We start from the raw sequence: 128,572 nt of genomic DNA, 5'->3' as shown, positions 1-128,572 counted from the left end.
TTTCGGTGTTGCAACATCCAACAAAAATGAACTGATTGTAGTGATATTTAACAGTTTAATTTTGCAGCGGATTACTTCATATTGATACATGTTATGAACGTTTATGACTAAATATGATTTGTTATGAAAGTTCATGAAATAATACCCTTTGGTGTTTTTTGGATGCCCGCTTGTAATATGTTATGAAATAATACCCAAAACCCTAGTGATGACCCACATGGCAATAAGGAATTAAAAAAAATATAATATGAGAAATTCATATAAAATAGAGAAAAAATCAAAAAAAAAAATTTGGTAGTTGCTGCGGACTTGTTGCTGGGTGCTCACTGTTTTGATGGTAAAAAAACTTAAGAAAAGTTGTATCAAATGAATCACAAGGTGTCATATGGCACATACTGAATAAAAAAAAGTTGTCACCGACTCCTTGAATTGTGCTTGTCAAGAAATAAGCATAAAACCTCGAATATGAGTTGAAACCAAATAGGAGAATAAATGTTAGATTGGGCACTTGGTGTTTGTCTTGTTACACGATACACTTGTACAAGTTTCATAATTAGTTACCTAAGGGCATCTTCTTGGCCAAATACCATGTTCATGACACCAATTTGGTATATTAAATGTAACACATCAAAGGCATCACATCATCAGTCACATACCAATCAATGAAATATTTTTTGCATTTGTAAATTATTTATTATGAATTTTATTAATTTCAACCTCCCCTAAAAACATTTTTCATGAAAGTTGTTAATGCACAAAATTGGATAGACTTTGGAACAACGTAAAATGTTAAGTTTGTGAGCTTCACACGGTTGCTCCGGTCGCCTAATGAGGATAATATGTAAAGAGATAATGACAGGAAAACAAACACAAGATGTATGTGGTTTACCCTAAGTTGGGCTACGTCCACGGGGGTAGAGGAGTTCTGATTAATAGTAAAGAGTTTACACAATGCATAAGTTCAAGCATAATCATCATTATTGAGTTATAAGGACGAGTTTACGTACAATAATGGAATTAGGGATTAATTCTAGGAGAATGGCCTCATTTTATAGTTGATGAGAGTTTCTAGCTTCCGTCTAGGGTCGATGTGGGACTCTTGGAGCTTTATTATGATTTTGACACGTGTCGTGTCGTGATTGGCCTCCTAGTTGGAGAGAAATTCTTGTGCTTCAGCATAGGTGTCTCAACACAAATCCTTTAGTGGGTCCTTAAATGTATGAAGTTGATTGGTGCTCGGTAATTTTAAGATTCGTGAAGTACGGTACAAACAAAAGTTTCTATGATTTTAAAAATCCAATTGATAATGTAATCATTGCCATAACATAGAGAATGCGAACATGAGCGTTGTTTCAATTTTTTTAATATTTTCACACTTGTAAATTAATTATTATGATTTTTTATTTATTTTCAATCTCCTAAAACACTGCTCATAAGGGTTTGGAGGATTTTAAAAATCCAGACGGATCAACGTCAAAGCGTAGAGGATGCGATCACAAGTGTTTGCATTTTTTTTTTCAAATTTTTTACACTTGTAAATTAATTATTATGAATTTTTTAACGTGCTTTTGTATTTTGTAGGAAAAATCAAATTAAATTAAAAATTCATAATAATTAGTTTATAAGTGTGAAAATATGAAGGGTTTAGTTTGGTCGTCGATGAGAAGATGACGGAAGAGATAATATAATTGGGTATAAACAATTTTTTTAACACAAAATAATAAAATTTAACAATTTTAAGTCTTGGTTAAGTTGGAGGACACGTGTCGAAAAAAATATCAAAGAGACATTAAGGAGACAAATAATTGGGGACAACAGATCCATGGCAATAGAAGTAGAAAGAGAAAGGAAAAGAGAGGGGAGCGGAGAGAGACATTAATGAAAGTGGATGAGTAAATGCAGATAGAGGAGAGACCCGGTTTTACTGTAAGCTTGCTTTGATTGATTTGTTTTCAGCCATTTAATTAGATGTAACGACTTATATTTGTCTGCACTAAGGTCATCTCCAGTCGAACCGGTCATAGGGTCATATGCCAAAGGATAACCTTTTTGACACAAAATCCATTTGCAATGGAGGTCTGGGTCAAAAAATCTTGGGACCCACTGAGGCAAAATCCAGTCAGCCTTTTCAGTTGGGCCCAGTTGGATTTTTTTTAAGACAAATTAAAAAAAAATTCTAATTTTTTTTTCTATAAATACCTAAGACATTTCTACACCATTTCTCACATCATTTTCACCATTCCATACTATATTACCTCATTTTATTTTAATGATTCACATTCTATATACTTCAAAAACTCTTTTCATACACACCTCATCTCTTACCTTTTCCAATAACCTTTTCTTTGATTTTTTCAATAATTTTCAAATGGCCACATCTTCAAGTGGCACTCAAAATATGTCCGAAAGCTTATTCATTAGAGTGACTAGTGACATTCAAAATATGTTCGAAAATATTATTTAATATGGTAGTTTAATTCAATTAACCAATAAATTAAAGAACAAACTTAAATAATAAATTATTGAGGGAGCTAAAAAATAGCCCATTCGGTTGGAGATGATATATAACTATGACCTAACATTGTTAATTAAAAATTAATTTCTTGCATGGCTATAATCTGGACGGGGGTTAAACATAGCCCATTCAGTTGGAGCTAGACATGGCTAAAAGGCTATAGGCCATTTTTAGCCCGTTTTGGTAAAAAAAAAAAAAAGACTCAACTCCAATGGAAGGCTGGGCAAAAAATGTGTGAAAACCACCAAGCCAAATGATGGCCTTTTGGCTATCAGGCTGGCCTCTTCCAGCCACCTTCTCAACCCATTTGTTGGTGCCCATCTGTCACCCTCTAGCGCGCTAACATTAGCTAGCTGTTGGGTTTTTTTTTTGTTTTTTTTATTTCCAGACAGAATTTAAATAAAAAAAAATATTTAAAATCTAATTTTTCCATAAAAATACATATGGCATTTGTACACCATTTCTCACATTTTTTTCACGCTTACAAACTATCTTACTTCATTTTATTCTAATTTTTCACATTCTATTCATCTCAAACACTCTTTTCATACACACCCCTCTCTTAATGTCTAAGTTGTTAACATGCAAGTAGTATTAAAATATTTAATAAAATATGTAACAATACCAACATGAAACTTAAACAATATGTAACAATACCAACATGTAACGATACCAATAAGTTAAAGAACAAACTTAGAAAGAATAAATTATTTTTATTTTTTAAAATAATAAATTATTGAGGGCTATGTTTAGCCCATTTCAATTGGAGATGATATGTAAATATAGACTGGCATTGTTCATTTACAATTAATTTTTGCAGGGTTATAATTCTGGACGGGGTATACTTAGCCCTTTGGGTAAGAGATGACCTAATGAACCGCAAAAGAAGGTCCGCATAGCAGAAAACGCAATGGATAGTAGTTTAACTCCTTACAAGTTGACTTGAGTTGCTTGGCCAAAAATAGGCTTGCCAAGTTATGAGTTTGAGGGTTGGGCTCTTGACGAACGATGCATTTCTTCAAACTAAGGTCCTCTTCAACCGAAGGGTCCAAAGGGCCACAGGGCAAAAAATAACCCGAAAACCGTCTCCAATCGAGGGCTAGGCCAGAGGGCTCGTGGCCCTGATGAAATCTGAACGGGCCAAAGGTCTGGCCATCTTCAGCCAACCAACTAACCTACTGGCCAACCCACTTTGATTTTTTTTTCTTTTCACTTGCCCATCCTAGTTCCCTTTTTGTGTTTTTCTTATTTCAGCCCACTTTAGGGCCTTCAATTTTTTGTGTCAGCCCATTTTTTTTTGTTTTTTTCTTAACAGCCCACTTTTTTCTTTTTTCTTTTTTTGGATTTTTTTTAATTTCTAATTTTTTCCTACACCATTTCTCACATATTTTTTTTTCACCATTTCATACTGTCTTACATCATTTTATTTCAATTCTTCACATTTCATACTATAGCCCTTTGGCCCTCGGTTGGAGATGAGTTTTTGTAACAGTGATAAAACGAGCCCTCTAGCCTTTTGACCCTCAGTTGGAGATGGAGGCAATTATAACTCTGTACTGCTCATTAAAATATTAATATCTTGAATGGCCAGAGGGCTCTTCGGTTGGAGATGGCCTAAGAGTTGTTACAAATAGATCATCCTGCATCATTTCACCCTGGATAAGTTACACAAAACTACCTTAGCTATGAGTCAAATCACAATCTCATACCTCATGTTTTAAATATTGCAATTCATACCGCAACTTATGAATTCATTGCAATGTCAGATATTCGTTAAATTTTCTGTCAATTTAGCTGTTAAATGATGACGTGGCAGAACTGGAGGCCACTCATTCCCCAACTAGAGTAAAAATTTATTAATTATTATTAATTTATTAATTTTTTATTTAACAATTAAAATTAATTAAAAAATTATCTTCCTTTTTTCTCCCCAAAACACCTGTCATCCCCCGTCGTCCTCCACTTACTCCCTCATTTGTACCTTTGTGCTCCTTATAAACAGCCAAATGGAAATGCTCTTGCAGGAATTGTTGCAAATGGAAATGCTCTTGCCAGAAAGAAATGCAGTTCTTCCACACTGACTTCCTCACCTCAGTCACCCCCGTCACCTCAAGCATTTCAACGTCGGCGAGGACTGCCCAATATTTGACGGCCTCTTCGATTTCTGCCAGGCCTTAGTCGACGGCTCAATCGGCACTGTCAATTTCGATGTGACTAAATGGGTCGTTAAATTCTGGGTTTTGACCCGTGCGGCGAGCAACGCTGCGACGAAGGGGATGATGGCGTTGGTGAAGCGGCCAAAGTATTGGCTGGCGAGGGCTTTGGGCGGCGAGGTGGAGTTGGAGAGGATGAAGCAGAGGCCAAATCCCATGCTCGACTTAATTTCCGGGAGGACGGAGAAGACAACAGAGGTGGTGAAGGTGGCGACGGAAGAAGAGTTAGAGGTGGGTTTCATGGGAATTTTTGTTGGGTAGAAGACACAGCGGATGGCGAACTAGTTGGTGTCAATTGTGAGGCGAATGGCTGGATCGAGTTGGGCGTCGTTGATGAGAGTGAGGTCAATGACATTAGTGATTTTTTTTAAGGAGTTGAAAAATGGAGGTAGGGGAAAGAAAGAGGTGGTTGAGGAGAAGAATGATGAAGATGGCTGATAAGGATTGGTGGGTGGATGGTGCAGGTCTTTGGGAGGGTAGTTAGCAATGAGGGGAGGAGAAGGGTAGTCGAGGCGATTTAGGGAATTCGAAAAATTTGAGGAAAGAGAGGTTTTTTTTTTTTCATTTGAATTGTTATATAAAAAGTTAACAATTAATTAATTTTTGATTTCAATTGGGAATGAGTGGGCCTGCATCCTACCACATTATCATTTAACAATCAAATTGATAGAAATTTAACAGATGTCTAACATTGCAATGAATTCATAAGTTAATGTATAAAATTGAAATATTTAAAACATGAGTTATGAGATTGTGATTAAACCGTAATTGAGATAAATTTGTGGAATTTACCATTTCTTATGTATATATTTCTTCTATCAATATCAGTATCCCCCTATTTTGGTTAGAGATAGTAACCGACTGTCCAGGATGGACAGATGAACGTCACTGATTTCTGTCCATTGTCTAGGAGGGACTAGGATGGATCATAGATGGCCTGACCACCCGACTACAACATGTTGGTATATGGTCCAGCCCATGATCAATGTTCTAGATTATTCTAGTAAGCAAGAGAGGTGGCTGGAGCATGCTAGACAATTCTAGCATGTTATTAAGTTGATGGAAGAAGCTAGAGAGTACTAGCTTCCTTGGTTGCAAATGGAAAGATCTAGAAGCTACAATTTTGTGGCTAGTCTAGAATTATCTATGCTAGAGATTTGAAGAATACACTAGAAACTAGTAGAATGCTAAACCCTCACCTATACATATGGGTGTGATGTTGTAGTGAAGTAACCAATTAAGAACTAAGTGTGAGTAGCAAAGGATCAAGTCCAAAACTGCTCCACTCCAAGAGTGAGAGTGAGAATGTTCCACTACACATTGTGTGAGTGAAGTTTAGAGTGATAGAAAGTGTTTGTTATACTTTCTTGTATCCATCAAGCCTTGTCTTTGGCTTGGTAAGACTACTCTTGTTGTACTCATTTTTTTCATATAATGAAGATTGATCCTTGTTTGGTGGACGTAGGCATAAATTGCCGAACCACATAAATTCTTTGTATCCAGTTTCTACTTTACCTTGAGCATTCTCTATCTTGTAGTACCGACATTCCTAACAAGTGGTATCAGAGCCCGGTTTGCTCGTACTACTACGAGATGGAAGGAAGTGGCACTATTATCAAACTCACCAACTCCAATTGGGTAACATGGAAGCCAAGGATGGAAGACATTCTCTATTGCAAGGATCTGCATGAGCCAATTGAAGGAGATGCCGCTAAGCCCGAGAGCATGTCCGATGCCGAGTGGAAGAAGATGAATCGCAAGGCTATTGGCACAATTAGACAATGGGTGGACGATAGTGTCTTTCACCATGTGTTTAATGAAACCAATGCCCGCGAGTTTTGGATGAAGCTTAAGTCATTGTTCGAGAAGAAGACCCCAGCCAAGAAAGCCTTCTTGATCAAAGAGCTCATCAATGTGAAGTACAATGATGGTTTAAGTGTAGCAGAACACTTGAACAATTTCCAAAATATCATCAACCAGTTGGCTACTATGAAAATGACGATTGAGGACGAGCTGCAAGCGCTATTGCTACTTGGATCCTTGCCAGACAGTTGGGAGACCTTTGTGGTGAGTGTAAGTAACTCTGCTCCTACTGGTGTTCTTACTCTTAATAATGTTAAAAATAGCTTGCTCAATGAAGAAACAAGGAGAAAGACTTCAGGCACAGATAACAGCCAAGTATTTGTCACAGAAAATCGCGAAAGAAGCAAGAGTAGAGGACCTAGAGGTCATAGCAGGAGTCTTAGCCGATCCAAATCAAGGTTCAAGGGTGCATGCCACCATTGTGGCAAAAAAGGCCATATGAAGAAAAATTGTCGAGTTTGGAAGAGAGAGCAAATGGAAGGAAACAACCAGAAGAAAGATGATACTGGCAATACCACTGCTGTCATATGTGGTGATGTACCAGAAATGTTGTCTGTTGGTGAATGTCTGCATATGGGCAACTCTGACAGAGACATTGAATGGATCTTTGACAATGGAGCTTCCTTTCATGCTACGTCCAAACGGGAGTTCTTTAGTACATACAAAGAAGGTAACTTTGGCATAGTGAAGATAGGGAATGAAAGCTATTAAAAAATACTTGGAATTGGTGATATTTGCCTAAGAACTAATCTCAGATGCCAGTTGATATTGAAAGATGTGAGACATATTTCTGATATACGTCTCAATCTGATATCCATCGGTACCCTTGATCGACAAGGTTATTATCACCATATTGACGAAGGAAAATTGAAGCTTACTAAAGGCTTAATGGTGGTAGCAAGAGCACGACTTTGTTGTACGTTGTACCGGTCAAATGCCAAAGTTTTGAAAGATGAGTTGAATGTTGTGGAGGACTCATCTATAGACTTGTGGCATAAGAGGCTAGGCCACATGAGCGAGAAAGGCCTACAAGTTTTGGCAAAGAAGTCTCACATTCCCTTTGCCAAAGGTACGTCGTTAAACTCTTGTGAGCACTGTTTATTCAGAAAACAAAGAAGAATTAGTTTTTCTGTTCCATCTACAAAGAAAGGAAATTTGTTAGATCTTGTTTATTCAGATGTGTGTGGTCCCATGGAAGTCGAGTCACTTGAAAGAAATAAATATTTTGTTACTTATATTGATGATGTTTCACGAAAGGTCTGGGTGTTTTTGTTAAAATCCAAAGACTAGGTGTTTCAGACATTTCAGGAGTTCCATGCCAGGGTGGAGAGGGAAACTGGGAAACCTCTCAAGTGCCTTCGTAGCTACAACGGTGGCGAGTACACATCTTACCAGTTTAGAGAGTATTGTGCAAAACATGGCATACGCCACGAGAAGACAGTTCCTGGAACTCCACAACATAACGGTGTTGCTAAAAGAATGAACATAACCATCATGGAGAAAGTCAGGTGTATGCTGAAGACTGCAAAGTTATCTAAGCAGTTTTGGGGTGAAGTTGTAAGGACAGCCTGCTATTTGATCAACCGATCTCCATCAGTACCATTAGGTCTTGATGTTCCAGAGAGAGTATGGACTGGTAATGATGTGTCTTACTTTCATCTGAAGGTGTTTGGTTGCAAAGCTTTTGTGCATGTGCCCAAAGAGTAGAGATCAAAATTAGACTACAAAGCTACACCGTGCATCTTTCTTGGTTATGGCGGTGAAGGTTTTGGTTACAAATTATGGGACCCATACCAAAAGAAGTTTATTCGAAGTAGAGACGTGGTCTTTTATGAAGATCAAACAATTGGGGATTCGGATAAAGAGGCATAACCAGATGGCGCAGTCAAATGAGTTGATTCATTAGCTTCAGATGAAGAAAGTCATGGTGACATCCCTGAAGCAGCTGCCAATGAAGTGCCTGCAGAACCAGATAATGTTGATCAGGGGAAGCCTGATCAAGATGTGCCAGACCATGAGATTGCTGATTAGGGGGTGCCTAGTCAAGAAGAGCAGATTCAAAGAGAACCCAATCAGAGGGAGCCTCCAGCCCCGCAAGAGAATGAAGATCAGGTAAGAAGATCCAGCAGAAGTCGAAGGCCGTCTACCAAGTATTCTTCATCAGAGTATATCATGTTGACTAATTATGGAGAGCCTGAAACTTATGAGGAGGCTAGAGCTCATAACGACAGTGATAAATGGATGAAGGCAATGGAGTTAGAGATGGATTCCTTATTAAAGAATGATACCTATGAGCTGGTGGAGCTTCCAAATGGCAGAAAAGCGTTGAAAAACAAGTGGGTGTTCAAATTGAAAAGGGATGACAACATGACAAGGTACAAGGCTCGTTTGGTTGTCAAAGGTTTTGGTCAAAAGAAAGGAGTTGACTTTGATGAGATTTTCTCACCGGTGATGAAGATGACTTCCATTCGAGTTATCCTTGGTATTGTAGCAAGCATGGATCTTGAGCTCGAGCAGTTAGACGTTAAAACTGCATTTCTCCACGGCAACTTAGAAGAGGAGATATATATGGAGCAACCCAAATGCTTTGAAGTCAAAGGTAAAGAAACTTTGGTGTGCAAGCTCAAGAAAAGCTTATATGGTCTTAAGCAGGCTCCGAGACAGTGGAATAAGAAGTTCAACTTATTCATGGTGAGTAATGGGTACAAGATAACTCATGCTGACTCTTGTGTCTATATCAAACAATTTTCTGGAGGTAAATTCATTATTTTATTGCTTTATGCTGATGACATGTTGATTGTCGGTCAAAATGCTTCTATGATTAAAAAGCTCAAAGAAGAGTTATCTAAGTCCTTTGACATGAAGGATTTAGGGCCAGCCAAGCAGATTTTGGGCATGGAGATAATTCATGATAGAAAATCCAAGAAGTTGTGGCTGTCACAAGAAAAATATGTTGAACGGGTGCTTGAAAGGTTCAACATGAAAGCAGCCAAATCGGTAAGCTCACCTTTAGCCAATCATATCAAGTTGAGCAAAGAGTCGTCTCTAAAAACATTTGAAGAAAAGGAGAAAATGGCAGTTGTTCCTTACTTTTCAGTAGTATGAAGTATCATGTATGCAATGGTGTGTACACAGCCAGATATTGCTCATGCAGTAGGTGTGGTGAGCAGGTTTCTCTCTAATCCAGGGAAAGACCATTGGGAAACTGTTAAGTGGATTCTCAGATATTTAAAGGGGACTTCTAAGATGTGCTTGTGCTTTGGTGGGTCTAAACCAATCTTGAAAGGATTTACAGATGTTGACATGAGAGGTGACCTGGATGGTAGAAAATCTACGTCTGGGTACTTGTTTACTTTTGCAGGGGGAGCCGTGTCTTGGCAATCCAAGTTGCAAAAGTGTGTTGCCTTGTCCACAACCGAGGCTGAATACATAGCCGCTACAGAAGCATGCAAAGAGTTGTTATGGCTGAAGCGGTTTCTTCAAGAGTTGGGTTTGAAGTAAAGTGATTATGGCGTTTATTGTGATAGTCAGAGTGCTCTGGATTTGAGCAAGAACACTACATATCATTCATGCATTAAGCACATTGATATTCATTATCACTGGATTAAAGATGCTATCGAGAACAAGTTGCTACGGCTGAAGAAGATTCATACCGATAATAATTCTTTAGACATGTTGACAAAGGTAGTCACAAAATCAAAGTTGGAATTCTGCATTAAGGCTGCTGGGATGGACTCCAGGTAACTTGGAGTCATGATCGGAATTCCTCCCTTATGGACTGGAGGGGGAAATTGTTGGTATATGGTCCAGCCCATGATCAATGTTCTAGATTATTCTAGTAAGCAAGAGAGGTGGCTATAGCATGCTAGACAATTCTAGCGTGTTATTAAGTTGATGGAAGAAGCTAGAGAGTACTAGCTTCCTTGGTTGCAAATGGAAAGATCTAGAAGCTACAATTTTGTTGCTAGTCTAGAATTATCTATGCTAGAAGTTTGAAGAATACACTAGAAATTAGTAGAATGCCAAACCCTTACCTATAAATATGGGTGTGATGTTATAGTGAAGTAACCAATTAAGAACTAAGTGTGAGTAGCAAGGGATCAAGTCCAAAGCTAGAGTTCCACTCTAAGAGTGAGAGTGAGAGTGTTCCATTACACATTGTGTGAGTAAAGTTTAGAGTGATAGAAAGTGTTTGTCATACTTTCTTGTATCCATCAAGCCTTGTCTTTGGCTTGGTAAGACTACTCTTGTTGTACTCATTTTTTTCACATAGTGAAGATTGATCCTTGTTTGGTGGACATAGGCATAAATTGCCGAACCACATAAATTCTTTGTGTGCAGTTTCTACTTTACCTTGAGCATTCTCTATCTTGTAGTACGGACATTCCTAACACAACATCCACCTACACATGATCAATCGCGATTACTTCCATCCGGTTCAGCCTCTTCAAGTTTCAACACAGCCTGTCACTTGCTGGGTCCAAATCCAACACAACGTTTCAGTTTCATCCTCGATTATTAGTTAAACACTTTCGAGTCATTTTCCGGCCAAATCACAACGATTTAACCATCGAGAAAGGTACCATTCTCTTCGTCTTGTCAAGAAGTATGATTTTCGTTTTTGAATTATTCGATTTCGTTGAGTATTGAAGAAGTTATGAACATTTAAAGTTTACCTAGTTTCCCGTGAGTTTTCTATTTTCCCGCCGACCAGTCACCTTTAAAGCTATTTTCCAACCATCTCCAGCAAACATTGGGCTTCCAAATAAGTATAATCTTGTTCTACACTTTCCTATCTTCATTTTGATATATTATTGATCGATTTTGGTTAAGAAACGATTGAGTTACGAAGCTTTGAAAATTATCCAAACTTTCAGCCAAAGGCTCGGGAACACTTAACGAAGTTTTTAATGAAACAACCAAAATAATAGATGGTGAACAATCTCATGAACCATTTTGATTTTCAATTTCAAGGACCAATATGATGTGTTATGCAAATCTCAGAATCATTTTGACTAAAAAAACCTTAGTGAAAAGGATCGCCACAACACCAACCGCTCACCTCTCTAAATTTAAAAAGCTACCATATTGATATTGTTACAATTTTAATACGAGTAATATACAATCAAACTAATAAAACAAGTTTCCCTGCTCTCTCTCTCTATGTGCACTATACAGCAGCACTACCAGACAGAGAGAGAGAGAAATACAAGGGCTAAATATATATTATATAATATGGCGGTGCTGAAAAGATCAATACTTTACAAGTGCATGCGATTTCTCCAGATATGTATTCGCACTCAACATGAAATACCTAGTCAGGAGCAAATGAAACCGATAAAAGGGAAAAGAAAAATCAAGATGTGTACAGAAAGAATAGCCTTAAAGCTGTTGCTTTAGAACCAAAAATAAATAAATAATCCTCCCAAGAAACAAAGGCAAACCTGTCGCATTTTATAGCAAATTGTCCAAAACACTTCAAAATTACCACGCGAGCCATTCTATGGATTGATGTTGCACTCCCGCATGTACATTTGATCATAGTCAACAAACTTTGCCCAGTAATTTCGGTATTTCGGTATGCCTATCTCAAGCCACGGTTTCATGTTGCCGTTGTAGTGTATAACAGCTGCTCGATCAATTTCCTTCCGGTTAACACTAGGGTTATAACCAAGGCCCAACACATGCCAGGAGCGATCCAGTGGGTATGTGCGTTTCCAAAACGTTATGAGACCAGGTGGTAGCGTTCCCAACTTCCACAGTTGTCTATCATGATTCTGTGCACAAAATCTTACGTTCAGACTTGGGAACAATTTAATTCAAGTCACTAAAGTATAGCTTTCATATTAGTGAATGCTGGAGGGGGCAACAAACAAGAGATCTTAGAGATATGAAAATATTGGTCTAATAAATGCTAATCCAGTCTCTACAGATCCAAATCTGTGTAAGAAGAGAGATGTTATCCTAACAGTTTACACAAACATCCGTCGATTCATGTTGCACACACACATGTATTAAAATGTCAACAAAATTTAAATCGTCAAGTCAATCATTTTATATTTCCAAGAAAAAAAAATATGAAACCATTTTTCTTACCAGCTTCTGCCATCCGTGGTACACTTCTGTGATGTTTTGCTTCTTCCATTCCTTCAAATCAAATATATTCATTCCATATGCCCATCCGCAAGCATGGGCATCAAAATTCTTTGAGATTAGAGGATTTGAAAAGTTAAGATACCGATCAAAGCGATGGAAGCTTTCTCCACAAGTCTCCACAGCACCATTAACATTTCCCTTCAAGTCAAGGGACCATACCGCAGTAAGATCCTTCTGCACAACTACGTCATCATCCAAGAATAGAACTTTGTTGAGCTTCGGGAAGATCTCCGGAAGGTAAAAGCGGAGATGGTTCAGGATAGACAAGTACTTTGGGTTTCGAAACTTCAAGTTTGAATCAGAATTGGACCGATGAGTCCTAAAGTAATAATCTATCATGGATGCAGAACCCAACTGCTTCAGAACTGGACTGTAACTCGAATTCAACCATGAAAATTCTTCAATGCTTTGAACCTGAATAGTGGCCTTGCCCGGTGGATTTACCAAAAACCACATTCTCGTAGCAGCATAATTGAGCCTGTCAGTGACAATGTGAAAAACATGGTTTGCAGGGTCCTGTCAATGGTCGAAGCAGGGTAGTCAGTTAAAGATGTCAACCAAAAGAAAAGGTCCTAGACATGGACGATAGTTTCTTGATTGGTACTCTTTTTACTTAATTGTTCTTAATATTTTTATTTACTTGCAAGCAGGACAACAGAAAGAACATGAGAATCTCTCTACATCGATACCTTAGCATGGGTGACAGTTGAGTTTACAACCACCGCTGTAGCCAATACATTGTCCGAGAATAATGCATAATGGTACATCCGGGGATCTTCTAATTTCTCTTGATTGGGAAACTTCTGCTGAGAAGAATTTAAGGTATAGTATTCAGTGGTAAGGCGTAACGGAAGACAGTGAAGTCCCCTTGGAAGTGTTTTTGCTGTTAGTTGCGTCAAGAACAAAGCCTGCTTCTTGTGCACCCGGAGTTGCTCTTCCATTGAATGGAGCATAGCCCGAAGCTTTTTCACCATAGCAGCGCAGTCATCTTGAATCTGCTCTCCTTTAGTCAATGTCTGTTCCATTGCCTTCAACTTATCGTAGGCGCTGTATTAGTAGCAATAATTGTTACGGATAAATTAAACAAAACAAGAAAAGGGAGTTTTAGGTGGGAGTAGAAATATAAAAAGATAAATGTTACATTCTAAACAGGGAACTAATAAGGATATCAACAACATATTCATGTCAAAAAAGGAACAACAGACTTGGGTCAGCTAGCAGTGCTAATTTATTTTAAGAGAAAACATACTTCCTTGGGAGGTCAGAATCCTTGCTTGCATCCCCAAGAGCTTTTTGAACTTCTTTTATCCGCAGCCGAATCTCCCTTGTGAAATGGGGGTTGTTTCTTGTGGCTGGAAGAGATAGGTAAACCTTTGCCCTGATAAGCTGGTCTCTAAGATGTCGTACCCGGACATCTGGAATAGCCGTTTCATCGTTTTGTTTTACAGTCATAGTTTTTGTGGGTCTTCTTCGATCAACCTTGCTGGAGGTTTGAGTGGATTGTTGTTCTGGTTTTGTTTCCTGAAAGAAGAAGCAGAGACAGAAAGAAGAGAGAAGCAGGAAGCATGAATCAATATATCATCTAATTCCAAGTAGAAAGGAAATTCAAAAACGAGTTGGTACAAGAAATGGATTCTATTTGTTGCATAAAACATTCACATTTGGCAATTAGAAGTTTGAAAAAGGACAATCATTTCTAAATAGTGAGCCAGGAATAGCATTGGTCTAAAGGGAAATGGAAGAATCGATACCCTTGTCCGAGAGGCATCATCATCATTTTGCTCAGAAACTCCTATTTTGGCATCCAACTCGGACAGAAACAGATTTCCTTGCTCAAGCGTTTGAGTGACCTGTCTGATGGGGTTATCTGTTTGAGACAGATCTGGGTCAGTGGTGGTAGATAACACTCTAGCTGATACATGCTCCATGGAGTCGACTGAATGCCCATCTAAGAAGAAGTAAATGGAGATCCTCTAATTATAAAGAAGAAATCACAGAAATTAAAAAAGGGGAAGGCAGGCAGGCAGGCACTCAGTTGAGGAGTAAAATAAATGATGATAACCTTGATGTTGAAGAGAGTGATTGGGGTGGGCGGAGGTCCCCTCTGTCTCTGGTAATGAATCAGTGGAGTCGTCGGAATATACGACTCCTACTGGTTCTTTAAGCCTTGTGGTTGTGGATGATTCCTATGCACAAGAAACAAAAAGCATAAATAAAGATCTGAAAGTCGAGTCCTTCATGCATGGAAATTTTTCTTTCGTGCGCGCTCACGTGTCAATTGTGTGAATGTGTGTGGTGCTAGAAAAGGAAGAAGGGAAAGTAATTAGAGATAAACCTGAGGAAGCAGATTTAGACGGGCAGTAGTACGAGCAGAATTTGCAGGCTGTGAAGAAATTTCAAAAATTCGAAGACATTAACACAACCAACGAGAAAGAGGTCATTGAGATCGAAAAGAAATAGGGAACAACTTACAAAGGCTGTAACATCTTCAAAGAAGTCGTCGTCTCCAGCTGCAGAGAAAAGAAAAGGAGCAGCACAGGGATTTAGGGATTAGAAGAAGAAGAAGAAGAAGTTGTTAGATGACAGACTTACAGGAGGAGGAGGAGGAGGAGGAGGAGGAAGAGGCCTGGATGGAGATGGAGGCAAGGCGATCAGTGTAAAGAATAATGGGAGCAATCACCGTTACAAACAACATGACCATCACCACATTCCTAACCATCATCTTATCTGAAAAAAAGAAAAGAAATGGAAGTCACCGACACGACACCCAGAGGCACTCGCTTTTGGGGAGACTTCTGGGGCAAACAGCCGCCGCAGATCTTCTTAATGCAGAGGTGGTGGTGGTTTCTCCTTCTCCTCCGGTGGGTGTTGAATGATCGATTTGATGATCCTTCCTTCGACTTCGATTTCTCTCTCTCTCTCTCCCTCAAAAGGTAAAGTAAAGGTAATGGAATAAAATAAAATAAAATGAATTTTAAGTGGTCGTCGTCTAAGTTCTAACACAAACAAACAATTGCGTTGCGTGAATTGGTAATAAATAATAATACAAGCAGCGAGTAAAATGATAAACGGACGGACAGTCGTCTAAGTTCTAGCTACAAGCTACAACAACAACGAAATTGGAAAGATATGAAATGAGCAGTGCAAACAGAGACAGCAGAGAGAAACAAAGTCGGCGGGCGCTTGATAAATAAACAAAATAATAATAATAATCTGATGGATGGATGGAAAATGAGTGATCCACACAAGTCCACTTATTACAAATATAAAATAAATACGCTTGGTTTTGTAATATTACACATTGACCACGAGATTTTGTATGCTTTTGCGTTTTGGGCCAAACTAGCTTTAGCTAATGGAGAACAAAAAGAGCCGTTTAGGTCCCGCCTAGGTGCTAGGCGACTGGTCTTCGTCCCAATTAATGCTTAGACGTTTAAAAATTAAGAAATAGCACGTAGACCTTCTAAGGCGTCCGCCTAGACAAGTGCCTAGCCCACCCTGACTTGCCTAGGCACCAACTTAGGTTATGACTCAATTAGACAGAAAATAGATAATTTTCATTTTGCATTTTATTTGTTTCAATAAATTGTAAGAGACTTGTTGAATACTTAAATGAACACACATTATATGCTTGTTACCCATGTTTTCAATATGTTCCAATACTTCATAATATATATATGTCATTCTATTTTGTAGTTTATGATGAAATTACATATATTTTAAGTATAAATAGACACTTATTTACATGAAATATAGTAGATTTACTTAAATTCGCCTAGTCTGCCTAGGCACCTACTTAGACCCCACCTAACCATCTAAGTGTTAGGCCCCAACCCGCCGCCCGATTAACGTCTAATGTCTTTTAGAAACTTGGTTTTTCCTGCTTGCTTTATTCAATTTGCAAAGGAAAAGAGATTATCACAACAAATTCCCAAATCCAAAATCACATCGAAATGGCTCCATTTCAATTCATGCATACATATATATTATTTATTAGGGGTATGCTATCCACACTATTTTTTACTTTATACACACCCTCTTAATTTGCAGCTGTCGGATCGACTGAAATTAAAAAGATCAAATAATATAAATTAACAAGGGGTGTGTGAATATCACATCCCTATTTATTATTGATATGTATATATAGACCATTAAGCATGTCAATGTAGATACATTTTGTATAAGTGCTATATTAATAGAGAATTGTTATTGGCACTCTACAAATTTCATTTTGCACTCTAAACATTTTATAATTAGAAAGAAAAGCACATTGTGAGGAGTGCAAAACGAGATTTTTTTTAGTGCTAATAAATAGTTCTCTATATGTAAACATATATTAATTACCCACATTATGTAAACTATTCTTTACGTAATAAATACATTATTAGACTAAAAAAATTATAATATTAATTAACTATGTTTGGGACACGAGACAGAACAACAATGTCATTATACAATTAGATAAACAAAATTCAATTGTCTTTACAATCATTCAATAACACATAGTGTTCCGTCTCATATTCCAAACGCACTGAGAAGTCTCTCGAGAACTAGAGTCGCCCTGAAAGAGGATCCCGAGGATCCTCCAACCTCATCCGTTTATTGTACATTGTGTGACTAGTTTTTGTCAGGTACCGTTTGTATTCAATTTTAAATATAAAAAATTACAATGATTTCTGACCGTATGATGTACGATAAACGAATGTGATTAAAAGATCCCCAAGATCCTCATAAAGAGGATCCAACGAGGATCCTCCTAGAATCGGCCTTGGAGTGTCGGCACAACTAACACTACACCACTCATCAGTAGCTGCTGGTGCTGGCCCATTCCCTCCCTTGCTCCTTAATAAAACTAGTCAAATTATTATTTTGCAAAGGAGATCTCACACAGACCCACCTATTTTGTATAATAATATTCTTTCTTCAAACACCCCCAATCACTACAAAAAATATGAGCACTGCACATAATAAATTATATGTACCCTTTGAGGCCAAAGAGTACCAATATATTTGCCTATAGACTAATAGCAACAATGCATCAACTAAAATGGTATGTGTGCCCTCTATTGTTGTGCCCTTTGGTCATAGGGCACAATGTGGTGTTTTGTGCTCCAAGAGGTAAGCACAAATAAAGGCTTTTTTGTACCTATATTCTGACAAACCTGTCAGATGACCTTCTCCATCCATGTGTTGCACAATTTTTGTTATTGTGCCCAATAGGTTCTATTTAAAAATAAAAAATAAAAAAAATGTAAAAATTTTGAAATAAAACAAAAAATTAAAATTTACATAGAATCAAAGATGGCAGTCTCTGCTGTAAAAAGCAATTCAATAGTAGAAATGAAATGTCTACAATGATACTATAGAAATATTCCTCATAAAGAACATATTTACAATCTTTCAAGATACAAGACCAACAACATAATGAGATTTTCCTATCAATGTATCCATGCATTCCTATATATGGCCGCCCATAAATGATTTGACCCTTTTTCCTAGCTCGGTGGATTAAGCAATCACCTTCATGAAACCCAAACCGAAGGAAAAATGAAAAAGGGAAAGGATCACATATTTCCAGTGATGTTTAACCACCTAAACATCCAATCAACATCAAGAATTCATTAGCTTCACGTATATCTGATAACAATAAGAGTTTCATTTTCTCCGACAAAAAGAGTTAACATTTTTCTATTGATACAACTAAATGTCCAATGTACCTTAACAAGACAAGGAAGCAAATCTATATCGACACAGGGAACCATAATCGTAGAAGGATGTTCATCCTCTTCTTGGAAAAGAAAGAAATTTAGTAAATATAAGTTTCTTTAAAAAAATAGTTATTTTATGTATAGTAAGCGCAAACATTAATAGGACCTCTAATACTGTTGTATATATTTCAAGCAAATAAAAACCAACTGTTGTATATATTTCAAGCAAATAAAAACCAAACTTATTAATAGTACATTAACTACTTACAAAGATGAGAAATAGCACGAAGGTAAAGTACACCTCTACATAGGGATGGGCAACGGTTATGACGGACGGATAACTGCGGTTATTTTATATTTCAAGCAAATAAAAACCAACTGTTGTATATATTTCAAGCAAATAAAAACCAAACTTATTAATAGTACATTAACTACTTACAAAGATGAGAAATAGCACGAAGGTAAAGTACACCTCTACATAGGGATGGGCAACGAAATTGGAAAGATATGAAATGAGCAGTGCAAACAGAGACAGCAGAGAGAAACAAAGTCGGCGGGCGCTTGATAAATAAACAAAATAATAATAATAATCTGATGGATGGATGGAAAATGAGTGATCCACACAAGTCCACTTATTACAAATATAAAATAAATACGCTTGGTTTTGTAATATTACACATTGACCACGAGATTTTGTATGCTTTTGCGTTTTGGGCCAAACTAGCTTTAGCTAATGGAGAACAAAAAGAGCCGTTTAGGTCCCGCCTAGGTGCTAGGCGACTGGTCTTCGTCCCAATTAATGCTTAGACGTTTAAAAATTAAGAAATAGCACGTAGACCTACTAAGGCGTCCGCCTAGACAAGTGCCTAGCCCACCCTGACTTGCCTAGGCACCAACTTAGGTTATGACTCAATTAGACAGAAAATAGATAATTTTCATTTTGCATTTTATTTGTTTCAATAAATTGTAAGAGACTTGTTGAATACTTAAATGAACACACATTATATGCTTGTTACCCATGTTTTCAATATGTTCCAATACTTCATAATATATATATGTCATTCTATTTTGTAGTTTATGATGAAATTACATATATTTTAAGTATAAATAGACACTTATTTACATGAAATATAGTAGATTTACTTAAATTCGCCTAGTCTGCCTAGGCACCTACTTAGACCCCACCTAACCATCTAAGTGTTAGGCCCCAACCCGCCGCCCGATTAACGTCTAATGTCTTTTAGAAACTTGGTTTTTCCTGCTTGCTTTATTCAATTTGCAAAGGAAAAGAGATTATCACAACAAATTCCCAAATCCAAAATCACATCGAAATGGCTCCATTTCAATTCATGCATACATATATATTATTTATTAGGGGTATGCTATCCACACTATTTTTTACTTTATACACACCCTCTTAATTTGCAGCTGTCGGATCGACTGAAATTAAAAAGATCAAATAATATAAATTAACAAGGGGTGTGTGAATATCACATCCCTATTTATTATTGATATGTATATATAGACCATTAAGCATGTCAATGTAGATACATTTTGTATAAGTGCTATATTAATAGAGAATTGTTATTGGCACTCTACAAATTTCATTTTGCACTCTAAACATTTTATAATTAGAAAGAAAAGCACATTGTGAGGAGTGCAAAACGAGATTTTTTTTAGTGCTAATAAATAGTTCTCTATATGTAAACATATATTAATTACCCACATTATGTAAACTATTCTTTACGTAATAAATACATTATTAGACTAAAAAAATTATAATATTAATTAACTATGTTTGGGACACGAGACAGAACAACAATGTCATTATACAATTAGATAAACAAAATTCAATTGTCTTTACGATCATTCAATAACACATAGTGTTCCGTCTCATATTCCAAACGCACTGAGAAGTCTCTCGAGAACTAGAGTCGCCCTGAAAGAGGATCCCGAGGATCCTCCAACCTCATCCGTTTATTGTACATTGTGTGACTAGTTTTTGTCAGGTACCGTTTGTATTCAATTTTAAATATAAAAAATTACAATGATTTCTGACCGTATGATGTACGATAAACGAATGTGATTAAAAGATCCCCAAGATCCTCATAAAGAGGATCCAACGAGGATCCTCCTAGAATCGGCCTTGGAGTGTCGGCACAACTAACACTACACCACTCATCAGTAGCTGCTGGTGCTGGCCCATTCCCTCCCTTGCTCCTTAATAAAACTAGTCAAATTATTATTTTGCAAAGGAGATCTCACACAGACCCACCTATTTTGTATAATAATATTCTTTCTTCAAACACCCCCAATCACTACAAAAAATATGAGCACTGCACATAATAAATTATATGTACCCTTTGAGGCCAAAGAGTACCAATATATTTGCCTATAGACTAATAGCAACAATGCATCAACTAAAATGGTATGTGTGCCCTCTATTGTCGTGCCCTTTGGTCATAGGGCACAATGTGGTGTTTTGTGCTCCAAGAGGTAAGCACAAATAAAGGCTTTTTTGTACCTATATTCTGACAAACCTGTCAGATGACCTTCTCCATCCATGTGTTGCACAATTTTTGTTATTGTGCCCAATAGGTTCTATTTAAAAATAAAAAATAAAAAAAATGTAAAAATTTTGAAATAAAACAAAAAATTAAAATTTACATAGAATCAAAGATGGCAGTCTCTGCTGTAAAAAGCAATTCAATAGTAGAAATGAAATGTCTACAATGATACTATAGAAATATTCCTCATAAAGAACATATTTACAATCTTTCAAGATACAAGACCAACAACATAATGAGATTTTCCTATCAATGTATCCATGCATTCCTATATATGGCCGCCCATAAATGATTTGACCCTTTTTCCTAGCTCGGTGGATTAAGCAATCACCTTCATGAAACCCAAACCGAAGGAAAAATGAAAAAGGGAAAGGATCACATATTTCCAGTGATGTTTAACCACCTAAACATCCAATCAACATCAAGAATTCATTAGCTTCACGTATATCTGATAACAATAAGAGTTTCATTTTCTCCGACAAAAAGAGTTAACATTTTTCTATTGATACAACTAAATGTCCAATGTACCTTAACAAGACAAGGAAGCAAATCTATATCGACACAGGGAACCATAATCGTAGAAGGATGTTCATCCTCTTCTTGGAAAAGAAAGAAATTTAGTAAATATAAGTTTCTTTAAAAAAATAGTTATTTTATGTATAGTAAGCGCAAACATTAATAGGACCTCTAATACTGTTGTATATATTTCAAGCAAATAAAAACCAACTGTTGTATATATTTCAAGCAAATAAAAACCAAACTTATTAATAGTACATTAACTACTTACAAAGATGAGAAATAGCACGAAGGTAAAGTACACCTCTACATAGGGATGGGCAACGGTTATGACGGACGGATAACTGCGGTTATTTATCCATAACCATTTATTCTCATACCCGCATAACCGCTTACCCGTTAGGTAATTGCCTAAACGGTTATACCCATACCCATAACCGTTTATAAACGGTTAACCATACTCATAACCGTGTACCCATTTAACCGTAACCGTTTAATACCCGTTTATCCATTTATCATTTTTAACCTATTTATCCTTTCTTTTTTACCATTTACTCATTTTTCACTCGTCTATATGTTTCTTTAACAACTGGAAAATTAAAAAAGAAAAATTTGTCATAATTTTTTTTTTGACAATTAAACACCGTTATAGGTATATTCATGATACATTTCCACATTTTAATTTTTTAAGTCCTTATACCATTCTAATAATTGAAATATAGTTTACAGACAATATTTTAAACTATTATCGATGAAGGTAATATAAAATTTGCTAAGCATTCTTGGGTTACAAAAACTGTTAAAAGACAATATTCTTGAGTTATTTAACTCGGAATGTAAAGTATTAACATAATATATATAATAGACCGTAAAATTTAAATTAGTTAAGGAAAACTATATTATATTAGCTACAGAAACCATGCACTATAGTCAATAGCATTGATCTAAGTTTTGTTCGATAGGGAACATGGTTTGTGTTAATTTTACATATATAAAATAAACAGGTAAATGGTTACCCATTTATAACCGCGGTTAATACTCATAACTGCCCATTTAAATTTCACGGGTAAACGGTTATACCTATAAGCGTTTATTTATCTAAATTGTTACCCATAACCGTAACCGTGAAATTTAAATGGGAGGATAACCGCGGTTACCCATAACCGATGAGTATTTGCACATCCCTACCTCTGCAACATGATATTTTCCCATCAATCCCGTAAAAAAATATGTATAATCCCAAATGAAACATTATATACAAATAACAAGTCATAAAACAATAATAAATTGAAAAACTTATGTAATAACAGAAGCAAAATTCTCATCAAATGGATAAAGGCAGGGGCCATGTCTTTCTGATCCAATGGATAAACTTGAGCAAACTGGAAAACAACAAATCAAATGTGTGATGTTTAGGGGAACTAATGAACAAACATTGATATTTGAATCTACAAATGCCTCTGCGAAACTGCGATGTACTACTTTTAAATCTACTACAAATTTGTACTCCTAAATCCCAATATCAATTAGTAAGGCAGATGAAAATACAGGGCATACAGATAATCAAGTTTGGGGGGAATCACGTGAGTCACAAAATTAAATACAGAGATGATCTTTTATTTAATTTTACTTAGTGCAGGGAGCCAGTTTTATACCTTCACAACCTCGCGTTCAACATACAGTCAAAATCTTTCATAAGAACGCTATATCAAGAAACGGGTAGGAGTTTTACTTTAGTCTCTCAGGATTCAGGGACTATGAGAGCTTCGCCTTACTTCAGACCGTCTGATCTGCCTTAGGACGTCTTGTCTCACTTAGAGCTGAGAACTGATGGTGTTTCTGTCCATCATCTTTCTCGGATTCGCTATGGTGATAAGATCTAATTCTCAATTCCCTTAATCAACCTGCAAGTGGCACAAGAAAGCTATGGAAGAAGAGGGAAGGAGAGAAGAAGGAGCAGAGCTCCAATATTTTTTGTATTGATTTCTTTTGTAAAATTCTAATCTGTTTTCAAACCAAAGAGCAAGTGCTCTTATACACAAAGTGTGACTACTGCCAGCTGGCACTTCTAACGAATTCCCCTAACAACAAGTAAAACCCTCAATTACAACTAACTTGACTCTTAATTTGTGAGTAAGACAATCACAATTCTAAGTTCATAACATTGCCCTTCCCTTGAAGAGCAACCTTGTCCTCAAGGTTAGGATTAGAACTTGAAATCTGGAACTGTTTGCAGTGAAATTCAACTAAGGAGTCTTGCAACCGAAGTGTGAATTTGTTGTTCTTGGAAGGAATGTGAGAATTTTGCTGAGTCAATACTGCTTGTGGGGAGACTTTCTGCACTATACCTTCTTCTGTGCTCACTAGCAAGGTGGTGGAAGGCTCAACTTTGGGAGCTAAGGAAGAAACATAAGACCACCAATTATGAAACATAAGAACTTGCAGCAACACACTTGTGAAATGACATGTTTTCAATTCAATTGCTATGTTTCCAAAATCTGAGTGATGGATGAATGGTTGGTAACTTTTTTCCCACGAGGATTGCAGCATCGGTATCTTCTTGTAGTCCATACTTCCAGAGACCAGGTGCTTGCCATTACTAACCGTGAGAATGCCTCCCTGGACAAGAACAAGCCTTTGGATTAGTGCCTCCACAACATCCAAATCCTGATGATTGGAGGGCTCACCAAGCAGTATTATGTGCAGTTTCATGGTAGTTATCTTGGCAAACGCATCTCTGCTCCTCTGACCACCAGACAACATGTACCTAGGCTGAAGTGCCGTCAATGCGGTGCTGATTGACAGAGCGATCTGAACCGTAGCCGAATGGAAAACTGTCAAAGAGATTAGTTGTAGCTCTCTTGCAATTAGTTGGAGTATCGTTGATTGGCCAATACCATTTGGCCCAACCATTGTGATGCAGCTGTCAAGGTCAATTCCAAAATTGAAATTCCTAAACAAAACTGATCTGCTAGGATAACCAAATGTTGCATCACTGAGACTTATTGTAGGAGGACCAAGTCTGTCATCGGAAATCGGGAACTCCAGTTTATAGTCAGGGCCATTCACAATCTCATCCACATGTCCCAACCAGTCCAAAGCCTTAATTCTTGACAAAGCTGATAGATTGGTAGCTTCCCACAAATAAATTGTGCTTGCAAGAGCTATTACAAGGTTATTGCAGTTTCCCCAAACCAACAAATTAGAGTAGTAATCATCTATGAGGTGTGGAGCATCCAATGTCTTCTCTGAAGTTTGAGGTATGTGTCCTCAGGGCTTTGCCAGTTTATCCTGTTTCAGAGAAGATAACTCGCGCAAGAACATCTCAATAAGGCCTTTCTTACCTTTAAATAGCATCATGTTTGCAAAATCAAAATCCATTGCTGACCTGCTTAGTATGAACTTGTCCAACTCTATAATAACATATGTGAAACCATATTCAAGCAAGATAGCCTTCCATGGAGACAAAATAGTTGCTGACATAAGATGACCCAAAACTTTAACCCTGTTATTCACCTCCCTCAGTGAATTGCAAGAAGTTGGTAAGTGGGTGTACAAGGTTACCATACAAATCTTCAGCTGCTCAAAAACTGAATCAAACTCTTTCATCACAAAATCCGCCACAATTGGGACAGAAACCTTATACTTGCAAGCTAGTAGCATGGCTGTCACACCCACCAACTGAAGCTGCTTTCTGATCACCATTTGGCGCTCGAATAACCTGTCTATGAGATTGACGATAAGAAATTGTGTCTCACCCATAAGTTCAAACTTGTAGTGGACCTTAATAAGCCAATCAATGAGAATTGCCCTCATTTTCTTGTTGATGTCAGGTTGGTGATAAGCCCTGTAACTTGGGGAGAAAGAGCTTGACTTCACTTGAGCTTTTAAAATGGAGAATTGAGTATTGTGATATGGGAAATACCACTGAGACACTGCCTTAGCCATAACAGCCTCTAATGTAGCCGTAGAAAATGTCAATGAAAGCCATTGTTGCTTGAAGACCTTCTTAGTGTGTTTTACCACAAGCCAAGACTCAAAAGCTGAAAAAATTAAGGAAATGGCATTGCCTCCCCATAGAGCAGCTTTGATATCATTTTCCCACAGGAACTCAATGTCCATTATGTAGGCTGTAATGGTTGATACATTCCAAAAAGGCTTGAGCAACTGCCATAAAGTGGCAATGTGCAACTCAAAACTTCCATGAGTAGTCAAGTGCAAGGTCGTAGGCAGCATGAAATTGAAGAGAGTTCCCATATTGTTCAGTGCCCCCTGGCATGCATTGTACCATTTTACTGTATCAGTGTCTTTAGTTACAGACCACGCAAACTTCGCCATTGGATGCGTCTCATACAAAGGTCTCTTAGACATTTCATCAAACAGATGCAATGCAAACAAATTCTTCTTCACAAATTTACCCACAAGATACAAATTTATCCATCCAAATTTATCATTAAAAAAATCTTCATACATGACTACAATAATACCAATATGATACGCCAGAATAAACTGCAAAAGCTGATGCCATTTGGCTTTCCAGTGTGACAAATTGGAAATCAAAGATCGCAATACTTCATGTCTACGTTTGGTGGTGTTTGTATTAGTTGACGGCTAATTGCAGAGGCGAATAATCTGTAATTTGACGCTCATGTGGTCTCCATAGCCCTTAATGTTGCTGGTATTATTGGCGTCATGTCGTAACCATGGAAAGGGGCCTAAAGCTTTGGCTCCTTCATTACTGAGAGTAAAACCCAGACCCTGCACACTTGTTGGAGCTTCCTGGTTGCTCAAAAATGGTTTGTTATTGTTGGTGTGGGCTGCCATTGAAGCGTTCAACTGCGGCTGTGGCTTAACAGACGGAGCTGCGATTGCTCGCAACAATGGTGATGACGAAAACAACGGCGGAACAGAATGGACGGTGATTGGCGATGGAATTCTTGGTTGTTTGCCATCTCCTTGAAGTTTGGGATGACCGAGATCGTGAAATTCGCCGTCTGCAGAAAACATCAGGACCTGATTTGATTCGCACTAGCAATGCGAGCCAAATCACGGTAAAACGGAGCAAGTGCACGGCGGACGGCCAAATCAGCGGCGACGAGTGAAGAGTCCCAAGCGTCATGGAACGCAGCACGCACTGAAGCTTCAAATGAGTCTATTGCAGCAGAGATGCGTGCATCCATGGTAGGAAGACGGGTCGGGTGGGCGTGCACAGGAGGGAAACCAGGATTCGAGAAGGATGATACCATTGATAAGATCTAATTCTCAATTCCCTTAATCAACCTGCAAGTGGCACAAGAAAGCTATGGAAGAAGAGGGAAGGAGAGAAGAAGGAGCAGAGCTCCAATATTTTTTGTATTGATTTATTTTGTAAAATTCTAATCTGTTTTCAAACCAAAGAGCAAGTGCTCTTATACATAAAGTGTGACTACTGCCAGCTGGCACTTCTAACAAATTCCCCTAACAACAAGTAAAACCCTCAATTACAACTAACTTGACTCTTAATTTGTGATTAAGACAATCACAATTCTAAGTTCATAACATATGGATCCATAGAACCTGCATAAAGAGCTAGCATGCTTGAGGTTTTAGCAATTTTGACTTTCAAGACAGCTACTAGACAAGAAAATGCAGAAGAATGAAGGCCGTTTACCTTTTCATAAACTACAGGACGATTGTGGTTAGAATCTCTGATTTCTGAGATTCAGTTTGCTCAGACGATGACGGCGGTCTGGGTTGGTGTATGTGATGTCTATGGCTTCGAAGATTTTGGGTTTGATTTCTCAAGCTCGAGTTTGGAAGTCACTGGGTTTTAATTTCCCAGATCCAAGGTGTAGGGGGGGTTGCAGGTTTGGTGGAGGTGGGTTCTGGGTTTCGAATCTGAGCGCGCAGAGCGACGGATATATGGAGAAATAGGGACTAAGAGTTGAGAGGGTTTGAGAGAGAGAGTTGCGGCCTTAGGGTTTCGAAGGTAGAAATGGAAGGATGGACGACGGCTTTTTGATTGTTGAAGAGAGGCATGGGTGGTGTTGGTGTTTTTCGAAGGAAAAAAAGAAAGAAAATCTCCAATCCGAGAGGAGTGAAAGAAGCTGAGAGAAATGCACATGATTTTGTTTGGTTGGGAAATAGAGATGATGTGGGTAGAGACAGATAGAGGAAGGGGTTAAAGGGGTCAGAGGGAAGTTGAGTGTGGCGTCTGGGTAGGTTAAGGAGACAGAGAAGGGTAATTCTATTAACACCCCGTAATCTTACGAAGGCACCCCATACTTTAATTTATTCACTTAAATTTCCTCCTTTACCTCTATTTAATTTAAGTTAATAGACAAAGAGAAAATTCCAGTCACCTAACTATTCATTGGCGGCAGCAACATCTCATGCAAACAGAGGCAAAAAACGCCCAACCAGTCGTAATTTCTCATCACGATAGCACAACTCTCTCTATTGCATTTGCATCTGATACTCTAGAAGAAATGTCTCTTTTTTTTTATGTTCTTTTGAAAGTGGGAGACAAAGAAGGGCCACGATGGGGTGGCTTGTGCGGGACAACGACGAAGGTGATAAAGGTAAAGGAGTATCCGGGTTGATAAGTCGAAATGTTGGATTGTAACCAAAGAAACAGGAGTTTCCGGCTGATGTTTATGGAGGTAATCAGATATACTTGGTTGTCGAATTGGGGCTGCTGAGTGTGCTCTTTGTTTTTTGGAGTGGGGGTGTGGGGTGGCTTTAGAAGAATGAAGGACAAAGTTGGAATTTTTGAGAAATTTTTTTAATGTGAGGTGTTTTCATAAAATTGTGGGGCGTGTATAAAACGGTGGGGTTAAGTGAGAGAGAGAAAAAAAAAAGGTAAGGGGTATGTGGACTTTGAAAAATAATAATAAAAAAAATAATTGTGTTTTTAGAAGTAAAATATTAGCACAAATGATATATTTGAGTTCATTTTCTTTACAATGATGTCTGGGAAAAATATTTGTGCCAAATTTGGAGAAGAATGGGCACATTTATTGGTAACAAATACAAATTTTTTTTGTGTGTAAAATTGGTTAGTTACCCATAAAATAAATAATTGTGTCCTCAATTTTGTATTTATAGGCGATTTTTCTTGTAGTGAATCAACTCTCCCTATTTCCCCTCTAGCTAGCTAGTAGCTAGGCGTTTATAATTTTTTTAGGTTTATAGACGGTGGTAGATTGGCAATCGTCCCTCTCTCTCTCTGTTCATATCTCACTTTTTTCTGATACGCTCAAGGGAGAAGGGACCGATATATATGGACAATTATTTGCTTCTTTCTTGGTTAGAAATCATGACAAGTTAAACATTCAAATGAATAATACAACTAAAACTACAGGTGTCTGAAGGAGAAAAAAGAAAATTAAACCTAAATTTAGGGTGTATGGTTGAGGATTATTTGCTTAAAACTCATACTCTCAGTTATTTTTAGGTTAATAATGGTGTTTCTTTAGGCATTCACGGTTGGTCTTATGGGTAATTTGGAGCGCACAACTGAGATAAAACAGAGAGATTCCCCGACATATCCGGTCATGAATTCACAAACCTCTACATTTGAATTTGGTGCATTTTCTTACATTTTGTTTCTTTGGAAGAGTGAAGAAAACAAAAACATTGTCTTTTATTGAATATACATTTATTACATAACATATATAACCCAAGCCAAAACAATGGAATGTTGAAAATAAATCAGAATATGATGATGGTTTCCAAATTTTAATAAAATGTAGTTTAAAAACTTGGAAGTTTCCATGTTTATTATTCCCAATTGGTCTGGATAACAAACCATAGCAGTAAGGCGAGGGCTACGTACTATGAATTGGACAAATAATTACAACCAGGAAAAGGAAAGAAGAAAGGAGATGAAGACTGGAAGAGAATGAACATCAGAAGAGACGGTTACATTGCCACTGCCATTGCCAGCAGCACTGAATTATCAAGCCCCATCAGGGCCTCTGGCGCAACACATGACATGACATCACCCTCCCTGGCTTGTTAGTCGTTGGCTTCTTAGATACTCAACGAGTTTCTGCAGCGACAATTGATCAATTGAAACTTAATTAGTTGGGCTGTTGAAGAGGCTGATTGAGCAGGGAACTCCAAATGCAATCTTCCCCGGCCTCAGTCTTCGACCCATCATCTTGATTAAGATCTCGAGGTCGCCACAAATCTATATCAAGCTTTTCCTTTGGAAAGTCCAGGAGTGCATCAGGATGATCAGTCTGATCATGATAGAAGCACTGCCCGGAGAAAGGAAATTGATCATCCAGTACTGCCAGTGGTGATGAAAAATTACCATGTCCAGGAGTAGTACTACTGGTAGTCAAGGTGGATGTGTCGACATCCAGTACTGCCAGTGGTGATGAAAATGAGTCTTCAAAATTCAAGTCCTCTGGTTTGGATATTACACTATCTTTGAGCCACGGAAAATCAAATACTCCTAATGCCAAGTTGGAATCCGAATCTGATGTCTTATAACTGCTACTATTACTACTAGTGCTGCTGTTGTATTCAAGGTCGTTTTTGAAGTCCAAAATACCACAGTTAGGATCTACTAAATTTGTCTTCGCATGCTTCTCTGAAAAAGAATAACAAGAAGAAGAAGAAGAAGAATCGTTGTGGTCTTCATCTCCTTCTCTTACTCTCTTTTTGCTGTCACGCTCCATGTTTTTTTTACAAAACCTCCCTGCTAACGAAATATATATATATATATATATATATATATATATATCAATATCAGAAATATAGAGGATTATTAATACAATGAAACAAACTCATGGCAGAGCAAACAAGTGCAATGCTCCTCTTCTGATCTGATTTTCGGGTATAATTATTACACAATACGTATGAAAGTACTCACCAAAAGAACACGGCTAACAATGTAAGTACTAATGATACAAATGAGAATTTTTTACACACAAATTAAAGCGTAAAGTTGATTCATGAGCAAGGACACATGCTAATGAAAATCATGTGGTGAGCTAGCTAGGCTATATATCAAATTATTAGCTAGATGCTTAATTTAAAAGTGGCAATGGCAACATACGTTTGCATAATGAAATTTTGAGAATAAATAAAACGATGCATGAGCTGAATGGCGGACAAAGATGAACCTTAAAATTGTGACCTTGAGATTCAAAGATTAAATTGAAGTGGTATTATAAAAAAAAGAACGAGAAGGTTTGATCTGATGGTAGTGCTAAAACTTTGTATATCAAATCTATCTTATGACTATGAGTGTCATGCAACTGCTAGCGCTATTTACTGAAAATTTTCATCCATTACGTACCTGTACCTGTATTGGGCTAGGTTGAGGCTGAGGTTGTATATCTGGAGCTGTTGTTCAATGCATATAATTTCTGCTGAAGAAGAATGATGATTACAAACGAGTTTTGCTCACAAACTACGCGATTTTAAGCTAAACCGTCTCTAACCACACACACTCTTCCATCATGCTTTTACCCACCCATATCTCTCTTTCTCTCTCCTTTTGCAAGAATGAATGAAACGAAACAGATGGGTTGTGTTAGTTCCTCTTTTTGCGTTTCTTTCCTTTCTTTCTTGCCTCTCTATTTTTTCAGTTTCCAAGTTTCCAAATACCACAGGCAAAGCCATCAGCATATCCCATCTTTTCCTCCTTTGCTTTTTTTTCCTTCTTTTTTGTCTCCACTAGTTTTGCCACGTCATAAACCCAAAGCAACGTAAGTTTCTTACAATTTCCCTTCTCGGCTCAACAATTGATTCACTCAGGAAAAAAAAAAAAATTATATATATATATATATATAAAGAACCAAAGTTCATTCTATTTTATTGTCTAACAAAGCTAGACTAGATGTATACTAATCTTCTCCGTCTAGGGTTCAGGATTAGAAACGGAGCGAAGGTATCCGCAGTTGAATTCAAGAAATAACGAGTCCGTCCTCAATTGTATTCAAGACAACAAATATAGCAATTCTGCATATCATGATTTTTTAAACCTAGGATATAATTTGGATCGTTAACAGGGCTCCTCGTAGGTTGTTGCCCTTCACAACCAACTATATGCGGAAACCTTACACTTGATCAGGTAGTATCGTGATCTCCAATGCAACGGAAAAACAACTTGCATCTATGATCTAACCTTTTGTGTGTCCGTATAGTCTATTTTCGACGTTCATAATTCACAGCACTTTTGCACGCATTTTGCATCATGCTTCGCATTGCCTATGTGAAACAATCAGGTATATATATAATATTTCAGTACCTTAAAGTTGAAGTTGGTTCCAGAAGAGGAAGCTTGTCGCATCATAGATCACAAGCATGTAAAACGCAGCGGACTCAAACACGAACAACCAGCTAATGAGTTAATTTGGTACGCAATGCAAACAGGACCATGAAATTAGGACTATCAGTAGTCCCCACAAGTACAAGAGCCATTGCGAAAATGATGGAACTGCTTGGTGTCCCTCACAATGATTTGTCTCCCTTCCATCTTTGACACGTATATAATTGCTGAATGACAATCACCACAAACCCTGAATGTCTTCTTGATCCGAATGGTGGAGCCAGGAGTGTTAAGAATTGCAAATGTTGGAGCAAGCTTCTACTTTGGTGCTGCAAGTCTGCAACTTGACTTCCCTCTCCTGCTGATCCACAAAGAAAAGTACGTGGCTAGTGTCTGGGACGTATCCAATCTCCTTTATCTTCATGCTAATCCTCTCCCACATCCTAAGGAACTCTACTCTTTGCGGGTGAGCGGGTGAGCATCATCTTTTGCTACAAACATGTGGACGGCATTCTCAATCTCTACCCAACTACAAGCAGGTTCCTTTTTCACCCGGCCTTCTTATATCATCCTCCTCAACTTTGCAGCGTCACTCCATCTGCCAGTGGAGGCATAGTTATTACAAAGTATGACCTGGGGCCTGAATCATGGGGATCAAGCTCAAAAACACGTTCAGTAGCATAAACACCCAATTATGTGTTCTTGTGCAACCTGCAAGCACCTAACAAAGCTCCCCAAACAGCTGCAGCAGGTTCAATCAACATTCCTCTTATGAACTTCTCCGCTTGACCAAGCAGACCTGCACGGCCAAGAAGATCAACAATTGTCACAGTGTGAAACCTGTAGTTCTATGTTGTACTTTTTATCAAGTCAAAATAATAGTGTCCATCCAAGAGACCGGCATGCTACATGCTGTAAGAACACATAGGAAGGTTATATCATTAGGCTGGATTCCAATTCTCAGCATTTGTTCAACAGTGCACAGTTTCCCTTCCAATCCCATGCTGGGCGTATCCAGTAAGCATTGATTTCCAAGAAACGAACATCTTGTCTAATCTACTTTTCAGAAACCTTTTTTGCATCCTCAATGCTGCCTGATTTGGCATACATGTCGAGAAGAGTATTCACCACAAAAGCGACGAGGGTAACAGCCGATTTGATCATGTGGGCGTGAACCCACTTGCCTTGCTCCATAGACCCTGCATTGGCACAAGCAGTCAATACGTTAGAATAAATGAAATGGGCAGGTTTGAATCCCTCCCTCAGCATCTTCCAAAACAACCTGATATGAGAGCATGTTCGCCTTGAGCCTTCCTAGTATGCCCATTGCCCAGCAATCAAAGCATTCCAAGAGTCCTCATTCTTGGTGTCCAAGGCATCAAAGACCAACTGGGATTCATGGATATGGTCACACCTAGCAAACATGTTCACAAAAGCACTGGCCACCAGTCCATGGCGGAGCATCTCAGGAAACAAAACAAGGGAATCCTGAATTCGACCGTGTTGAGAATAGCGACAAATCAAGGCAGTCTAAGTGAACAAGCCCTTGCGAGGCATTTCATTGAACAGGTTGCGAGCGTCTACTTTTAAACTCGGAAGTAAGGACCTGTTCGGCTGTTATGGAGGCTGCCGCGGAGAAGGTCCTTATATACCAACTCTAACTAGTTTGTGAATGCCACTAGCAGCTGCATTGTTGTAGTTGTACGACTGTACAACTCTAACCTGTTCGACTGATTCGTTAGATAATTCTTAAATTTTAGGTTATAAACCTACCCCAACTTGCTCTAACTCTTAGGCCAAATATGATTTCTAACCCAAAAAATCTCATTTTTGGGCAAATTTAGGCTTAGAATTCTTCATTAGTAGGCTGACCCACTATATATGAGTATTTTTTTTAGTTTTATATTTATAAATTTATTGAAACTAACGTCTAAGATCTTATATGATTAAATTTAACGGTAAAAAAAATTATCTAACAGTCCAAATTTAAATCAAACAGTTAAAATAATTAAAAAAAATCTTTAAAGTGTTTCATATTCTTTTGTAGCATACCACGAGTCACATGATGTAAATTTAGTGATTTTTCAATATTTACCGAAATCTGACTATGTTTAGGTAAAATGTTCATAAAATTAAGTTAAGATAGTCTACATAACTTTTTTTTCTCAAAGTTACTTTAAGAAAAAAAAATATCCTAAATTCGAATCTCGGGCTAAAAATTTAAACCAGAAAGGTTGAAGCATAAAAACTGTTCATGGGTCCCAAGGGTTGGAGATGTTGGGAATAAGTGAACTTAACCTCATAATGAGCTCGCAATGATATATATGATTTGAATTTTCTTTTGTTGAGAATTGAACCAAAGACTTCTCACCTGTAAGCGAATAAAAACACCACTAAACTGTAGTACTAAGTAGATATAAACGAGAGACTTATAAAGTCATATTTGGAATAAACAAAAGATTGGTGTAAAAAAGTTTTGGTACATTGGAGATGGTACGAAGGAGGAATATTGGGGGTGACCCATGTGACGAGATGGGCTGAAAAAGAAATGGGCCAGAAAATGGGGGAAGGCCCAAATGGGAAAGAATAATTAGAGTTGGGTGGTGATGTTGGTGGCGGAGGAACGGACAGCGAGGAAGGAGAGCGGTAGTATGGAAGAGAAAAGAAGACGCTTTGCTCCGCTGTAAACTGTTATTGCTTTTGATTTGGTTTGACCTCTCTCTCGCTCGCTCTCTCTCTCCTGTTTTATTTCGGTGGTTTTCTTTTTTTCCCCAACCCCACTCGGGCCACTGCCTTTCCCTTGTGGATTCCGTTCCGTGTACAAATTACATTTACAATTTACAATTTTCTATAAAATAAACAACACAGACAGACATTAGTTTTGGAATTAGAATTCAATTTGCGATCATTCGATTCGATCAAACTTGTTGTTTGTGTGTGTTTGTTGATAAGACAGGCAGAGAATGTCTTACGCTTATTTGTTCAAGTACATCATCATCGGCGATACTGGTACTCCTCCATAAAAAATAATTCTTATTTCTTTGATTTCGTTTGATTTGTGCATCAATCGAATTTAATTTAATTGTTCTTCTGTCGGTTTTGATGAATTTCGATTTGGTATTTTCATAAGTGATTTGTTGTTGTGTTGCAGGAGTTGGAAAATCATGCCTTCTTCTTCAGTTCACCGACAAGAGGTTTCAGCCAGTGCACGATTTAACTATTGGCGTTGAGTTTGGAGCCAGGATGATCACCATCGACAACAAACCTATCAAGCTCCAAATCTGGGACACGGTTTCTTTCTTTCTTTCTTTTTCTTACGAATTCATTTATTCTTTCATTTTAATTCGTTTTTTATGGAATTAACATCATAATTCAGTTCAATTCAATTGTAAGCTTTTCGATTTACGATTTTCTTTGCATGCGAATAAATTTGCAATATATTTGTATATATGTTTTAGGCTGGCCAAGAGTCTTTCAGATCCATTACCCGATCCTACTATAGAGGGGCAGCTGGTGCCTTGCTTGTCTATGACATCACCAGGTATTCTTTCAATTCTAATCTCATTCTCAACATAATAATTTTGTATTCTTGCTGCACTTTCGCCATGCGGCATCTCTTACTTTGGACGATGGATTAACCCCGTCTGCCTTGATTCACTATGAGTTTCTCAGAGTGTTTTTTTCAAATTAAATTGTTTTTGGAGAAGGTATTTCCATCACAATTCACAAGGAAAATCATATCTCGTGCTTGTTTAATCCAGTTTGGTTAGGCTTAAAAACGCTCTTGCTGTTTTTCCTATTGCATTAGAGAAGTAAAAGCTCAGGCGAGATCCCAGTAATCTACTGGATTCATATGCTAGTGTAGATAATGAGCATTAAGCACCTACTATGACATGTTAAGGCACCGGCAATGACAATAATTCCTTCTTTTACTCTTAGGAGGGAAACTTTTAATCACTTGGCTAGCTGGTTGGAGGACGCGAGGCAACATGCAAATGCAAACATGACAATTATGCTCATTGGTAATAAGTGTGATCTAGCTCACAGACGGGCTGTGAGCACAGAGGAAGGGGAGCAATTTGCAAAGGAGCATGGCTTGATCTTCATGGAGGCCTCTGCTAAGACTGCTCAGAATGTTGAGGAGGTGACAAAAGATTGGCTTTTTGATGGACATTGTTTTTTTAAAGAAACCTTTGATATCTTCATCATGTTTTTTTTTTTCTTGCCTTTATTGGTAACGGTTACATTTTCCATTCAGGCATTTATAAAAACTGCTGCAACCATATACAAAAAGATTCAAGATGGAGTGTTTGATGTATCAAATGAGGTTAGCTTTCTCTCTTTATGAAATATTCCTTACACGTCCTCCTTATCTTTTACTTGATATTTATTAAGGGTAAATTACATTTTTCACCCTCAAATTTGGGTGTAATTGCAACCCCATACATCATCCTTAAAACATTGCAATGTCATACACAAACTTGTATTTTAGTTGCAATTTCATACATCGTTAGCCTTTTTTTAAAAATATGTAGAAGAGGTTTGTGGTATGGGTTTGTATTTGCACCCAAATTTGGGGGTGCAAAATGTAATTTACCCTTTTTATAAAAATATGTAGAAGATTTTTGTGGTTTACTTATGTTCTCATTAGTGCTTTCTGTTTGGGAGGGATGATAAAAGTGTATTTTTGATATGGCAGAGTGCTTTGTGAATGCCAAGTGGAATGATTGACTGTATGGTTTCATGGAGCCATTATATGAATGCTTTTTCTATTGGTTGGTTACATAATAATTGTCCTCTGTGATTGCAAATTATGGTTGCTTAGATTTCTAGTTGCCTAAGAATGTGATGGGTAAGCTCACATTTGAAATATATAAAGACGAGGCTGAGTCTCAGCTCATGCTCATTGTATTGACTCTGAAAAAATGATATCCCGATAGATACTAAATACCAAATGAACAAAAACCCTTCTTGTGAATGCTCAGAGACAAATTGAACAGTTTGTGATATTGAATGAAAGAGAGCTGTGTATGAGCTTATTCCCGATTCTTGGTCTTGTTTGCAGTCTTATGGCATAAAAGTTGGATATGGTGGAATTCCGGGACCATCAGGAGGTAGAGATGGCGCTTCCTCTCAAGCTGGAGGCTGTTGTAGTTGAAGTTTGATCTTATTTGCCATATTGAAAGCAGTTTATCAGGCGTCGTTTACATTCTTGGGGTTTTTTTTTTTTTTTTTTGTGTGGTTAAATATGAAGATTATGGATCCTTTCTTTGTATAAACGTCTTAAAATGGAAATACATGTATAATTCCTTGTCATGTTCTAATTTGATTGTAAATTAGTCATTTAAGGTTAGCTTGTTGAATGAAACTGCAGATTGTGAATAGACAGTTACTCATCGTTATTTATTGGTGCTGATCTTGGCGTTTCTATACGTTGCATGCTGAAAACCGATGGTGGCTAATACCTTCGATTTGAATTTTCCCAATACACGATTGTCTTTCAAAATAACCGAGTCCTGGAGTCGGTACCTAGTACCTATACCTAGAGACTATAGAGATGAAATTTGAGCCTTGGAAAACTTTGAATAACGTCCAATTATCAATGTATGCATGGTCGTGATCTGTCCCTTTCATTCTTCATAAGAGTAAAGTGCTTTTGCATATGGAAGCGTTTCTCGTCTGCCGGGGAAAATCAAAATCTGATAGTTGTGAAATCACGTCTATACCATTAGTATTTGTTCATACAGTATTTCTTCCAGCCTTTCTGTATAGAGCAGCAAAGTATGGGATTTTTTATTGGTATGGAGTACGGATGACTCGGTCGCATGGTTTCCGACCACACACCAAAAACACCCCCGCGACATTATAAATTTGAAATGACTATACACGCGAATTCATGTATCACTTTTTATATTTTTTTTCACATAAATACGAATTCAAATATATTATTCAAGCTAAGACTGTCTAAGATTATTAAATTTGAATCCGTCTAAACTAAAATACTTATCTGAATCAATAATGTAGAACAATTTTCCAACTAGTTGTGGCAGGAACTGTTACTTTTAAAAGATTGTCGTCTTCATCTCTAAATTCAAATTCCTCGTCGTCTTTGGAGTTCACTGAGCAAGCTTTGGGCTTTAAACTAGAGTAAGCGCCAAAGCTACCACCTCCTCTTCCCTTAATGTGTATTTCACTGCTAGAGTTATGACTAAAGCACTCAACTGCTTCAACAGCTCCACCGGAATTGTACATGTTCAATAATCCAATCGCTGCAAATTCAATGTTTTGCTTGTAAACCTGTGGAAGTAGAAATCACCCACAAATTTATAATTGTTTTAACACTAATCAGTGTACTCTTTTACATACTTTTAATCCCGATTCTCAAGAGACGCGCTCAGAAGCCAACCTTAATAGGAGATACAGTAAAGACATCGCATTGGAGAACTCTTAATGCAACGTCAAATGACTTATCCTTTGGTAACCGAGACAGACGCCCTGAAATTGTATGAAACATATGTCAAAATACGTTGAATTTAACATTGGGTGCCGGCCAGATGAATTAACTGGTGTTTTGGTGTGGCAAAAGGCAAGATATATAATCCTACCTTTTGCGAAGGAATAGACCGCACAATCTCCTGTCCACAGCTTGCCAGAAACCTCGTCGAAATACTCAATATCTGCAGGGGTCACCTTCCCAGACACTTCAGCACTAACTTCTACCGGAACAACTTGTTCTAGACAAGGCCAGTTCCCTGCTCCTTGGCAATTGAAAATGCCTAAAACTCCATTGTATTTGTTCAAATTCCATATCTTTAGAAGGCTACATATAACATCACCAATCAGAGAAGAGAAGATTTGTTACTTGTTAGAAAAGTAATATCATATATTATATTGAACAATTTAACAAGGTAATTGGGAGGGACATCACATTACCTCTTCCCATCTGTAACGGGGTCGACAAATAAACAATCCCGTGATGGCCTCCCGGGGAATCTAGCTCGCAGAATTGATCCATCAGGAAGTACAAGCCTTTTAAGTATCTCGAAATCATGATGGCCAGGTTTGTCACTGTTGTCAATAGTGGCGTGTTGTGAAGTTAGTCACAGCTACACCATTTTGAGAAATGATTAAGCATCATGATCCGTCAATCTAATCACCGGCGGAACTGGTACTTTTAAAGATATGCATCTGCAAGTAAAGTGCATGCATTCTAGCATACAAAGTACAGAAGCAGATAATCCTGAAATGCATTAAATTATACATTTTCCAGTGAAATCTTACATGTACAAAGTAGAGAAGCTGATAATTGTGGATGACATTCATAATGCCATACAAAAGACACTCCAAATAAAAGAATTGGAATTACTCCAAATAAACTCCTATGCAGTAAATTAGTGAGACTTTCATAATGCCATACAAAAAAAAAATAGTTAAAAGACGACATTCTAAGATAATCACTTCATTTGGACACGGTTAAGACTGAGAACAGTAAAAGAAAATGATAAAGATTCAAGCAATGGACTGTCAATTTGATGCCTTCATTAGCTCATGTAATTGTTATTTCACTGTTACTTACCTAACATAGACTCCGCATCCTCCCACAGCTCTAGCAGCAGCATGGAACTCAGCTGCTTCATGACGGCTCTGAAAGTTGTAATTTAATGTATTAAATTCTGCATTTGGAAATACAGCAATAGGCTGAACTTAACAGTACGTAAGGAAGCCACAGCAATAGCATACATAGAACATGTCCCAATCTGGGAGAACAACTTCACCAAGGAATATGCTGTTGAAAGCCACAGCAGCTATGTGCAGTGTCTGTGTTGTTGGGTTTTTCGGGTAGTAATCATCAGATGCTCGAGTAATAGCACTTCTTTTTGAACTGCAACACACAATTGGGCGGTTACCTTACCATGTAGAAACCTTAAAGCAAAGAGACTGTTGGTCACAGTTCGTTATGGCTTTCAACAAGAATGATATACAGGTATGTCTGTAACCTGCACTTAGCCCACATAAAAGTAGACATGCCCATCAACTGATGCTATGTAGTTACATGCATCCACTGTATGAGTCAAATACTGGAGGTCCTAAGTTTTTCCAAACAAAATCTGATGGGGGCATTGTAAAGCATAAGTATATACTGGTAAATGGAGTCCGTGTTTTGGCCCATGCAGCAGATGATGCTGTTGTCTTGGAAGTGGGTGGCTATGGACTTCTCCAGTGCCTGTTGGAACTGTCTGGTCAGAGAAACTCGCCCTCCTAAATCAGCTGATATCGTCTCCAGTATGTTCTGAACATCAACCTTAACCCCATCAACGTTTTGTGAAACAAGATAACCGTGTAGATCATCATAAAACTGATACACCTTTGCAGGATCTATTGTACCAACACCATATTTCTCCATGCAATCCATAGCTAAGTCCCTCATATTTGCCAAATTCCCAGGTGACTGCACTGGGTATCTTAGCTCAGGATTGTACTTTTTAGTTCCAAGAGCATTTGGAAGAAGCCCTCCCCAGTATCCCAACAGGGCATGCCACACATAGACGTACCTGGGAGTTTGGGAAAAAAAGCAAAGCATTAATGGAACATAAATGCAAAGATTCAAGAGAAAAGATCTAAGATACATGAGGAAATCACAGATTTCACTCTATTTCTCCAAGTGGTAAGTATGTTCGACAATTGCAGACAAACTACACCTCAAACCACGTTATGTCTACTTCTAAACATCAGATACATTGCCATCACAGCCCCAATATTGGGTCCGGTAAATATCGGTTTTTAAGGGAAAAAGAGAAACTTTGAGGTCTAGAAGAAGACTCATGGTTTTGGGGAAAGATGATAGGAAACAGCTTTCCTTGAAGATTTATGCAGCTGTAAAATGGGTTCATTGGTGATAAGACTTGACAGACAATTAACGAACAAGTCTATATACCATCAGAAACAGTTTTAAGTAATAAACCAAAGTTCCAAGTTCAATAAATTTTCTTGAAACTTGTACTAAACTCCAATTAGTTTGAAAATGTACCATATAAATTAAAGCAGACACATATAACTACAGCTTATAGTGAATTATGGAAGTTGTCCAAGATTGTTGCTGAAATTTTCAGGCCGCTGCAGTTTTCTGGTTTGTTTATATTTCACAATATCTGCATAAACTGTGAAAGTAGTTAAAATGTGCATGATGGAAATCTTACTTAAGACCAAAAGTCCCCTTGATTTCAGATACAAAATCCTTGAGACTACTTGGCGTCTCACTTTCACCCTCTTTATTAGTTGTCCTACGAAACTTGTTATTTTCTTGAATGCTATTTAATCTACCACCAAACCTGCAGTTAGGGGAAAATCAGTAAGCCTGATTGCGCTTTTAATTAATTAGCAAGAAAAGATTATGAACATACTGTGATCCGTCAACAAATGGTTCCCCTTCTATTTGGAACTCATTTGATGTATCTTGCCATCCATCGTCAATTATCAAAAACTTCGCTGGAGTACCTCCCTCTGATAAACTGTGTAATATATATATATGTGTGTGTGTGTTTGTTTGAATGAGATTAGTGTTTAAACAAATGAGTTGTCATAAATATTACTGGAGAAAAGATTAAGAGGCAATGTAATTGAGTAAATATGGTGGTAATCATATAAAGAATTCACAATAACATAACAAGTCTGCTGCTTAAACTTGTATGAATTTATTTCTATCATTCCCAAGATACTGCAACCATTCAGACATTTTGTTGATGCACAAAACCGGCACAAAACCGGAGGTCTTGGAACAACGTAAATCCGACCGTGAATCTGCAAGAAATGTAAATAACACAAGATGTATCGTGGTTCACCCTAATGTTTGGGCTACGTCCACATTGATTGTATTTCTCTGACTGTATGTATGGATTACAAGGATGAGGAGGAGTCCCCCAGAGAAAGAGAGTGTTGTTGTGTTTGTGAGGATATTGCCCTCTGTTGGGTTCCCAGAGTCTGATTTGAAAGGGGGGAGGAGTCCCCTCTTATAGAATAAGGGCTCCTCCTTTTACATAATCATATGGGCTGGGTAATGAGGCCCAATGTATCAAAGTCTGAGGCCCATTATGTGTGGTACCAACACATTTCATTCACAAAGACAAAGCAATGCAATATTCAGTTGGCGCAGCATCTTCATAATGAACTTCTTTATATGCAAGCTTTACACAGGAAAATAACAAAGTTAAATGAACTTCTAGCTCGACATGATTCTCATCAAAGTTAAACGAACTTCTTTAAATGCAAGCTTTACACAGGATCCCTACCAAATCATTATGGTCTCATAACTAAGATTATTCTAGCTATCAGTGCAATTGGTTTCTGATGACATATCAATTCCAGATCATTTTGAAGGAGACTAAATAAGCAAAGCGCTTAGATTTACCTTTTCAGGCCATCTCTGATTCCTTGAGGATTAACCCCTTGATAAAAGGCATCCCAGGTACACCAGCCAAAGCAATCTAGCATTCCAGGCATCTGCACCAGGAAACAATAACAGGATGTGTTATTGATCAATGATCATAGTTGTTGATGAAATCCAGAGATATTATAGAACTTTGGTCCTCTAGGTCTAAAACATTGGCTGACTTGCCTGTTTGGATTCTCTAAGAGAGAAAGTTCCAAAATGCTTCTCCAAAATCCTGAATATGACAACAAGTTGAAATACTTCAGTCTCACTTCAATAAATTAGTAAAGTAGAAAATGATAAATTGTGAACCCAAGAAGCAAGTTTAAAGGTCTTGTTTCTTATACTACTTACGATACAATGTGGTGATTCACTTCATATCAGAGATGTTTCACTGTAGTATAAAGGTTATGTCATTTTGCTTCTTGATCACTAAGCTAAGTATTTGCTTGAAACTCAAAAATGTGCTCAGAGAGCTAACCTACTTCATAGATTCCTTCATCAGATCGAAAGGATGGTTCCCGCAATTCACAAAAACTGCTTTTGGGGATTGGGAGGTAACGATAGCTGGGTCACCTATCAGATTATATAATAAACTTCATATCATTAGACTATCAAAAGAACCAATACGGGTGAGAAGGTCAGAGGGAACAAACTCTTCTCTCGTCTCTTTTCTTTTCTTTCCCCTCATCCCTCAGTACCAAGCTTGAAAACAAATTCATATTGTACATTGTGCTTCATAAGAAAAAGTGCACAAGCACTAAAGCCAAGCTCAATGAAATGTGCGATAGCAGATTAGAATCATCCAGTAGGCAGTATATCATGTTATATCTTTAACAAAAATTAAAAACAATTCGTGTAGAAATAAGGGAAGAAAAAGGAAGACGGTTGATTATAAGCAAAATATTTGAATAGAGATGAATTTATGAATGATTACCACTTTCGACACAAAACTCAAGTTCATTCGATGAATTCCCCTGCAAGCTGCTTCTAAATTCACCATCTAGAACTGGCAAGAATAAGATATAATTAGGAGGAGTAGCTTCTTCGGCTGACTTTGCTTGCAGGAGCAACATCTGAGTTTCAACTGGGATGTCACTTCCTGTATTGCCCACTCTTGGTATCATCCACCAAAGTTTAAATCTAAAAAGACTAAGCAATCTGACATCCCTGCATCACCACAAAAAAGATCAACATACAACTGAAACATGGCGATTGGGGTATGAAATCAACGGTAATGAAGACTAAAATGCATACCGTACGAGTCCAAGCTTAAAAACATGACGTGAAGAAGCAGTTTGAGAAGTGGCACCGACGAATGCGGATGAGTCGGTCAATGGTGTGACGACCACATTGTCAGGCACGTGTGTCAACACATCGTTACCATCGACACTGAGAATACCATCTTCAAAGACAGGTTTTGTACTCCATGGGGATGCAGTGTTACTACTTCCACTAGTGCTGCTGTTAGGACGCACAGACCCCCGTCCCCATCCACATCCCCGTCCGCGTGAGAAGATGATCCTGTGGTTGATGTTGAGTGGAAGGGCTCTGGAAGACGGAAAAAAGACGGTGGTCTGGAGCATGGCGATCAAAGCAGGTGTGCAGGTGTTTGTGACTTGTATATACTACTAGTTAACAAGTGAACGTATATAGTATATTACTTCTACAAGCTAGCTAGTGTAACTGTACATTTGGCCGTTATATATAAGAAGCGGGAGACAATGTGGGAGGACCGAGGACTGAGGAGGAGCTTAGAAGGAGTGAGGAGGATATGATATGATATGTGATGGAAGTTGGTTCCGAGAAGATTGATTGATTGATTATAATTAAGTGGAGATGGAGATGAGGGGATGGGGATGGGATCAGCCTCCTTAACTTCCACCATTCAGCGCTTGCTGTCCACATTTTACATTCGGGACCTGACCTCACCCCTTTACTCGTCTGTCTTTCGCTTTCTCTTATTTTTCAATCTTCTATGGGAATTAAAATATCCTCTCATCTTCCATGACAATTCTGCCCTCAGTAGTAGGAGAAAGACTTTATACGGCCACCATGTTAATAATACAATAATATAATATAATATTGTGTAATTTTTTATTCATGTGACATTATATTATTAGCATAGAATGTTATGGATATACTCGTGCAATTGGTAAGGATCGATAGACATTTATATTGAAAAACCTACCAAATCGGCTTGTTTAGTGTCAGTTTTTTTTTTTATGTATTTTTTAACATCAATGGTTAAACTCGTCGGGCCGGATGTTTAAACCAAACTAAATGACCTCCATTAATTTTTTTTTTTTTCTTCTCCTTTCAAAAACTTAAGCGCATTAAATAGGTTGAACAAGAGATTTACAAGATATCAATTAATTATAAACTCGTTGAAATTTTCATTAGAAATTCAAGCGCTTCACAGAAAGTGTTTCTTCAAGAAACATTTGATAAGTGCTTTCCTAAAAAGCATTCTATGAGAAATAAGCAATTCTTAGTCTAATATCATATGCAGTCATAAACGCTTTTGGCTGTCAAAAAGTGTTTTAAGCCCTTCTAAAAGTAAACCCCAAATAGACTCAGATTGGATTGTATAAGATAAACTCGCTAAATTTAAGGCATATTAAAACAAGAAATTGAGACCAACTTCCAAATTTTATCAAAATTAAAATGGAAGATAAATTAGATATGAAGAAAACTTATATAATATAGTAAGATATCAACACTTTATAACTCATCTATCTAATTCCATCAACTTAAACAAAATGTGAAAGTCGGCTTTATTTTATAGTTTAACATACCTTGAATATAGTGAGTTGTCCAATTTAATCCTATTTAAGCACCAAAAATTGCCTAAGATTTGAATCCTAAATTAGGAACCTCCACCAAATGTAATCGACTCAATATTACCCTTCAGGTAACGTTGTGTGCCAAATGAAATAATAACTATGGAGCCAAAAATAATCACAAGCCGACATGTGGATTTTTGGTAAAAAGGACAAAGTTACTCTTGAGACACACCGGTTGTCCTACGCGTGAGCAGTGGACAATCATTCTTTAATCAAGCCAAGAGTGTCCAAAAAAGGTAACCAATTCCAAATTATCTCATCCATCCTCATCTTAGGTAATTACTTCATAACCTACAAATTATTCCATATAAATGGAGATTAATTGGCTAATTAATGAATTAATCACCAATTAAATCACTCATTTTCACACAAAAAACCTCTAAGGGCCAGCCACCTCCATTCCCTATATATATGACCCTATTTTTTCTAAAAAAGGGGTTCCACACTCTTGCAAAACTCTCAAAAACTCTCCAAATACTTTTCTCTCTAAATTCTAACTTTGGCATCGGAGGTTCTTCGGCCAAAGCTCCCCACCCCCCATTCATCGTGGGCGCGTAAGGCTCTTGGCCTTGACCTAAGGTGTTAATTGTTTTGTAGGTGCAATTTTGTCCAAGAAGAAGAAGACGGAAATTTGCATCCACAATAACTCACTATATTCAAGGATTGTTGTAGTAAAAATAAGATTTTTGTGTTTAGCTTAAACATAAAATATGAAACTTATTCCTTCTAATTTCAACATGGGATAAGTTCATTTTATCTCTAACCTTTTCAATCCTCTAAAAATGAGAACTCATTCACCTCTGACTTCAATTAAATGATCAAATTAATTTTTATAGTTATCCAATCCACTCCAAGCCAACAGGTGTAATGTACTTAATTTGTGACGGCTAGAATCAGCCACTGCTAGTGCTCTCGTGCACAATAATTAATGCTGCATCATTGCTTAATTAAATCTTTAATTTATTCCTCGAATTGAAGAAAATAAGATACGTATAATGAAGAAAGAATATTATTCAAGTGAAAAAGAAAGAAGTTAATTTGATAAGATAGGAGGGATGGATCCCCGGGAACAAATAGCATGTGAATTCTTGACCTAGCAGCTAATTAAATTGAATCCAATCATCCCTTGCAGGCTGGGCTGTAATAAATTAGAGCTAGCAAGAAGATAAAAAGGAAGATTATAAAGCTTAAATACAACGATCTTTTAGTACTTAACCAGAAACAAATTAAAAGACTCGATTCCTAGGTAACTAGCTTAATTAATGTGAGAGTTCTTGCTTATGATGAGCTGACTACGTACTTAATTATCATGTTAAACTAAACAGCAGCTGCTGAGGCAACTACGATTGGACTCCTGACGTAGTGCTTGCCATCCGACCAGGTAAGCCCTCCAAATACATAATCCCCCTTAGCTACTCCACCTCTCTTAGGCTTCGCTTTCAGTGTCACCCTAAAGCTCTTCTCTTCCCCAACACTTTTAAACCTCAAGACATTAGGCTCAACACTCACTGAAATTCCATTTGCTCGTTTAATACGGACTGCATAGGTACCCGGAGAACCAACATTCTTGAGTCTTCTAGTCACAGTGACTGAACCAGACAATCGAGGGACTGATATCGAAGGGTAATTGAAGTCCAGAAGACTGGCTGACTCGGGGCATTTGTAGTTAGGACCCTCAGAAAAGAGTTGAATCGTTGTCTTGTTATAGCCAATGGCACAAAGAAAGTCCAAGTAATCATTGGCAGTTAGGTCATAGATCAGGCCAGGATCCATGGCACGATTTGGTCGTATATGGCCAGAGCCATAGCTGAATGGCGTTGCCTCAACAAATGATGCACTCATCATTGGATTCACAGTGTTGTCCCTCGTTCTTGCTGTGGAAAAATATAGAAGCACAAGTTAAGACACAATTACAGTCGTGTGCAGAAAAGTTAGAAATAAATAAATAAATAAATAAATAAAGTGTAATGATGATGATCACCGGTTGTCATGATTGCTGATCTAATTGCAGATGGACTCCAGTGAGGGTAGAGTGTCTTGAGAAGTCCTACGACTCCAGAAACATGAGGGCAAGACATGGAGGTGCCAGATTCCGTGTTAAACGGAACCCTGCGCTTATCAAAGTCTTGATCTGTAGGGCTGGTTGCTTGGGTGTAGGCAGCTATGATATTTACACCAGGAGCGGTGATATCAGGCTGATGAGAATTAATAGACAGTGAAATAAAGCAAAGATAATCAGTTTGTCAAAGATTTTTAGCTACGTACATACGTGGAAGGAAAACTGTATAAATATCATTGCGTACATACGTGGAAGGAAAACTGTATAAATATCATTTAGTACATAAAGACTCAAGGCAAACCTTGAGGATCTCAGGAGTGATAGTGTTGGGGCCCTGAGAGGAGAATGAAGCCATGAATGGAGCAGGTTTTGTGTTCAGCTTTGCAGTTGGGGGCGTTATAAATCCAAGTGGATCGCTATAAAATAATGTACAACAATTTAAATGAGAAAATCAACAAATAAAGCAATACATAAATTAAGATCAAGATTCCAAAGAGAGAGAGATACTCTGTAGAATTGATGTAGTTAAAGACCGCAATGCCATCTGTATAATTGATTTGGGATGCTGGTAATACGTGAGGATCAGCGATGAGTTCATTGCCACTGGCCTCATCATTGCAAAGAATCATCCCTGCTGCTCCAGCTAGTGATGCTTGTTGACCCTTGTCTACTCTTGCACTTAGTCCCCTAAGACAGGCCAAAATCTTACCCTTCACCTTCTTTGGGTCCAACGATCCTCCTAAACAAAGCATGCTGCATGGCGCTGAACGAGTATTACAACTTATTTTAAGGTTGATGAAAATATAGGATAGCTTTTAAAAGAATTAAGGTTGATTCATTCTTACGCATCCTTAGCAGAAGCATTATCTGCTTTAGCTTGTGCACCGGTTATAAGTGGATAAAATATGTCATCTGGTAAAGGCTTTGAAAGGCTCGTTCCCTGGTACATATTTCAAACTAATTAATCATGTGCACATTGACCATGAATGAAAATTTGAGATCACTCTTCAGGCGAGTTTCTTGCTGTCTAGAAATATTGAAATTGATCACTAGAGATAAGTGAGTTGACGGATGGTGCATTCTTAGTACGTACCTTGAGACGCATCCCATTTCGGAGTTCAATCATAGTTTCAAACTCTCGATCCAAAGTACTTGCTCCCACGGTTATCATCCAAGGTGCAACATTTGAGACAGTTCCAGCAGCAGGACCAGAGTTTCCTGCAGAGCATACAACAACGATACCATTCTTGACAGCATGGAATGCACCAATGGAAACGCCATCACTAAAGTAATCGGAAGGGTCTCCACCAAGCGAGATTGAAAGCACATCAACCCCATCATGTATGGCTGCATCAAAGGCTGCCATGATATCAGCATCAAAGCATTCACTGCCATTGATGGGTGGCCAGCAAACTTTGTAAGCAGCAACACGGGCTTTTGGAGAGCCACCTTTGGCAGTTCCATTCCCCAGACCAAACACATTGGCTCCAGGAACAAAGTTGCCACCTGCAGTGGATAAAGTGTGAGAACCATGACCTTCATGGTCTCGCGCACTGTTTAAGGAGGACTTGACTGGTACCCCTGCATATGCAGCATATCCTTTGTTGAAGTACCTTGTGCCTATAAGCTTCCTGCAGTGGTATGCATGTATATGAAAATATGATCCATAGTGCCGGGATTAATTTATCACCAAATCCAATAATCAAAAAGAAAATTTGCCAAAGACTTAACGAGCAGTAGTAAAATTAATCTGTCTGCATTTTGTCATATCATATGAATTGTTGACTGGTTAGCACTTTAGGCTATGAGACCCAGGCAGCCACCAAAGAAAGAAAAGAAAAGCAACTTAAGGAAGGAAACCTGTTGCAAACAAATCCGGCAGTGTGATTCTGGCAGATTCCTTTCCACTTTGATGGAACGGGTCCAATCCCTTTGTCTCTAAAGCTCTCTGATTCGGGCCAAACACCTAACACAATCATAATATCATCCTAATACTCAGAATAATAATCGTAAAAAATTAACAAAAATCCAGTAACATTAATCAATCGGAGAATTAAAAACAAAGAAATGAAGGCTGTGCTGCTGAAGAAAGAAAGAAAAAGGTTATTACCAGTGTCAAGATTCCCAATGATTGTATCTTCACCAAATCTGGCCTTTTTCCACAAGGAACTGGGGTGGATTACTCCGTCCTTTTCAAGCAACATAAAGTCCCATGAGTGAGTAGTGTGCAATTTTCTTCCTCGGTTTAAGAAAACCGACACAACTTTTGGATGCTCTACATTTCGTTAGCACATCATATATCAATATGTAAGAACTATATAGCATGCATCACTAATTGATTGACGTAAAACTAGTACCAAAAAAAAAAGAAAAATAATTGATACAAGTGTTTAGAGATTGATTGATGTTCATACTTGCGATTTGAGCCGCCTCTTCCTCTTCAAGGGTGGTAGCAAAACCATTGATATGTCTTTTGTACGAGTAAATAATTGCTTCTTTCGCTTTCTCGGTACTGCACATGCACGTAAGTATAAACGATATAATTACAATAATTAACAAGAAAACCATGGACGGACGGGACATGCATTGCAGAAATGCTTATATGTGTGTGTGTGTGTGTGTGTGTGTGTACACCTTCCGAGGAATGATCCGAGGAATTCATGATGAGAATGAGTGACGCGATGAAGATCAGCTTCTGAGACTTGTGGAGCATGTGCATGCGATCCCAGGTACACTATATACGACTACGTACAAATATATACCATCATAAAGAAAACATGATTAATTTTCCAACTTTCAGGAGAAAATCAACATGCATATATACAAGTAAGTATGGTTTTACCTTTTTTATTGCAAAGGCGGGAACTTGAAACAGAGAAGATATAACGAATAACTGGAGCAAAAACGAAAGCTTTCCAAACCACATTTTTGCTTTGTCAACGGCTGGGTTGCTGTTCACTCTCACTCTCTCTCTCTGATGTCAATATGTTATCAAATATTCACTCGGAAATTTATTAAGGGCAAAAGCAAAGCAAAACAAGAGGAAGAGGTGTGTTTCTGAGTGATTAGGATACATACACATAAATAGCAGATATAACATGTTCTGTTAGAATTAAGATTACGACAGCGGAAGGAAATTCATTAAATAGAAAACTTCATTTTAATCCTTGGCAAAGATGACTTTTTGATTAAAACCATGAGTAAGATCAAAATCTAATTTTAGTCCCTTGATACATTAATAACCTCATTTATTAATTATATTTTGATTTTTTAATTATTTATCTTTTTCTTTCTAATTTTTAATGTATTAATTTTATTTCATTATAATTTTTATTTTCATTTCATTCATTGTAATATATTTTGTTGTGAACATTTAGATAAACTAATTTTTGTTATACAATATATTTTGATGTACTTTATCTTCTTCATTTAGGTATATTAAATTCATTATAATACATTTCGGTGCATACATTTAGGTACACACATTTCGGTACATACATTTCGATACAAACATTTAGGTACATTAATTCAATATAACACATTTTCGGTACTAACATTTCAGTGCATACATTTTGGTACATACATTTAGGTACATTAATTTAATATTAATACATTTCGGTGCATATATTTAGGTACATACATTTCGGTACTAACATTTAAATATATTAGTTCAATATAATATATTTCGGTACTAACATTTAGGTATATTAATTGAGTCTTTCAAGTTTGAAGAATGTTAAATAAAATTAATAAATTAAAAAACTCTTTTTTGGTCAAAAACTAAATTAAAATTTGTGTATTAATAAATTTAAATATTTAATGGGAGACATTAAATAAAATGCTCATTAATTATTTTGAATTAAGGGCACATTAGGGACTAAAATCAATATTTAATCTAACACCAGGTTTTTTTTAAATTTTAATCTTCTTGAGGGATTAAAGTTCAAAAACCCCTTAATTAAAAGACCTACATCAAAACAATCCCTTCATTGCCAAAACTCTTCTTTTTCATATTTCTTTTTCGGTTACAATACCAAACTCTTCCTCTAGTAAAGAGTTTCATTGTATTTTTCAAATAACGAATATCTTGTAACAAATTTTAACCCATCTTTTGAACTTTTTAACTGGATATGTAACATGATTACAACAGAAAATGACAACCAATCGTAGACTAGGACTACTTGTAGAGGTCCTCAAATGATCAAATCCCTTGAATCATATATTCATCAACATCGAAATTTGCTCCTGCTTTCTTGTGGTTTAGTACGTTCGAAATTCTAATCCGGTACATTGATTTCTTTCGTTGATTTTTTTTTTTTTTTCACATCATAACATCATGTAAAATGTTATGTTTTCCAAATTTCAACAAAATTGAGATGTGACTCGACAAAATATTTGAAGGCCATAAAAGCCAAGTAAGCAACTTCGATATTGCGTATCTGGAGTCAAGTGAATTCATAGGGCCATTAGATCTTGGATATTGCTTAATATTCAAATGAAAAAGTTGAAAAAGTTGAAAAATTGAATTGTTATTGAGTGTTACTAAGCCCACTTCATTGTACTATTTTCTCACAAACATTATAACATCCCCCATCATAAAAAGTTAAAATTTATATACTATTTCTTCACCCACTATTATTTCTAAAATACCCTCTTATAATTAAAATTATAAACTTGTCTCCTAGAAAAAAGAATATAAACAAATAAATATATAAAACTAAAATTAAGGACATGATCTTGCTAACGAACTTATGAGTGCAGATATAATCCTTAAGTAATTGCCGTAGTGCCACCCACCAATTTATATTTGTGTCCTTGAGCAATCTGATATTATGATTTGAGGAACTTGGATTTGCTTAGGAAAGATAATGGTTCTAATCGGCTTTAATTGATTCGATATATAGTTTTTTATTCTTAGTTCAAAGGCTTATTATATTAGCACCCCAAATATTATTGAATACACATCACATACTTAATACACCCCACATTTACTTTTTCAATTAAAAGTTATATTTATACACCTCACGTACTCTCCCTTAATACCCTCACACCCCACACTCTCAACATACACCCCACATTTTTTTACCTACACTCCACTTCACTTTTTTTTTTTAATTTTTTACTCAATGAAACTGGATTGAAGAAGAATGTGGGGTTGATAGAACGCATCAATGAATCATTGGATTGAAGAATTTCATTGTATGTACAAAACAACCAATCATATGTGCATCTGCGAGAGCTTTTGGTATCATAGCCAAAGTGGCGAGTAGCTTGACTTGGACATTCCTCTCCTTCCCTTCCTGTTTGGGTGTAATTTGAGTTGTCATAACGAGAATCCGCAAGTTCTGAGTCCCCAAAATCGTCATAACAAGGCAGATTTGTTGATTTCATACGGAGATGAAGCTGTAGTGGTACGGTGAATGAAAATCAGGAGGCTATTGATCAATATCCCTGGGCTTTAAAGTTGTGATCAACGTGTTTGTAGTTTCATTGATTTAGGTTTTGTACCACAATAGAGGATGAGATTGGTTTTGAGAGTTGAAGAAAAATAATTGTAAGATATACATGTTAAAGTTGTGATTTGGGGTGTATTTAGATTTTTTATTGAACTTTATGAGGTTAAAATTGTCATTGCATATTAAATTTATAAGTGATTTAATATTGAATTTTAATGTAAAGTGTATTCAACATTATGTGGAGTATTAATAAAAAAAAAACTTAGTTCAAATCACAATTTCATTTTGGGAGGGAGGTTTTATCTTCAGTTTTTCTAGGTACTGGGTAGTACAGAGAGAAGAAGAGTGGTGGTGGTGGAGAGGCAACGTAGAAGAGAGACGGCAGGGACGGAGCCATAAATTTCTTCTAGTGGGGGCAACCGAAAACAACTAAGAAAACCTTATTATAGTATGGTTATATGCAATATGATATTAACGATGGTTTCAAATGATGATGTATCACAATTTCAATGTTACAAAAAATTCAATATAGTAGTGGAAAATGGCAAAGTGATGAGAAAAATATAAGTACATGATAGACGAGAGAGGATTTTTTCGGTTTGAATGACAGAACAAGAGCACTAATGCTCATATAATATTTGATATGGAGTATAAGTAGAATGAATGTATGTTGGATATTAGATACATATATTTTCTTCAAAAATAACCCGTATATATTATATAATTGTAGTCTGCAACTAAACAAATGAATTACTTAAGTGGGGGCATCAGCCCCCAGTGAACCTTAGTTGGCTCTGTCCATGAGGGACGGCCTGGTTGGGATGAAAGGCTTTCAGTTTTTTCTATTTTTTCAATTGGAGGATATTATTGAAATTTAAAGTACAAAAAATACCAATGGATGAACTTAGAAATTTGGTGGTCACATCTAGAAAAGCTCAACAAAAACACTTTATTTATATATTGCTTTATGTCCTTCTATATAATTTTACAATAGAGAAATGTGACATTAAAATTTTGATTAAAATGTGGGTGGGATAATAAGACACTGAAATGGGCATAGTAGCACTCTTGTTATTTTCCTACTCACTATTATTCCTAAAATAACCTCGAATATAGGGGTGAGTGCGGTTCGGTTTAGTGCGGTTTTGAGTGAAACCAAAACCAAAACCGCAAGTTTTTGCAGTTTGGTTAGGTGCGATTTTGAGGCTAAAACCGAATTGAAACCAAACCATTTGGTTTGGTTTTAAATGGTTTTGATGCGATTTCATTGTTTGAAAAATGTATTATGGTTACCTAGTTGTATCTCATTCATTTTCCTTTGATATACACTTTAATTATCTTCGACGGTGGAACTTTTCTTCTGTAGTTTATTTGAAATTTCTGCACAAACAAGAGTAACCATGACTAGAAAATCTTTCACAATAACAAACAGCTGAAATGGTGCAGCTCCTTTGTCTCTCGGTTGTTTTCCTCACAAGCTCCATAACCCTAGTTTGCTCTTCTCTCACCACCGTGAGCTCCGCCTCACATTCCTCTTAAAACCCCTTCATTTCTCTTACAAACCCTCATCTATCGGCAATGCCACTCTCTACCAAAAGCTTATTGATTTCGCTGACACGGTTGCTTAGAGCAGAGCACATGTGGAATAAGCTGTCATACCCTATGGTTGCTGCTTTCTTCACTTTGGATAGTTCAATGCTCAATCCTTCTAGCTTTGACAACCCTTGGATTAGGTACTCTTTTCTTCGCTCTTTAGCGGTTAGATTATCCGAATTCAGTTACTAGTTTGGCTTCTTTGACTTGTGTTTCTTCCAAAGCTGCGGTTTTGATTTATCACGAAACCTCTCCCCTCAGATTGAGCTAAATGTATGGACTCAATGAAATAATTAATTAGAATTTAACATTTAATAAATTTATTCGGTTTCAGATGGCTGGAACCGAAACCAAACCGGCTTTTCCTTCATTCAGTTCGGTTTCAAACTGAAACCAAAACCGTTTTGAAATCGCAAAACCAAACCGTTCGGTGCGGTTCGATTTGGTTAGTGTTTTGGTTTCAGTTTTTGGGTTCAAGTGCCCACCCCTACTCGAAAATTATATTTCCCCACCCACTATTATTCCTAAAAATTGAAATGTTATTTCCCCAACATTGAAGTCTCATCCGACGATAATCTACCAACAAATAGATGACCCTCCAAATGTTATGTTGTTGTGTGATTCTGCACTCTAATAACTACCATAAATATCTGATCATAATTAGTTAATAGCTTCTTACTCTTTAATTTGAAAAGCCATCCAAACTTTTTTGTTACAAAATTCCTTCTAACCTCATCTTTTATGTCTTTTTAGAGAATTCAGCTTACGTATTGTCCATTCCTTGCACAATCCAATGTAAGTCTATGGCTCATGTTACTTTTATGGGCTAAACCTATTATATTATATATCTTTCAAGGTAGGTCATTTTACAAATAGATAAATTTATAATTAAATTTTTTATTAAAAAGTGGATAGAGACATAAGACATTGAAGTTGAGAATAGCTCTAATTTAAAATGAGTTACTCAACTTTGAGAAGGCTCCGACTCAAACTCCAACATTACAAACCTTAAAAGAACAACTTTCATGACATGGGTACACCACCATATAGTATCTCGTGTCAATAACATGTCTTTATTTTATTAAAACGGAACGCCACCGTGGTGGTTTTAAGCCCATATAAATAGTTATAAAATTATGTTTTCAACCATTAGGGATTAGAAGTAATCTATCCCTTGGGCCACGTCAGTGATTGAGGCTATTTCTCTTTTAAACTACACATAATCTGAGTCATCCAATAAGTTAGAAACTTGCTTAGTTAGAGCCTAATCAATGAGTTATTCCCGTGAAAAATAAATACGCTGGTAGAAGTTGAATGGGAAAAGTCAAATATTGTAATAAGAAAAATTGTTGTTAACCATCACCATCAAGTCGTCTTGCATATATATATATGCAATATAGAGATAGCAAATCGCACAGCCATCAGGCATATTTCTGGTATGTACATGCCTTGTTGAAACGGTTTGATTAATTTGTCTGAGACTGTCAAAGCTAAAGGATAAAGCACAGCCATTATTGGCCTAGATATGTGCTAAACTAAAAGGTCAATGAAAAAGATAGAGACCAAGGATTAGGGTTAGCTTACCATACAAGAACCTTTTCGATGACGCGGTTGTACCTGCACTGCAGGAAATTTTCCAGAAATAACTGAGTGGGAGTGGGGTAGTCATAAGTCATGACGCGGCGTCAATGAGTCTGTGAGTTGGACTCACAACAGTTTCTTTCAACACAAATTAATCTTTGCAGCAAACTACTGCTGACATCTATTCTATTAAATTATAGCTATAAAAATATATGCATGTAATATTATTATCTTTGGCAAATTTGGCCTTGGCACTTGCAGATGACATTCTCGCACATCATAACGTGTTGCCTCGGAATATATGATGTGTCGGGTTTGGGACATTCCCGCCCATGGTGGCGGCGACGGTGGCGGTCCCCCTCCGCCGCCGCCGCCACCATGGGTGCGTTTTCAAAATTTTTTTTTTTTTTTAAATTTTTTCAAATGTTTTGAAATGTTTTGAAATGTTTTCAAACAAAACAAAAATGTTTTCGTTTTCAAAATTAAAAGGGGGACAAAATGGTTTTAATCGGGGTGGAAAAAATGTTTTGAAAAATAGAGACACGGGTTTCGGACAACCAATTCGGGTTCATGCCAGGGCGCTCAACCATGGAGGCAATCTATCTCTTACGAAGATTGATGGAAAGATATAGAGATGGGAAAAAGGATTTACACATGGTCTTTATAGATTTGGAAAAAGCGTATGATAGGGTCCCAAGAGACATTCTTTGGAGGATTTTAGAGAAGAAAGGAGTACGAGTAGCATATATCCAAGCTATAAAGGATATGTATGAAGGAGCAAAGACTGCCGTAAGAACTCATGAAGGACAAACCGAAAGCTTTCCCATAACTGTAGGATTACATCAAGGCTCATCCTTAAGTCCTTACCTTTTTGCGTTGGTAATGGATGAGTTAACAGGACATATTCAAGATGATATTCCTTGGTGTATGCTGTTCGCAGACGATATAGTGTTGATAGATGAAACTCAGGAAGGGGTAAATGCAAAGCTTAACCTTTGGAGAGAAGTGTTGGAATCTAAAGGTCTTCGCCTAAGCCGATCAAAGACAGAATATATGGAGTGCAAGTTCAGTGCAAATGGAGGCCAAAACGAGTTAGGGGTGAGGATCGGAGATCAAGAAATACCAAAGAGCGACCGTTTTCGTTACCTAGGATCTATCTTGCAAAAGAACGGAGAATTAGATGGAGATCTCAACCATAGAATACAAGCTGGATGGATGAAGTGGAAGAGTGCATCCGGCGTGTTATGTGACCGCCGTATGCCACTGAAGCTCAAGGGAAAATTTTATAGGACGGCAATAAGGCCGGCGATGCTGTATGGCACAGAATGTTGGGCGGTGAAACATCAACACGTACACAAAATGGGTGTAGCGGAGATGAGGATGCTTCGTTGGATGTGTGGGCACACGAGAAAGGATAAGATTAGGAATGAGGATATCCGGGGTAAAGTAGGAGTAGCCGAAATTGAAGGAAAGATGAGAGAAAATCGGTTACGGTGGTTTGGACATGTGCAAAGAAGGCCTACTGACGCTCCGATTAGAAGATGCGACTATGGGACAGAGGTTCAGGGCCGAAGGGGTAGAGGAAGACCTAGGAAAACTTTGGAAGAGACTCTAAGAAAAGACTTAGAGTACTTGGATCTAACGAAGGACATGACACAGGATCGAGCACAATGGCGTTCTAAGATTCATATAGCCGATCCCACTCAGTGACTTGGATTTTCCAAGTCTCCAACCGAGAAGTTTTCCTCACTCGGAAAATTAAGGGAACACTACCCCAACCTACATGCTCCACTCAGAAAGCTTCAACATACAAGCTTCAACAAAAGAAAATTCAAAGAACTTAGCGAAGAAGGCTTTGGTGTATTTAACACAATACGTTGAAATGAAGGAAAGCTTATTTATTGATATCCCCGATAAGCTACAAATATGTACATATACATGAGTCAAAATAAACACACAAGAGGGAGCCTTCACAAAGGTTGCTTAGGAGAAGTCTCAGCAGTCGGTAGAGCCCCAGAAAGAGAAGGCACCGGAGGGGGATCATTTGGAGCCTCAGTACTGGACAGAACCCTAGAAGGATGAGGCATCAGAGGTTGATCATTTGGAGCTTCATTACGCGGTACAGCCCCAGAAGACGAAGGCAATAAATGCCTTTGGAACAAACCCACAAATCTCTGATGATCAAGTAAAACCTGACCATCAGTTTCCTTCATCTGGTCAAGCTTCCTCTTCATGTTTGTAGCATAGTCATGTGCGAGCCGGTGCAACTGTTTATTCTCATGCTTGAGCCCTCTAATCTCCTGTTTGAGACTCATCACTTCAGCCGCCAATGATTCAACTTGGCGGGTTCGAGCAAATAGGCGTTGGGCCATATTAGACACAGAACCTGCACACTGAACACTGAGAGCCAGCGAATCCTTAACAGCTAACTCATCAGACCGTTTGGAAAGTAGTCTGTTATCTTTGGGAGTGAGAAGGTTCCTGGCCACCACCGCAGCGGTCATATCATTCTTCATCACGGAATCCCCAACGGTAAGAGGACCAGTAGGGGAGACGAAGGATGGGCGCCATATGTTGTCTGGAGAAGGCGGGGCTGCCTCTTCAACAAGGTTCAAGTCAAAACGACGGTCGGAGGGGCCAGACATTTTCAAAGGTGTTGAAGAGAGAAGAGGTCGGACAAATCAAGATCTTAGAAGTGCAAGAATGAAGCTTCTACTGGTGGAGATTCAAGTGTGCTTTGGAACTTAATGTCAGCCCCTATAAAAATCTGCACTCGACGGAGCTTCAGAAATCGAAGAGGCGCCTGCTCAGAAATCGAAGAGGCGTTTGCTTTCTCAAAAGCTGGGCTGCTTAGAGATCACGAGGGTTGATCTCAGAAATCGAAGAGGCGTTTGCTTTCTCAAAAGTTGGGCTGCTCAAAGACCTCGAAGGCTGATCTCAGAAATCGAAGAGGCGCTCGCTTTCTCAAAAGCTGGGCTCCCCAGAGACCACGAGGGCCAATCTCAGAAATCGAAGAGGCACCTACTTTTCCAGCCTTGTCAGCACCTGTCACACGCACACTCAGCTTTGCGGAAATTATGGGCATTCTGTCGAAGACTTCTGGGGAAGTAGAAAACACATGAATCTTACTGTTCAATCACCCACTTCCCACACGCAACAATAGCTCATGGGTACCACAGATAACTTTGCCAAAGTTCTCTGCCAAAGTTGAGCACGTGAAGCTTGCAGCTTCCACTACATCGCTCTGACCAAGAAGGGTAAAAGAATAGCAAAGAAACAGCACTAACAAAGTTTAGACCCATAAATTTTGAAGGTCTAGCTACCATATTATTACCCACAAGGGTAAAGGAATAGTACCACTGCTGGATAATTGGAAAGTCCCTGTGTGTCAACCTATGTGCTTCGTGGCAAGGTAGACTAGCAAACATGCCCAACCTTTACTCACATTCGAGAAAACACTCCCAATAAGATTGCTTGCTCCAAAATCGAAGAGGCACCGTCCTCCGAATCTCGAGAGCCAGACTCCCAACATGACTACTTTCATAAAAATCGAAGAGAGGGTAAAGGAACAGTACCATTGCTGGATAATTGGAAAGTCCCTGTGTGTCAACCTCTGTGCTTCGTGGCAAGGTAGACTAGCAAACATGCCAACCTTTACTCACATTCGAGAAAATACTCCCAACAAGATTGCTTGCTCCAAAATTGAAGAGGCACCGCCCTCCGAATCTCGAGAGCCAGACTCCCAACATGATTACTTTCTCAAAAATCGAAGAGACACTGCTCCCCGAATCTTCGAGAGCCAGACCCCCAGCATGATTGCTTTCTCAAAAATCGATGAGGCATCGTTCTCCGAATCAATCGAAGAGGCGCTCGCTTTTCTCAAAAGCTGGGCTGCTTAGAGACCACGAGGGCCGATCTCAGAAATCGAAGAGGCACCTACTTTTCTAGCCTTGTCAGCACCTGTCACACACACACTCAGCTTTGCAGAAATTATGGGCATTCTGTCGAAGACTTCTGGTGAAGTAGAAAGCACATGAATCTTACTGTTCAATCACCCACTTCCCACACGCAACAATAGCTCATGGGTACCACAGATAACTTTGCCAAAGTTCTCTGCCAAAGTTGAGCACGTGAAGCTTGCAACTCCCACTACATCGCTCTGACCAAGAAAGGTAAAAGAATAGCAAAGAAACAGCACTAACAAAGTTTAGACACATAAATTTTGAAGGTCTAGCTACCATATTATTACCCACAAGGGTAAAGGAACAGTACCACTGCTGGATAATTGGAAAGTCCCTGTTTGTCAACCTATGTGCTTCGTGGCAAGGTAGACTAGCAAACATGCCCAACCTTTACTCACATTCGAGAAAACACTCCCAACAAGATTGCTTGCTCAAAAATCGAAGAGACACCGTCCTCCGAATCTCGAGAGCCAGACTCCCAACATGACTACTTTCTCAAAATCGAAGAGAGGGTAAAGGAACAGTACCATTGCTGGATAATTGGAAAGTCCCTGTGTGTCAACCTTTGTGCTTCGTGGCAAGGTAGACTAGCAAACATGCCCAACCTTTACTCACATTCGAGACAACACTCCCAACAGATTGCTTGCTCCAAAATCGAAGAGGCACCGCCCTCCGAATCTCGAGAGCCAAACTCCCAACATGATTATTTTCTCAAAAATCGAAGAGACACTGCTCTCCGAATCTCGAGAGCCAGACCCCCAGCATGATTGCTTTCTCAAAAATCGAAAAGGCATCGTTCTCCGAATCTCGAGAGCCAGATAGCACAGACCACTTTTTCAAAGTGCTCTGACAGAGTTAAAACATGTGAAACTGGCAGCTCCCACTACCGTGCTATGACCAAGCAGGGTAAAGGAATAGCATTACTACTTCTTAGGGAGACTCCTATATATGTCGACCTCCATCCCCAACAGACAGGCAGACCTGCAAAAATGCTCAACCCTTCATCATATCTGAGAGGGCACTCCCAACGAAGCCTTTCGAAATATTCAGCTTTCCTTCCCCCCGATAATACCTCTGCAAACAAGCTATACTAGAGCAAGAATATCTCATATCATCAGGGTTAAAAACAAGAGTATCCCATATCATGCTTTTTCCCTGTCTTTTCCTTTGGCCTTGTTTTTACCTGCAAGACAAGGAGAAAGAGAGCAATCAACCAGCACTTGGAATCAAGCTTCCAGCCAGGAACTGACTGCCTGGAACCCCTTACCTGATTACTTACCTGGCATTGCTCTCGAGTACTCATCTTCAACATCTTATATTTCCAGGGAAGATTCCGCATCTGCTTGAGGAACAGATAGGGCAAGTGCGAAGGATACAAGGAAGCATGTGGAGACAAGCGTAACAGCACACGTGCCGATACATCCATTACTCTGTCAAAAGCAAAAGTATCCCATATCAGCAGGGTGGAACGTACTCTAGATTTGATGGACTTGTTTTGACCCTCAAATTCTTCAGTCGGCCTTATACTCTGGAGGAAACCAGAAAACCCTCCAGCTCAGTTCAAGAATAAGCCTGTGGAAAGTTACTTCTTCAAAAGCAAAAGTATCTCATATCATCTCTTCTCATTTTTCTTCTCTTTATCCTTCATGCTGCTGCAAGATGGGGAGAAGGTGAACAATCAGTCGGAGCTCTGATTGCTTACCTTGTCTGTCACCTCTTTCAGCAGACCCCCTAGCTCGGCGACTTGGGGGACTCCTACTACATGGTTTGTATCGCGCTTGACCAAGCCTGAAACTACAAGTAAGCTTCAAGTGAAATTGATACATTACCTTGTGCATCTCCACCAGTTAAAGATACCACCCCTGAATGGAGGAAGAGTACTTCCAGAGAAGATGCCACATCTACCTATGAGACAGATAAGGCAAGTCAAGACGACACCACACTCCGATACTTAGAAGTTTCGTGATTACGAGATCATTCTCCCACAATATTTCCTAATGTCATTTGTACTAAATCATTCACTTGTACTCACTAAAGGAGAGCTTGAACCTATGTACTTGTGTAAACCCTTCACAATTAATGAGAACTCTTCTATTCCGTGGACGTAGCCAATCTGGGTGAACCACGTACATCTTGTGTTTGCTTTCCTATCTCTATCCATTTATATACTTATCCACGCTAATGACCGGAGCAATCTAGCGAAGATCACAAAAAGCGACCGTTTTCGCTACCTAGGATCTATCTTGCAAGAGAACGGAGAATTAGATGGAGATCTCAACCATAGAATACGAGCTGGATGGATGAAGTGTAAGAATGCATCCGGCGTGTTGTGTGACCGTCGTAGGCCACTGAAGCTCAAGGGAAAATTTTATAGGACGGCAATAAGGCCAGCGATGTTGTATGGCACAGAATGTTGGGCGGTGAAGCATCAACACGTACACAAAATGGGTGTAGCGGAGATGAGGATGCTTCGTGGGATGTGTGGGCACACGAGAAAGGATAAGATTGGGAATGAGGATATCCGAGGTAAAGTAGGAGTAGCCGAAATTGTAGGAAAGATGAGAGAAAATCGGCTCCGGTGATTTGGACATGTGCAAAGAAGGCCGAATGACGCTCCGGTTCGAAGATGTGACTACGGGACAGAGGTTCAGGGCCGAAGGGGTAGAGGAAGACCTAGGAAAACTTTGGAAGAGACTCTAAGAAAAGACTTAGAGTACTGGGATCTAATGGAGGACATGACACAAAACCGAGCGCAATGGCGTTCTAGGATTCATATAGCCGACCCCACTTAGTGGGAAAAGGCTTTGTTGTTGTTGTTGTTGTTGTTGTCACTTAATTTAAAGTAGAGTTTCTTCCTACAATAAATTACATTTCTAGCTATATATATACATAAATTATATCTCAGCGGCCTTCCCTCCCCCAATTACATACCCAATCGATTTGTTTTTTATTTTTGCAGCGTAAGATTGTGATGAAGGTACCGATGAATTGCCGGAAATGCCAAACAAAGGCGCTCAAAATTGCTGCTAAAGTAGATGGTACTTATGTTTGCTTGCTAGCTAGCTAGTTTATTAATTTGGTACTTTGGTATCTCATAGACTCGATATCATATTTGATAACTGATATTGAACGACTCTTGCTGTTGTACGTGTCTATTGTATGCTCCGGCAGCCCATCACATTCATTTACTGATTATATTAATTATATGCAGTTTTACTAAATTAGCTGAAGAACATCCGGTTTGATTGATATTAAATTGTAAAATTAATTAACTAAGGTTATATTAATTTATTGTGATTAATGATATATTATTGACATGGCATGGGATAGATCATGGATACATGCAATATGCAGGTGTGAGGTCTGTGGCGTTGGGAGAGGAAAAAGACAGAGTGGTGGTGATTGGGGAGGGAGTGGACGCCATTAAGTTGGTCAAGAGCTTACGGAAGAAATTCAAGGCCGCCGACATTATCACCGTCGCAGAAGTCAAGTGAGTAAGTGCTCATCCAAGAGCCTACCTAGGACGTCCTATCTCGCTGCTAATTAATTAAGCTAAGCTAATGATGATCAATTAATATCCATATACATTATAAATTACTCGTTAATTTAATTAAGTACTTCATACATGTGGGATGACACTGAGATGCATTTATATGCGATTGAGATTCTATATATTAATTAAACATGTTTAACTATATATCATGATTGAAATGTATGTTATATGCGATTGAGAATCTGAGATGTATTTGGCCAGCGATGTTATTAAATTGAACCTTACAAGGGAGAAGAGGGTGAGTAGTGAGTACTAGTTTATTATAGAAAGTTGAAAATTCCCTGCCTTGTCCCTGATTTTGTGAATGTGGGGTCTTCTAGTATACTTTTGATTGAAAAGAGATCGTCTCCGGATCTCTCCCTCCAAAACCCAGGGATCAAGTGATTCGAATCTTTAAAATTTGATCAATCAGCTAAAAATAGAGAAGTTAGTAAAAAAATTTAAAAGCTATAATAATTTTTGACCGTTGGATCAAACTTCAAAGACCCAAATCACTTGATCCCTGTGCTTTGGAGGGAGAGATCCGAAGAGGTTCTCTTTCCCTTTTGATAGTTAGATTATAAATAAAATATAAATTTTAAAGTCTAACAATTAAAATTTTGAAATATAAAATATTAGGAAATACTATAAAAGTATTAACAAATGAGACCTTATTAATGGAGTATGATTCTCGCCTTCTATTACCATTTCCTTCTCTCTCATCCTCTCAAATTTTTCTTTTTGTTTTTTTATCTATATATAAAAAAAATCAAACAAGATGTTGATGTGTCTTAATCATAACTATTTAAATAAGAGGGCAAAGAAAGATAGAGGTTAGGAGAGAGAAAATCATAGTCCCTTATTAATTGTTTGCTCTGTATAACACGGTGGACATAATTTTCTTCTTTTCTCAATCAAAACTTAGGAGTCAAGAGTTAGACACTGGATGAAAAATGGACCATCACTTAGGTGACAAGTACAAATATGATCATGTACAGTGGCGAAGCCAATAATTGTTAAAGGGAGGGGCGAAATTCAAAAGGGATAACAGGTCTCAAAAAATTTTAGACTACCAAATCCTTTTGGATAGTAGACAATAGTAATGTCGTTCATAAATTTATCAATACAATAGTTGCCGACGATGTTTCATGTCATAAAAACATCGCATAATGAGCTCATTATCCATAAAAGCAAAAACATCTCTCTCAATGTAAAGTACCATGATATCACTCAACTACTAATCTCCTACTTTCTTATGTAGTGGGGTTTTCTCAATATATATTGAACCGATCATTTAATTCTTTTAGTTGCATATCAAGGACTTGAAAATAGTGTTCCACACGATAATAATGAAAGTTTGTGAGTCTTGAAGCTTCAATCCTCCATGTTAGGAAAATTAATATCATTTTCCTCACAAAACTTTTTACATCATGAAACAAATCCTCAAATTAAAATCATTATCTCTCAATGATTGTAGTCTTTGCTTTCATTCTTCTATTAACGTCGTAGCAATTATTTTAAGAAACGAATAAGTCTCGTAAATTCTCAATGTAAAATCATTATGAAGAAATCGACAATTATAAATCACGAATCTCAAATATCTTGTTGTGCCGTAGTACATATGAAAATACCATAGCATCAGTGAAAAGCTAATATTCCAAGTAAGCAGGTAATTCACAAATTAATCATCAATAAAACGGATATGGTAGGCTCATAAGATAATGCAAACACATGACTTATGTAGAGATTTTCTTACATTAGTAGACTACGTGTATGAATCTACGCACTAGTCCTACATACATGTGAATATGCCGCTAAGTGCATCACATATAAGTCATAGTTGCCTAATGCAACCTAGTACAGGCTAACACTTAGTATGATTCTAATGTAAGCGTACGGTAAATGTGAACATACACGTGAAGCTGGTTTGAGCCCCAAACAATAGTATAGACACCATACAAGCATAGGTGATGAGCAAGTAAACCATATCAAAACATTCCATGACTAATCTCTCAAATCACAAGTGTCATAAATCATATTATCGCATAAAGCATTGACAGTAGCAAAACGTTTCAAAGTGGTCTTCACAAATTATAAGTCGCATCAACAATAACACATAAAACATTTGTGCTTTTAAAATAAAAGCATGAGATGATATAATAGCATCACATAAAACCAGTTTCGAAAACATATATGTATAATATAATTTAAAAGCAAAACTCATTCACTAATACACCGTATGGTCGTAACCGCCTTGTCTTGCACACTTTTTGTATTTCTCAGGATACCACTTTTAAAGTGAAATAACCCATACTTGTAAACTAATCGAATACCATGAATATTACTAAAAAACGGAGCTCGAACTACCAATTTCAAGCACGTAGATTCAATATACATGATACAGGGGGTCCCCGCAAATGTAACAGATAACTTGTACTGCACACTGGTGGCGCATGCATTCAGCATTCCACGGAGTCATGGCAGAGTATGTACTGGATTTGTGTCTGGCCCCATCAACGGAAACTATGCTTACATTCAACTAGAAGTGGTTGCCAAGGCTAAAAATGAAGTTGACAAGAGAAACGGCCACAAACGGGCCTGGGTTAGGCCATCTCTAATGGAGATGGATATAGGGCCATATGCCAAGTTTTAGCCCGAAATGCCACAAAATCCAACTCTAATGAAGGGCTGGGCCAAATACAATTAGGACCCACCAGGCCAAAGGATAGCCAAAAGGCTATTGGGCCGGGCACATTGAGCCCTCCCAGTTGCCCGTTTGGGAGCCTAGCCAACAGCTAGCTGATGCCAGCTGATATCAGTAACAACCGCTAGCTGACATCATTAAGCCGTTATAATTTTTTTTCTTTTTTTAAGGAAAAAATAAAAAAATGAAAATTCTTTTTTTTTATTTTTATAAATACCTAAGTCATTTCTCACATCATTTTCACCATTTCATACAATTTTACCTCACTCGAAAATCCTATTCGAAAAATTATTAAGATTATATAAAGATAAGAAATATGGAGAGTTGCTTATTTAGCGATACGTGCCACTCGAAATCCTATCCGAAAAATTATTGAGATTACATAAAGATACAAAATTCGGAGGTTTATTCATTGAGCAACAAGTGACACTCAAAATATGCCTTCATAACCTTATTTTAATATGGTAATAATTCAATTAACCAATAAGTTAAAGAACAAACTTAAAAATAATAAATTATCGAGGGGCTAAAACATAACCCTTTTCAGTTTGAGATGATATATAAATATAGTTTGACACTGTTCATTTAAAAATAATTTTTTGCAGATATATAATTCTCAACGGGCTATATTTAGCCCTTTTGGTTGGAAATCACCAACCGGCCTGATTTTCATATATTGCAACAACGACTAAAATCAACCTTGCATGCGTGCACTACAAAACAAAAATCATACTTGTCTCTTTCCTATGAGAAATTTTTCAGTGTGCTTAGAACAAGGAATGAATATGCACTGATACACTATCTGTAATTATATAAGTGGGAAAAAGTTTATTTTTTCAAGTGCCTCTCCACATGTATAATAACATATGATGTACCACCCTGTATTTCGCTCATATTGAAAAATCTCTCATCCAGGTCGATCAGGTTTTGATTGTGATATGTTTCCAACGGTAATTAATTAATTATTTATCTCTGCTGATACTGTTTTTTTATTGTTTTTATAGCTGTGTCGTTTTTGGGATGGATCAGCTTTCCTTTAAGGGCTTTTTGCCTGAAACTTTCATTAATTTGAGGTTGTTAATTTGGTGTTCCAGAAGAGTTCTCTTCTTCTTCTTAAAAAATAAAAAACTCTTAATATGTTGAAGGAATGTGATAATCAACAATTGTCTCTTTGGTGTATGCGTGTCACAGATATATGTGTGTGTGTGTGTGTATATATATATATTATAATATTACTTCTCTCACTTTAATATATAAAGTAAAAACAAATCACCAATTGCTTTTGAGCCTTTCTCTGTAAGTCAATCACTGTAGCTGGTGGCCGGCGAATGAAATCTTAATTCTCGTTTGCATTTGCAACTTTACGGGGCCTAATTTGTCTTCCAGCACATATAAAGTAGCTCAAGTGATAAAAAGAGAAATATTCTAGACCGAAATAATTAACCTCCACTAGCTGCCACTTTTAGAATGAAGGTGGTAACTCAAACCCGCAATTTAAATTTTGTAATTCCACTATCAATTTCGAGCTATATGCAAGTATTTTTCTTTTATTTATGTTTTTGTTTTGCTTAAAACCTTCTTAATAGATACATTAGGGACTCAAAATATGATAACACTGTGTCTAAAGATTTTATGACATTTTCTTTGGTAGTCATGAAAGATTTCTTGCGAAAACTCAAAGGTCCCATTTTTTTATAACAATCAAGTTTGCGAATTTCTACAAAAAATTATTTTCATGCAAGTTTCGCCACATTTCAAGCTTCGTAATAATCATGTGGAACATTTTGGTGATTTTTAGACCCCTAACTATCACTTCCAAGCTGCATTATGAAAATAGTTTTCCATTTTCTAATTTATAAATTCATAAAAGCTCCGAGGACTAAAAAAAATTGTAATACTTTGAGTGGGACATCCTACTAACCTAAGCAATTTAAGCATGCTTAAGGTGACCTCACAACATTTGCAGACAATAAATTTCAAATGTACTACTTAATTGAAGGTTTTTTTTTTTTTAAAGGGGGACAACTGATATTTTTTTTTAAAGGGGGACAACTGATAGCAAGTCACGGTTATCCATTTCTTCCACGGACCGGAAAGACTCACAGAGACATTTCAACCAGCAGTAAGTATCGAACTCGAAACCTCCAATTTTTAATTTTAAAAAAAGCTCGTAATCTGTTATTTACCACTGAACCACAAACTCGTAGTTTATACGCTACCAAGCTCGCTACTACACAAATTGTTAAATGCTCGCTACATCGTTTTCTTCACATGGCATATTAGGCATCTGCGTTAGGTGGTTGGTTTTATTTGTCATTTTGAATATTTTCATTTACAAATATAACACCACCGAAAGTTGGAAGGTTGTGGACACGGTGACATCCAAAGAGAGTTTGTCACTTAGCAGTCGGCGGCGGCACATTGGCTGTCGACTAGTGGAGGGTATCTAGGTAATTTCAGAAAGTGCAACGTCAACATCAGCATTGCTATTTATATCTATCAAGTATCATGGCAGTTTCAACTTTACTCTCTTATCTGTGATCTCTCTCTCTCTCTCTCTCTCTCGCATGTATATGTAGAAGTACCAGCTAATGATAACATAGAGCGAAAAATAAACCCACAACCACGTACAATACAACGCACTCTCAGACTCTCAGTCTCTGCCTAGCAGATATTGAGTTAATGAACCAAGGTGGGGAATGAATGAATGAATAATCTGGTTCATAATTGTTGGGGTTTGATCAGATTATTTATTAATCTGACAAAATGTTAGAAGCCAGGAGGAAATGGAGTTGGGCATTTGCAGCAGCTCTGCTTTCTCTAGTGGTGGTTTGGAGGGCGGAGTCAGCCATAGGAGTGAACTGGGGCAGCGTGTCCTTCCACAGGCTCAAGCCTTCCGCGGTGGTGGATCTCATGAAAGACAACAAGATATCAAAGGTGAAGCTTTTCGATGCCGACCCAGATTCTCTTCGGGCTCTCATGGGCAGCGGCATCCAGGTCATGGTTGGCATCCCCAATGAGATGTTGGCCGCCTTGAGCTCTTCCACCGACGCCTCTGATTTGTGGGTTCGCCAGAATGTGTCCAGATATATGGTTAAAAATGGTGCCGATATCAGGTGAGGCCGAGGCCCCTCCTCCTCTTCTTCTTCTTCTTTTTCCGTATTCTTCTTTCATTGTGTGTTTATTGCAATTGTTACTGAGAAACGGTTGGAGAGTAAAAGGAAACAACTTTTTACTTGTGTGGCTTTCACTGGTTAATAAAGGGCAAATGGTATGTTTTTGCCACCCACCATCCCTTGATATTAATGGATATTCTTTTTCAGCATATTTTGTTAAGTTATAATCATGATCTTATATCATATTACATTCTCTTCTTCTTGTCAAGTGATGAGCTGAATCTGTGCTATGCTGCCTGTGAGATATGAGCCAAAAGAGAATGTATTTATTTATGTTTAATTTCCAACAAGTTACTGGCCTAACCTGTTTGTTGCCAAAACTTTGCTTCTTTCACTTGATCACCATGCTAGTCCATGAATCAAATCTTTCTTCTGCGTCTGTTTATATGTTAAGTTGTTGCTTTTGCATCCATATCTAGACTTGTTTCCTTATGACCAATGACAGGTATATTGCAGTAGGAAATGAACCCTTCCTTACAAGTTACTCAGGCCAGTTTCAGTCTTATGTCATGCCTACACTGCTCAATCTACAACAGTCCTTGGCTAAAGTGAATCTTGCAGGCTACGTCAAGTTAGTCGTCCCTTGCAATGCCGATGCTTATGAGTCCTCCCTTCCTTCTCAAGGAGCATTTCGACCTGAACTCACTCAAATTATGACTCAAGTTGTTTCCTTTCTCTATTCAAATGGTTCTCCTTTTGTAGTCAATATCTACCCATTTCTAAGTCTCTATGGAAGCTCAGATTTTCCTCAAGACTATGCATTCTTCGAGGGGACTAGCCATCCTGTTACAGATGGGTCCAATGTTTACTCCAATGCATTTGACGGAAACTTTGACACGCTAGTCGCCGCCCTCAGCAAGCTTGGATATGGTCAGATGCCCATAATCATTGGGGAGGTGGGTTGGCCCACAGACGGAGCCATCAATGCAAATCTCACTGCTGCCAGGGTATTCAACCAAGGTCTCATAAATCATGTGCTGAGTAACAGAGGAACCCCTCTAAGACCAGGTGCCCCTCCCGTGGATATATATATTTTCAGTCTGCTTGATGAAAGGGCAAAGAGCACACTTCCAGGAAACTTTGAAAGGCACTGGGGGATCTTTTCCTTTGATGGCCAGGCTAAATATCCGTTGAACCTCGGTTTGGGCAGCACAGGATTGAAAAATGCAAGGAATATTGAGTATCTCCCGTCTAGGTGGTGTGTGGCAAAGCCGTCTGGAGATTTGTCTGATGTGGCGAACCACATGAAACTCGCGTGTAGTGTTGCAGATTGCACCACACTCACCTATGGGGGGTCATGCAACGGAATTGGAGCAAGGGGAAACATCTCATATGCGTTCAACAGTTACTATCAGCTGCAAATGCAGAATGAACGGAGCTGTGATTTTGACGGGCTTGGTATGGTCACTTTCCAAGACCCTTCGGTTCGTGAATGCAGGTTTCTTGTTGGCGTTACTGATACTACGTCCAGACCTAGATCTAGATATAGTACTAGTTCTAGTTCTTGTTATCAACTAAACCGGAGGTGGATCATAGTGTGGATGTTGATTTCATGGGGGGCTTGGGGTTTTGTAATGTGAAAAGAGGTTTCTCAAGTGGGTTTTTCAGGGCCCCCTCTTCTGAAGCAGCTTATAATATTTAAGACTAAGCGTAGGTGATTAAATACTAGTGTAGCGTAGATTATTCCCGCATTTAGTGGGTGGGTGGGTGTGTAATTCAGGTATTATTATCATGTAAGACATTTGTATTGAGGTACCGTAACTTATATATAATTTAATTTATAGTAAAGAAAATAGAGTGGACTTGATACAGACATCAGAAAGAATGTCACTCATTCTTTCGACATTACATGCATCCTGCTCAATCAGTCTTAGTGACAGACGGGGAGTAGATAGACACAGACACAGACACAGACACAGGCATCAGAAGCAATATTATGTTAACAGCGGGGCACGGCAGCCAACACCATTGAAAATTTGAGACATTATAATGGAGATGGAGATGAAGATGAAGGCTGATTAATCAAGGCAGCCTGATTTTGAACATGTAAGTAGTGCAATCGCCAAGGTGGAAGGGGGCGTCGGAATGGATGCCGTGGCCTCTCTTGTTGTGGTAGCCGGGATAGTCGTCCTTGCAGAAGGGCACAGATCGATCGATTTGCAGGCCAATCTTGTGTGCCTTCCTGATCAAATCCCATTTGTTGTAAGGATGACCCTCTTTGTGGGTTATGTGAGTCTCTCCTCCACCCTCTTTTCTCAGGAGTAATTTGGCATTTTTGAAGAAACCCTTCACCAATCTCTTGTTCAACCTCATAATCATGATCACAATCAAAGACTAATTCAAACACGATCATCATCAAATCAAATAATGATGAGATGATAATATAAAAGAACAAGACAATAAGTAAAGGGATACATACTGGATCTGACAGAAGCTATCCTCGCGGAAGAGAAAGCCAACATGAGGGAAGTTGTAGACGATGCGGTCAAACCTCTGAGTGGCGAGGAAGAAGTGTTGGCTCATAAGCTGGGCGTCCACTCCGTAAATCACGATGCATCCCTTTTCTTCAAGCTTCCTCACATTCTCCATGGCGTTACTGTACTTGTCAGCGATCTTCTCTGCATAAACAAGTCAGGTGAAAAAAATGGTAAACACTTGAATTCAATTGAATTGAATGGTGGTGAAAGTAAAACAAGAGAAGGAGGAGGACGGAGGTAGTAACCCTGGGAATCGAGAGAAGTGGCAACCATGTTGCGGGCAGATCCAAAGCGAGTGGCCAAAGAAACAGAGAAGGAGAAGTCTCCTTCGCCCACCAACAATATCCTCTGCCCAGACGAATAGTGCTTTCTCCATTTCTCTTCTTCATCCGATTCTTCTTCTTCTTCTTCTTCTTCTTCTTCTGTTTCTGCGTCTGCTTCCCTCTGTTCTTTGTAATCTTCTTCCTTTTTTCCCATTCTCTCTGAGGAATCAATTACCACACAGATGATGTTCGTTTGTTTGCCCAGAAAAGAGAAGACAGAGAATATGGACTTTCTCACTACCCAACTCCACTGCACTTTCCGTCTTTCTCGTTTTTTTTTTTTCTTTGTTTATTTATTTATTTATTTTTTTTGAAAACTTTGTTTCTTTTTCTTTGGCATATTGTTCACTTGCTTCCATCTCGTCAAAAGTTCAAATACCCACCCCAAATCCTAGCAAAAGAGGAAGTCTACGGACCCAAATTATTACTAAGTGTTGATTTTTTTTTTTTCAAAATTAAAAGTGATGGCAAACTACGGTTATTCACTTTCAAACTCAATACCTTAACACTATATTTGGATAAAGAAATTTAAGATTATTAAGGAATTTTAAAATAACGGAAATTGAAATAAAGAGATTTTATTTTATAGAATTTGTGAATTTTGTTGTTTGGTTAACTTAAAAGAATAATGAAATTCAAAACGGAATTTGTTAATTTTAAACTCTTAATCATAGAAATTAAGAAATGACACCTATTTACATGGAATTTAAAATTGAAAATTGGAGGCCCCAAATTCCAAGTTTTTTTTCCACGCGGAAATTCTAAATTTCTATGTTATAAATCCAAACAAGGGAATTGATGCATGCCAATTTATAAATTCTGACTTTTACCAAATTCCAAGTTTATTTCCCTCATCCAAACATAGTGTAAGTTTTTAACTTGAAGAAAGCCTCGCAATCTGTCATTTATCACTGGACCACCAGCTCGTAATTATAACTAAGTGTTGATTAATGTGCTTATTTTCTATTAATAACACATCACATAATTTATAAATTTGATTTAAAAAATTAATCTACATAACAAGAAGTGATTGGGCCTAATTAAGAAAAACAACTTACATAAAACATATTCACAGTTACTGTAACATTAAACCAAGATGCCAAACAGCGATAAAATCCTTTTGTACAAGTTCTCTTGATCAAGAAATTAAGTTGGGTATTGGGAGATGCACCAAAGGAAGCCTCTTTTAATTCATAAAAATTCATTAATTTTTTCAAAACTAAGTCACAAACACCATCCCCCTTGCTCAAATTGAGTAAATTTAAGTACGATGCACCAATTGCCTCTTTCTTCTTTTTTTTTTGTGTTTTCCAAATCCTTTTTTTACTTCATTCCGTCAAGAAATCAGCCAACGATCTCTCTCTACTTGTATTCATGTCAAACTCATTCAATCATCCAGTAAACTTCATATTCATCAAGCACAAAATAGAAGAAAACAACTGCTGATAAGCAGGCCTAAGGAGAGGCTATGGAAAGGATTTCCGCAGCATCTCAAATTCCATCAAGGTCATATACAAAACCCAACGACCATTAACAAATACATTAACAAGGATGATTGTTAGTGCCGTGAAAAGTCCGCAACGCAAAATCCCTCCATTATAGTGCCATTTGCACCTAGCAGCCTGTACCAGTTTACATAATACCCAACTAAACATTCCGCATACAAGACAGGAAGACAAGGCCATTTAAGGTTGAGATGAAAATTAATATACCTTACCAAGGATTCTCATGTAACGAGGTTCTTATGTTGCCTTTTTAAACCTCGTCAGCTCACTTAAAACATCTTTGAGTGGTTGGCTGAGCGTGCTTCTTTTAGCCTGGAAGAAAAACATATATGTTGAAGTGATTGGAAAAGCAAAGATAGTATAGAATTAGGTCAAGCGAAAATTGGCAACCCCAAATAGCTTCGGGCAAGGATGCTTGAAAAACAAATGCAGATAAACAGTCAGGTAGGCAGAAAACTAAGAAGTCAATTCAGTAGCTTAATAGTTCCATTGGCAACCTAATAGTTCCAGCACTAATAGGCAGCCAGAAAGAAGAGGGAATTTGGGGAAATGAAAAAATCAAAGAGATCAACAAAAGGGGAGTTACGAGTCCTAGCCCTCAAGGATCAGGAAATAAGATCCATTCCCATAAGAGAAATTGGAGCATTGGTCCCCAAATTTTAGACAAATGGCAGCTTTGGTTCGTGAATTAAAAATTCGTGAGTGTTGGTCCCTGAACTTGTCACAATGTGGAGCGATGGTCCTTTTGAGTAATCCCGTTAGACCTTCCATCCCTTAATTTCCCCTTTAAACCTTTTATGTTGGATGCAAGTATGCTCCACACTGTGACAAGTTGAAGGACCAATACTCACAGATTTTTAGTTTAGGGACCAAAACTCCAGTTGGGCAAACTTCCAAGCATAAATGCTCCAATTTTCTCTTCCTACAATGGCATGTTTACTTCCCCCTAAAACATGGGTTTTGGAATTATTCCAATTCTGGAATCCCCATGTGTTAGTAACATACATAGAATAGAAAATAGTATGGGTTCCACACTAAAATCTATAACCCAATGCCTGAAAAATCAGAATCAGATCGACTCAGAGGAGAGGGAGGGGGTGCAGTTGATCCCACACCATCCCTTCTTTCCTTTCCCCGATTCATGACTTTCCCCATTCGAAGTGAGTAACATAGCAACAGATTGGAAGATATCAATTTTGGAATAGAAATTAATCCAAGGAGTGAATACCACATATATCTTTTTCAGCTTTTACATCAAACACAAGCAAATCTCTGACAAATTTAGAAACAGAATTGAGTTATTCCTGACTAGAACTAAAATTGAAATAGAAAAGAACTTCTGGATGTTTAAATTACAATTTCTATCTAGATTATTCAATTTGGCCCAAAACAGAAAAATGCATACGTTTTATTAGGAACAATATCATACCTTCAAGGATGGCACTAAAGCAAAAACTTCATCTGTGGTTTCTGGACAAACATTGGCAATCACACATATCTGTGGCCAAAAAAAATAAAAATAAAAAAAATCAGGGGCCAGTCCTTAAATTTTAAGAACTAATACAGAAGTTTGAGATTATAACCTCGCCATCCTTGACACCATATTTTTTTAGTGCCCTGATATTCAAGTTAAGGGTTCAAAGCAGAGAAAATATGTATACACACACGTATAAACATCAAGAAACAAATCAAGCATACTAAAACATGAACACACACACACACACATGCTGAGCAAATCAAGGATACTCAAGAATGTGTCTCGCAGACTGGGGATGAGTATAACGGCTGGAGCTGTTTGCGTACTGCAGTCCCTTGTCGAATGATCTGAAAACAAAACCATTTAGGAGACTTCATATACAGAAAATTTACATCAACTGTTATAATAAACTATTTTCTCAATCATCATTCTTTCATTGAGATGATAGAACTTGATTCTTACACAGGGATTTTAATAGTAGGATCTTTTGACAACATGACCATCTGCTCCTGGATGCCTTGTAATATATCGGCAGCCTCACAATCCATCATACATTTGGCACTCTTTGGAAGTTCTGCATGTATCAACAAAACTGACAACATTATAGTGCTTAACGACAAAGTTTATTTTCAATGTCTGAGACTGAGCTGTACTCTTATCTTAAGTATTTAAGTATTTGATATACAAAATATCAAAGTGCTCACCCTGCTCAATTTTGAGCTCCAGTGGCTGTGGTTCTTTCTTTCTACCATTTCCGATGGTGTCTCCTTTCCCCCCTTTGCCCCAATCAGCTTAAAAATCACAGTTTGCAAAAGAAAGAGAGAAATATAATAAAATCGAGATCTTTGACTTCAAATATGCAAGTGATGAAAATGGAAATTCAGAATTTCAAATAATATTAAACCTTTCCCTGAAGCAGCAGATCGGCTATCAAATTTTGACGAAAAGTGTGATTTGGGTTCCCGGGAACCTATAAATACAAGAACAAACATTTCAGATGTTGAAAATCGAAGACGATAAGCACATGCATGACACACAAGATCCACTGACTAAAATGTGAGACTAATTTAATAGGAACAGAGAGTTTAGAGAAACCGTACCTTCAGAATCGAACTGAACTCGTCTTCCCTTCTTGGACTTGGTTGAGCTATCATCCTTACCTACACAAACCAATGGAATGCGATTACCTCATTTCTTTTACAAACAAAAAACACCCGATAAAAAAATGTCCAGGAAAGTGAAGAAAGAGCAGACCATCCTTTGTGCTAGGAGGGGTAGATTTCAGCGAAGATTTAGGCAAAGAAAACCCCTTTCCTCCTTTCTCCGACATCACCACCACTGAATGTAGCAAATTAACACCCCTTACATACTATTATATTCACTATGTAAAATTAAAACCTCACAAGGTTAAAAATTAAAAATTAAAAATTAAATGAAGAGCGAGAGAGTGAAAAAGAACCCTAATCCAATCCCACGAAAAAGGAAAACCCACATTTTAAACAGAATCCGTGGAAGTGTACCACCGGGGAGGGAGGGAGGGAGAGAGCGAGCGAGCGAGCGAGCGAGCGAAGGAAGTCAGCGGCGGAAAGGGGAGGACCGCAAGTGGCTTCAGATTCAGAAGTGCTAAAACTCTCAATTAGGGGTTTTGATTTGTTGATCTTCTTCGCTGGCTTTATGTTTCCTACTTTTTTTTTTTTGTTGGTCAATTTATGTTTCCTACTTCGTTTTCACCCTGCCTTGTGTCCTGCACGACGATGGTTTGAGAGTGAGACGCTTTAAAAAAAAAAAAACGCCTATGAAAAAATATTGTGAAGGTTTTAGATGTTTGGTAAACTGAAAAAGGCTTATTTTGGAAGTTACTATGAGAATAAGCTGAAATCAAAGGAAAAAGCTAAAGCTGCTATTTGCAGCTTTGGAAAACTGTTTTTTTTTTTCAAAGCACACGGAGCTACAATGCTCCTTTAATGAAAAGACCCACTATCAGACTATTTTTTTTTTTCCAAAAGCACTTTTCCAAAAAAGTTTACCAAACACTCTGCTGATTTATTTCACAGCTGTTTATTCTCACAGTAGCTTTTTTTTCAAAGCACATCAATATCAAACCAGGCCTGAATGCCCTCATCAAAAGCCAGACGTCGTCTTTTAACGAGGATTTCACTCCTATTTATTTAATAGGTAAAGTACAAAAAATTACTTCAATTATTGATATCACGACACTTTTATACTTTATCTTTTAAAATTGATAATGTTATACCTCATCTTTAAAATTTGGTCCAATGTTATACCATCCGTTACTTGGCCATATATTTTTCAGTTAAATGATGACGTGGCTTAATTCAGATCCCACTTTCTATTAAAAATTTAAAAAATATTATTAAAAACTAAGAAAAATCATTTAATAATTTATAAATATTAAAATAATTAAAAAAAAAATTATGTTCGTTCCCTCCCCCCTTCTCTCTCTCCTCCCCACCTTCATCTTATTCTCCCTTCCAGTTCCCTTCCTGCAACGCAGAAAAAAATGAGGAAGAAGAAGAAAAAAAAAACAAAAACAAAAAAATACCGAAACCGAATCTGCAACGAAGAAAGAAGAAGAAGAAGATCCCTCATCTTCATCTTCTTCTTTCTTCCAATCCCCTTCCTGCAACCCAGAAAAAAAAGGAGGAAGAAGAAGAAGAAAAAAAAAAAAAAACTGAAACCAAACCTGCAACGAATAAAGAAGAAGAAGAAGAAGATCTTCTTCTCCCTTCCAGCTCCCTTCTTGCAACCCAGAAAAAAATGAGGTAGAAGAAGAAGAAAAAAAAAATGAAATATATCAGCAACGAAGAAAGAAGAAGACTTCTTCCTTCCAGTCCCCTTCTTGCAACCCAGAAAAAAATGAGGAAGAAGAAGAAAAAAAAAAAACTGAATCTGCAACAAAAGAAGAAGAAGAAGAAGAAGGAGAAGGAGGAGGAATGGGGAAGAAAAAAAAAGCCCAAATCTGCAAAAGAAAGAAGAAGAAGAAGAAGATGGGAGAGAAGAGAGAGAAACAGGGGGGAAATAAGGAGGAAGAAGATGGGAGAGGGATTGTTTTTGTTTTGTTTTTTTTGGGGGGAGGAGGGAACGAAAATAAGTTTTTTTTTTTAATTTTTTATTTTATTTTAATATTTAGAATTTATTAAATGATTTTTTTTTTAGTTTTTAATAATATTTTTAAATTTTTTAATAAAAAGTGGGATCTGGATCAAACCACGTCAGCATTTAACTAAAAAATAAACGGTCAAGTAACGGAATGTATAATATTGGACCAAATTCTAAAGATGAGGTATGACATTATCAATTTTAAAAGATGAGGTATGAAAGTGTCATGACACCAATAGTTTAGGTAGTTTTTTGTACTTTAGCCTTATTTTATTTTAAGCCCCTCTTATAATTCAGATGGCACTCTCTGTAAATTTTTTTAAGAAACTTTAACGAAAAATTTCCGGTATAGTTTATTTTAACGAAAAATTATATTTTTATATTAAAAAATCAATTATTTTATTATTTATTTTATCTTTTATTTTTTTTTTATCGTTAAAACTTGTTTTCAAGTTATTTTTATTAGTTTTTTTTTTCTTTCAATCGAGTTAAAGACACGTTTACTTACAAGTGCATTGAGAGCACCTTCCCGGCTGACAAAGAAAGAAAAAAGAGTTTCGTCGTCTTTTTCCCACTTTCACCTGTTGTGCATAAATCAAAGAAATCAAAAAGCCTCAATAAAATTAACGAGTTTTTACTCTCAAATTCAAACGATTAATTAATTTTTTGTAACATATTTCTATTAATTAATGAAATTTTTTTTATCAATTAAAAGAAGGTAAAAAAACTACTTAGTTTTCTATCACATAAAAAAAATGATGGGCAATAATGTAATTTCACAGGTCTAAATTTTACTGTTTTTTTTATTGAAGTCTCATCATGTTAAAATACATTCAATATTAAAAAACAAAAACAAAAACAAAAACATCCCACTCCCCCCACTTTCTCTCTCTCTCTCCCTCCCTCTCTCCTTATCATTTTCTAAAAAAAATATGTTCATACACATCAAGTGTGTAGGCAAATGCTAGTTCTATAGAATGAGAATTTGAATCATTCAATATTATCTATATTAAGGAGCGAGGGTAGTGGGCTAAACTTTGCAATAGATTAACTTGAATTTAGTTTGAATTCGTCATTTGGGAGAATCAAACAAGATTTCTCACTTACAAGTGAAAAAAAATATCACTAGACCATAGTACTAAATAGCAGCTTTGAATGGTTTTAAGTCTTCTTCTTATGGTTGGTAAAACTATACCGACATTGGCGCCATGGCTAGAAGTTCCCACCCTTTTATGTTTTAGAGTATGGCACAAACGGGGGAGAGGACTCATCATAAGATAACATGGTTCAGAACTGAAACATTTTCTCCAATTCCAGAGGAATACGGAACAAACAAAAAGAAAAACTTAATTACATGAAGTGCAATGGGAACGAGGATGATTGATGTTCCTGTACGTTTTTGCTATCTATCTTTGCCTTTGTCGTGGCCATGGCCCGGCCTACTTCCCCTTTGGATCATCTTCTTAGCGTCCAACTTGCTCCCTGCACCTGCAGATCCAGATGCTCCTCCTCTTACGATTTCCCTTCCCATATTATGTCCTTGATGATCTACTTGTTGCGTTTCTAATCTGACACCCTTTCTTTCGTTTTTCAATGCCAACTTTCCGCCTGATCTTTTGTTTTGCATTTGCAGCAGTTGATTATCTTTCTTTCCAGTGGTACTACTACTGAATTTATCATGAACATTTGCTGCTCCTAATTTTAGCTTATGACTTTGACTATCCGATTCTCTGCTACTTGGCATTGTTTGTTTTCCTGGCTCATGGAACAGGGAGGGTGTTATTGGCAGTGGCTTATGTTTATGACGATCATGAGTTGCTGCTGCTGCCCTGGAGTTGGAACCTCTGTCCCTCTCTTGTTCAAAGAAGAGGACTTGCACAACAGTCCTCAATGGTAGCCGCTCATTTTTCACAGCATGAGCGCGTACCTCAGGCGACAACTTCTGGCAGTCTAAAATGCGGCACAAGCGTTTCTTGTCTGCCTTGCTTAGATCACCATGCTCCTACTTATTAATACATATGTTTCATCAAATGGATTAGTCAATCAGCATTTAGTAATTAACTATACTCATAAATTCTAAATGGCAATGGCATTCACTTCGATTAATCAACTACATACTTACATACCTTTAGATAAATGTTAATAGCCTTGTAGATGCCGTCATGGTCTTCCCTTGCAATATCTGGCAAAGCTTCAGCCAGAGATACCACTTTTGAAACTGGCATGTTGACATCCCTGGCAACAACTTGAAGGTACGAATCAATGAGTTTCCCAACCTTTCTCATTGTTCCTAAAACCTGAGCACTTCTGTCCAATTCAGAAGCAGCTGCAGGGGATTGTCTTTTCCATAGCACCAAGAAACTTTCTAACACTTCCAAAACCAAGTCAATATCGTAAAATTCCGGGTCAGCGGGCGAGTTTGAAGGAAAAATCAGGTCATCCACCATTGCCTCTTCGAGTTGTAGACCAGACCTCCTTAACAGGTCAGTCTTTGTCGCTGGGGATACTCTCAAGTAATTGGCAATTACAATAAGCCTTAGCAAGAAACCAACAGAAACTGCTCCCTTATCTCCGGGAATCATACTCACAACGCTATCAACAATTCTTCGATTGTTTTCCATGAGTTCCTCATCTGTTTGTGGAGGTGTTCTTGTGGTATCTGGCAGCCAACGACAAGCATAGACGTGCAAAGCTTCCCCAATGAGCCGTGGTGGCAGCACATGCGTGGCTCTAACAGCAGTAATTATACATCGAAACAGGTCTACATCAAGATCTGATATATCCTCAGTCCACCAATCCTTTGGGACAGAATGATGTTGCTTTTTGGTGTAGCCAGGTCTGGTATAAGTGTAGGACCATGCAACCTGAAAATTAAAATTGACTAACATTACTTAGTTTGAGCAAATCAATAAGGAAGAATAAAACAAACCGATTGCTGACAGAAGAAGCATAATAATAAAATATTCACGAGCATTATATGACCTTTGCTGGAGGAGTAAGGATTTTCTCAACAATTGAATCAATGCACTTTCGGATGATCCCAAGATTCTCAGACCATTCAGGCAACTTCACTGTAGTTTGTAGTGCAGTAATGGAGTCTTTCCAACCTTCAAGAATGCATGAATTGAAGAAAGCCTCGAGTTTTGGAACAAAATTTCCCTTCTCTACTGACTCGGTCATTCGGAGGAACTTAGCAGCACAAAATGCAGGTACAAAATTATAGGCGCTGAGATTAATCGTAATTCCGTAACAGAACTTCGCACACATTTCAAACGCATCTTCACCTCCTGGAATATCGTGAAGCTTTATGCTGACCTTTTCCAAATCACCAGAGTCAGAGCAAAGCCGTTGTAAGAGGCCACATTTTGGAAGAAGTGGAAACTGCAGCTAACAAAAGCACAATTATCCCTTAACCAAGAGCAAGCACTTGTGTATGTATAGTTGTATACATGCAGAAGAAGTGCTAGCTGTATTAGTTTGGTGTATGATTTTATAAAATTCGGAAAAATAGTGAAATGTTCATTCTTATTGCACATCCGTGACTACATGAGAAAATGAAATTGGTGCATTTCCACAAAACATTATTCCTTGTAAATGATCTGATCACTACCTTATGGAGAAGATAATGGATGTTGTTAATTTGTATGACAAAGTCGCTGGGTGCATCCGAAATCACGGTCCTGCACACATAGTGAATGCAAAGTCAGCTGAAATAATACTGTTGCGAGGACAGCACATAAATCAAGAAATTTAATACATAAAACCAAAGCACAAAGTAGCATTTTCATTATGAACGTGACCTGTGAGGACGTATGTGTGAGGAAATCGATTCTATGCATACCCATTCAATGTCATCTATGGAACACCGGTGGGAAAACAAGTCATAGCTAAGCTAGTACCTGGTAGCTTCTTCGGTGTAGAAGGTGTCCGGCTTGGTTCCAATTTTCATAAACTTCATTGTCAGATTGGTACTTTCTTTTAACAAGAGATGATTACAGGTTCTCCCTTCAAAATACTTGTGCAGCAGTATACCCTTTGGCTTTTCCTGATTTCTGAAAGAGATTAGCTAAAATCCCAAGGGTATGCTGTATATGTTTGAAAATAAGAAATATATATGGATAGTGCATTTTGGGAAAAGTATCTATTCATGCGTGATACTATTGAAACATAAACATTTCAGTAAATGATTTATGCATATTTTTCCAAATTAAGGGAACCAAAACTGTAAATTGCAAGGATATATGGCGGGGAGATTTTAATTAACTAGCCAGCTAATTCACCAGACAGACCAAAGCAATTTGCGTGGTCAAATCCAAATATACACATATATTTTTTACCAAAAAATAACATAAATATCTAGTTAATGAAGCTGAAATATCAACTAATTAGTAATAATTAGCTGTTAAATGGTTTCAAATTATGAACAAGTGCTGAGGTAGGAGGCTGATTTTGATTGTTTCAGAAGCCGAACCAACATGCAAGTTTGAATCGTCAAAATCCACAAATTAAGATAAAAATCATGGAAATTCCATCTATCTATATAAGAAATTTAAGAATATGATTACGTTGGGAATTAGTAGGGTTTATGGCCCTTAGTTACCTGATGATCATCTTTCGTCCGCCCAACAAGGTGTCAAGGATCCACCAACATCAGCATACATTGTTAATCCACCTGCAACTCCTCCAATTTATACATACATAAGATATAAATATACACACACAGAGCAAATAACTAGTACAGAGAGTTTTCCTAATTGCACTAATAATAATTTAATAACAAGAAATTAAAACCAAGAGGAGTTAATTTTGCTCTGAGAGTAGTCAGACTCGATCAGCAGTGCATCCGTGAACTCTCAAAACTACTCTCTTTCAACTCTTTTGTGTTGAAATTTGACACAAGGAAGTAAGGATGCCATGCAAATAATTTTTAATATTTTTATATGTATACATTTGTTTAATTTGGAAGTTACACCGTTTGTGGATGTATTTGTATTAGTGGACGAATTGGATTAATGAGTGGCTGAAACTCATTTAATTATAAGGAGGTGAAACGCGGCCACTTGGACTAGACACTGGTGACTGACGACTGCTAGGAATCACTTGCATGCAGTGCAGTGAGCGAGCATTATATATATAGGATATCCAGATCCTCTCCTGAGCTTCTCTATGCGGATCCAGCGGACCACATAATTTTGACCGTTGATCCAAATCGTGCGGTCATGAATCCAAGTTTTTTTCCCCAAATCAAAGTTTTTTTTTTTAGCTTCTTTCTTCGGCATTTCATTTCCTTCTCTGTCATGTTCTCCTTCGCTCCCCCAGATGGAATGCTCCTCCGCCTCGAACTTCAGCACCATGTTCCAGCCGCCCAAGTGGTCCATAAGCCCCAAAACCCCCTCAAATTCCTGTTGAACGCGACTGCCGCATCGGCTCCGACGACTAGCGGCTCCAAGTCACTGACCCATGCTTTCTAATTCGCCACCATGGCTGAAAAAAAAAAAAAAAAAACCTCCATTTCCTCCAGTTCGACCGGGGTTTTTTTACCAGAAAAGAAGAATCTCTATTAAAACAAAAATTAAATAATTGGATTGTTGAATTTGGATCAAATTTCAAATTGGGTCATCAATTATTTGTCTTAATTTTGTTTGGAATTGAAATCTTCTGTCAAGAGCAATTCGACGCCTCCATGTTAGGAGCATTCTGATACATAGGAAATGTTGTTGTTGAATGCGGACAGCCACATCAGAATTGAAATCTTCTGTTAAGAGAGCAATTCGGCACTTCCCAGGGAAAGATGAAGAAAAAAGGCCATTTTGCATAGAGAAGCTTTGGATTCATGACTGCACGATTTGGATCAACGGCCACGATTATGTGGTCCGCTGGATTCGCATAGAGAAGCTCAGGAGATATCTGTGTCCATCATATATAGGTAATTATTATTAACACTTTAAAAATCTCATTCTACATTCCTCATAAGTGTATTTTTCTTTCTAATTATAGAAAGTTTTGAGTGTCAAATAAGATTTTTGAAGTATTAATAACAATTTTCTCTATATATATATGGTTGTTTCTCTTGTATATATAATTATACTGGCTCTTTATGTAAAGGAATTCTCATTTTTTTCAAATAGGGATCAGGTGTGGGACTCATTTCACATCGAATTTTAATAATCTGAACCATTTGTTTTGTAAATCTCGATTCATAGATTATCCGTGCAAAAATTCAATTGAATTAGAACTCAATTGCCTATTTAATTATCAAAATAAAATTTCATTGTTTATCATATAACAAAGTATTCGTGAATTTTTTTTAACCCAATTAGATATTTTAAATATCTTCAATTTGGTTAATATTTTGCAAGGATGATATGTGATGTATAACTTGAAAAAATAAACGGTTTGGATCGTTAAAGTTCGATAAAGTATGTATCCCACAACTAATGCTTATTTTTATAAAAAAAATGGAACCCTTCTCTTAAAAGCTTCCTATATGTATATATATAAAATATTATATACCTAGTATGTTCCAATTCTTAGTCCGATATATGATCCAACCCAACTCAACTCAACCCGAAACTCATGGCTCGCATCGCATGACCTAATTTATACTGTTAAACCACTTTTGGCCTGGATATGTATATATCCTTGAAAAAGGAACCATACAGTTAGTGCTAATGTGGCACTACAAACAGTACTACTACATTTTTCTTATTCAGATAGGAAAAAAGCCCTACATTTTTTTTCCAATTAGCAGGTCAGAAAGAATAATGCAAACATTTTTGTATAAAAAATAGAATATTAATTAGTTCATACGTATATATATTCTATCTATCTATCAGAAAAGAGAAGCATCGGTCGCAAGAAACGTTTGCCGATTAAAGGTAGCTTGGCTAGAACACCATAAACAATCTACTCTCTGCTCATATGACTTATGACGCCAACTTTGTTGAATACATATAAAATTATAATATATGAGTGCGCACGGCCTCTCAAGTTATGTGTATATATGTAAAGACGAATATATATATACAGATAGATAAGAGTTTTAACGAAAAGTCTGCGGTACTGTTCATTTTAACGAAAAATCACATTTTTACACTTAAAAGTCAATCATGGTACTATTCACTTTACCCTTTATTTTGTTATTATTGTTAAAACTTAAAGTTTTCAAATTATTTTCATTAGTTTTTCTTATATAAATAGATAGTGGAGGGTGGAGACCATTTAGCTATTTAGGGACGGACTCACTTTTGACATTGATAAAGAGCCCCTCCACAAGCTCCATATATAAGATGGTTTTGTTCATTTCTTTTGTCCATATATTCAATTGGAATTTCAAATTTTTTCCCCATCTTTTTAGCTGACTTGTAAATAATTGTTAAAGCTCGATCTCCTGCCTTACAGTATCCTTTGGACATTATGTATTTATCCTTTAGCAAAGTAGGGCAGAATCTTTCTTTCATCTCTGAATAACAGAACTGAAAGGCACTCAAGTTATATATAAAAGGTGACCTAAGGTAGCAAGGTTATTCATTTTACGAGGGGCGGAGGGAATGTCTATCGTGTGCAGCTTTGTCCTTACTTTGCAAAGAAGATGTTTCCACAACTCGAATCTATGACACTCCCGTCATAAAAGAGCAACATTTTCATTGCGCCAAGAATTGCCCTAACTCAAGTTATTTATCTTAATACACACACAAACACACACAAGAACTTTTCAAGTTAATTATATCAGGATAGGGTTAACTTGCAAGCTAGTTTGATGATTAAATTCTATGTATATATGTCAAATAATCACACTCCAGTTTCCCTATGTTTATACTAAAATGCATATATCATTAACAATATCGAGTATAGTAAATGGGACTGGGACGACTTAGCAACTTTATACATACATGGCCAAAACTATTCCAATGAATGGTAACTAAGAATTATAATGATCAAAAGGAAGGTACGTACCGCAAGTAAACAATTGAGCTGAAGGAACATTGTTGACTTCCAAGGCAACAACAGCAGCTAGCACTAATATATACAGTCGATCGAAAAAGCACATTAATTTAACTACCTTCAAATGATTCCAAGCGATCAAGTGGACTGATCGATGGATTGGAGAGAGCAACTGTATAATTGAGCAACCAAAATAGCAAATCCGATGTTTAATAATTTCTGATGAGAAGCCATTCAAGTATGTACTAGCCAACAATAAAGAGCGAGCGGCCGGGGCTTTAACGTGATGAGATGCAGCAACGTGAAAATATATAGAATATGGTATACATCTCATGCATATAATCCCAAGAGACGGAGAGAGGGAGAGAGTATGAGAGATGACTAATAACTTTCTGTTAGCTAGCTAAGCTTGGTAGCTAGAATCAAGTACTACTGTGACTGCTCTGAGTGTGAGACATGCACCAACAAGAGAGAGAGAGAGTGTGTGTCTGTCTGCAGTGTGTGTTGGTTGGGATTAATCAACATGGTAATGTATGAAAAGAGCATTATTCATAAGACTTGCATAATTTATGATTTGATAATGCTAGGGAGACTAAATTTATAAATAAAATTTGCAGATAAAATTTGCAAACTAAATGATATGTCACCAATAGAATTGAGCACATTTATCAACATTTAAGTAATAATTTAATTATCAATTTTCATATTATTTAGTTTACAAATTTAGTCCTTCTAGTATTATTCTTTATGAAATATAATAAACTGCTGGAATTAATAAATAATGATAGGAAAAGCGGGATCAACAGGTCTCTTCTGGCGATGGGGTCCTAGTGCTCTATCTCTGATTGAATTATTAAAATTAGATTAGAATTGAACTAATTAATTACGAAAAAGCAAAGCAATATAATATATGTGTAAGAAGATTGAAAGTGGGAAGTGAGAAGGCCTTAAAGAAACAAGGAGAAAGTAAAGAAAAACTCAAAAGAGTGCTCCTACTAGTAGTCCAGTACTGAAACATCGTGCTCATCGCGTGGGACCAGATCATCACATCTTACTGATTACTCTAACTGATTAAGCCTCCTCTGCCTAGCGTAGTTACTAACATTATATTCATCTCTCCGTTGAAATTGAAATGAAAGGAAATAATGGAAGATCCCATTAATTAATTGATTCCCAGTTCCCATTTCCTCATCAATCATGATGATTTCCCCCACTTTCTAAGGTAAAGCTACGTTCTCCTCCTCCTTCTTCTACTCTAGGCTAGGCTAGCAATTGCAAAGCTACTTGATTATCTGCATGTCAGCCACGTGTCTCATCCTTTACCGTTTGTTACATCTCTCGCACTCGCAGTCTCAGTTTTGAAATTTTTCAGTGTTTCGAAACACAAGATGATACACGTATTATTATATAAGTAAAAAAAAAATTATTTTTCAAATATTTTTATATGTATATAATGACATGTAATGTACTAACCGAATTTCAAACATACTGAATAATTCTCTGCAGTCACGCTGATCGGATTGTCATGCCTCCCCATTGTCGGTTGGTTCCCCCACTTTCCAGTCTCGAGTCTCAACCAACCATGCATCCTCCTCTTAAAAGGGAGGAGCGCAAAAAATATAAAACTTGTTTATTTACTGAAGTATTTTATCAAACATTTAGTAGGTTTGTTGTCGCTAATTAAATCATGTGCCTACATATCAACAAATATCAACATATGTTGAAATAATCTGATGAGTTATATTGAGAGAATATGTCGAGTGTTGTTGACTCAAACTGTCCAGATATGTCTAGTAGACATTACATTAAACACTTGATACATACAAAATTGACTCGTATCAAACATTTGAAGAGTTCTAAGAAGACTTTCATACGTATATTTTTCAAACTCCACACCTCTCTATATTGTACCAGTACGAGAAATTTTTTCAAGTGTCAAGTATTCAAACAGTGTTTCATGTTAAAATAATATATTATTTTGTGTCCCTCCACTTGTATTTGAATTCCGAATACGTGATAAATTTCTCTACCAACGCAATTGGGATATTCTACATATATATTATTTTGGTTGGTACACATTTTTACTCCTCACACTCTTCACTCACTTTTTCACCGTTGGATCGAATGAATTGAAAAAAGCGAAAAACAAAAGTTAATAAAAGACGTGTAGGAAGTAAAAAAAAAAGTGTAAATAGCTCCACCCATTATTTTATCTCACTCGTACGTGCGCAGTGTAATCGCTCTTTGGCTAACTTTTACTCCATAGCAAATCAATTGCATTAGATACATAATGAAGGTCTAGACATAGCCCTTGACAATGTTTTAGTCCCCCAAAGATTAATATTTTAAAGACTATTTAGGGTTAAAATTTTCATCTCCAATTTTGTTGGGCTATATTTTACTATTTATATTTTATTACTTTTGGGGGCTATTTGCCCTGGGTCCAAACTTTGGCCTGACTATTTTAGCCAAATCCCCTTTAACCAAAGAATTGAAGAACGATTTTGTCAATTTTAAATCTAAATATAACCTTTAACAATCGGCTGGAGATAATCTTACATACAATAATTCTAAAGGCTCCAGGGCCGGCCCCATGATGATACATATAATATCATGTAAATTGTAATCAGATTAGAGAGCAGGGGCCCATCCATATGTCCCTTCAATCTCTTCATTTGAAATTAAGATGGATGAGCTAACTGCTAATTATTCGTCAAAGACCCATATATATATATATATATATGTGTGTGTGTCTTAATTGTTCAATATATATATATATATGTTAGTTGTTCAACGTTCAATTATATTATGACAAAAGACGGAATGATCGTGATATCAGCATTAAAGTTAAAGTTAGGAGGATTAAGAATGTACTTGTTTTGATTAATTAGATATTGTTATATCATTGTCTATGTTATCCAAAACTAATATTTTTCTTGTTTAATTAATTGTTAATGCAGCATGGCCCCCTCAGTCCTCACAAATTAATATTAATCACTTCATATTGTTCACAACTAATTACTTGGTGGTACTAGTCAATCTCTACTCTCATCATAAATTCATTCCAAAAAGAAAAAGAGGAAGGACCGCCTTACATGTTTACTAATTAGGCAATCACCTTCAGTTGGATACACCGCATTGCCCACGCTTGTTTGCACTCGCATATGTTCATGTATAATCACAAAACCACGCCAACTGGCCTTAGGCACTACGTCAGACCATCACCATTTGCATGTGTATTAATTATCAGCCACAACAACAATCTTCATCGGACGGATCAGATTAACCTCTGCCAGCGGAGTGCACATCCGAAATCAGCAGCCATTGGATTAATCTCTCGCGCTCCCATCCCATTGCTGGTAAATTGGACTGGACTAGACCCTCGAAAAGCAACCGAACCCAAAAAAGTATTTCACCAAAATTCCCCACAAGAACAATAACCATTCTTGAAATGGTGAAACCTGTTTGTATCCCTAACGATGATTTCCCTTCCCCTACAACTTGAACTAATCTTCATAAAAGCATGGCAATCACCACAAATCCTAAGATTCTTCATGATCCTGATAGGAGCATTGGAAGGTAAGCACATCAACCCAAAAGTAAGAGCAAGTTTCTCACTGTGGTGCCTCAAAAGTTCATGCTTTCTGCTTTCACCCACGCAATGAAGGTCATGTTCAGTCTCAGCCTTGTACCCCATTATCTTCAATTCTGTCACCAAATCGTCCAACTTTGAATATATCTCATCAATTCTAGCATGCTTCCTCTCTCCAACCATAAATGAGTGAACTTTGTCCTTTATTTCAATCCAACTCTTCCCTCTCTCTTTCTTTAACTCTCTTTCTTTAAGAATCTTCCTTGTTCTCGCAACTTCCTCCCACTTCTTATTTGCTGCATAAACATTTGACAGCAAAATATGGTTTCCTGCATTATTAGGTTCTATCTCAGACAAATGCTTTGCTGCGACCTCGGCCAAGTCAAGATTTCCATGGATCCTACAAGAAGCCAACAGAGAACCCCACATAGAAGCAGTAACACCAAACGGAATTTTCTGTATCAAGTCATAGGCTTCAATAATCAACCCTGACCGACCTAAAATATCAACCATGCATGAATAGTGAACAACATTTGGTGACACATTGTGCTCTGCTATCATAAGGTTGAAATATTTCTTTCCACTTTCAACTAGTCCCAGATGACTACAGGCAGTTAATACCGAAGCATAGGTTACTTTGCTCGGGAACATACCCATCTGCTGCATTTTCTCAAATAAGATCATCACCTCTAGGGAGCAAGCATGTCTAGCGAACCCTGAAATCATGGCGTTCCATAAAACAATGTTCCTCTCGCTCATACCTTCAAACACACTGTACGCTTCTCTAATGCTACCACATTTTGCATACATGTCTATAAGAGAGGAAACGATAAATATATTCGAACCAAAGCCAGTTTTAGATAACAGAGCATGCACCTGCTTTCCTTCAATGAGAGCTGCCAGACCTGCACAAGCACAAATAGCAGAAGAAACTGTAAACTGGTTCTGTTCTAACCCTATCCTTTTAGCTCTATGGAACAACACCAAAGCCTCTTCAAAAAGCTCATTTTGAACATACCCGGCAACCATTGAACTCCATGTAACATCACTCCTCTCTGGCAAAGACTCAAAAACAGAGCTTGCATCCTTTATCAAACCAGACTTTGCATAAACGTCAAGCAATGCGGTTCCCACATAGACATTTAAATTCATTGCTAACTTAACAGCAAGAGCATGCAGTTGTTTACTCTCAAACACAGCGCATTTCACTGCACAAGCACAAAGAACACTTGAAACGGTGAACTCACTGAAAGTGTTTCCTTGTCTTTGCATCTGCAAGAAAAGACCAAGAGCTTCTTGTTCTTCCCCATTCCGAGCAAGTGACCCAATCATTGTATTCCATGAAACTAAGCTCCTTTCAGGCATTTCATCGAATACCTTGCCGGCACAATCAAGTAAACCACATTTGGAGTACATGTTGATGAGCATATTAGAGGTTAATGTGTCTGCTGTTAATCCGAAACGTATGATGTGTGCATGGCAGGCCTTCCCTTCCGCGGGTGCACCTGTTCCTGCACAAATTTGCAGGATTTCATGAACAGGTGGAGGGTACGCGTCCCTCGCCGCCTCCGACCCAACAGTTACAGGGGACTCTTGGGGTCCATTGGCGATGGCTGACAAATGTCTGTAATAGTTTCGAACAGGGCAATAGATTCCCTCCAAGTTTCTCCTCCTCAAGGTTCTCATCGATATCATATCAACGCTTCCAACAAGGTCATGGTCATGGTCGGTCAAAAGCTTTTGAAACGCTCATGGAATTCGGATCCTACGCTTCGGGGCTCCTAAACCCGAATGAGATTTTGTTAATTCAAAATTTCAAAAATAAACACAAGTGCGCAATGCATGGAGAACAAAAAGGTTCAAAGGTCCATTCAAATTTCCTTCAATTGAGATTCTTTCCACTTGTAAACTTTCAATATTTTTTATCTAATGCGCATACATCACATTATTTACTCACATGAAACATTGCTATTCTATTAAGGAGGGAAATTATAAACACACATTTTTCTCCTCCCATCCGCCACTATATAACCTCGTCCGTTGTTTTCATTTGATTTATTCAATTGATGACCAAAAAATAAAGAGAAATGTGAGAGGCTAAAAAGAATACACAATTCTATTAATCATAACGCAAATGATTCATTGGTAGTTCAATTACAAGAATACACAATTCGTGTATAAAAAACACAGAATTCACATGCAAATTATAAGCTGGCTGGTTTCACGCTACAGCCTAATGCATTAAAATGTGCAGCAATCCTCAACAAGTTTCGAGTCTTTAGCAGGGCTACATTGCGAGGAGATACCAACAGATCATCTTACTACAAAACCACGCGACTCCCTCCACCCGCCAACCCACATCAGCATCTCACAAAAGACTTCCTGTCAGGTTAATAATAATATACCAGCATAAACCACTTCACATCAGATTGAGCAGGGATCAAATAACTGACCTACCTAGCACTAGCACTTGCGGCACCCCTAACATTAACTGACATGGAGATTATGGGTCAGGCCATGCCAATACTAAGAAATTTGTTGATTAACTGTAACTAATTTCCCATTCACAAGGAAGCAAGACCATATAATCTTTTTGAATTTTCAAAACATTGTCAGACCCCAAATAAGAACAAAAATCCATCCACTGAGTGCTTGCCTCAATCAATCACCAAACAAATCATCTTCGTCATCGTCAATGTGACTTGAGTTAGTTCCATGGTTTACGCTTAATGCCTTCCCATCAGTATCTCTACTTGGAGAGGGTCTTCTACCACTCGAGTCCACAGAAGAAGGATATGCCCATGACGAACCCACTTTGCCAGAAAAAGATTCCCCATAAAGCTCATCATAAATCCTACCCTTCGGAGCAGTCTTGACTCTATTTAAGACCTCCTGTAATTTTTCAGTCATGCCTTTTTGGGAAGAATTGCCTTCCTTGACATATAATTGTTCCTTCCCTTTGGGGATTACTGTAACCTGCACAAGGGATTCATATTTCCCGACAAGACTTCCTTCTTTTACACCTACTGGACCCGGTTCAGTTTCTACGTCCACACCGTCTGAAATCCCAACTACTTCAACCAGCTCTCCTCCAACTTGATCCCTGAATGATACTCTAGCCTTCCTAATTCTCTTAGAGGGCCTCTCTGGCCGCTGGTTGTCTCCTTTTGCACCTGCTGAGTCACTAGACTCGCGGGACTTAGCCACTACGTCAGGGTTGGTCAGACCATGACGATTTAGAAGCGTATTATAGGCCACAACAGCATCTTCATCAGATGGATCAGGAGGTGGTGGCAGATTAACCTCTGAAGGCCGTGGAGGACGAGGAAAAAGAGCTGCGTCATTCTTTCTCAAGACATAAGTTCTAGTTGATGCAGCAAATCTCAAAGACTGGCCCACTTCAAGTTCAACAGGGGTATCTTTAGTCACTCTTTCATTTGCAACAAAAGTACCATGTGCAGACCCCAAATCAATTACATATATGCTGCAGAAGGGATAAAGCTTGTAAATGGCTTCGGATCACAGAAACCAACATCATACAACTACTTAAAGCATGGGAAATAAAAAACAATTGCCTGCACACTGTCATGAGTTTGAATGGACACAGACACGGCCATGGCCAAGCAGTATGGTGAAATGGGTGAATCCATGAAGCTCCTAGATGATTAATTGAATCATGTGTTTGACGGATCAGGTCGTAGGGCTACTCGCATTGCCTAAAAGACCACCCTCTTTCTTAAATAAAAAACCATAGAAATATTAAACCAATCCAGCTCTATGATCTGGATGGGAAGATAAAGTTAGTAGATTATTGTTCTGTTACCCTTTTCTTTACAAGTTTTGAAGAGTGGCTAACCCAAACTAGAACAAACTTTCACTTGGTCAACAAAACCAACAGCAAGCACAGAGTACAGATATAAACAACCGAGATGGAAATAAGTACAAACCAATTACACTAACAATCCAATTAGAATAATGATAATAAAGAGTACATATATGGCACGCAATTGAAGTAAATAGAAAGAAAAGGAAAGGTGAGAGAAAGTGTGGCTGACCTTCCGTTCTTGTGAGGAACAACAACAGCATGCTGGCGGGAAACGGACTGATGATCAAGCACAAAGTCACAAGTCTGAGATTGGCGGCCAAAGATGTTGCGACGCCTAACAAGGGCAATGCGATCAAGAACCTGACCATCCTTGAGAACCTCGAGAAAATAGACACCAGGGCGGGGGTCGATTGCCCAGTCAGGGGGCCTCCAAGTGGACTGGCCGGCACCAAGCTGAGGGAGATGGTGCTGGTGGGTCTGACCCAGCTCCACGAGAGGGGCCGCCTCGGGCGGTGCAAGAGGGAGAGGGAGGGGGGGTTGATGTTGATGGGAGTGTGAAAGAGAGGGCTTGGGATTGGATTTGGAAGGGGAATTGGGTTTGGGATTGGGATTGGAATTGACGGAGAAGGGTTCCAAGGACTGAGCTTTCTTAAATCGATCAAGGCCCGCTCTACCGTACATGATGTCAGTATTCTCAGGATTCGGAGTGAAATTTGCAAAAATCCTATTATCCTATTATCCTATCCCTATAGTATAGGCTATAATCTAATTCTTATTACCCGAAAGGAAGATGATCATCTAATCTTAGCAATCAAAGTGACAATATGAGAACGAATGCCGCCGACCGAATGGTTAGCGAAAGCAAAAGTAAAATTTAGGATTTTTAAGAGACTTACGTAACGTCGCAGTCTCAAACTCTCAGCTGCGAGTCTCCAAAAGAAAGAGGCGGAGGCGGAGGCGGAGAGACTTTCGTTTGGGGCAGAAGGGAAGTGCAGAGCGGAAACCTACATTGGAAGGAGCAGAAGACCGGAGACTTGCGAGTGGAGAGGGCGAACCAAACCCAAAAGCAAAGGCGCTGCCGTCCTTTTTTTTTTTTTTTTTTTTTTATATTATTTTTATTTTCATTTTTTCAAATTATATTTATATATAAGATGTGCTATCCACACACACCAAATTACTTCTCATACCCCTTGTTTATTTCTGTCCATTGATCTTCTTCCAGTCATCCGATCCGACGGTCAAAAATTAAAAAGACGTGTGAGAAGTAAAATGGGATGTCTGGATATCACACCCCTATATATATTAAAACCCAAACTCGGGTGGCACTGTTCTAGGGCAGTGGGCGGACCAAAATACCCCTGCTTCTTTTTTGTTATTTCAACTTTGCCCTTCAACATTTTTGTCCGGTTCCTTTTCTTTCTTGCTTTCTGCAGTGATTCCTTTTCACTGCTTTTGGTCCAATTTTTTTCCCATTTCTTTTGCTTCTCTTCTTCCGTAGCCGTTTGCTCTCTCCTCTCTTCGCCTCTGCTGGTCTCAAAGTGGATAGTTTTGTGGTGAGTTCTTCTAATCTTGCATCTACAACTTTTTTATGCAACTATATGGATTGTGTTCTGTTCAATTTTAGATGTTAGAAGCTTTTAATTTTTTTGGGTTCAATTTTAAATGGGTTGTTGTTTTCAGAGTTTTCGTTTGATGACAGAGATGGGGTTTTTGGGGAGAAACTTTTAATCCGTGAGTTTTTTTAGTTAGGTTGTGTTGTTGGTCTTGAGAAATGGATTTGTAAATGGATTTTCGATTTGTAAATGGATTTTATATTGAAATTGTTTCTCTTCTCATTTTTTTTTCTTTTTTTTGTGCCATCGGGTTTTGCATATGGGTGTATAATCAGGTTTTCTTTTGAATTTCAGGGGATTCAGGTTTTTATTTTTCTGGAACTTTTGTCTGCAGCTTTGGAAGACATTTGTGCTTAAGGTGAGAAACTTTGGTTGCTCGCTTTTGGGTTTTGTTGTAGAATTATTATTTTTTTTTTAAGAGTTACATTCGTGGGAATTCATTTGTTCTTCTTTTTTCCTGCATCTGAAAAATGCCACATGATGTGAGTTTATAATTATATAAGAATATCAAAATGGGTTTTCTGTGCAAATTTTCTTTTTCTGATTTTATAGAACCGAAGAGGATGTTAACAATAACATTATTGCGTGATATGCGATCTAAAGTTCTTTGGTGAGTTATTTGGTTTTCTTGCCACATGGGATTTTAATATATATTTTTTTTCGTGGTTTATGCGTGGTTCTCTGATGTATTTTGATTTTTGATTTCAGGAAAAGTTAAGGATACGATCAAATGTTTACTGGTGAATTTTCTATTTTTCTGATTGTGTGTGATTTAATTTTTTTCAAGCTTTGGGTGTACTTTTCTGTTGCTGCTCGAATTTTCCAGTTTTTATCTGCAGCTTTGCAAGCTCTTTATGAACAAGGTATATAATTTTTATTCTTTTTCCTGAATCTTTTGTTGGATGGAATTGTTTTTTGGTTTTTGGTGAGTTCTTCTAATCTCGCATCTGGTACTGTTTTTTATCCGACTGTATAGATTGTGTTTTGTTGAATTTTAAATGGTAGAAGCTTCTTGGGTTCAATTTAAATGGGTTGTTATCAACTATTGAATTGCTTTCGAAGCTGTTTGGCTACTCCCTTAACGCCCTTTTTCCTTTTCTTTTCAGCTTCTTCGATTTGCAGCCCCCTTCTTTTTTTTCCTTTTCCAGATTTAGCTTTTTTCCCGTATATTGTATCTTTTGACTGATTTTGTGGGTCTTGGTCAGTGCTGTGGGTATTGGTGAATTTCTAGCATGTTTATGCATGCAGTTTTTGTTATAATGTATGGATTGTGTTTTGTTCAATTTTAAATGTCAGAACCTTTAATTTTTTGGGGTTCAATTTTAAATGGGTTGTTATCAACCATTGAATTTCTTTTGGAGTATTCATTTGATAAGAGAGAGGGGGGGGGGGTTCGATCCGTGAGATTTTTAGTTAGGTTGTGTTGTGGGTTTTCGCAAATTTCTATCGTGTTTATGCATGCATTTTTTTGTTATAGATTTGGAAGAACATAGCATTACAGGGTGATGAGGGTTTGCTGGCGGGGGAAAGTAGCAGCGTTAAGATTTTGCAAGTGAGATAATAGGGTGAGAGAAAAACGGGACAAAGAACATCGAAGACACATTTGGGATTAGGGGTAGCAAAACAGGGGAAAAGAATATGACAGAGGAATGGACTCTTAATTTTTTTCTTAACTGGTTTGGGATTTTGCTTGCCTTTGGGGTCGTTGTTGGCGTCAAGCCATTTGGTGTCAAGTGGTGTCTGTTTTTTCAAAACTTTTATTACTAATTTTTATGTCGTTTGCTATTTTGTGTTCTGGGATTTCTGAATTTTATTGTTCATAGTTGGTTTTTTAAATTTTTTTTGTCTTCATTTGTTTGTTTAATATGTTGTGTTTGTGCTGGGACGCCGTTTTTCAAGTTTTCTTTCCATTGGGACCGCTACATTTTATAAGTGATGCGGGTGAGGTTTAGATACTCAAAACACTCCATTTTTTTTTCCAAATATGCGTGTTTGGTTCTCTTCGGTTTTAAATGTTTAAAATTAAATGGTTATTTTGATTAAATGATTGTTGTACAAAAATGAAACTCCGCCCATGTCTTACATGGCCGGTCCCAAGCCCGGATAAAGGAGGAGGGGGAGGGCGTCAGGTAGTCGACAGCCGGCACTCCATGATCACGTCGAATCCTTATGAAAATGATTGTTGTACAAAAATGGGGTCCAGATGGTTTTGTTTTGTATGGAAGTCTGAATGGTTTGATTCTAACGTTCTAATGCTGACTCATTTTTATTTTTACAGGTTCTCACAAAATTGTGCAACGCAGAATTTTAAAGCATTTGGTTTTGTGGTGCAAGGCCTTTGGTGTTTAAGGTAAGAGCTTTAAATTCTGGAACTGTTTCTTTTAAAGCATAAATATATAATTTTATTTTGCATGTCTACATAAGGATTTAACATTTTATAGTGTAGTTTCAATCGTAAAAGACAGTCAACTAAGATTTTCTGAATCATTATTGGTATTGGTTTTTGCATGATAGTTTTGAAATGTGACTTTTATGTATTTGTTTTGGTTGATTGTAGATTACATATAGTCAAGTATTTAACAGTTGACTTTTTTTCTAGGGTTCTCTACACATTATCTGTTCTTTGGAGTTTGAACAGTTTTTAAGCCATGTTAACAAGGTCTAGAAATAGCAAACGCAATAGAATGATACAAGAAGGCCATATTGTTGGTTCTTCCAGTGGTATACAAATTTGTGATAAACCAGACTTTGAACTTCAGAACAAAAGATGAAAAGAAGGCCATATTGTTGGTTCTTCCAGTGGCATACAGGTTTATGATAAACCAAGCTTTGAATCTCAAAATAAAAGATGAAAAAATGTTGACAATGTGTCTTCAACAAGTGCAAACACAGTTCAAACAAGTGCCAATGTCGTTACATTTGATAATCCGAATCAAATTAGTAAAGGTCAAGCCAATTTTCAAAAAAATAAAAAAGGTAAACTATCTTTTTAACTTACAATTTTGTTGGGTTGGTTATGTATTTATGACTTTGCTACTAATATATTGACTTTTTTTTTAACTCCATTTTTCACATATTTTCCAATGGGAAATGTTCAGAAATATGTGGATTTGGGAGACAAGAATTATAAGTGCATCTACTGTGGTGCACTTTTTTGGATAAAAGAGTTTCTAAAACAGAACTCCAGTAATAATGAGCCCCTTTATTCTCTTTGTTGCCAACAAGGAAAAGTCAAGCTTCCACTTCCAATGCCTACTCCTCAGTTTCTAGAAAAATTGCTTGACCCAACTAAAGGTCAAAAAAGCTTATTATTTAGAGAGAACATCAGAGCTTATAATTTCATGTTTGCATTTACTTCAATGGGAGCTAAAGTTGATCACACAGTTAATAATAATAATGGACAAAATAGATAACATTAGTACCTTTCTATTTCTCTGCAGTCTGCACATCTAGTTTGGCTCTTATTGCGTCAAAATTTTGTATTATTGACAATATGAAAGCTGCATAATAGTGGCAAGTTGCGACACGTACTGTAATACATAATACGCAGACATCACCTAATTGCTTTGATAGGAGATGAACAGTACAGAAACAATAGAAAAGTGCCACTGAGGGTGGATGTGCTCTCCTTTTTACTCTAGGATGGGCTTTTACACACCACTGATTCACAGTAATGGGTAACAAAAGAAAAACAGACAAATACTTAAGCGTGTTATACCACCATTCTTGCCAATAGAGTAGCTTCAATTCTTCTAATCGTGATAGGGTGTGAGATCAATGTCGAAAGGTTGCTTCCCTTGCTTAGCCTCTAATACAACAATGCAGAATATTCAGGTCAATATCCAGCAATAAAATGAAAAATCATATTATTAAGAACGAAAAAATCAAAACGAAAATTTATTCTTGTTCTTTATTTTTCACTCTAGCCTTCTGAGAAAGCCAGAGAAGGTTTTGGGATGATAGACTAAAACATATAAAATGTCAAAATAAATACCTCTGAATTGTTTAAAAAGTTGTAAAAATAATAGTATTCATAGTACAGCTAACACTGCATTTCCATGGTTAATGTAACGACCGTATATTTGACTTTCCAAGTAACCAAGATGTTATGCTTTCCATTCCATGGAATTCTCAAGTAGTTTTTCAACACTTAACACAAAAGATCATAAATGTGAGTGCTCGTATTACGGAAGTATGGAACTTACAGCAATGGCTATAAGCTCTAACAGCAGTCCGTCCAAGTGCCGGATTACGGAAGTAAGGGATTTACAGCAATTGCAATGAGCTCTACCAGCAGTCCCTCCAAGTGGTGCAAGGGCTAAAATTATAAATAAGAAGTAATTTAAACAGTTTAAATTAATAAAATACTTTTAATTTAAACAATGCCTATTTAAAAATAGAAATTGAATAAAATAAACAATTCTTATATCCTCATGGCATAAAACAGTAAATTTAAAAACATATATTCTGCATGAAACTGTCGAAATATTAACAGTGATTTTCATCACGAATCTTTTCATATCGACCAGGTTTATAAAGTGCTATCCATTATAACAATCAAAACGTCAATTTCTTCTCTGTATAATTTTCCCTAGAATCAAGTTAGAAACATACAAAATTCATGAGTTAACAACCAAATGTGAATACAGAGTTGTTCGCACAAAACCTATAAAAATACAAACTGAAATTCTATTATGCATATGTCCAAAATTGGATGCAGAAGTAGTTTTGTTGTTTAGCTCTGGTCTGGCATAAGTATCATATTGACAACTAAATGATACTTAAAAATAGAACTCATGTTATCAATCTCCGTATCTAAAACCAACACAATCAAGAAATAGAAATCTGAATGCAAATTCAACTAAGTAAACGTGATAACCAATATCTTCAATGCAACAAACACTAGATTCCACATACATGTTAATAAAATGCATATTTCAGCCCTTAGTCTCCATTTCCTGGTTAAATTTTTTATAGCATATTGGCACGAGTTAGTAAAAGGCAACTACATCATCGAGCTTCCAAAAATGTAGCAGTTTAAAATTCCGTGACATAAACATGGCTGGGAGCATTAAAATGCATGAGAAACATGTGACTGGAGAGATGGAATGATGTCTTGAATAATAGATCAAAACAATATATTAAAGAAAGAATTTTTTGGTATGAAGGGATTAAAAAAAACATATAAACATGAAAAGAATATCCCGGGATAAAATAGATTTAGTTCCGTCACCAAAATTTCATTCTTTAGTATATGCTTTCCCTTAACATAGGATCGAAAAGCACCGTCTAAACCAAACGTTACATAAAACTATGGAAGAAAAGCCAAATGCAGCATCAAATGCACATTGGTTTCTACACTTAAAGGAAAATTTACAAACCAAATCAATTTTCCAACAAGGGAGTCGTCCTCAAATCATGGCATGGTTCTCTTTGTTCTAGAAGAACTTGTACATAATGTAATTAGCATCGTCGTCACAGCCAGTTAAGGATCCGTTAGACACCAAACCCAGTTAAGCATCGTACACACCATCTAGACAAAACATTGCAGAACTACAGAACAAATAATAAATGAACCTTGTTTTCCACACTTCAAAGAAAGTTAAGAAAGTATACAACTTGAATCGATTTTCGGACAAGTGGGTTCTCTTTGTTCTAAAAAAACTTGTGCAGAATGCAATGCAATCACCATTGTTGTCCCCATCAATTAAGCATCAGAACAACACCCAGGACCCAACCCAGTAAAGAATTACTTTTCTATTTAGTAAAATCAAGCTTTAATCTTCTGGTACTTAGTTTAATCAGCTACCCCGAGAAATTTTCACAAACAAATTAATGAATTAAAACAAATAAATAACACAAAAAAAAAAACTTACTTGCATGTTACTGAGATGCGAGAGTGATCCGGAGAGAGCTGTGAGAAGGAGGGTGAGAGATCCAGAGGGCGACGAAAATCAGAGACGGAGCTGGGGATGCTTGTCGATGGCTTAAAGTGGTCAGAGATGGCCGAAGATGCAATGGAAGCTAAAAGTGGAAAAACTCAGACCTTTGTTTCGATCGGTGGTGCGTTTGTTTGGGCTCTTTTTTGTTCAGTGACAGTTGCGATGGATTGGATAATAATCCCAATCCCAGTTCAGCGTTACCGCCAAATATAAAATTGGGCTGGTCTATCTCAACCCACTTCTGTGTACCTTATCAGCCCAAAAATATCATAGTACAAATAAAGGGGCTCATTTAGAAGTGCTTCTAAAATGACTGAAAATGCTTTTCGTGAAATTAATTTTGACTTTGAGTCCCAAAAGCAGTTAAAGTATTTTTTGGATACACATTTTGGAAGTAATTTCATGATAATCACTTGTTAACGCTTTTAGAAACTTTAAGCCATCGACGAGCATCCTCCAGCTCCGTCTCTGATTTTCGTCACCCTCTGGATCTCTCACAGCTCTCTCCGAATCACTCTCGCATTGCAGTAACAGGCAAGTAAGTTTCTTTTTTTTTTGGGTTATTTATTTGTTTTAATTCATTAATTTGTTTGTGAAAATTTCTTGGGTAGCTGATTAAACTAAGTACCAGAAGATTAAAGCTTGATTTTACTAAATAGAAAAGTAATTCTTTACTGGGTTGGGTCCTGGGTGTTGTTATGATGCTTAACTGCTGGTGACAACAATGGTGATTGCATTCTGCACTAGTTTTTTTAGAACAATGAGAACCCACTTGTCCGAAAATCGATTCAAGTTGTACACTTTCTTTGAAGTGTGGAAAACAAGGTTCATTTATTGTTTGTTCTGTAGTTCTGCAATGTGTCTAGATGGTGTGTATGATGCTTAACTGGGCTTGGTGTCTAACGGATGCTTAACTAGCTATGACGACGATGCTAATTACATTATGTACAAGTTCTTCTAGAACAAAGAGAACCCATGTCATGATTTGAGGACGACTCCCTTGTTGGCAAATTGATTTGGTTTGTAAATTTTCCTTGAAGTGTAGAAACCAATGTGCATTTGGCTTTTCTTCCGTAGTTTTGTTTAGACGGTGCTTTTCGATCCTATGTTCAAGGAAAGCATATACTAAAGAATGAAATTTTGGTGACGGAACTAAATCTATTTTATCCCGGGATATTGTTTCCTAGTTTATATGTTTTTTTAATCCCTTTATACCAAAAAATTCTTAGCTTTAATATATTGTTTTGATCTATTATTCAAGACATCTCTCCAGTCACATGTTTCTCATGCATTTTAATGCTCCCAGCCATGTTTATGTCACGGAATTTTAAACTGCTACATTTTTGAAAGCTCGATGATGTAGTTGCCTTTCACTAACTTGTGCCAATATGCTATAAAAATTTTAACCAGGAAATGGAGACTAAAGGCTGAAATATGCATTTTATTAACATGTATGTGGAATCTAGTGTTTGTTTCATTGAAGATCTTGGTTATCACGTTTACTTAGTTGAATTTGCATTCAGATTTCTGTCTTGATTGTGTTTGTTTTAGATACAGAGATTGATAACCTGAGTTCTATTTTTAAGTATCATTTAGTTGTCAATATGATACTTATACCATATCTGCATCCAATTTTGGACATATGCATAATAGAATTTCAGTTTGTATTTTTATAGGTTTTGTGCGAACAACTCTGTATTCACATTTGTTTGTTAACTCATGAATTTTGTATGTTTCTGACGTGATTCTAGGGAAAATTATACAGAGAAGAAATTGACATTTTGATTGTTATAATGGATAGCACTTTATAAACCTGGTCAATATGAAAAGATTTGTGATGAACATCACTGTTAATATTTCTACAGTTAAATATTTCATGCAGAATGTTTTTAAATTTACTGTTTTATGCCATGAGGATATAAGAATTGTTTATTTTATTCAATTTTATTGTAAATCAAACCCAAAATAGTGTTATTTAACTAATCAATCTTCTTAACCCCATATTAGACCAAACCAATCTTAGTATTATTACTTTGTCAGTTAAGATGTGAACTTTATGTGCAGGTGACAACAAAGATGGGAGAGAAGATACGAACACCTTAGTTCATTGAATCTATTCATCCTCAAAGCTATTTGAACATCTTCACCGTAAACATAATGACCTTCTCTACTTTCAAATCCCAGACCTAGCCCTACCGAAATGGTGGGACCAAGGAGACACTTCCTCCCACTTCTCCTCTTTTCTCTCTCCGTCCTCTTCTTCTTCTCCTACTACCACTCCTCTCTTCCCCACTCCCCCCCAAGCCCTAACCCTAAATTCACTCTGCTTCCCCAAAATTCTCACTCTAACCCCAATTTCACCTTCATCATCAAGGTCCTTGCCTTCAATCGACTTGACTCGGTAGCTCGCTGCCTACGTTCCCTTGCTGCTGCTAACTACCTCACTGACGAGGTCCATATCCACGTCTACGTTGACCATTTTGCCCTTGGGGATCCCCCTTCAAACATTGATCAAAAGTTGCAGGAGTCGCATCGGATTTTGGAGTTTGTGGATGGGTTTGAGTGGAAATTTGGGAACAAACTTGTCCATTACCGGACTGCAAATGTTGGCCTTCAGGCCCAGTGGTTGGAAGCCTGGTGGCCTAGTTCTAACAACGAGTTTGCTTTTGTTGTGGAAGATGACTTGGAGGTCTCACCGCTGTATTACAAGTTTCTGAGAAGTCTGATTGTGAATTACTATTACAATGCCTCTAACTATCGTCCCTACATCTACGGGGCATCACTGCAGCGACCAAGGTTTGTCCCAGGTACCATCCTAATTTGTTTTCTTTGTTTTTATTTTTCTTTAGAATATCAACCTTGGAATGCCTTTTTTCTAATTTAGTTACCCAAAAAGGAAAATGTAAAAGGGCTTATGGTTAGTACTAGTACTGAATTTCTTGTACTTTGAGCATTGTCTGATACCTGATTCTGATCTGAATAATGTAGGTTATGGAAGAATGTTATAAGATACTAGTTTGCATGATTGTATTATGTAAAGGCAAATCAAATTTCAGTTTTGAATATTTGGATTTGAATGAATTGGTGAAGGAAAAATATGGTTGCAATTAAATCATCTTTTAACTTGACATATTTCTTTTATTTTTTTATTCATGAAAACGAATGGAAAAGAAAGGGAGAACCTACTTCCGTAATTTCCATTTATTTGATTTGTTGTTGGCACACAGTAGCAAACTACAATGGATCAATTTTATTTGATTTGTTGTTGGCTTATAGGTAAACATGGGAACAAACTACAAATGGATGATAGAACGCGACTCTTCTTGTACCAACTAGTTGGCACTTGGGGTCAGCTTCTCTTTCCTAAACCTTGGAAAGAGTTTAGGATGTGGTATGACGATCACAAGGCAAAGGGCATTAAGCCATTTCTTGATGGCATGGTACTTTGTTACCTTTTGAAATTTGGTTTCTAGAATTTTTTTTATTTCAGTTTTTTTAGAATCTCACTCATTCCTCAGTTGAGATGTTAACTTCATGTGCAGGTGACAACTGGGTGGTATAAAAAGATGGGAGAGAAGATATGGACACCTTGGTTCATTAAATTCATTCATACTCGTGGCTATTTTAATATCTACACCAATTTTTTGCATGAGAGAGCGCTCAGTGTCTCTCACAGGGATGCTGGTGTTAATTATGGGAAAACAGCTGGGCCTGATTCCCATATACTGGATAAAAGTTCTCTTGATTCAGATTTTTGGGATATGCAACCGTTGAGTGATCTTAAGTGGTATGATTTTTGTTTCAGAGAAAAACTTCCTGACAGAGTTGTTGGGAGCCTTGATGAACTCGGATCTGTTCTTAATTCTGTGCAGAAACATGACACCGTTATTATTGTGAGCCTATTTGGGGTATCAGAGCTGGCAGTAAGGAACTTGCTCTGCCACTTTGAGAGTCTAAATATATGGAACTATGTACTTATTGGCCCTGAATCTGACTTAGTGTTTGATCTGGCAAGAAGAGGACATCCGGTGATTGGTACAAACCAGTTCCTGAAGAGTGTCGGAGCTTACAAATTGATGTCTCTCCAAGATTCATATGTGGAAATGATCAAGGTCTATGTATTAAAAAAGTGTTTAGAATCTGGGTACAATGCCTGGGTGGTGGATGGGAACATGCTTCCTCTCAGCAGTGACCTTTTTGTTGAGTCTGATCTCTCATACGATTTCTACATAGGGAAGAGCTCAGAACTTTTCTTTGCCAGAAGATCCTTCGCTCAGAATATTGGTGGTGATGATTTTATATCCAAATTTGCAACGATGGCGAACGCTTTGCTAGTAAGACAGAGCATAAGTTTTGGTTACATAATGGCAAAGCTTTTGGAAGAGAAGGGTGTGAAGGTCAAGAGTCTCAACGAGACAAGCTTTGGTCTCATGATCGGTAACAGTAATGTTAACGAATCTTTGGGGGATGGAAAACAAATGGTCTTTTGGTCTAGTGATATGGCTTCAGATTTAGTTCATAAGCGGCTTCAAGAATTTGGTATTTGGACCGTAAATGATGACTTGTCTTGCAAGGCTGTTGTTTGTCACTAGTCATAGCATCTGATACCAGTTGTACCCATTTGATCTCTTGATTTGAATTTTTTGATTCTAACCTATTGTAGCCATTTGCTTTTTGAATTTTGACATTTGATTTTTTCCCACGCATGATTTTCATTTGCCAAGTTATCCGAAAGATTGTGGTTTGACATGCATGCGTGAGCTTGGTAGCACATAAAGTACGGGAAAAATTCAGAGGTGTCCCGGTGTGTAAACCTGTTTGTTCCTTTAGCATTCACCACTCGTAATTGCATGATGAGTGCTACAAATAATGGTGCATGTAAGTTTTTCTCCCTAAACTACATTACGGGTATTGTCTTCTGTCCGTCGCACACATGACACGTCGGCAGTTTAGTGAGAGTTTACAATTGCAAAGCCAGCTATGAGTGGTTGACTCCCAAAAAGTACGATACTTAATAGAGCTAAAGTGAAAGCAATAACTTACAAAAGCCCTCATATGCCTACAATTTTAAGAGATCAAGAGGAATTTCGCAAGATCCTATAGAACTTGTTTGACAAGTGATTTTAAACGACTAAAAGTAATTTTAGTTAAAATGTTTTTGGAACCAAACTTTAGTAAAAATGCAAATTAATTTTGAAAAAACACTTGAAGTGCTTTTAGAACTAGTGCTTTTAGCAAGAAACACTTGAAGTGCTTTTAGAACCCAAAAACATTCTCTAAAAGTGCTTTTAGTCATTTAAAAGCATTTGGGACACAAAAGTCAAAATTAATTTCACGAAAAGCATTTTCAGTCATTTTAGAAGCACTTCCAAATGAGTTCCTTTATTTGTACTATGGTATTTTTGGGCTGATAAGGTACACAGAAGTGGGTTGAGATAGACCAGCCCAATTTTGTATTTGGTGGTAACGCTGAACTGGGACTGAGATTGTTATCCAATCCATCGCAACTGTCACTGAACAAAAAAGAGCCCAAACAAACGCACCACCGATCGAAACAAAGGTCTGAGTTTCTCCACTTTTAGCTTCCATTGCATCTCCGGCCATCGACGAAACAAAGGTCTGAGTTTTTTTTTTTTTAATTTTTTAATATCCACGTGATCCCAAATTGACATGTGACGCCTAATTATTGTCCACATGGGCACCACGTCATCAATTAACAGAGATTCTGACATAAAACTTAACGGATGTATGAAAGTGTACTAAAATTATGACTTTAGGTACCAGACTAGGATGAAAAATACTTTATGTATGAAATGTTGAAAACCAAGAAACTTCAGAATAATAAATTAAGATTAACCCAATCTTTTTTATAGCGCTAATAATAGTTTAGTTTTAAATAACTAAGGAGCTATAAATTACAATTTATCATCTCAAATAACAATTGACACGGGAAGGAAGGAATGAAGGTTCAGGTTATACAAAATGGTTCCTCTACAAGCTTCAAACTGCCATGTACACATAGCCACATCTCTTCAACAATTTCGTATTGCTCTTCATAATTCAAACAAATACATATAAAATCGGTACAAGTTTGAGCTATTCTAAAGGAATAAGCACCACCAGGGCCACCACCACCAACAGCGAGGTGCGCCTGCTGTTCCGCTAGAAACGGCAAGACCACAAAAAACTAGACCTGCCACTTCCATATACACTAGAAGGTTATTGCATAACCTGCACCTGTTATTCACAACCAGCAACTACCAAATACCCCTCCTCCTCCTCCTAAACTAGTCCAGGATTCTGTCCCAGAAACACTAATCACTGTTTCGTCTAGGACCATGGTACTCCCTGGAGCATCAACATACACACTTACACCTTCATATCCACCACATCCATCATACATATGTTACCGCCGCACCTCTGCAAGCCAAAGCTTATAGACTTTTTCATTGTCTCCAAGCTGGCATATCACCCAGTCTAGCTCAATCCAAGCTGGCATATCAGCACTCTTCGTGTCAAATGTCTACAATCCCAGAAATGCACCCAATCCACCCACTATATCGTGAATTCCTTCTCAACTACACTGAAGGTGTCCTTCAGGCGATCTTGCAGATTCTTAAGCACGTTTTTTGTAATTCTTTTCTGATGCCGAGTGCTTTTGAGCCACTCAACCCCAAAGTATACTCTTACCTGGCATCCCTTTGGTGTTGAGGGCAAATCCTCGATTTGGTATCGAACGTGAAGCTGCAAATTGTGAAGGGGGACTAGTCAATCATGTAGTGAAACAAGTGACTCAAAGGGGACACATTTATAAAAAAGGATTATTAAACAGAATTCTGCATAAGTTCAATGTCATCCATACATTGAAATAGTCGCCAAGTGGTACTGCATGGAGGCTCGAGACCTCTTGTACAAGCCAACCATTTCTATCAGGGAGGCGAGATTTTTGCTGAGTACTAGTCACCTCTCCTCTATATTGGGACACACGTTTATCAAATCTGTAATATATTTGCCTCACACAGACATCGCCCTTCTCTGATTCCCATGGGGTGTAAGAGTAGTTAAGACAACCAGCTTTCTCCATAACTCTACGGTCCAATTCACCTCCGCCAAATAGCTCTATGAAGAAATTTGTCTATTGTTGCCAACAAGACAAATATGATGGTCAGTCGAGAAGAAACTTAAATAATTAGAACTCAGATGTGTATATAGTCACAAGTACCACACACAGCAAATAATCTAGATGAAAGCTATGCCACTCTGATTCCATGAGACAGCTTCAGCAGAAGGGGACAAGCGAGTTGCAGATGTATTCTTAGTTCTAATAGAGATGCACTAAGAGTGAGTGAGAGAGAGAGAGAGAGAGAGAGAGAGAGAGCTCACAGGAACGGAATGAGCTGCAGAATAAACCTCAGACATGCTGACATCATCAAGGCCCAAGAAAGACCCACTCTCTTCAGCTTGGATCTTGACATCGGATTCTTCTTCAACTATTTTCACCTTCTGCTCAGGACTCAAAGACCTAGCTTTCCAAAGAGCCATGATTGTCCTATTCAGAAACATCAGATGTTGTGAGTCAAATCTTTATGTCCAAGCAAACATCAATTGTTCAGAAAATGGTGTAAAGTCAGTGTTGAGATGGGTTACTCATGCAAAACCACCACCAAGCAAAAGAAAAGAGCAAGGAATGGCAGAGATCTAGTCTAAGTCAGAAGAAGGCAAGGGCAGACCCAACATATGCCAAACAAATGATATCTAATAATTAACGAGAGAACAAGATCACAAAAATTAACAAAAAAGTTTCTACTTTGTTGAAGTGAATGCCATGGTATTCTAGGAAGTCCTTCGGGTACCTGTTAGCTACATTGAAAGATACAAAGGACTGGAAATGGAACTTGAGCCTGCCTTCCTCATCTTGTGTCTTTGCACCATGCCTTGCATCCATACCTCTACCCTGCCGCAGAGTCATGACTATAATTGGACTGCCCATAGATGACAGAGTTGGAGGTACAACTTGAATATCCTCTATATCCTCCCACAGGAAAAAGAACTTTGTCTTGTGACCAAATAAATTTGCATGGAAACCAATTATTCTTGCAGAAAGAAATAGGCGGCCCTGTATGGGAAGAACTGTAAGATAAGAAATATAACTAACATATAACAGATAATGAGGAGCAAGAAAAGGTTGCATGCTCTACAAGTATGACCTCAAGAATCAAATAGAAAGTTTAATGTCAATAGGAAAATTTCAACAGGGTGTATAACCACGTTAACAGCACCTGCAGGGGCATTTTTCGTTTCAAGTGACAGGTAAAGTCGTTGATGAGAAATTCCTCCGGTGGAAGCCCAAACAGTTTTTGGAATGCTGAATTTGTTTGAGGAGACCGCACAGTTATCTAGAATAGTTTTCACTAACAATCATGAGTAATAACATATGAAAGGTATGTACAACACTACTGAAAAAGGAATAGAAGATAAAGAACACAGGTAATGTGAATTTTGAACTAATGGACTGCTATACCTTCTTTCCCACCTCCTTCTCCATCTTAGTCAAAAATTGATTTACGACGTTGCCACCTCTTGTATTGTTTAAGAAAATTCTCAGGTGGAGTTTTGACTGGCATGCCTGAGCTAACTTTCCTTGAAGAGGAACCCACAAGTCAGCTAAATCTGATATATTAGTTTTTACAAAATTGATTTCAGCATGGCCCAGAGAGATAGCTTCATCAAAAGGTCCATCAAAATCATAAACTTCCACATCCAACACAGAAGGAGGTTCATCCATTGCATCAAACTCAAATATTTCTGCAGAGACCAACAAGAAATAAATCAGACCAAGATTTAGTTTATATAAGTTGCATAATCTAGACATATTCTAAATTTTTTATTTACATTATTGTTAAAATATGCACTGACATATGTCTTTGGAAGATGTATAGATTTAAAACTAAACAAACAACACAGCTCAGGTAAAAAAGGAAAATCACCATTCCATGTAGGATCGCATTTCTGGAACTTGATTGAGCTGGTTCTAGTTTTCCCATTGCAAGTGAACACCACATATGGATCAGAAAACCCACTCGAATCAACAGCTGCTATGTTACTTCCTTCAATCAATGCAACAGTTAGCAACCAACCATCTCCTTGGGCTTTGACTCCATGATCACTGCCTATAAGACACACAAAGATGATACTGATAAATAGTATTCAAAACAAAAGAAATAACAAGATAAACATATGGACATCAAGAAAATTTGGATTTTGAACAGATTAGAAACACTTTGAAAAATGCACATCATTGTGTTCTCCCCGTAGAAGAGAAAAATAATTGTTGAGCAAGAAGCAGCAGTAAAAAAATGTAGTTCTCTAAAACATTGGAATTTCTGGAGTAGATAAAAAACCTGGCGTGTATATTGATGGTGATAATGACAAGAATGAAACTAATTGTTTGATGTAAAAGGACACACTGTCAACTAGAGAAAGGCAGAGGCTAAGAGTCTGATCTTATTTAAAAGCAAAAGCAAAAGCAACCACCAAAAGTGATGTTACCGTTTTGTGCTCTGGCCTGCATGAAGCGTGAGATCAACCCCAGCACCCTTTCTCCTTGAAGAACCAGGACACCACAGACGATGAATTCACCAATTGAATCTGGCAAGTCAAGCCCAACAAACTCCAACCCTTGAATAGTGCTGGGTTGGGCAAGCCAGATGTGTACAAACATATACAATCCAATAAATAATGTGGAGATCACAGGGAAATTGGCAAAATACTGTACTGCCAGCTTCCAATCAGACTGGGGTTCAGCTTGCAGTGATGCCAAAACCTGATCCTTATTGGATCCAAGATCCTTTGAATCGACTGGCTTAACATTCTGAGACAATATAGTAGCATAGTGGTCAAAACTTTCCTTTAAACCTTGTCGAGCTCCATTTTCTATCATTCCTTTCATCATGGTGCTCTGCAGAAAATTCATCCGCCAGGATATTACCAGACGTGAAGATTGCTCTCCAGATGGCAGCTCGGGGCCAGGTGTTATGCAGTAGAGCAACTCCGTCTTAAAAGTCCGCCCATAGGGAACATCAGGAGTGCTTACGCTTGCTAAAACTGCAAAAACCTTCCCGTCGGCTTTGAGATACGTTTGGTCCTCAGTTCCTTTGACAGCCTTTATCAACTTAGTTGCAGCCTTAACGTATGTCACCACTCTTTTGACGCTCTCGGTGCTGGTATCTAATTTCCATTGCCCCGGATCCAATTCTGTAGTTCCCTGCGCTTCTGCCACCTCTTTTTGAAAACCTGAATCTGTTGAAAATAGTAATGTGTTTAGGTCTTGGGGTGGAGTGACGTACAGTTGATCCACAAGCACTCCTCCTGGTAAGTTGGTTGGGGTTTCACTCTCTTGATCTCGTGACTGTATTGTTTTCATCAATTCTTCAAATGTAGCGGAAGAGGACTGATCCTCGGGGCTGCTCTCACAAACTTCGGGTTTAGCAGCTTCAGACAGCTCAGACAGGTCCACTCTGCTAGAGGAGGCTGAAAGCAAATCTGGATTTTTATTGAATATCTGAGCTATGCGACCAGCAAAGGTCTTCTGAGAACAAATCTTTTCTTCCTTAAAGTCCTTAAAAGATGCTGTTTCTTCTGGTCTCACTCTCACAGGAGAAGCTGATTCTGAAACACCACTGAAAGACCTTGAAGGTGATTCACTTCCTATGTCACCACCCTCAGAAGCCGAGTCCACGAATGAATTGTTTGAAGAAAAATGTATTGCAAGAAGAATCTCGCCTGTCGGGAAGAAATCATACAAAGGAATATTTTAAATTAACTAACTTGGGGACAAATCCAACCACATTATGATAAGTAGCTTGAATTCACAAATGGGGTATTGGTATTGCCTGTCAGTAAGCAATGCTACCATTCCAAATTTGGGACAAGAATCCCAAGTTTTGTACTTGAAAAGCATGAAATGTATGCATTTGGATTTGGAGACTAGTGCATCGGGTAGTATGAGCAATTTTAACAAGAAAAAGAAAAGGCAAGTAGGCATATTTAATTTAGCAGAAGAATGTAAGAGTAGTACCGCAATCCTTGTTCTTGGATTTTTTACTCTTGGGGTGGAGAGGGTGCCAAGCAGTTTCAAGGGACTTGTTGCGGGCATCGAAGACTTGGGAAACAGGGATGCGGACGGAGCCAACGAAGTCGTCGTTGAAGTACTTGTCCTCGTCGAAGACAGAGATGACGAGCTCGTCGTTGAGGTCGTCGACCCTGAAGGTGAACTCTTCCCCCCAATAGGGGTTTAAGGTCTTCTTGACCACTTTGGTCCTGAGCTTGTGCTTCCCCAGCTGCACCTTCACGTAAGGATCGCTGAAGCCGTTGAGATCCATCGCTGGTAGATCCCGAGCCCCCAATACTTGAACCACCAGCTTCATGTTTTCTTTGTTTCTTGTGATGTTCTAATTCTATCTAATCTATCTAACCACCACAATTCAATTCATGCAACAAACCACAACCCACCAACGGATAAGAAAATCACCACAATCCTTCCTGCCTTCCTTTCGTATTGTATTGGATTGCACGATGTATGGCAATTTACAAATTGTGAACAAAACAAGGCCGTCAGTCAAAATTGATTCTTGAAACCAAATGGGAATTGTAAATTATACGAACAAGATAAAAGGAAAGACATCAAAACTTGAGGAGGAAAAGCTCCGACGACGACGACGACTTCTTGTCACGTAATGGTAATGCGGGAAGAAGCAATCGCCTGATCTGATCTGGGTTTCTGTCTGAATAATACGCTAAATGAAAGCTCACAAGTCGCAAAAGTCATACAAAAGAAGAAAACAGATTGAATGATTGAATGAACGAAGGAGGAGATCGAGACGAGACGATACAGGAACCCATCGGTTTCAGAGCAAGGAACAAAGAGAGAACGTTTTTTGTTTTTTTTTTGGGATAAAAGGAAGGGATGATCAAAAATGTAAAGGGAAGGGAAGGATGGGGAGAATTTTAAATTAAAAGTTGAAATCTTAAAAGCTGAGAGACTTTTGGTTTAAATTCATCATACTGCGCCTAGGATATTTGACTTTCTATTATTTTCTTAATTAAAAAAAAAACGATTTTTGTTTTCTCTAATTTCCTTCTAAACAGTGGTTTGTGATAAATAGATTAGGAGATAGTGGCCTTCTCCTTCTTCTATTGTATCGTCAAATGATTAATACTGTTTTTTAGATTACTTCCTTCTTTCTTGGATTCCCCCGATTTAATTTGTTTAATTGCATCAATTATTGGACGTTTTGTCTCTCCACATTTTGAAATTTGTACTGCTACTCGAGTTCAATTGTCACATACAGTATTACGGTCTAGTGATATTTCTCTTTACTTGTAAATGATGTCTTAGGTTCGAATCTCGTGGATAACGAATTCGATACAAAATTAGGTTGCTCATTGTGTGGCTTGGCCAAACTTTTCATTCCCTTAATGTAAAATACATCGTTGTACTAAAAAGGAAATCACATTTTAGTACTTTAAAAACATCACCATGCCTAAGCATAACATAAGCATTGCAAGCTCATCTCCATTGTGAGACTTAGCTGAGAGCCAAGACCTAAGTGGGGGGCCAGACTTGTCCAAAAGTTTTTTTTTTTTTTTTTAATAAACGATGTTATCTACACTTACAAGTAGCTAAGTCTCACAATAGGGATGAGAATGTGGTTCAAATTCGTCTTTAGCAAAAATTGAACATAAGATCTCACATTCCTTATTAAAATACAACAATATTCATTCTTCGACAGTGGGATAAGCCATTCCTTTTTCGTTTCTTTTTTTTTTTTCAGAAAAAATAAATGAAAAGCATAAATCATCAGCAGCCAAAAACAGAGATGAGGGGCTGAACTGAACTGAATCCAGATCCGAGATTTCTATTTCTGCCTCTTGTAAATCTTGCCCAAGAAGGACTTCAACACTGCTTGCACCGCTTTGCTTGGGTGCCCTTCAATCCAACTCGTCAGTTTCTTGTAGCTTTTGCTCTCATAATCCGCAAATACACCCTACCACAATCACAATCTCAATTCAGCATCTACCGGTCATCTTATACTATTACAATTCATCATACACAATCAATTAAATTCAAACCTCAATATCGAGTTCTTTGTAGAGGGCCTTTACTGTTGCCACATTTTCTGGGTCTGGTTTCCCATAATTCTCCTGCGCAAATACGTACACAGATCATATTCATTTGTGACTTAGTGAGTTAGAAAATTTAACGCTGATTAGAAAATATATGTAAGATTCTTACATGTAGTACTTTCTTTTGTTCCTCATTGCAGAGTTCCAAAGCTTTCACCACCAACCAAGAGCACTTGAAATCTTCAATATCTGTTCCTATCTGATATCACAAACTACTTATTACACTCAACTCCCATCAAACAAGAAACACGAGAGAATTATTTAAGGCCATCTCCCTGAATCTCACCTTACCAATCGTTTCCGGATCACCAAAGCAATCCAAATAATCATCCTATTTAAAACAAGGGAAAAAGAGAGAGTTAACGAAAGCAATATTTTTTTTCCTTTACAAAGTTAACGAAAGCAATTGAAGAGTTCCATTGTGCGGAGGGGGGGGCATGACTCGAGCAAAAGAAAAATTACAGGGATTCTGTTTCTGTGTATTCAACAAAACATTTACCTGTACTTGAAAGTAGATCCCCATCTCAACAAGAATGTTTTTTACATCAATATGTTTTTCCAGTTCCTCACCTGACATAAGCAATGCACATGCAACCTGAGTAGATAGCAAACGGTTAGGGTTGGCGAAATCTTTCGTTGTAAAACACCTGAACAAAATAAGAGGACATGTGACGGGATGTGGCAATGTACATATCTTATGATATGAATACAGAAAAAGGAACCAAAATGGCTCGTATCTTTCTCAAATTAGACTTCTTATTGATTTAAACAAAGACCAAGGGAGTTATGTACTGGGAACAAGGATGTACTAAGTTACATCAAATTTCACAGACTAGGTATAGATTATATAGGATAAAGTAAACATGCTGGTTTACAATAGCGTTCCCGCACAAAAACTGAAACAGAATTGAGGAATACTAACAGTTCAAGTATTGATTGCTTTAAGTGCTAAAGAAGTATGTACTTACGGAAAGGTAAAATGAGTAATAGGCAGTCTTGTACTGAACAATACGGCGGTGACTGCAAAAGATCCAAACCATTTGTTTATAAACCAAAATATCATACTACAGCTAGACATCAATAGAGAATAACAAGTTAATTATTTTAATAACTAGTCACATTGTGAAACTTGTCTCCGGTTACCCTGCTCACCATACCATAGCCTACTAAAAGGTCTGAAGAGGTTCCAACTTTTAACATACCCGACACCCCAAATGAATATTTCTTATCCTAAGCAGTGAGAACGTTGGCCATGGTTGTCAGAATAATATCAGAGAAACATTCAATCAGACGGTGAGATTTAACTCCGCTGGCATACCTTGGCTAAACTTCATAGCCTATCTAAAGGAATTCAATAAGTGGTCATGAACTCAGGCTGTTTAGACTGTTTGGACCTTTATAACCCATAGATTACCGAATGTATAAGGAATTAAGCATTACAAATTATGAAGATGGCAAATTGGTCCAATAGTGAAGGCTTATGAATATACCATACAAAAGAAGGCAAAGCATTAGTCTCTGTAACAAATTAATTTCTCAACGTGCATTTGTGAATTTCATGCAAATTTTTGCGTTCTTTTCTGCAGCATCGTGCATTAACTTCATAATAGGGAACAGCATATGGGTTGGTTACTTGTATTAAAATCTTAGCATGTCTACAGGCATTTTGTTAGTGGCAAATGGCAATGATCTTGTACGATTTTCACTTACATTGACAATGAGTATTTGGATAGATCTTTTTCTCCTTCGATGGTAGTGATCAAATCTATCATCTGACCTGAGGCAGTTTGAAATTCCACCTGCGTAAACATGACATAAGTTAGCGTTTAGCTCTCCATTAAAGCGAAAAAATGATCTTCCAAACAATCTGCAAGTCCACCTACCTCATTGAACAAATCAAGAAGATCCACGTAATATGGCTTTTCTCTGAAGTACTTTCTGAGAATCCTTGGGATATGGTTTCGAAGCACAACACCATCATTTACTGCAATCATACCAACCTACATGATACAGTTTCTCAGGTTAATTGATTTACCAACAAGGCAACAATGACAACACAAAAATAAATAAATGAATAAATTTTAAATGTACATATATTTGCTCTTCCTACAAACCTTGGGCAATCTAAACCAGCAAGGCTGACCACGCCGTGTGTGAGAGCCATCCATGATGTCATCAAGAACCAGAAAAAATGCTTGAAGCTGCAAGTAGTGTGACCATAACAAAAAAGTAAGCTTGTCATGCAATGCGCTAGAGTAATGCGCAAGAAGCAAAACAAAAACAAAAAAAACGTAGAAAATAACTGTGAGGTTCAAAAGAGAATGGAAGTGGTTTAATTTCCATACCCATTCGATGCACCAACCGAGAGCGCTGGCCAGGAAGATTTCATCTTCAGTTAATTCCCTTCCTTGTTGCAACAACTGATAGCTGTCAATAACAGACAATCCCCGATTGAGCTTTCCTGAAGGACAGGATAAGAGTCAGAATCCTTTGACAGCATAAGTTGAAGGACAAGCTGATGAATTGAATTTTGCTTAATTGAAAAGTTGAGACGAAATTAAAATCTGACCTCCAGGCACATTGTAGTCCAGCATCTGTGACAGAGAAAAGTAAATTGGGCAGGCATGCAGGCAGTCAGTCAGTCAGTCAGGAGTCAGGACTCAACTCAGGAGAGAGCATCAATCAACATCATATGATTGAATAATATATTACCAACCAGACAACGTACAAAAATGAATGAAATTTACCATCGGGAACTAGTCCTAAATATAATGTTCCTGATAAATTATAACCAACCCAATTGTCTAAATGAATCCCAGGTGCCAGGTGGGGATCAACTTTTGCATGTGATGGGGCTAATAGTAATAGTAATAGTAATGATGTGTGTAAATCAAATGTAAAATTCCGACAACCACAGACTACTGAAATTGAATCAGATGTTTTGACTTACGAGGTGTTGTTTTGATATCATAAACAAAGGAAGGAAACAGTTGATGGATTATTATGGTTATGGAGCTGAAACGTTACTAATAACAACTTAAGAGAAAATAGACAGCGATACCAAACATATTCATTAATCACTGAATTGAATTGAACTGAATTGATGATGGTAAAAGTGAAAAATGAAGGCATCAATACCCGCTCGACCCATTGGCGAGAGTCCTTGGTGAAGTCGAAAGCAGGGTCTTCCAACAGCTCCGATTTCAGAACGGAGTACACCTTCAGAAACTTTGACTTGAGATCCGCCATTGTCAGTTTTGCCAATCTAATCCGCCACCACACAGACACTGGTAATCTCAGAGCCCTCCCCAGATACTCACAGACTCACAGAGAGGGAGAGAGATGTGCTTTGTATAGACGACACGACTTAATGGTACAGAGGGAAATAAATAAACAGGTCGCTCACCTTCAGCTTTTAAACTCGATCTTCTTCCGCATTTGGGTACCAATTCTCTCACAATTTGCACTTGTTGCCATTCTTCATTTTCTCACTTCAACTCACATTATTGGTTTTTTTTTTCTTTTGTTTTTTAACAAGTTGACTTGTGTTTGTGTATATTTAAGGGTAATCCACTGCAACTTTTATTAAAACAAGTAGTAGAAAATGATTTACATGAAACAGGTAGTGTATCAATTTACGAATACATTGTTATATGTAAGTTGCTCTTATTATTCCGAGATCAAGAAATCATGTGGGACCTATTGTGTTAAATAATATTTTAGTGGTTTGGTTTGAGTCAACTTCGTCCAACCGGTACCAACCACCAAGCAGGAGAGGGACAATGGCAGAATCGTAGTTAGCAGAGAGGGTGAGGGTCATAAGATAGAAAGACAAAATCCAATTCCCATTACTTGGAAGGAATCGAGGGCCAGCACCCCATTGGCGACTGGTGGGATAACATAATGGATGATTCTCCTATTCGTTTGTTTGCTTGTTTGTTTATTAGCGCCTTACACCCCAGCAAGGCAGCACAGCAGTATTCACACGAGCCAGCCAGGCTGTCGTTGTCGGTTGTCCAATGTCCAGGTCTGCTTATGGACCCCTATGGAGACAGTGAGAAACCCAGCCATCAATATTGAACAACAGAAGAAGACGAGAGGGGCCCTCCCTCATTATTTCTTTTCATACAAATCAACGACTTTAATTAGTTAACTAGAGCCTACAGCCGCCGTATTGGAAATCGTAATCAACGTTCATATTGTTGACCTACACAATTTATTAAGTGTAGAATTTTATCATAATTTTTTATATTATAAATTAGTAGTGAACTTGGCTACTCAATATAAGTTGCTAAATCATTTAAACTACATATTAATAGAACTCTACTTGTTAATAAAAAAAACTACTAAAATTATTATTATACCTTTTGTATATAACTAAAAGAGAAAATGACTCATATCGCTGGACCATTGATCCAACTGAGTTAAAGTTGTGGGATCATTTCTCCAATTGAGTTAAAGTTGAGAGACCATTGCTACAAAAAAAAAATTTCATTTGGTTTTTCATATTTACCCCTTGATTTAGCCTCATATGCATGGCATGTGACTTATTTTGACGAAATTCTAACAGAGTTTACGAAAATGACCATAGCTACACGTTTTGATGAGTTAAGGGACAAATGATTATGAATTTTTAGTTAAATGACTATTACTCCAATTGAGTTAAAGATGATGGACCATTGCTATAATTTCCTTTAACTAAAAAGAAAAAATATGGGCACTAAAATAATTTCTCACAAACAATTTTTGTTTTTTTGTTTTTTAATTTACACTAAGTGGGTAGGGGAGTGTGCTACGTCTTAAAATGAATTTGTCAAATTAATGTGGTTCAACTATCTTTGGTGAAAATCAAATTTAAGATCTTTCACTTACAATTAAGGATGAATATCACTAGATCATAATACTACTAGCTAAATTATCATATATTTAAACAGACATAATAGTGTGCGAACTTTATCTAGGATTTTATAAATGAAAGATTTGATCTACAAAGTTTTTTGGCACCAATGCATTGCGTGTCGAGAATAAACCAATTTTTGCATACAGAAAATTGGCTTGCTTGAGAAAGTCCAATGCATATTTTGTGGATAAATTGTGGGTAGCCTGAATTTTCAAAAGGAAACAAAAAGTGCAAACATTTAAGAAAGCCACTTAATACTACGATTTAGTGATTTTTTTCTTTACTTGTAAGTGAAAGGTTTTAGGTTCGGTTATCGCTGAAGGCGAATTTAAATCACATTATTATAGCTTATTGTGAGGCTTAGCCCACTCCTTCACCCCTTTAGTGTAGATTATATCATTTGTTAATAAAAAATCAAATGCTAAGCAAGCCATACAACCGATATATGGGTTAGGTCATCTCCAACCGAAAGATGGTCAAATGGTCATGTTTAGCCTTATAGCCTTGCAAAGAAATTATATTTTAATGAACAATGTCATGTCATATTTTATACTATCTCCAACCGATGGAGCCAAATGGCCATAAGCCAAATATAGCCTTTTGACAAAAAATCATCTCCAATAGAGAGGGTCAAATGGCCATAGGCCAAACATAATTTATTATCTTTATTGAATTAATATGGTTAATTGAATTGAACTACCATATTAAAATAAAGTTTTTGGACATATTTTAAGTGCCACTTGCCGCTAAATTAATAAGCCTTCGAATTTCTTATCTTTATATAATGAAAATGATGTGAAAAATTGGTGAAAATTTGAAATAAAATAAGGTAAAATAGTATGAAATGGTGAAATGATGTGAGAAATAGGGTAGAAATAGCTTATGTATTTATAAAAAAGAGTTAGATTTTTTTTTAATTTCATAAAAGAATAAAATAAAATAAAAAGTCAAACGGTAACCTGACGTCAAATAGCATGTGTTTGGGCTGGGCTTTAGGGTTGGCTTCACTTGGCTAGCCCTTTCGCTGGGTCTCCCATTTTTAATCGAGTGAGGCCCACAAGCCTTTTGGCCTAGCCCTTCGTTGGAGACGGTTTTCGTGTCAAAACGAGTTATTTTTAGCCCTATGACCCTTTGGCTGGGTCAGTTGAAGATGGCCTTAGGGTGATGAGGCCTAGGAGATATGGGTTTATTATTAGTTTGCTGATTGGCCCTTTAGTAACAGTGACGTGGCTTGTCCTGTTTCCCTCCCCTCCTCTCCTTTCCAAGTTCCAGTGAATTGACTGAGGCTATCTCCAACCGATGCGGCCAAATGGCCATAAGGCTAAAAATAGCTTTGAATGACACAAAAACCGTCTCCAACTGAGGACTAGGCCAAAAAGGCTTGTGGGCCCCACCGAGCCCAAACCCCCCAATCAGGTAAGTGGGCTGGCCATTTCCAGCCAGCCCGTCAACACTAGAATGTCAAGCTTGACATTTTGCCAGCCCTCTAACTCAGCACATTTGAATGCCAACGACTACTTGGCGTCAACATGATGCTAGCTAGCAACGACTAACTAACGTCATGTTACTATCAGGTTATCGTTGGAATTTGAATTTTTTTGGACGAATTTAAAAAAAAATCTAATTTTTTTCCTATAAATACCTACATCATTCCTACAACATTGAAAACTAAAGATAAGAAGTGTCACATAGATAAGAATCATATCTAAAATTTGCACAAACATTTACATTTCGACACGTGGTACTCGAAATCAAATTCGAAAAATTATTAAGATTACATAAAGATAAGAAATCTGGATAGTTACTCACTTTAGCGACACATGTCACTCGAAAATCCTATTTGAAAAAGTATTGAGATTACATAAAGATAAGAAATCTGGAGAGTTACTCATGTTAGCGACATGTGTCACTTGAAATCATATTCGAAAAAGTATTGAGATTACATAAAGATAAGAAATCTGGAGAGTTACTCACGTTAGCGACACGTGTCACTTGAAATCCTATCCGAAAAAGTATTGAGATTATATAAAGATAAGAAATTTGGACGCTTATTCATTTGGCGACAAGTGACATTCAAAATATGTTCGAAAATCTTATTTTAATATGGTAGTTTAATTTAATTAACCATATTAATTGAATTAAAATAATAAATTATGTTTGACTTGTAATTCTTTGGTCCCTTTGGTTGGAGATAATTTTTTGTCAAATAGCTATATTTGGCCTATAACTCTTCGACTCCTTCGGTTAGATGATATAATATATAATCGAGCATTGTTTATTAAAATATAATTTTTTACATGGCTACAAGTCTAAAGGCCCTTTGTCCCTCCTTCAATAGGAGATGACCTGAATGACAGACACTGTCTGTCTAATAGTAATAGTAGTGTATTTGCAGTCCCAAACCCTAACCCTGACGATGAACTCCTCCCTGTCCCAGTCTCAGCTGCTTTCTCGTCAGAACGCGAACCAGCTCCTGGATTCTATCGAAGCTTTTCTCTTCGACTGCGATGGTCCTTTATCTACCCCTTTCTTCTTTCTTATTACCCTTTATTTGTTGTCATTTTCAATACAATTGTTATACTTTGATATTCCACCAATATTCAATTGAAAAATGCAGATCGTCCATTTGAATTTATTTATTTTTATAATTTTTGTTTCAGCATTTCTTATTTATGATAATTGCACTGAGCAGGTGTCATTTGGAAGGGCGATAAGCTCATCGATGGCGTCCCTCAGACACTCCACTTCCTACGATCAAAGGCACTCTTTCTCTCCATTTCCGGTTTCCGATTCAATTTTTTATTTTTGAAAATAAAAAAACTACTGTCATTCTGATTTAATCAATAATCACAGTAAATTAACCAACTAATGATTTAGTGATAAATTAGGGGAAGAAGCTGGTGTTCGTTACCAATAATTCGACAAAATCAAGAAAGCAATACGCGGACAAGTTCCTTTCCCTCGGCATTTCGGTTTCTGAGGTGAGCTCTCCTCTCTCAATTCTTTTTCTGTCACTCTTCGAAATCTTTAATATACTTGATTTTGTTGAATCAAATCCATTGTATTTGTAGGATGAGATATTCTCTTCATCCTTTGCCGCTGCTATGTACTTGCAACTCATTAACTTCCCCAAACACAAGAAGGTTTGCTGCTTTTTCTTCTTTTTGTAAGTTTTTCATTGTCTTTCTGTGCTTACATTGCTTGCTTTCTTTGCAGGTTTATGTGATAGGGGAACAAGGCATATTGGAAGAGCTGCAGCTTGCTGGATTTACAGCTCTCGGTGGCCCCGTAAGCTCATCTTGTCTCTTCCCTTTTTTCTTTTTGTTTGTTTTTTGTTTTCTTCAGTTGATCTTTTGGGCTTGAAGGCCTAGTTTGGATAACCCTCTAGGATGGGATTGGAAGGGATAACCGTCTAAATTCAAGGTATAGTAGAGGGAAAGGGAATGATTTTTCATATGAGGGGATTAGAAGAGGATTAAGCATGAAGGAAACTCCTCCATTCTAATCATTCCTTGGTTAGGAGGATGGAATAGATAAGTTTTGCTTAACAAGTAATAGATCTCCTACCTCCAAGTTGGTCACAATGTTTTCATTTCTTCCTTCAACAAACCTTGTCTATAGTTGCTTATCCATTCAAATCCTATCTTCTATACCAAATGAGCCCGAGAGGAAAATTGGACTGACAGACTGTAGCTTTTTCCCCTTACTCTCATGAATGGAGATAGTTAAGACAACTATGTGGTTATCTCTGCTACTGGCTTGCCCTGGCTTTAGAAATTAGAGGCCTCCCTATTTTGAACTTTTCAGAATCGTTTCTTCTTTTGGGAACTTATAACTTGTTATATTTACATCCCAACTTAACTTTGTATGCTTCATTCACTAGTGTCACTTTCATGTTCAAGAATCATGATTATGAAGATGGGTGAATCCCGTTTCTCATCCTGCGCATTAGGGTGTTGCTTGCATCTGGTGTTTTGTAAATGCTTCATATAAGCTTAGTAATTGAGGACAGCTTGAATTGCCTTAAGAAACTTACTGTGCTGAACAAGTAACCGCTGTTGGATATTTTAGCAAGACAGCTCAACTGAAACAGATACAAGCATTTTGACAAGTATAGGCTATAGTGTATTTGAACCCCCAGTGTTTTTGTACCACAGAGGTACTTGCTAGACCGTGTTCATTCTCATGTGTATTATGGAAATGATTCATGCTAGCACTAGGCTTTTAACATATTTGAATGTGGTTTCTTTTCTTATTATCATGGAAATCTTGCCTTTGAAGAAACTGATGAAACATTACATTGCAGGAAGATGGGAAAAAAACTGCGCAGCTGAAATCAAATTGTCTCTTTGAACATGATAAGAGTGTAATGTAACCTCTTGCCCGTAATTGTTTTGACCCGTGACTTCTTTCTGCAGAGTCTAAAAATTTTGCAACTCCTGTTCGCAGGTTGGAGCAGTTGTGGTTGGACTAGACCAGTATATTAACTATTACAAGCTTCAGTAAGAACGTTAAAATCCTTGCTCCATTCTCTCCAGTTTCCAGTCTAGGGCAGAATATTCAGTTTTGCTCATACGAACCACAAAGATGATGCCGAGTACTAAAACATTTGTTAGAATGTAAATAATGCTGTTATCTTCTAAAACATTTGTCTTCACTACTTGACTTTAGATCCTTTACCTGTCAGATATGGAACCCTCTGCATACGTGAAAATCCAGGATGTCTTTTCATTGCAACCAATAGAGATGCAGTTGGACACATGACTGATTTACAAGAATGGCCTGGTTCTTTTTTCTTTCCCTTCCTCTTCTTGATGAAAATCAACATAACATCAAATATAAGGTTTAAAACTTTGCTTTATGGTGCTTCCCTTGTTGGGTTTCAGGTGCGGGGTGTATGGTAGCTGCGATCTGTGGATCCACCCAGAAGGAACCTATTGTAGTTGGAAAGCCATCTAATTTCCTGATGGAATTTTTGTTAAAGAAGTAAGAATTGTTTACCTTCGTATATAATTTTTGAAAGAAAAAATTCCTAAAGAATAGATCATTGTCTGAAATTTCAAGTGAGTGAACTCCACATCATGCAACTGCCAAAAAAGACAATGGTATCCCATATAGAATATGAACACTCGAATTGCATAACGGCATATGATTGTTCGTAGAGAATAGAGATCAACCTTGGTTTTCAAACTTCATGTCATATACATGCCTTTATTGTGTATTTTTGCAATCGTGAAGAGAAGGTATCCGACTCATTGCCCTTTCGTTTGCAGATTCGATATTAGTTGCTCCAAAATGTGTATGGTGGGTGACAGATTAGATACTGATATATTGTTTGGCCAGAATGCTGGCTGCAGAACTCTACTCGTTCTTTCGGGTAAGAGAGTTTCTATTCATATTGCAATGCTAAAGTAATTGATGTAATTGTTGATTAACACGCTGATACTCGTAACGATCGTTGCAAATTTTGCAACAGGTGTGACGACTCAATCTGCTCTTGAAGACCCTTCAAATAAGACTCAACCAGAGTACTATACGAGCACGTTGTCCGACATTTTGGACTTGATGACTTGATCCCTTCTCATGTGTTTGACACTCTTTGAGGCCAGTTTGTGGTCATTCCGACCCTCAAATCAAATGTGTTAATTAATTGTGTAATAACATCCTGATTCCTGAATCAAAATATCTAGCATGCCTTAAAGTGGCTCAGCGGAACAACTCAAAGACTCTAGAGCGCATAAAGGGTGATACACACTTTACAATCAAACCGTGTCTATCCACATCCACTCCACTGTGTCCATGACAATGTGTCTTACAACAATCATTTTCAACCAGACAATTCAATAAATCTTCTTTAGTAACGAGTACGAAATGATGAACCATGTTTATTTATTTCTATGAATGTTTATAGCCTAGCAACATAAACATACATGTGAGACGAGACAGAATATGAACTAAACTAAGTTTACAGGCCTTTGCCAATGCCATAATATTATTCACATAGGCTTTTTAGTTAAAATAGTTTTTGAGATTTACATAATTCTTCACTTTGGTCCTTGAAATCAATAAAAGTGATTTTTGAGCTTGTCCGCCATCAATCATTTTGATCATTCCATAAAAAAAATTGTTAAACAAGGAGCAAAATGATAAAAATACCCTTGACTTAATAAACAACGAGCCAAAATAATTTGACAAAAGTTGAGGGTATTTTTGTTATTTTATTCCTATTTAATAGAGATTTTTTCCAAAATTATCAAAATAATTGATGGTGAACAAACTCAGTGACCGCTCATATTGACTTCAAATTTCAAGGATCAAAATGATGAGCTATGCCAATTTCAAGAACTGTTTTTACATTCATATATAAATGGTTTAATTGGATTAATAGTCCATGTGGTGACAAAGTAGTTGGAAGATAGCCCATGTGGTAAAAAAAATTAGGATTTAAGCCTTTGTGATGAAGTTTGTTAGGATTTATACCCACAATTAACAAAGAGTTTCGTTTTAGTCTAATATGTATGATTCACGTGTTAATAATTAGCACAACGTTGATGGAAGTTTTTATTTTGGGCATAAATCCTAACAAAATTCATCACATGAGCTTAAATCCTAATTTTTTTTATCATATGAACTATCTTCCAATTATCCTACCACCACGAAAAACTAATAATCCAATCAGGCTATAAATAAATTATCTCCTCGTCAGCTTGATTACAATTTACCGGATTCCTAGGCCAGACGAGACGGCGCCTTTTGAGGTGCAGAGTATCAAGGTGTAGGCATCCAAACCAAAGCATGCGATGCATAACTAAAGACCATAACAAGAGAATATATTCCATTGCCATTTATTTTTACTTAAATAAGATACTGATTCAACAGTCTTTCAATCAAAACAATTTGTTAGTGTCAGAGAATAAACAAATTCAACACAATATTTATTCAACAACTATGTATATGTACATGTAATTAGGGGTGGGTTCGGTTTAAATCGGTTCGATTTTTTGCCAAAATCGAAACTAAACCTAAATTTCGATTCAGTTCATTTTTTTTTCGGTTCGATTTTTTCCGGTTCGGTTTCATTTCAGTTCATTTTCGGTTTTTTGTTTTTGTTTTTTTTTTTCAAAAAATGAAAAACATTGAAATTTTAAATTTTAACATATCCAACATAATCATTCTAACTAGAATCAAAGACAATGAAAATAAACATTTAAAGTTGAACTAAAATCATCAATCAAGTCTTCCAAAGTCCAAACTAACAACCTCACAACACAAAAATCGTACAAATGACTTAGAAAAGTTAAATTGTATGACGTTGTTCAAAGATCAGGGCTGTTCGCTTGTAACTGCATGTTGACAACTTGATTAGTAAAAGTAATGCGTGGGTGGATTTATTTAGTGTGTGTTGGATTCTTTTCCATCACAAATTACCCAAGTATTCTACCCGAAATAAATGTTTATGAATTCTGTTACATGTTATGTGAGAGTAGATTTGGAAAAGAAAGTTGGGGCAGAAGTAGACAGTGCTATGGAGATGGATGTAGGTACTTCAGGAAGAGATTTGGTTTTGGAACCTTATATGGGGGAGAAATAATAAGTTAGGGTTTAGAGTTTTTATAGGTCTTTTTTTAATATTTTGAGCTTAAAGTTTGGCAACACATTGGGTTTAGCACATTTTAACTTACAAATTGGGTTTAGAAAATAATACCCAAAAAAATAATTAAATAAAAAAATTAATTTAATTAATTCGGTTCGGTTTCTAGATCACTAAAACCGAACCGAACCAAAAGAATTCGGTTCGGTTCGGTTCGATTTTTTCAATTCGGTTTTCGATTTTTTTCGGTTTTCGGTTTTCGGTTTTTTGAACCCACCCCTACATGTAATTATATATGAACAGAAGTAATGCAAAATTGGAAATTGCCTCTGTAACTGGATGGGGTCCGTATACCACATGTACGCAACGTGTCATGTTCTATTAACTCTCCTGAACCAGTAAACAATAGTCTCTAATGAGTATGTTGGATTCAGTGAGTTAATACAAAAGAAAAATGTTAAGAAAATTCTTTTAGAGTCAGATTCTTTATAAAATTTATGTTGCCTTATTTTTTATCACAAATTTTATGTCAATATTATAACGTACTATGTCAAGAAGATAAAATGGTGAAGGATCTATGCAAAGTTTCATTTTAAAAGAAAAATTCCTAGCGTTTCTCTACGTATAATAGTGAAACCAAATGAGGACGAGCAGTGAATAGAAAGTTAGAAACTGCACTTTTCCTTTTTTTGAATAAGATTTGGATAAGTGAAGATGCATGTGATATGATGCCAAGAATGCAACTAGCTCCAACTAATACAAATATATATATGTATGTATGTAAGTGTGTGTGCGTGCGCGTGCATGGGGCTATGTGCTTTTCATTTTTTATTTGTTTAAAGAAAATAAAGTGTTTATTATAGAAAAATCGTATCTTTTTTTATCATATTTTGTAAATTCCGTGATGTGTGGTTGATGATTGAATATTCTCTCTGATAATATATATAAATATTTTAATTGATTGTAAAGTGAAGAGGAGCGCATGTTAATATAAGCCTAATGAGGCCAGTTATATTGCTTCTTGCATATATTTTAAGTGTTTTTTTAAATATTTTGTTTGTATTTTTACGAAAACTTGATTATAAAAGTACTTTCATCTTGTTTGTGTATATGGTTGACTTGTGAGAGACAACCTGAATGTGAAATATATAGAACTGCAAAGTTGTCCGTGACAAAAGAGAGCAAAAAAAAAAAAAAAATGGTAAAAAAGAAATCAGTCCATCGCATGCCAAAATAGATTCGTTGTCGTTTTTTGTGAATTAGGTATTTAAGATTCCCAATTGGCTTGCCCTCTAGTTTTGAATTTCATATACTGAAAGAAAAACAAAAAAATACGATCATCAAGGCAAATCATATGACTAATGTTAGAAGTTGAATATAACCAATTAATTATTTCATTAACAACTACAATTTTTATTTCTTGTTTCTTCCAAAAAATAAAACGAGAAGAAAGAAGAAGTTTGCATGTGTTGGTATGCACTGGTTGGTTTAGAGTCACTTTAGAGGGATCGATTTGTTGGTCTAAATGATTTAGGGGATAAATATGGAATTGTTGCATGCATAGCTACACACACACACACACACACACACACATATATATATATATATATATATATATATATATATATATACATACATACATATATATATATATATACATACATATATATATATATGTATGTATAACACATACAACTCCTTCATAAATGCCGATCGAGCGTGCATGCTGCCCAGAAAAACAAATGAAACACGACGATTACTTCTAGTGCCCCCCTATTATCATTCTTGTCAATAAAAAACTGGAAGACGGATTATTGTTGTGGATATGAATTTGCCAGAGACGGGAGAAGACTTGGAAATCCCTTCTTCAAGATATATATGGAGGGACGTATTCTATGGACTGCAAAAATATCTCAGACTCAAGGTTGTTTGAATAT

At 37.4% G+C, this 128,572-nt stretch overlaps 16 protein-coding genes, 1 long non-coding RNA gene and 1 pseudogene across 47 annotated transcripts; 6 read left to right on the top strand and 12 right to left on the bottom strand.

The window, feature by feature from the left end:
• Positions 1 to 11,658: 11,658 nt before the first annotated feature.
• Positions 11,659 to 15,921, bottom strand: LOC126586158 (probable galacturonosyltransferase 4). Of its 3 annotated transcripts, XR_007610757.1 has the most exons (10): positions 15,340 to 15,921; positions 15,220 to 15,257; positions 15,083 to 15,130; positions 14,810 to 14,933; positions 14,499 to 14,695; positions 13,997 to 14,268; positions 13,437 to 13,794; positions 12,688 to 13,263; positions 12,036 to 12,368; positions 11,659 to 11,905 (listed from the first exon to the last, which is right to left on the bottom strand). XR_007610757.1 is itself a non-coding variant. In XM_050250859.1 (9 exons), exons 1-9 carry the CDS (start codon positions 15,467 to 15,469, stop codon positions 12,093 to 12,095), a joined length of 2,019 nt encoding a protein of 672 aa, XP_050106816.1. In that variant the 5' UTR covers positions 15,470 to 15,921; the 3' UTR covers positions 11,805 to 12,092. The 3 variants fall into 3 exon arrangements, 2 of the variants coding, with proteins under 2 accessions (XP_050106816.1, XP_050106817.1); XM_050250859.1 differs by having other exon boundaries at positions 11,805 to 12,368; XM_050250860.1 differs by having other exon boundaries at positions 11,805 to 12,368; positions 15,220 to 15,256; positions 15,348 to 15,921.
• LOC126586160 (uncharacterized) lies at positions 13,261 to 13,595 on the top strand. The gene is made up of 2 exons (XR_007610758.1): positions 13,261 to 13,316; positions 13,398 to 13,595. It is a non-coding gene; the product is annotated as an uncharacterized LOC126586160 (long non-coding RNA).
• Positions 15,922 to 29,271: 13,350 nt separating the features above from the next.
• LOC126585227 (uncharacterized) lies at positions 29,272 to 31,173 on the bottom strand. Of its 4 annotated transcripts, none has more exons than XM_050249640.1 (2): positions 30,831 to 31,173; positions 29,272 to 30,230 (listed from the first exon to the last, which is right to left on the bottom strand). In XM_050249640.1, the coding sequence occupies exon 2, from the start codon at positions 30,205 to 30,207 to the stop codon at positions 29,602 to 29,604; it is 606 nt and encodes a 201-aa protein (XP_050105597.1). In that variant the 5' UTR covers positions 30,208 to 30,230; positions 30,831 to 31,173; the 3' UTR covers positions 29,272 to 29,601. The 4 variants fall into 4 exon arrangements, with proteins under 4 accessions (XP_050105597.1, XP_050105598.1, XP_050105596.1 ...); XM_050249641.1 differs by having other exon boundaries at positions 30,837 to 31,173; XM_050249639.1 differs by having other exon boundaries at positions 29,272 to 30,227; positions 30,837 to 31,171.
• A 685-nt stretch (positions 31,174 to 31,858) lies between these two features.
• On the bottom strand, positions 31,859 to 33,522 carry LOC126587312 (pentatricopeptide repeat-containing protein At3g24000, mitochondrial-like; annotated as a pseudogene).
• Positions 33,523 to 34,414: 892 nt separating this feature from the next.
• LOC126586636 (ras-related protein RABB1c) lies at positions 34,415 to 37,211 on the top strand. Its single transcript, XM_050251548.1, has 7 exons — positions 34,415 to 34,513; positions 34,762 to 34,814; positions 34,957 to 35,096; positions 35,264 to 35,346; positions 35,745 to 35,949; positions 36,064 to 36,132; positions 36,871 to 37,211. The coding sequence occupies exons 2-7, from the start codon at positions 34,769 to 34,771 to the stop codon at positions 36,961 to 36,963; spliced, it is 636 nt and encodes a 211-aa protein (XP_050107505.1). The 5' UTR covers positions 34,415 to 34,513; positions 34,762 to 34,768; the 3' UTR covers positions 36,964 to 37,211.
• A 487-nt stretch (positions 37,212 to 37,698) lies between these two features.
• Positions 37,699 to 44,138, bottom strand: LOC126586635 (probable galactinol--sucrose galactosyltransferase 2). Of its 3 annotated transcripts, XM_050251545.1 has the most exons (14): positions 43,489 to 44,137; positions 43,169 to 43,401; positions 42,717 to 42,807; positions 42,418 to 42,466; positions 42,211 to 42,302; positions 41,207 to 41,314; positions 41,003 to 41,134; positions 39,947 to 40,357; positions 39,546 to 39,687; positions 39,382 to 39,449; positions 38,739 to 38,873; positions 38,411 to 38,625; positions 38,212 to 38,300; positions 37,699 to 38,102 (listed from the first exon to the last, which is right to left on the bottom strand). In XM_050251545.1, the coding sequence occupies exons 1-14, from the start codon at positions 43,815 to 43,817 to the stop codon at positions 37,818 to 37,820; spliced, it is 2,379 nt and encodes a 792-aa protein (XP_050107502.1). In that variant the 5' UTR covers positions 43,818 to 44,137; the 3' UTR covers positions 37,699 to 37,817. The 3 variants fall into 3 exon arrangements, with proteins under 3 accessions (XP_050107502.1, XP_050107503.1, XP_050107504.1); XM_050251546.1 differs by lacking the exon at positions 41,207 to 41,314 and having other exon boundaries at positions 43,489 to 44,138; XM_050251547.1 differs by lacking the exons at positions 41,003 to 41,134; positions 41,207 to 41,314 and having other exon boundaries at positions 43,489 to 44,138.
• Positions 44,139 to 46,394: 2,256 nt separating this feature from the next.
• On the bottom strand, positions 46,395 to 50,062 carry LOC126584602 (subtilisin-like protease SBT5.4). The gene is made up of 11 exons (XM_050248932.1): positions 49,979 to 50,062; positions 49,771 to 49,880; positions 49,551 to 49,648; positions 49,247 to 49,411; positions 48,997 to 49,102; positions 48,230 to 48,767; positions 47,982 to 48,076; positions 47,644 to 47,889; positions 47,438 to 47,552; positions 47,059 to 47,272; positions 46,395 to 46,951 (listed from the first exon to the last, which is right to left on the bottom strand). Exons 1-11 carry the CDS (start codon positions 50,060 to 50,062, stop codon positions 46,395 to 46,397), a joined length of 2,328 nt encoding a protein of 775 aa, XP_050104889.1.
• A 4,108-nt stretch (positions 50,063 to 54,170) lies between these two features.
• Positions 54,171 to 63,352, top strand: LOC126584601 (disease resistance protein RGA5-like). The gene is made up of 4 exons (XM_050248931.1): positions 54,171 to 54,325; positions 54,410 to 54,458; positions 62,634 to 62,766; positions 63,083 to 63,352. Exons 1-4 carry the CDS (start codon positions 54,171 to 54,173, stop codon positions 63,220 to 63,222), a joined length of 477 nt encoding a protein of 158 aa, XP_050104888.1. The 3' UTR covers positions 63,223 to 63,352.
• Positions 63,353 to 68,498: 5,146 nt separating this feature from the next.
• LOC126586313 (glucan endo-1,3-beta-glucosidase 6-like) lies at positions 68,499 to 70,933 on the top strand. Its single transcript, XM_050251120.1, has 2 exons — positions 68,499 to 69,080; positions 69,586 to 70,933. The coding sequence occupies exons 1-2, from the start codon at positions 68,731 to 68,733 to the stop codon at positions 70,718 to 70,720; spliced, it is 1,485 nt and encodes a 494-aa protein (XP_050107077.1). The 5' UTR covers positions 68,499 to 68,730; the 3' UTR covers positions 70,721 to 70,933.
• LOC126586314 (uncharacterized protein At4g26485-like) lies at positions 70,882 to 72,236 on the bottom strand. Its single transcript, XM_050251121.1, has 3 exons — positions 71,863 to 72,236; positions 71,560 to 71,758; positions 70,882 to 71,448 (listed from the first exon to the last, which is right to left on the bottom strand). Exons 1-3 carry the CDS (start codon positions 72,092 to 72,094, stop codon positions 71,163 to 71,165), a joined length of 717 nt encoding a protein of 238 aa, XP_050107078.1. The 5' UTR covers positions 72,095 to 72,236; the 3' UTR covers positions 70,882 to 71,162.
• Positions 72,237 to 73,284: 1,048 nt separating this feature from the next.
• LOC126586315 (DNA-directed RNA polymerases IV and V subunit 4-like) lies at positions 73,285 to 76,643 on the bottom strand. 2 transcript variants are annotated; one of them, XM_050251122.1, is made up of 11 exons: positions 76,415 to 76,643; positions 76,177 to 76,260; positions 76,023 to 76,082; positions 75,827 to 75,892; positions 75,627 to 75,713; positions 75,385 to 75,496; positions 75,192 to 75,269; positions 75,029 to 75,062; positions 74,875 to 74,943; positions 73,653 to 73,757; positions 73,285 to 73,562 (listed from the first exon to the last, which is right to left on the bottom strand). In XM_050251122.1, exons 2-10 carry the CDS (start codon positions 76,250 to 76,252, stop codon positions 73,683 to 73,685), a joined length of 657 nt encoding a protein of 218 aa, XP_050107079.1. In that variant the 5' UTR covers positions 76,253 to 76,260; positions 76,415 to 76,643; the 3' UTR covers positions 73,285 to 73,562; positions 73,653 to 73,682. The 2 variants fall into 2 exon arrangements, with proteins under 2 accessions (XP_050107079.1, XP_050107081.1); XM_050251124.1 differs by having other exon boundaries at positions 73,658 to 73,757.
• A 2,658-nt stretch (positions 76,644 to 79,301) lies between these two features.
• On the bottom strand, positions 79,302 to 86,370 carry LOC126584790 (BTB/POZ domain-containing protein At5g47800-like). Of its 9 annotated transcripts, none has more exons than XM_050249135.1 (7): positions 85,999 to 86,370; positions 82,643 to 82,714; positions 81,942 to 82,094; positions 81,653 to 81,722; positions 81,025 to 81,429; positions 80,169 to 80,906; positions 79,302 to 80,044 (listed from the first exon to the last, which is right to left on the bottom strand). In XM_050249135.1, the coding sequence occupies exons 2-7, from the start codon at positions 82,651 to 82,653 to the stop codon at positions 79,445 to 79,447; spliced, it is 1,977 nt and encodes a 658-aa protein (XP_050105092.1). In that variant the 5' UTR covers positions 82,654 to 82,714; positions 85,999 to 86,370; the 3' UTR covers positions 79,302 to 79,444. The 9 variants fall into 9 exon arrangements, with proteins under 9 accessions (XP_050105092.1, XP_050105093.1, XP_050105097.1 ...); XM_050249136.1 differs by having other exon boundaries at positions 86,105 to 86,370; XM_050249140.1 differs by having other exon boundaries at positions 81,942 to 82,087; positions 85,999 to 86,368.
• Positions 86,371 to 88,960: 2,590 nt separating this feature from the next.
• Positions 88,961 to 91,594, bottom strand: LOC126587023 (pentatricopeptide repeat-containing protein At5g04780, mitochondrial-like). The gene has a single exon (XM_050251994.1). The coding sequence runs from the start codon at positions 91,271 to 91,273 to the stop codon at positions 89,399 to 89,401; it is 1,875 nt and encodes a 624-aa protein (XP_050107951.1). The 5' UTR covers positions 91,274 to 91,594; the 3' UTR covers positions 88,961 to 89,398.
• An 82-nt stretch (positions 91,595 to 91,676) lies between these two features.
• Positions 91,677 to 94,487, bottom strand: LOC126587025 (protein phosphatase 1 regulatory inhibitor subunit PPP1R8 homolog). Its single transcript, XM_050251995.1, has 2 exons — positions 93,634 to 94,487; positions 91,677 to 93,062 (listed from the first exon to the last, which is right to left on the bottom strand). The coding sequence occupies exons 1-2, from the start codon at positions 94,083 to 94,085 to the stop codon at positions 92,240 to 92,242; spliced, it is 1,275 nt and encodes a 424-aa protein (XP_050107952.1). The 5' UTR covers positions 94,086 to 94,487; the 3' UTR covers positions 91,677 to 92,239.
• Positions 94,488 to 94,823: 336 nt separating this feature from the next.
• Positions 94,824 to 105,708, top strand: LOC126586017 (uncharacterized). 15 transcript variants are annotated; one of them, XM_050250699.1, is made up of 8 exons: positions 94,824 to 94,957; positions 95,312 to 95,375; positions 95,570 to 95,627; positions 95,805 to 95,880; positions 97,321 to 97,367; positions 103,024 to 103,766; positions 104,236 to 104,399; positions 104,502 to 105,708. In XM_050250699.1, exons 6-8 carry the CDS (start codon positions 103,160 to 103,162, stop codon positions 105,549 to 105,551), a joined length of 1,821 nt encoding a protein of 606 aa, XP_050106656.1. In that variant the 5' UTR covers positions 94,824 to 94,957; positions 95,312 to 95,375; positions 95,570 to 95,627; positions 95,805 to 95,880; positions 97,321 to 97,367; positions 103,024 to 103,159; the 3' UTR covers positions 105,552 to 105,708. The 15 variants fall into 15 exon arrangements, with proteins under 15 accessions (XP_050106656.1, XP_050106648.1, XP_050106654.1 ...); XM_050250691.1 differs by having other exon boundaries at positions 97,296 to 97,367; XM_050250697.1 differs by lacking the exon at positions 95,805 to 95,880 and adding an exon at positions 95,726 to 95,757.
• Positions 105,709 to 106,798: 1,090 nt separating this feature from the next.
• On the bottom strand, positions 106,799 to 112,985 carry LOC126585790 (C2 and GRAM domain-containing protein At1g03370-like). Its single transcript, XM_050250320.1, has 9 exons — positions 112,037 to 112,985; positions 110,509 to 111,741; positions 109,947 to 110,129; positions 109,481 to 109,764; positions 109,239 to 109,355; positions 108,813 to 109,075; positions 108,343 to 108,508; positions 107,822 to 108,094; positions 106,799 to 107,703 (listed from the first exon to the last, which is right to left on the bottom strand). The coding sequence occupies exons 1-9, from the start codon at positions 112,383 to 112,385 to the stop codon at positions 107,515 to 107,517; spliced, it is 3,057 nt and encodes a 1,018-aa protein (XP_050106277.1). The 5' UTR covers positions 112,386 to 112,985; the 3' UTR covers positions 106,799 to 107,514.
• A 697-nt stretch (positions 112,986 to 113,682) lies between these two features.
• LOC126585791 (farnesyl pyrophosphate synthase) lies at positions 113,683 to 117,548 on the bottom strand. The gene is made up of 12 exons (XM_050250322.1): positions 117,283 to 117,548; positions 116,714 to 116,738; positions 116,490 to 116,605; positions 116,259 to 116,345; positions 116,028 to 116,144; positions 115,855 to 115,943; positions 115,113 to 115,164; positions 114,644 to 114,739; positions 114,431 to 114,475; positions 114,254 to 114,343; positions 114,091 to 114,162; positions 113,683 to 114,005 (listed from the first exon to the last, which is right to left on the bottom strand). Exons 1-12 carry the CDS (start codon positions 117,391 to 117,393, stop codon positions 113,877 to 113,879), a joined length of 1,029 nt encoding a protein of 342 aa, XP_050106279.1. The 5' UTR covers positions 117,394 to 117,548; the 3' UTR covers positions 113,683 to 113,876.
• Positions 117,549 to 121,362: 3,814 nt separating this feature from the next.
• On the top strand, positions 121,363 to 124,916 carry LOC126587654 (phosphoglycolate phosphatase 2). The gene is made up of 11 exons (XM_050252743.1): positions 121,363 to 121,554; positions 121,737 to 121,804; positions 121,933 to 122,025; positions 122,116 to 122,187; positions 122,261 to 122,332; positions 123,351 to 123,410; positions 123,494 to 123,546; positions 123,732 to 123,829; positions 123,931 to 124,030; positions 124,318 to 124,421; positions 124,521 to 124,916. Exons 1-11 carry the CDS (start codon positions 121,395 to 121,397, stop codon positions 124,616 to 124,618), a joined length of 978 nt encoding a protein of 325 aa, XP_050108700.1. The 5' UTR covers positions 121,363 to 121,394; the 3' UTR covers positions 124,619 to 124,916.
• Positions 124,917 to 128,572: the final 3,656 nt, after the last annotated feature.

The sequence above is a fragment of the Malus sylvestris genome, chromosome 10 (assembly GCF_916048215.2).
Source record: "Malus sylvestris chromosome 10, drMalSylv7.2, whole genome shotgun sequence".
In the NCBI taxonomy this organism is placed as follows: domain Eukaryota; kingdom Viridiplantae; phylum Streptophyta; class Magnoliopsida; order Rosales; family Rosaceae; genus Malus; species Malus sylvestris.
Note: the sequence above shows the minus strand (reverse complement) of the source record. Positions and strands in the feature narration are given on the sequence as shown.

Bases quoted from the DNA above. Each gene is read 5' to 3' on its own strand.
- LOC126586158 (XM_050250859.1), bottom strand. From the start codon at position 15,469: ATGATGGTTAGGAATGTGGTGATGGTCATGTTGTTTGTAACGGTGATT. The intron at 14,934-15,082 runs GTTTATCTCTAA...TCTTGTGCATAG, and splicing joins GTCTAAATCTGCTTCCTCAG to GAATCATCCACAACCACAAG. The intron at 13,795-13,996 runs GTATGTTTTCTC...CTACTAATACAG, and splicing joins GATTCTGACCTCCCAAGGAA to CGCCTACGATAAGTTGAAGG.
- LOC126585227 (XM_050249640.1), bottom strand. From the start codon at position 30,207: ATGGAGCGTGACAGCAAAAAGAGAGTAAGAGAAGGAGATGAAGACCAC.
- LOC126586636 (XM_050251548.1), top strand. From the start codon at position 34,769: ATGTCTTACGCTTATTTGTTCAAGTACATCATCATCGGCGATACTG. The intron at 35,347-35,744 runs GTATTCTTTCAA...TTTTACTCTTAG, and splicing joins CTTGTCTATGACATCACCAG to GAGGGAAACTTTTAATCACT. The intron at 35,950-36,063 runs GTGACAAAAGAT...TTTTCCATTCAG, and splicing joins CTGCTCAGAATGTTGAGGAG to GCATTTATAAAAACTGCTGC.
- LOC126586635 (XM_050251545.1), bottom strand. From the start codon at position 43,817: ATGCTCCAGACCACCGTCTTTTTTCCGTCTTCCAGAGCCCTTCCACTC. The intron at 42,808-43,168 runs GTAATCATTCAT...ATAATCTGATAG, and splicing joins TGAGTTTTGTGTCGAAAGTG to GTGACCCAGCTATCGTTACC. The intron at 42,467-42,716 runs GTAGGTTAGCTC...TGTCATATTCAG, and splicing joins CTGATGAAGGAATCTATGAA to GATTTTGGAGAAGCATTTTG.
- LOC126584602 (XM_050248932.1), bottom strand. From the start codon at position 50,062: ATGTGGTTTGGAAAGCTTTCGTTTTTGCTCCAGTTATTCGTTATATCT. The intron at 49,412-49,550 runs GTATGAACATCA...AACGAAATGTAG, and splicing joins AGAGGCGGCTCAAATCGCAA to AGCATCCAAAAGTTGTGTCG. The intron at 47,273-47,437 runs GTTTGCCTTGAG...AATTCTCATCAG, and splicing joins TCACTCCTGAGATCCTCAAG to CCTGATATCACCGCTCCTGG.
- LOC126584601 (XM_050248931.1), top strand. From the start codon at position 54,171: ATGCCACTCTCTACCAAAAGCTTATTGATTTCGCTGACACGGTTGCTT. The intron at 54,459-62,633 runs GTATGGACTCAA...ATTATATCTCAG, and splicing joins CCCCTCAGATTGAGCTAAAT to CGGCCTTCCCTCCCCCAATT. The intron at 62,767-63,082 runs GTACTTATGTTT...TGCAATATGCAG, and splicing joins AATTGCTGCTAAAGTAGATG to GTGTGAGGTCTGTGGCGTTG.
- LOC126586313 (XM_050251120.1), top strand. From the start codon at position 68,731: ATGTTAGAAGCCAGGAGGAAATGGAGTTGGGCATTTGCAGCAGCTCTG. The intron at 69,081-69,585 runs GTGAGGCCGAGG...GACCAATGACAG, and splicing joins AAAAATGGTGCCGATATCAG to GTATATTGCAGTAGGAAATG.
- LOC126586314 (XM_050251121.1), bottom strand. From the start codon at position 72,094: ATGGGAAAAAAGGAAGAAGATTACAAAGAACAGAGGGAAGCAGACGCA. The intron at 71,759-71,862 runs GTTACTACCTCC...TTGTTTATGCAG, and splicing joins CACTTCTCTCGATTCCCAGG to AGAAGATCGCTGACAAGTAC. The intron at 71,449-71,559 runs GTATGTATCCCT...CATGATTATGAG, and splicing joins GATAGCTTCTGTCAGATCCA to GTTGAACAAGAGATTGGTGA.
- LOC126586315 (XM_050251122.1), bottom strand. From the start codon at position 76,252: ATGTCGGAGAAAGGAGGAAAGGGGTTTTCTTTGCCTAAATCTTCGCTG. The intron at 76,083-76,176 runs GTCTGCTCTTTC...TGGTTTGTGTAG, and splicing joins CCCTCCTAGCACAAAGGATG to GTAAGGATGATAGCTCAACC. The intron at 73,758-74,874 runs GTATGATATTGT...TTTTTCTTCCAG, and splicing joins CTTTAGTGCCATCCTTGAAG to GCTAAAAGAAGCACGCTCAG.
- LOC126584790 (XM_050249135.1), bottom strand. The intron at 81,430-81,652 runs GTAGTGATCAGA...TGCTTTTGTTAG, and splicing joins TCCATTATCTTCTCCATAAG to CTGCAGTTTCCACTTCTTCC. The intron at 80,907-81,024 runs GTCATATAATGC...TTTAATTTTCAG, and splicing joins TCCTTACTCCTCCAGCAAAG to GTTGCATGGTCCTACACTTA.
- LOC126587023 (XM_050251994.1), bottom strand. From the start codon at position 91,273: ATGATATCGATGAGAACCTTGAGGAGGAGAAACTTGGAGGGAATCTAT.
- LOC126587025 (XM_050251995.1), bottom strand. From the start codon at position 94,085: ATGTACGGTAGAGCGGGCCTTGATCGATTTAAGAAAGCTCAGTCCTTG. The intron at 93,063-93,633 runs GTCAGCCACACT...TCCCTTCTGCAG, and splicing joins GTTCCTCACAAGAACGGAAG to CATATATGTAATTGATTTGG.
- LOC126586017 (XM_050250700.1), top strand. From the start codon at position 103,160: ATGGTGGGACCAAGGAGACACTTCCTCCCACTTCTCCTCTTTTCTCTC. The intron at 103,767-104,235 runs GTACCATCCTAA...GTTGGCTTATAG, and splicing joins GCGACCAAGGTTTGTCCCAG to GTAAACATGGGAACAAACTA. The intron at 104,400-104,501 runs GTACTTTGTTAC...CTTCATGTGCAG, and splicing joins AGCCATTTCTTGATGGCATG to GTGACAACTGGGTGGTATAA.
- LOC126585790 (XM_050250320.1), bottom strand. From the start codon at position 112,385: ATGAAGCTGGTGGTTCAAGTATTGGGGGCTCGGGATCTACCAGCGATG. The intron at 111,742-112,036 runs GTACTACTCTTA...TCTTCCCGACAG, and splicing joins ATCCAAGAACAAGGATTGCG to GCGAGATTCTTCTTGCAATA. The intron at 108,095-108,342 runs GTGAGCTCTCTC...TGGCAACAATAG, and splicing joins CTGCAGCTCATTCCGTTCCT to ACAAATTTCTTCATAGAGCT.
- LOC126585791 (XM_050250322.1), bottom strand. From the start codon at position 117,393: ATGGCGGATCTCAAGTCAAAGTTTCTGAAGGTGTACTCCGTTCTGAAA. The intron at 115,165-115,854 runs GTAAGTGAAAAT...GATCTTTTGCAG, and splicing joins TCCAAATACTCATTGTCAAT to TCACCGCCGTATTGTTCAGT. The intron at 114,740-115,112 runs GTAAGTACATAC...CTATCTACTCAG, and splicing joins ATTACTCATTTTACCTTTCC to GTTGCATGTGCATTGCTTAT.
- LOC126587654 (XM_050252743.1), top strand. From the start codon at position 121,395: ATGACAGACACTGTCTGTCTAATAGTAATAGTAGTGTATTTGCAGTCC. The intron at 122,188-122,260 runs GTTTGCTGCTTT...CTTTCTTTGCAG, and splicing joins ACTTCCCCAAACACAAGAAG to GTTTATGTGATAGGGGAACA. The intron at 122,333-123,350 runs GTAAGCTCATCT...ATTACATTGCAG, and splicing joins TTACAGCTCTCGGTGGCCCC to GAAGATGGGAAAAAAACTGC.